This window comes from Ochlerotatus camptorhynchus, unplaced genomic scaffold, assembly GCF_037179485.1.
Source record: "Ochlerotatus camptorhynchus isolate MF236.1 unplaced genomic scaffold, CSIRO-AGI_Acam_v1.1 ptg000274l, whole genome shotgun sequence".
In the NCBI taxonomy this organism is placed as follows: Eukaryota; Metazoa; Arthropoda; class Insecta; order Diptera; family Culicidae; genus Ochlerotatus; species Ochlerotatus camptorhynchus.
The window spans coordinates 6,127,525-6,265,321 of record NW_027040763.1 but is presented as its reverse complement, the minus strand read 5'-3'; the positions used below and the strand labels follow the sequence as shown (position 1 = coordinate 6,265,321).

Below are 137,797 nucleotides of genomic sequence, written 5' to 3'. Positions count from 1 at the left end.
GTTACTTGAGACGACAAGGAAAAGGCAACTTTCTTCCAACTCGCGTAGACCTAAGAAGGCAAAGGAGAGCTGAATCGGTGCATGGAAAAATTGTGGCAAAACTTTTTCGCATTCCCCAGAAGAAGAACCTTTTATCTGCAAGATAAGATCACGGAGTGAATGTTTTTCTTTTTTTTTTCAGCTGGAACTGCTCAGTGCGTAGGTTCAAATTACCAAAGTTGGGACACTGCTAAGGATGCAAATTTATGCAACACCATCGTTCTTACCGATTCATAAGAAAAGGTAACGAAGGAGAAGTTAAGCTGTAATTTGTGAAACACTGTGCAGTCGTAAGGTTTGCTCGTGCAGCCATGATAAATAATGAGAGGACTATTTCCAGCGGAAATATTTATAGAACGCTCAACTGGTCCTAAGTTGGTGTACTTGGTTGGCTTGCATTAATGGCGATGAAGTTATTATGTTGTTTCAGTCGTATTGCAACTTCGTTGATTTTAAGTTGCCGTGGAAAGTGAAAATCGGAAAGACACTTATCAAGTGAGAGAGTAATATTTGGATCCATTTTGGCATAATTGTTTTTCAGGAACCTTGGGTAAATTTCAGCAAATTCAAGACATATCGAAATTCGATTGCAAAAAAGTTTCAGCCCACTCAAAATTGCTGAGGCATCATAAATAAAAATATATATAGAGGATTCAATTTACTTCATCATTTTATATTTCAGGGGCATAATTAAAAATTAACTGAATAGAGCTGTCCCTTCTATTGAGCTAAGTGGAATATAAATTTCTTCGAGGAAGCTACCGTTTTCGAACCTGAAAAGAACGAACGCGTCCGATTCACTGTAGCGTCAAATATGAAAAAAATACATGTGTATGTGTGTTACTTAGCAATGCAAGGCATCGAGAGGAAACCATGATAGGGATTCTCAAAACAGCGACATCCGCCCTGCCGTTGAAACTCCGTTCAATCTTCGTTATCCACGTCCAATGAAAGTAGATATATCTCTGTCAAGGCTCGTTAATACTCTCCTTTGGATGTCCTCAACGACACGAAACGCGTCACTCCATCAGGTCTGAAATGAAGAGCGATGATGTGCGCAAGCTGCCAATGTAACGGTGGAGCAATTTGATGCACGACGATCCATGACGAGTACAAGGGCGCCCAACGGAATGCTCTTATATTTCAACCATTTCGATCAATTCTATTCAGGTAAACATTCTAATGTCCATCGCTTCGAGAAGTGCTGCAACACGGTTTGGACAAGCTTCCAGAGGGAAAGTGTTGATTTACGGAGATTCAGATACGACGGCTCAGCGACGGAAATGGGCCGGCATTTTTGCGGTGAAGAGTCGCTCGGATCATCTGAGCATAGTGCAAGTTGCCGCGAATTCAGGACAGCTTCAACCTGCGTCAGAGTGGTATAATGCTACTCGAAGAAAATTTTTCGATCTCCAACAATTCTTGTCAGGTGAAACTTTACTTCTTTCACCCCGCCTCCTAAATCTCACCGAAGTGGGGGCTACGTGGAGGTATAAATGACCATTCAAATTCCAGTCTGGTGCAGAATTTAGTGACCTTCCGAACCTCCTGCTGGTTCTTGAACATCTCTGCAAGTCTCTGTGTTGCAGCCGTGTCTTCTAGACCGGAGTCAGTCCAGTCAGAACGCAAGTCTGGTAACTCTCCGTTCGGAAGTTCTGGCTTCTCTGCAGCTTTAACGAATATTGTTCTCAGCATCGGTGGTGTTGTCCAACAAATATCGTTGTTGTTCGTTTCCCGGGGACGCTGCCCGCAAGATATGAAATCGGAATGATTTTCGTTTGTTGGAATGTAATGCCACTGGAAGTGGCCGGTAAGCTTCTGTATCTCCGAAACCCTATTAAAGACGTAGATCTGTAAACTCAGCGGTGGTTTATTAATCCAGCAATACACAATCTTCGTATCGTCCAGAGGTTCACATAAATTTTATTCTATGTTCCTTAGTTCCTATCCGCAACAATTAAAAAAAAAAACTGGAACTGTACCCGACTTTAGCTGCTAATAGTTTTCTGCTATTCGATGCCACGTATAAATCCAATTCGTAATTGAAATGTAAACAAACGACAATTCAATTATCAATATGATTTCGTACGCTACAAATTTGAGAATTTTCCGTCACGCTTTATACGGTTAATTTTAATAGAAGAATACCATGCCTTTCCAATGGCATTTTTTGACGTAAGACTTCGTTTGTGATTTCTATATGGGAGTACACTTTGTGAAAACTGAAAATGGAACATGTAACAAAGTTATGAAAGATTTTGAACGTTAATAACTCAGCTTCCCCTGAACCAATTTCAATAATTTTAACACCAATCGATCAGAAATATTTCTACGCCTCTTTGAAATTTAAAAATTTACCATTTTTCAAAATGTCATGTGCAACTGTTGCTATGATAATTAGAATTATCACCGATTTCCTGCGAAAATCAATTTCCCTAACACAGATTTCAAAGTTGAATTCCATCCAGTCTCACCAAACGGTGTTTATTCGTGCTCTTCGTGAATCGCTGTGAACCGTCTATGTCAAGCGCTTCATACTCAAGAGTATAAACAGAAAGAACACCGCTCAAATTCAAATTCCCACACAAAACACAAGCTCCTACTGCAGTTAACAAATAAGATTTATTATATAAGACCACGTGGTGCTGCGTCACCACTGCTTACAACCCCATAGGGCTGTCCCTTGTAGTTTTTTTCCTATGTTCGGGACATAACACCACTGCGACCAGTAATTTGATCTATTGTAGTATATCCCGTGTCCTTAGTTTAGTGCATGTCGTATTACTCCATCACTATTGAGAAATGATGAAGTATTCGGTGTTGATACAGTTGTCGTTCTTGCCTTCATCGCAAGGAATCGATTCTAACTGAAAGGTTCCGCTAATTATACCCTTCGGAGTTGGTACACCCTCCAAAGGCGCGCCCCTTTGTCAGTCAAAATTGGATTCCTTAACAGCAAAAACAAGCTATGACATCGACAATGACCATGCATCAGAACCCTTGTCTTAACCACTTCAAACTAGGGAACAATAACGGCGCCGGTGGTGTAGTGGTAAGCGTGATTACCTCTCACCCCAGCAGGCCGGAGTTCAATCCCAGTCGGCGCCGCCGGGATGTTCTGAGGCATAACATCTCTGATCACGCCTTTCTTCGGATGGGAAGTAAAGCCGTTGGTCCCCGGTTCATGAGTTGATGGGTCGATAGGTAGGGTCCAGGTGTGAGAGCTGCCTTCCTGGCACGTCGGTAGCATTGGTGCTCAGCACGGAAAACAAGATCGACGGAAAAAACAAACCAAAGGAAAAACTAGGGAACAACGATTAGAAGATTAGGAATCACATAGGTGAAGACTAACTAACTCATTTTTTTCGTTGTTTCAAGATCATCCTCGGTTCAGGCAACCCGAAGACTTATCACTACCAACAAGGCATAAAAAGTAACAAGGACTAAGATGTGTTCCTTTGATTAGTGAAAAATCCTGTTCCCCTAGTTTGAAGAAGTCAGGAGTAGGAATCGGTGGTAGATCTTACATCCCGTAACGTACCACGAAAAGGTGATCTACCCTCGTTACGGGGCTTCCAATGGCATTACTACCGATACGATCAAAAAAGTATTCGTTTCACCGTCACTGTCACGCTGAAGCAAACCCAAGCAACCAACAAGCCCGCTAATTTGCCTTTTTGCAATATAAGGCTGATACACGGCTAACAAAGGGCATGCTAAGCTATATATTAACCGCATATTGGCCTGCTATTGCAAAAAGGTGAATTAGCGGGCTTGTTGGTTACTTGGGAACGACAGTCGCTCAAATTAAAAGTCATTCGAAGTAAACATGGCTGGAAAACGGGTGGACAATGCGTACCATTGGTACTTCGCGTATCTGCAGGTATAAGAAATAGACCCCGCTAGCGGTCCTTAGCCTCTTGTCCAGTAGCTCCTATCCCTACCTCCCCGCGGTGCCGGCAGGGGTACGAGTAACCATAGGGAAGATCGGGTAACCAACCCCGGTGGGACCTTGGTCGTATGCTGACAGGAAAAGGGGGGGGGGACTCCTGTCTCCGGAGAGTGCAGTCTTCGAGCGTCTGTTCACCATGGAGGTGCGGCCCAAAACGGCGTCTGTTCTCCATGTTAGGAGCGGCTGATCAACGTCCTGGTGCCAGCGTGGGACTCTAAACAGTGCTGTGCACGATGGTCCCCCGGCGAGACAATGGGGGTTGGTGCAAGCCCTACAAGCCAGCCGTAAAAAAACAAAAATACAGGAAGCAAGCAATGTCAATACGGACCGGAACAATCGGCATAGACCCAAGCAAAGGAAACGGACTAACGATTGGAAACTCGGAACATGGAACTGCAAGTCTCTCAATTTCATGGGAAGTACCCGCATTCTTTCCGATTTATTGAGGGTCCGCAAGCTCAACATCGTAGCGCTGCAGGAGGTTTGCTGGAAAGGATCGTCGGTACATACGTATAGGGATGGTTATTAGACTGATGCAAAATTTGACTTTTTCGCTCCACAGTGCTTAAATGGTTTCAAATCGGGTCCTGATTAGCCTCTCAAAGTTACAACTCATTTGGTAAGACACAGACTTCACACAAGCCATTTGAAGTTTACATGTAAATTACTATGGGAAATCTTAACTTTTTGTTCATTGCCTTCTAGTCTTTTTCCATATTGAGCTGCGGAACAGTTCGATAGCCATTCTTATAGAAAAATTTCTCAGCTACAATTTTGCTGAAGATTATTTCTATGTAAAATGAGACAGGAAAAAGTTATTATTTATTTAAGAGATTGGTAAACTTATGACATGATCAAGCAGCTGATCTGTAGGCAACACTCTATTTTCCAGTGTGACATAGTAGCCATGATTTGTGTGTCCTATTTAACGCCCCAGAAACACCAATGTTGCCTGCTGAGCAGTTGATTGAGCATGATCATAAGACATCAGCGCATTGAACCATTGATAACTTACGATCCTTGCATTTAATTAAAAAGTGGTCTTGAGCAAAGTTGTAGCTGGGAAAATTTCCTACAAGTACAGTTGAAAACTTTTCAAGCAGACCAATATGGTGAATTATTAGATAGACATGAACAAAAATCTTGGTTTTACCATAGTAATTCCCATACAAACTTCAATTGGTTTGTGCCATCTCAGTTTCTCACCAAATGGGTTCAAATTTTGAGAGGTTAGTCAGGATCCGATTTGGAATCGTTTAAGTATTGTGGAGCGAAAATTTCAAATTTTGCATCACTCTAATGGTTATACCATCTACAGAGCTGCGGCAATACACATAAGCTGGGTACAGGTTTCATCGTGATGGGCGAAATGCAGAAGCGCGTGATTGGGTGGTGGCCAATCGATGGCAGAATGTGCAAGTTGAGGATCAAAGGCCGTTTCTTCAATGTCAGCATAATCAACGTGCACAGCCCTCACTTAGAAAGTGACGATGACGATAAAGACGCTTTTACGCGCAGCTGGAACGGGAATGCGACAGCTGCCCAAGCCATGACATCAAAATCGTCATCGGTGATCTTAACGCTCAGGTCGGCCAGGAGGAGGAATGACCGGTGGTGTGTCAGACGTGACACTCGCTACTGCACAGTGAGCAGAGGAAGCTCTTGTTGTTCGCTGTTAATTGTTCGCCTGTGTTCTAGAGCAGACGTGATAGCCAGCCAACTGTCCAGGGCAGCACAGGACAGATGTGACCGCTTACCAGCAGCGTGTGCTAAGCACTCTAAGAACCCGGTGTCACTCCTGCCTTTGCACAACGAGGGTTTGTGCAGGGCTTATCGACCTCCTGGGACGAGCTGGATGGGGCTCCAGCGTCCTTACTCTGCTGTAGTTCGTTTGGCCGCAATATCTCTCCCTTGGGTTCGATAATTAAAGTTTCCAGGGCACACCACGAGGAGGCAAACTACTTCATGCCCCGGGGACGCCAACGTCCTTAGACTCATCGATGTCGCTGCCTCTAAGAACATGGCCATACGTAGTACCTACTTCCAGCATAGCCTCCCATATCGGTACACCTGGAGATCACCACAGCAGACAGAATCGCAAATCGACCACGTTTTGATCGCCGGAAGGCACTTCTCGGACATTATCGACGTCAGGACCTATCGCGGCGCAAATATCGCCACGGTACAATCTGGAGCGACTGAATCTGCCCGAAGTCCCAACTGAGTGCGTGCAATGACTCGACGCAGCGTTGCCGGATGGGGGAGAGCGCTGACCGAAAAAGTAAAGAACGACGGAGACCAGTTTCCAGATTTCCGAATAGCGAATGATATTTTGTTCAAGAATTGTCGCTGCAAAGATGAAGTAGGAGCGGTGTTTCATAAGTGGAAGCAAGTTGTTCCGAAGGAAGAAAGGATGCAGTTAATCCGAAGATTCCACGATGAACCGGCCGCTGCTCATTTAGGATTCTACAAGACTTGGCACAAGCTGCAAGCTCACTACTACTGGCCGCGGATGCAACAGGAAATCAGCAATTACGTGAAGAACTGTGCTACTTGCAAGGCATGTAAGGCCCCTGGTACGAGGATGATGCCGCAGATGGGTAACCCGAAACCGGCGAAAATTCCGTGGGAGATGATATCGGTAGACTTTGTAGGGCCACTCACACGTTCCAAGCGAGGAAACACAGTGCTGTTCGTGGTGGTAGATTGGGTCAGCAAGTACGTGATCGTCCAGCCGATGCGCGCAGCGGATTCGCAGAAGATGGTGGAATTCCTGGAGAAGGAGGTTTGTCTGAAGTTCTCGCGTCCAAGGATAATACTGTCCGACAACGGAAAGCAGTTCGAGTCTCTGCTGTTCAAATCCTGGCTGGCACGGCACAAAATCGGCCATATGAAGACCGCGTTCTACTGCCCGCAAGTTAACAATGCGGAGCGCGTGAACCGCGTCGTAGTTACTGGTATCCGGTCGTTGTTGGACGGAGATCATCGGGAATGGGATGAGAATTTGCCGGCCATCACCGCGGCGATCAACTCGGCCAAGCACGAAGCGACAGGAGTGAGTCCGCACGAAGCAAACTTCGGGAGGAACCTACTGCTACACACGGATCTCTACACACAGCAAGAACTGAACACGCCGGAGGATCCGAAGGTGGCACAGGATTTGCGCCTATCAGCGATTCGCCGAATACAGCAACTCATCATCCAGCGTATCAAAAACAACCACGAGCGGTCGAAGCAACGATACACTCTTCGCACGAGAGCAGTCACATTCAAGGTGGGAGACCTAGTCTGGCGGCGTTCGTTCGTGCTATCTTCAAAGGTCGATCAGATCAACAGCAAGCTGGAGCCGAAGTTCGTTCCTGCAATCGTTAAGGAGATCCTGGGAACAAACTTGTACGTTTTGGAGGACGTGTTGAGCGGAAAGAAAGGAAGGTACCATGCGAAGGATATCAAGGCTGACTAAATGGGATTATAAAAGCTATGTCCACAGGCAAGGCCTGTCAACGAAGAGCGAAAGCCTCGAAAAAACAACAAGGGCAACTTCCGTCAGGTGTGATGAGCAACAACTTCCAATTAACTACCTCTCCACCTTGACAAGCACTATTTGATGAGCCTTTGATGATCTGCAGTTCATTGAATTTTTGCGCAACCGCGCGAGCCGTTCACGACACGGGAGAAATCGTATCCCGACAGACTGGAAACGGGCTGCAGGGAGTTGGTGCGTATCAACAGTCTGGCATGTATCCGATGGGGGTCTCGGTGACGCGGACTGAAGAGGAGCCCAACCGGGCGTACCGTTAGTCAGGGCGAGAGAAACTGATCATGTGTATGCTTAGCGCTGACATGCCGTTGCCAGACGTGACAAACTGTGCAAATCAGCAAGCTATGTCCGCAGACAACTGCCAACCAAGAAGGAAATCCTCACACCAAAACACACCAAATGATCATGCCGTTAGCCGATCGAGACAAATCGAGCACAACACCAACTACGACCACTTCAACCGCTGACAACAAAGCTACGAGCCACGTCAGCTACGAAACAAGAAAACACGAAACTCGGCAAAACCCAACCAAGACTGGATTGGTGTTAACAAATTTCCTCATGTGTGTCCAGTAAGATCGAATGCGTTCCCAAAGGTTAAAAAACTCTGGGGATCGTCATGAAAATTCCATCCTAAAGTAACGCGATTCGGGGCGCGGTAAAACCCCTCACTCTGGGCTCATGACGATTTAGTCGCGGAAATGCAACTTTTCTCAGATGCACCGCACAACCAATACAAACCATATTGTCCTTGTAAATATTAATATGTAAGCCAAATATTGATATGTAAGCTTCTTATCGTTTTGTGTGAGATTGAGTCTATTATAGTTGTATAAATAGGCTAGAATCCGATTTGAATGTTGGCCGTAGTGGGCACGGATTTGTGGAAGCTTGAACAAGGACATGGTCAGAGACGTTTTGAAAGGTCAAAGTAGTTCTGCCAGAAGCAACTGGCGATTATAGGCATTATGATTAGGCAGTGTAGGCAGTTAAGGGGGATTAAGATCTGGCAAGCAGCCGAGGCTTGCGTACGTATTATGTTTTCGATTTAGTCGAATGTAAACTTGAGGTCTGCTCAAGAGTTTTGTTGACCGATAAGTCTCTGATCAAAATCCTGAGGGATGAGTTTTTGAATTTTTTATGAATCGTTTGATCACCGATTCATAAAAAATTCTTCCGCTACGGTAGAGTTGTGTTACGTATTAATTTTGAGTACTATTTTGCCGATAGAAAGAGCAAACTTTGTCACACGTTGAGTAAATGCATTGAAGCGTGCAGCTATGAAATTGATGCTGTATGGGCCACGTCACTTGAAAACAGACAAGCAAAGCAAATTATATTGCTAACATCATACAGTATGGAGACTGCTGACAACTCTTCCGCCGAACACGCACACACACACGGCTTCGCAGGAGATCGGACCAGCCACAGCAAGCGAGAAGAAGAAAGACACCCGTGCAAGTAGTGCGCACATTTTGCGTGGAAAAAAATCCGGTTCAGTTAGTTGTGTGGTTCCCTGCAGTTGCGGACGGCATAAACGCGCATCGTCATCGTTAGGGCGATAGTTTCGGAAGTGATCAAATTGTGCGGGCTGTAGTTTCGGTCGTAAACGGTAGTGAGTTTGATACTCGTTGGGCGAACTATAGCTTCCAGTTGTACTGAGCTAACATAACCGTCGGAAAAGCCATCCTACGGAAAATCAACGCGAGCTGGCAAGCGTCGCCATCGTGCAAACTGTACCAGAACGTGGACATTTTCAGAAAGCCTTCGGAGCTTCACAACGAGTAAAAGGTGGGTATAGTCCAGCACACTAGAACAAACGCCAAACTAACCAAGCTTTTCGGAACAGTATTGCACCACACAGACTGCACGCATACACGCACTGGGAACGAGCGGTTCACACATCGAGGATTGCGACTACTAGGAGCCAAGCACGGAGGAATCCGACATTCGGCAATCACTGGTATACCATTGGAATAACCGGTAAGGTGGTTACAGCAATATTGATGTAACGTTGAAACTAATGACGTGTTTGACGCTCACACAGATTGGCCTCCACGTCGAGATTTGACCTTGACATTGACAATCAGCACCGCAGCGAGTCGCTGCGTGAAAAGACAAAGCCTTCGAAAAGAAGTAAGTTACGAAATGGGATGGCCGCCAACCTGGGGCTAATATGGCAATGCGCCTCAGGGCTTTTGTTTTCAGACTTGATTCGTCACCGTTCGCTGCGTGGAAGAGGATCGTAGGAGGGCCGAGCCACACAACGAGTTCATCCAGTGAGAGCAGATCATTACGCTGCGTGGTTCGGTACATGCCGAGAGAATCCGCTGGTGAGAGCTGACGTCTACGGTAGCAACACTCGGCATCAGGAAACGGACGTTCGTCCGGCATTCCACGCGATCGACGTTGCTGGTAGGACCGACAGAAACTCGGAGAGCGTAGTTCCGGTACTCACACCGGCCAGATCCGGTTTCATCGAAGTCGCAGCCTCAGGCACACACTGGCTTCCCTCGCTTTCACCCGCACCGTTCGTATCGAGGAGAGCTCGTCCTGGTTGAATGCCGAGAACGGCTGTTCACGAAGGAAGTGAGACGTTTGACGACCACGAAGCGTACCCTAGTCAACTAAAGGATATCGGTGTGAAGTTTGGTGGTGTGTTGTGTCGGCGCATCGATGACAGAAGTGGAACCGCGATTCGGGTGCACCCGGTCGATATTGTGTGAGTACTCACCTGAAGAAAATTATTTATAGTGGAAAAGAACAGTAGGTCAAGAGGGGTTGCGCAACAGTGCGATGAAAGAGGGCCAGGACAGGGAATAAGAGACAGGTAGGAGATAATGATGTGGCAGAACATGCAGAAATAAAAGTTTGCCTATGTTGATTATGTACTTTGTTGTGGTGTTCATTTTGCTAGCCGATTCGACCCAAGCTTTCCATACAAGCACAAGTCGTATGTAACACAGTTTCAGTAACTAACATTCGCCATTCAGCCGTTTTAAATTCATTTGTCATACATAAATATTCATTCCCATCTACCTTCCACACAGTTGAAGCAATTTGTTAATCAATTTAACAAGTAACCCCGAACAAACAAATTTATATCACACTGAGTTTCTGAGGCTGCGAAACCGAACAATGAAGTTAACATCAATCCATGCCACATTTCACACAAAAAAATAAACCAAACAGATGCTTACTCACTCGAATTTAGTCATAGGGGAAACCCTCGGTTTCTTGAACGATGAATACACTTTTCCCTTAGCATCTTAGCGCGAAATTCGTTTTTCCTTTTCGATCGACCAATTAGCTAAATGGGAAAACCTCAGGGGAGTGCTTTTTCTGTGCGACTACGATGAGAGAAAATATATCGTTCCGATCGAGATAGCGCACTTGTACATAAATGCCACGTCAGGGGAACACGTTTCACTGGCTCAGCGATGAATCGAGAGACCTGATGGGGAATTATGTGGGTACATCCTTTTTCGATGGCAGTGAACTTTTCGGATTTGTCGCTCCCAGGCGAATTAAATGGTTCGATTTTCTTTGTTTGGACTAGCATGCGTTTATTTTACAGCGATATAATCGAATGGTAGTTGGAGGTTGGTGCGATGAATGAAGTTGCGGGGGGGCTACCACGAATTGCCGTGATTCGCTGGTAGCTTAAGATTACTGTTTTCAAATTTATTAAACCACGTGTTTAACATCTCGGTTTTGCGATCCACAGTGATTCAACCTTGAGCCGTAACCAATCGAGAGCGTTGAATTGGCAGGCACCATACGATTGAACACTTGGTGGGTAGAAGAATTTGGACGAAGGTCCCTCCGGATATTGTTGCACCGTTCGTGCTGCAGCTTTGATTTCCGCAGATTGATCTCCATTGTAGTAATAGTAAGTGTAAAGCGTACTGGAGTTGCTTTGAACGGTAGTCACGTTTTGCGGAGCCAACCGTTGAGCTTGATAGTTGTAGGAACGGTCCTGAGCCGGCGGTGGATGACTTCGGACGTAGCGATAGGGACAGCTTTCCTGATAGACATCCAGCACGAAACCCTGGACGTTTGGGAAGCGATTGCGTGTGGTTCGTACGCGGAGCATCTTGGGATAGTTATTCCATTGAGTGGTGTAGACCATTCCTGAACGGCAACCGCAGATGCGACGGCCATCGATTTCCAGGAAAGCGTCAGCGCAGTTCAAACGATCGTCGCCCACCAGGAAGTACTTGAAGGTGATGATCAACCGGCAGGTGTTGGGTGAAAATCGATAGATCTGGTAGGCGCAATCTCTGTTGATGGTTTCGTAGCTGGGAAAGTTTGGACTCACTAGGTAGAAGCGTTTCTGGTTGAAGACGTTGCGGCAGCATTGTTGTAGACCTGGTTGGACGGGGGGTAGGAACGGTGGAACTGGGATGTCCTGATGTTCAGGTCTGCTAGAGGAAGCGTTCTCGGCTAGTTCAAATTCCGGATCTTGCATGTTTGGTTGGTAGCCAGGCGGTGCACCTCCTATTGAGTTAGTACCGCCACCACTGTTGGTGGGTGGATAGGCTGGATAACTGGGGTAATTTGGATAGCTTGGATTGATCGGTGGATTACTGGGGTAATTTGGATACGATGGATTAATCGGTGGATTACTGGGGTAATTTGGATACGATGGATTAATCGGTGGATTACTGGGGTAATTTGGATAAGTTGGATTGTTCGGTGAACAAGGACCATACTGGCAGTTTGGATTTGGATAAATTGGAGTTATGGTTCCTGGATAGTTTGGATTGATAGGATAGTTATTGCCTGGATTGGTAGGGGGATAAATTGGTGACACGGGCACCGGTCCTCCAGGATACGTTGGGTACGTGGGATAAATAGGTGTTACAGATCCAGGAATCTTTGGTGGATAGCTAGGATACGTTGGATAATTGGTTCCAGGATTGTATGGATAGCAGTTAGGGTACGGGTTGCAAGGCTGAGGGCATACATTTGTTGGATTATATGGTGGAATAGTGCTTCCTGAGGGAGGAAGATATCCATTTCCACCAGGATTAAACTCCGGGGGAATATCTTGACGACTACTCACTGAAAACGTTCTATTGGGTGGTAAGAAATCACCTTCAGGAGTTATGATTGGCTCTGTAGTTTCCTCCGCGACTTCAATAGTCGTATAAACAGTGTAACTTGTCGATGACTCCACCGGCTCATTATCGTCACACGGCTGTCTGGTAACCACTATCCGGAATCCTCTGTCACTACCCCATCCATCCGTCACAAACTTCATCTTCAAGATGCCATCCGTCGAGTTGTACGTTTTTGAACCAAGTACGGTCCCACAAAGAATTTCTTCGTTTCCAACGATCAATCGATCTTTGTAGCAATTTCTCGATGGCTCCAATGAAAAATCCAAAAACTGCACATGATACCGACTGCTGCAGACAAACGGTGACTTGAACGTGTACTCACAACGCAGTTCTTCTCCATACTGTTCTGGATATCCTGGAGACATAATCTCATTTTGAAGTCTTTTGAATACTCCTCCACACTCAACCGAACTTCGCTCACTAGCAACGTACCAACTAACTCTCGAATAGTTTTCGTTCTTCTCCAACTCTTCGTACTGATTAATCATTCGAAATTCTTGTTCCTCACATCTCACCAACACGATTACCAATTTCAGCAAACCGAAGATTAACAACATTCTGATTGAATTTCCGCTCAACATCTCGCAAAACACGAAAATCGATTGTTACCAAGTACGGAAGAGATTAAACTTTTTCCATTATGTTGTTCGACGGCCGATCGGTGGAAGATGAATGCAAAACTTTTCGACTTGTTCATCAATATTTAAGACCGTTTAAGAGCCGTTTATGTCGGAAGATTAAACAAAACACACTCACCCAATAATGACGAAAGCATTGTCGGCTGCGACGGATGATGGCCCACACTGCGACATCTACGACAACGGTGAGGGTCTTCGTTTGCATTGGGTCGCGCAAAAGATGCAAACCGAAATGTAATATCGTGTGAGGAAACTGTTGGCAGAGGTGTGTGAAGGGCAAATATTTGCTAGGTTGAATGTTGAGAAGATTACAACGGAATGCTTCAACGTGTGGCTGCAAAATCTAACAGTCTTAAATTTTGAGCCACATGAAATTGTATGAAAGAGTTTAATTGATAAACGTTTGCAAAAATTATAAATTATCTAGGTAGGAGAAATTACAACGTCTTCAGTTGCTATACCTACCATTGTCAGGGAGTAAATCAATTTCTTGAGTGCTTGATTTTACCATTAAAATCTGAAATCGTTGTTTGAATAATTAGCACTAAGTGGAAACCAATCTTGTACCCTGCACACGCTCATGAGCGAGAAGCAACACGAGTTAAGCCTTTATTTGAACTGTATGACGCGCCAGTAAAGTTTAACTTTTTTTAACAAAGTTGTGTCATTTCCGCTGACAAATTTCATTCTCCACATTCACTCCTCTCCTACGCGAAAAACTTCCACTCCACCAACGGATCAGTCTGGTGACTAGAATCATACATGTTTGCATCTGTTTTGAATTCCAGCTTTTCAATCAAAGTTATTGAAGGGACATTTGAGTGCCCCACACCCACAACGGCATTCCATCCCCGGTTGGCCAATTTCCACAAACCACGACGACGATTTGATACACACATTCAGCATTATTCAGCAAACCCCTTGTGAGCAATTTGCTCTGCTCGTTGAGCAATCCCACGTTGGAGTTCCAAACTTTGCATCGCGTGATAGCATATCCGGATGCTCCACTTCCAAATGCCCAGGAAGCGTTGATGATTTGAGTGTCAGAGCTTCCAGTTTTGATAATGTATATTAGGGTGCCAAAGAAAATGGTTATCGCAAATTTCAGAAAGATTCCCCCTACAAAATGTGTATTGTCTCTCGAAAAACGACCCAATGCCAAATTTGGGCTCAAAAGAACTTGATTTAGGGGTGGTGCAAAGCAGTCAAAATTTGACTTTTTTCACTCTCGAAAATCTCCCTTGAAATTGCGGAAAAATGTTTTGTCAAAAATCGACTATCTGGGACTTTTTTTTCATGAGTTGTGCTAGATTTCGAATCTTGATTAATTGACTTCTAAAACTATTCACAATTACCTCCAAACTATTTGTATATCAATTTGAACCACCAATTGGCATCTGATACGCGATGCTTCACTAGGGTGGTTCATTTATTATTCATTAGGGTGGTCCGAAAAATCAAAATACATGAAAGGTCATAACATTTTAACAAATATATCTGAAATTAAATTACTAACAAAATTACTATTTTTCAATAATAGCATAAAATGTATATTCTAATATCTATAGCTGGTGTTAATGACTTTGTTTCAAATGCTAAGGGTTTGAATTTTAGCCATATGGAAAACATTTAATGATAGAGATATTTTTCGAGAAAGTTCTTGAAAAATTGGTCCAACAGGTCAAACAGGTCTAACTTTTAAAGAAAGAGCACGACAATGAATGATTCCAGAAGAATGAACAGTTTTGTCTGAGGAGAGTGCATTTATGTCAAGTGAAATACGCATACAAATCAGGCGTAACATTTGATAACGGCACAAAAACTCTCTAACTGAAGTACGCCCACGCTAACCAATACAATTATCAGAAAGAGGAAAAAAATTCCCACTCGATGATGTTGTTGGTTTACGTGAGCGTTCTTCGGTTTGCGTGTAAGAGGCCTGAAATATAACATTTCTTTGGTACATTGACATATATTTTTATATTACGTACACTAAATCAGATTTCTTGGGACTGTAACATTTTTTTACGATGTTCTTCAATGTATAGGAGATGAAAGTATAGAATTGATAGTTCCGTTTAGAGTACGGCCAACAATCAATACGAAACTAACGATTTTAAATTGGCTCACTACTTGACTAGCCTATTGGTCCCAAGCAAATCGATTACGTACCCCATTCTAGTCAACATTCTAGTACTACACTAGGTTTGTTTTGATTCGCTATGAAAGTTTAACAGTCAAAATGAGGGGTTAGTGGATTTTCCTATGTTTCGAGGGGTGAATCGATTAGCTTGGGACCGAAGAGAGTACCAGAGCTGAGCCAAAAAGTTGAGCACGTTTCTTCGGGACCTTCTTGTCTCAGAGTTACCTCTTCGGTATGGCAGTGTGAAAATTGCATATAGAGAGTAGAAAGCGAGCAAGGGCAACTTTAGGAAGGTACAAATCGCTTTGATCATCTCTCTTTACCAAAATTCCCCGTTGGAGAGGGATGAGGGGTATTCCCTCCGCCACCACTGACAAAAAGAGATGATCGCCGACTCGCTCATGTACCAACGATGTGTTTGAAACAGTTCTATCGATTTTTACTGCACTCAAGTTGTTATCTGAAGGAAGGCATCCAGTCGTAGGTTTCCCATCACTTCACCATCCCTCTCCTACGGGAGAGTTTGGTAAAAAGAGATGATCAAACCGATTTGTACCTTCCTAAAGTTGTCCTTGCTCGGTTTCTACTCTATATATGCAATTTTCACACTGCCCTACTCTAACGGAACCATCAATTGTATACTTTCATCTCCTCATCTATCGTATAAAAATTACCACAATTACCAGACAAATTATTTGAAATTAGCATCTATGGCCTCCTGTCAAATTTTCATCAGAACCTAAGAAAAGAGGTGACAATACGGGGGCGAAAATGAACCACTTTTCTGTCAAACGTGAACCAGCTCCTGATTGACCGATTTAATGTGCGTAAAATAGAGATAGAGATAGATAAAGATAGAGATAGAGATAGAAATAAAAGAGGAAGAAGCCAATTGTCATCTCTTCCTCTTAGATCAGAACATGCACTGAAATCCGTCAGTTCAGGCGTCTATTTGGCCCTCCTCATTGTTCTTCATCAGCAGTTCTTTTGGTCGATGCGTCGTTGACTTTGAAAAGTTACCGTTTCGTGATGAGTGTGTGATATACCACGTTTTGCGTCCATGGCACAGTGGTCCAGAATGCAGATTTAGCTGGAAGGATAGGTTTTGAGCCTGAAATTGAAATTATAGACTAAAAGTCTCTTCTACAAAGTTTTCCTTATAGCTAGGTCCTCATTTTTATGGCAATGAATTCTAGGGTGGTTCTTATTGTCATTGAAATCAAAAATCTAACTTTTTAGTTTGAAAAAATTAATGTATACATTCTTTGGCAAAATTATAGCTGGCTTAATTTCAAGCCAGTTTGTTAAAAAAACTTTTTTGTATCTCTTATATTGACCAATTTAGAGCTATTTTCTTGAATTGAGCTAGGGTGCCTCTAAAAAAAACAGTTGTTTTGCTTTAGTTTTCTTATTTCACATTTCTCATCAAAGGTGTCTTCAACAACTTTTAGATGTACAAAAGGCACAAATTTTTTTCCGCACAGAGCTTTTCGATATCTTTCGCCAATCAAGAGTTATTGAAGTTTTTCTACTAAAAATATGCCCTTTTCAAATGTTAATATCTCTGGTTGGGACCAACAAACAAAATTTTACTGCACGTATGTGTTTCTCAATAATATGAAAAAAATAGAGGTATATTATTTTTTAAACTCGTATAAAATCAATTTGAATTCATTCATATTTTTTGTATAAATTGGTTTTTCTTTTTTTGCTATAAACATTCTTCTTAAAGAGTTTTAAAAGTTTTTAGAAGATGACTTTCATGAAAAATTTAAAATAAAAAGTTAGTGCTAAAAAACTTTTTTTTTTCTTGAACACCAGAACCAGATATAAACATTTGAAAAGGGCATATTTTAAGTAGAAAAACTTCAATAACTCTTGATTGGCGAAAGATATCGAAAAGCTCTGTGCAGAAAAAAATTGTGTATTTTGAAGATCTAGAGGTTATTTGAAGACACCAGAGAAATTTGAAATAAGAAAACTTGATAAAAAAACTTCTTTTTAGAGACACCCTTACTCAATTCAAGAAAATCGCTCTAAATCTGTCAATTCATGAGATACAAAAAAAAATTTATGCAAAGTTGCTTGAAATTTGCACAGCTATAACTTTGCAGAAAAATGTATACATTAATTCCATCACATAAAAAAGTATTTTTTTTTTATTTCAATGATAATGAGAACCACCCTTTAATTCATTGTCATAAAAATAAAGGCCTACCTATAAGGAACAACTTTGTAGAACACACTTTTTGTCTAAAATTTTAATTCCAGGCTCAAAACTTATCCTTCCTGCTAAATCTGCATGCTGGACCACTGTGCATTGGTGCAATAGAAGCACTCGGCCCCCCGTTGGCGATACTGCTATACAATGAAATCACTTCAAGTGGATCCCATTCTCGTGAAAGAGGCTTATTGGATAGCGGAAGATAACGTGTTTATTGTGTAGTACCTTTTGACTATAGTTTTACGAAGTTTTGTATAGTGAACAAGAATCCTCGGCTCTGTAAAATAAATTCGGTTGAGCCTTATGAAATAAAACTCGAATGAACTGCTCCACATCAATATCCAGCAAGGACTCTGGAATTTTGAGAGCTTTGAACAAATTTTTAATACCACTTTTTCCTTGTACAAACGAGTGTAATTTAATCGTTGAAATATCATTTGATTCCACATTGAATTTTCCTGGAACGTATTTCTGGATTTCTGTAAAAATATATATATATATATATTATCAGATAGCTGAATTCAAATTCATTCATTAAACAAGGTTGAAACTAAGGCTTCAATAGTTATGTGTACGAGATCCTGAACCATGAAGTATTCCCACGTATAGAACATTTGTCAAGCGAATCTTGTTTATACTTCAAAGCATGGACATCTGACCAGCTCATCAATTCTTCATCGTAGTTCCCATCAGCGACAAACGACCAGCTCATCGATTCTTCACAGTAGTTCCCATCACCGGCAAATAACATTGCAGCGACAATCGTAGCCCGGCACCTGGAACATGACAATAAGACCGGACACATTGCGGCGCTAACGACGGTTCCCAGCTGACCTCAGCATTCTAGATTCCCAAGAAACAATTCAAGCTGATCAGTAAGAACAGAAGCTGATTATTGGTTGATTTAAGGTGTACAAAGCTGATTAACATTAGGCTGAATACAAAATTGATTAGTAGTGCATGAAGCGAATTGTATCCCAATAATCCAACCTCAATAAGTTAGCTGATCTAAAGATTGAACAAGCCTTCTTTAAGCTTAACACAACTCCACAAATCAGCAATACGTTACACAAATTTTGATAGCTTGATTTGGTAAATGTCGTCAGTATCTGTGTCACTCGTTGCATTTTCGGCATTTTAGCTCTTCTAAATTCACTGCCTACCTTTCTAATTACAAGCAGTGGCAGCAGTAGAGACTAGGAAGAGGAGATTTTAAGGAATAGCTCCAGGTAGATGTGGGCTGCGACGACGTCGGAAGAATTAACATTTGTATTTCTGTGTTTTTACTGCTATATTGCACTGAAGTTTCAGACCACATCCAATATTAATACTCAATTATGGCACTAAAATAGCATCCAAATGACCATCGAAATAAATCACGCGCTTGTGTCCACATTGTATTAGCCGCACTTGAAAATAAGAGGAATGTTTTACTGTCACCAGTTGTTGTTTACAATTCTGCATTGCTGTATAATACTCTTACGGTTGCTATTATTCAACTTAAATTTTACGTGCTTGAAGTCAATGATCATACCTTTTGCCACACATATGCTTAAGTGGTCCAGTAGGTGTGATTGATGCCTGTGAATCAGCGACTGCCGGTTCGAATCCCAAAATGCAAAGGTAATTTTTAGACTTATACTAACAATATAAATATGTAAATCCTATTAGTCAGCAACAAAATAAAAGCATTTCCACATAAATGCATAAGATATGAAGCGGTCTTCCCTCATTATTTTTGAAATAAAATTAGAAGGCTGAACAAGGGTTGGAAAAGACTGTTATTTAATGCCTTAAAAAACTTATAATGAATATAACTGTTAAGCTTTTGGCTGATTAAAATCACCAGATTTAGATGTTTAAAAGCTGAACAAAGGTTAGCGTGGTCTATGTAGAACAATTTTTCAATCTAAGGCTGAATTAAAATCGATTAACCAACACTTGTTAAGCATCAAATTGTTACCTGAGTTAGGAAGCAAGGATTCGAGACGGTCTTAGCTACCCAAGTAACTAATCAAACTGAACAGTAAGGACAGAAGCTGATTATTGGTTGATTTAAGGTGTACAAAGCTGATTAACATCAGGCTGAATATTTAGTTTATTAGTAGTGCATGAAGCGAATTGTATCCCCATTATCCAACCTTAATAAGTTAGCTGATCTAAAGATTAAACAAGCCTTATTTAAGTTTAACACAACTCCACAAATCAGCACTGCGTTACACATATTTTGATAGCTTGATTTGTTAAATGTCGTCAATATCTGTGTCACTCGGTGATTTCCGGCATTAAGGATCTTCTAAATTCAACGCCTACCTTTCTAATTACAAGCAGTGGCAGCAGTAGAGACAAGGAAGACGAGATTTAGATGTGGGCTACGACGACGTTGGAAGTATTAATATTTGTATTCCTGTGTTTGGTCTGTTATATATATATATGTTATATTATATATATATGATTTCTAGCATCACTGCTCTGTGTGCGTAATATTGACAATTATCGGTCGTGATTTTTTCTGTTATTTTCCGTGTTTTTCAACTCCGTAAATATTATTTCCGTTGTTACGTCGTCCAGTTAAGCTCGGTTAACGAAATTCGTGTGTGTACGTGCTAGTTTATTTGTGCTACGGTGATATTTTATCCCATTCCGCGAGTGTTTTGTTTTCGTCAGTGTGATTAAACAACAAAGGCCTATTACCTCCCCACGCCGATTTTCTCTCCTGAAGCGACATCTGCTGGCGAATAGCGCGAACCAACATTGCTTTGTGGGCACATCATCATTTTCCAAGCATACTGGTAGGCGATTTTGGTTTACATCAACGCGGTACACACGATGGAGAAGGCTTGCTCAGAATGTTGCCAAGCTATCGTTGGTATCGATCAAGTGGCTTGTCGTGGTTACTGCGGTGGAATTTTTCACATGACGTGCGCTGGTGTGTCACGAGCGCTTCTAAGCTACTTTACGTCGCACAAGAAGAATTTATTTTGGATGTGCGTGAAGTGTGCCGAAATGTTCGAAAATAGCCATTTTCGTTCAATTTCGTGTTGTTCACATGAGCCGTCTCCGCTTGCATCGTTATCGGAAGCAATCAACGAACTACGTACCGAAATTAAACAGCTTTCAACCAAACCCGCCACTCTTCCTGCTCCTCCTGCATTACCAAGGCCTGAACCCCGGCCCCCTCAAGCTCCAAAGGCACGTTACATGGCAAACACAGCAGCTCAATACGGGTCGAAAGAATCAAGTCAGAATATTGTCACAGTTCAAAACTCTACTGTCGGCAATGACAAATTCTGGCTTTACCTGTCACGCATCCGTCCCGACGCAACGAACGAATTGATTTCGGCGATAGTGAAAGAATGCTTGGAAACCACCGTTGATCCTGAAGTGGTGAAACTGGTACCAAAGGGCAAGGACACCGCTGGCTTGTCATTCATCTCTTTCAAAATCGGCCTCGACCAGGATTTGAAGACAACGGCATTGGATCCCTCAACATGGCCAGAAGGAATCATGTTCAGAGAATTCGAAGATTATGGTTCGAAAAACTTTCGGAAGCCATCAGAAGACTAATCATTGCAATCATTACTTGAAGACTCCCAACCTGCAGCAACCGACTCCACCAAAACTCACCTCATCACTGGGATGCACGCCTGAAAGCCTCATGGAAGCCCCTAATCCTATCGTCACAGTCGAGCCATTCCTGCCAGCGTCCTACAGCCATCCCGGTCCTGTGCACGATATCGGTGAAGGGGTCTTCCAACCAGCTATTTCAGGCAAGTACAAAATCGATTTGAACATTTCACTTCCGGTAATGCCCATCGCTTCCAGCCGTTCAACGCCAGGAGATCAAAGTTCGAAACCTCACCGATGCTTCTCGGAGGATCTCGGCGAATTCAGTCGATCATCGTTTCCTACCTTCTCATCATCAGCACTCAAGCCACCGGGATGCACGCCTGCAAGCCTCACGGAAGCCCCAAATCCTATCGTCACAGTCGAGCCATTCCTGCCAGCGACCAGCAGTCATCCCGGTCCTGTGTACGAATCAGGTGAAGGGGTCTTCCAACCCGTTATCGCAGGCAAGTACACAATCAATTTGAATACCTCACTCCCGGTAATGCACATCGCTTCCAGCCGCTCAATGTCAGGAGACCACTGTGTAACCGATGGTTCCATAATGTGGGCTTGTGACTCTATCACAAGTGCACTCATAATCGACTGTATAACAGTGTTGTAGAATGTCCTAAATCCAACTCTGCTGTTGGTCGCTCACTTTCCCATACCTTTCCATTCGCCTGCGGTACCACTCACTCTCATCAAACTGGTTGACAGCAGGCGCTCTGCCGAAAAGGTTGTCCATATATGGGGTAAGGGGAGAGACAACGACGGGTGAAATAAATATGTAAATACAGCAACATTTCGGGTCTGCTCGTATTTCGTGGTTTTTTGCGGATTATTGCTTGGCATGCTAGCAGGAGTCAGGTTAATTCTGTTTCAACCGCACTCGGGAACAGACTCAGTGCGCGACGTGCTAATTTTCCCAAAGGTCTAGGGCTAGTAAAAAGAAAAGTTAGTAGTGTCAGTCGTGTTTAAAAATTTCGTTAGTAAAAGTGGGTAGTTCGACCAATTGTCACCCCAAACTGACGGTTGACTGTTACCGTGCAGATAATTCTAAAAGAAAAGGTCCACAAAGGGCCTTTTTCTTTTCTTTGGCAGCATTTGTCCTGGAGCGAGCGCCATTGTGTTCGAGGTCAAAGGACAAGCCCGGCATTATTAGCGAAGCCATTTTGCAAAGGCCACGTTGCAGCGGTAAGTCCATTGTGACACGCGTTCGGGATTGGTCCTCCAGCTGGGTTCAGGAGAACCAGCTTGGAGCAGTGCAGCAGTCGCTACCGCGGGTTCTAACGAGCCAATATCGTCCCGCTTCTTTCTCTTCCGCCACCCTCTATGCTGTTTTGGTTGCCACCGCTCCGCGAACTGCATGCACCGGGCGAGTTATCACGCAATCGCCACGCAGTCACCAGAATTAGACCAATTAGTGATTCGCCAGAATAACCACCACCCGCTTCATCACCGCCACCATCGCCCCATCGCCACCACCACCGCCACTGCCGAGAAACCCCGAAAACGAAGCCAAACCGCAAGTAAAATGTGACGTCACAATGTTAAAAACTATGTATCGTAAAATCTAGAATATAATGCTATTGTACATGTAATTTTCTTAGTCCAGAACTTTTCATACTAGTTGAAAATCTCACTACCATTTCTTTTGTGTATCGTTCTCCGGACTCGAAAGGAGTCTTCATGCCTCCCTCCCTTTGTGGTTTATTCAGTAGGAAATTGACTCTGTGGCTTTTGAGCATAGAAAACCATAAGTGAATCATTCATGTTGTCTTTCCCCTTTGCCCTGTTTATGGACAATACCCTATCGTCGTGAGTTACTACTGACAGCATAGATTGAAGAGTGAGAGTGGTATACCGTATTCCTTCCTTCCGACCCTGTTGATAACTTTTCCACTGAGTAGCAGAGGGGTTTACAACTGTGCACTCTCATCATCAACACTCAAGCCACCGGGATGCATGCCTGAAAGCCTCACGGAAGCCCCTAATCCTCTCGTCACAGTCGAGCCTACACCGCCAGCGACCTGCAGTCATCCCGGTCCTGTGTACGAAGCTGGAGAAGGGGTCTTCCACTCCGTCGCAGCAGGCAAGTACGCGCACAGTAAGAACATTCCTTGTCGGGTAACGTCTATCGCTTCCAGCTGCCCAGGGCCGTCAGCGCAGTTCCACTCAGCCGCTCTTCAATGCATCACTGAAGTTATCACAACGAGTCCAGTCAACATTACAACGTCCCTAAAATGCTCCGTTGTTTCTGGATCAGAAACTAAAACAAGTTCATCTCAACGCCTCATCTCGGTGTACTATCAGAATGTCAGAGGCATGCGTACCAAAATTGTGCAGTTACGTTTGCTTCTCTCCAGCTGCGACTACGATGTGCTCGTCTTCACGGAAACTTGGCTTCGAGCAGATATCGATAGTACTGAAATTTCGTCCGACTATACATTTTACCGTTGCGACCGTAGTGCATTGACTAGTCAGCATTCTCGTGGAGGAGGAGTGCTAATCGCGGTCAAAACTCATCTCGTTTGCAAAGCTATGCCACTGTTGGATTGCAATCATCTTGAGCAAGTCGCAGTTTGTGTACGACTGGAATCTCGATCACTTTACCTTGTTGCGATTTACCTTCCACCAAACTCAAGCGCCGACCTTTATTCTGCACATGCTAACGCAGTGCAACATGTTGCAAACTGTGCCACCGCAGCAGACATCATTATGTCTCTGGGTGACTTCAACCTTCCTAATTTACGCTGGCAGTTGGACGAAGATGTAAACGGTTTCATACCCTTGAATGTTCATTCCGAACACGAACAGGCACTCATAGAAACTATGTTTGCTACTGGTTTGCAGCAAGTTAACCGCTACGTGAATGGGAATGGCAGACTACTCGATCTCGTATTCGCCAGTCTTCCAGAGCAACTGGACCTCGTTGAACCCTCCACGCCTCTGCTGCCCGCTGACATTCACCACGTGCCTTTTGTTTTGCTGTTCAATGAGAGCAATGACAATTTAGTGGTAGAGAATGAGTCGGACGAAAATCTTAACTACGATTTCCACTCGTACGATTTTGGACAGTTGAAATCGGCTCTGACTGCAATCGACTGGGAAGCTTTACTGCTATCTGAGCCTTTGGATGAATTAAAGGGTGTCCACGATGAAATTGCCACACTATGAAATTGCTCTAACTTTTTAACCGTTGGGCAGAATTTAATGAAAATTTGGGTGGATATAGTTCATAGTGCATTATTTACATCCTGCAAGTTTTAAAGTCCTGTGATCAAAACTCGCGAAAATGGAGTCGAAAGAACAGCTCGTGCGTGATAAAATTTTGCGCATTCATCACGAGAACAAGGATCTCTCGCATCGTTCCATCGCTAAAACGTTGGGAATCGCGAATTCCACGGTGTCGCGAGTGATTAAGCGGTTCGAGGAACGGTTGACCACCGATCGGAAGCCCAGAAGTGAAGGAAAAAGTATTCCGTACAACACCAAAAATCACAACCGCGTAGTTGGGGCCTTCAACCGAAATCCGAACGCCTCCGTTAGGGATGTGGCTAAGAAGCTGCACCTAAGCCGAAGTTTTGTCCAGAAGGCCAAAACTAAGGCTGGGCTTCGAACGTTCAAGGTACAAAAGGCCCCTAATCGCGACGAGAAGCAGAACAAGTCCGCCAAAACCCGTGCCAGGAAGTTGTACCTCAACATGCTGACGAAAGTTGAATGCTGCATCATGGACGACGAAACATATGTGAAGGCCGACTTCAAACAGATCCCCGGCAACCTGTTTTTCACGGCCAAGGATAAGTTCAGCGTTCCGGAGCATGTCCGCACTCAGAAGATGTCCAAATTTGCGAAGAAATTCCTGGTTTGGCAAGCCATCTGCACGTGCGGGAAGCGGAGTGCACCTCTCGTGACCCAGGACACGATGAACGGACAGGTGTACATAAAAGAGTGCCTCCAGAAGCGGCTGCTTCCTCTCCTGAAGGCCCACAACGTCCCAACAATCTTCTGGCCGGATTTGGCCTCATGCCACTACTCCAAGGACGTGCTGAAGTGGTATGCGGACAATAAGGTCAATTTCGTGCCGAAAATGTTCAACCCTCCCAACACTCCGGAGCTCCGCCCCATCGAGAAGTACTGGGCGATTATGAAGCAGCACCTTCTTAAACGACCTAAGGTAGTGAAGACAGTCGAGGAACTGAAGAAAATATGGGTTTACATGCAAAAAACGGTTGATTCACAGGTTGTGCAGAATCTTATGGCCGGGGTTAAGACCAAGGTGCGGGCATTTGCGTATGGACTGTAAATAAAATACGAGTAAAATGGTAAAATGAAGTTTAATAGTTATTTCTCAATCCCTGAAAATTTGATGGCAATCGGATGAAAACTCGAATTTTGCGAATCAATTTTGTGTGTGGCAATTTCATCGTGGACACCCTTTATTATCAGCATTCTATGAAAAACTTTACGCAGTGCTCAACGACTATGTACCTCGGAAAAGGCGAACGTTCAGTCCAGTTTCCAGTAAACCATGGTGGACCCCTGAACTACGACATCTTCGCAACATCATCAGAAAAGCACGTCACCGTTTCTTTCTTTCGAAATCTGAGAACGACCGCGAGTACCTTCGTGAAGTGGAGCTGCAGTACAAAACAGTTCTTCTATCCACCTATGAACGCTACCTATCCAGGATCCAGGACAGTGTAAAACAAAACCCGTCGTGTTTCTGGGACTTCGTGAGGAATCGGAAAGCATCTACTCGCATCCCATGTAACGTTAGCTACAATGATCTCCAGGCTAATACAAATGTGGATGCTGCTAACCTTTTTGCCATATTCTTCGAGAGCGTGTTTAGCAAAGTGTCACCTGTACCAAGGCGCGACTGCTTTGCACATATTCCGTCGCACATCATCAACCTTCCTGTCATTCAGTTCTCCACCGAAGAAGTTCTACGAGCCATCGATGACCTTGACATCAAAAAAGGATCCGGAACAGACGGTTTACCACCTCTGCTGCTGAAAAACTGTTCCGAAGAACTGGCGAATCCAATTGCTCACTTATTCAATCAATCGCTTCGTGAAAGGACCTTTCCAGCGGCTTGGAAATCTGCTTACGTTGTTCCTATACACAAGTCAGGCAACTGTAACCAGGTGACAAACTATCGCGGAGTATCTATTCTTTGTTGTCTCAGTAAAATATTTGAAAAACTGGTGCACAATGTTTTATACAACGTAGCGTCTCCGATTATCTTCGAAGGTCAGCATGGCTTCATGAAGCATCGCTCTACAACAACGAACCTCATGTGTTACGTCACCACAGTGTCCCGCGAAGTAGAAGAGAGGCGGCAAGTTGACGCGGTGTATGTTGACTTCGCGAAAGCCTTTGATACCGTACCGCACATTCAGCTCATTGAGAAACTGAGGCACATAGGTTTTCCAGATTGGATTACGGAGTGGATTTCTTCGTACTTATGTGATCGTACCGCATATGTTGTGATCAACTCGGCTCGTTCCCGCTCTTTCAACATCACGTCTGGTGTACCCCAAGGAAGCGTTTTGGGACCACTATTATTCAACATTTTCATCAATGATCTGTGTTTGCGGCTTTCCTCGTTCAAGCTCTCATTCGCTGATGACCTTAAATTCTATCGTGTCATAGCTTCTCTCTTGGACTGCTTTGCTCTGCAAGAGGATATCAACACTATGATGATATGGTGTAGCGATAACGGCATGCGAGTTAACAACAAGAAATGCAAAATTATTTCCTTCAGTCGCTGCAATAGCCCCATTCTGCATCAATACAGGATGGAAACGGCGGAATTAGAACGAGTTTCGTCCATCTGCGACCTCGGTGTTACCATCGATACGAAACTAAGGTTCAACGAACACGTGGGAATTATGACTGCCAAAGCTTTTTCTGTGCTGGGATTCATCCGTCGCCATGCGTCCGAGTTCACCGACATTTACGCGTTAAAAACTCTCTACTGTTCGTTGGTTCGTAGCATTCTGGAGTACGCTGCTCCAGTTTGGGCCCCTTACTATGTAGTTCATGTTCTTACCATTGAACGGGTACAGAAAAGGTTCGTACGTTTTGCATTGAGACAGCTTCCCTGGAACGATCCGTCTAATCTTCCTCCCTATTCTGACCGATGTAAGCTCATAGGATTGGAGCCACTATCTACCAGACGAGTTACGATGCAGCGATTATTTATTTTTGATGTCATCGGAGGATTTATTGATTGTCCTGAACTTCTCGCACAGATCCCACTAAACATTCCTCCCCGACGGTTTCGGAACTCACCTTTATTAGCAGTTCCATACCACAGAACAAACTACGGATACAACAACCCGTTCGATTCGTGCCTTCGCTCGTTAAATGTTGTTTGTGACGAATTTGATTTTAATTTGACCAAAAATGTTTTTAGAAATAGGATTAGAAGCAATCTTTAGTTTATAAGAAAATAGTTCAGTCTGTACGACTAGTCGAAGACGGTGATATATAAAATAAAATAAAATAAAATATTGCACTGAAGTTTCAGACCGCACTGCACTTGAAAATGAGAGGAATGTTTTCCTGTCACCAGTTGTTGTTTACAATTCTGCATAGCTGTATAATACTCTTTCGGTTTCTGTTATTCAACTTAAATTTGACGTGCTTCTAGATAATGATCAAATCTTTTACCACACATATGCTTAAATGGTCCAGTAGATTTGGTTGACGCCTGTGAATCAGCGACTACCGGCTCGAATCCCGAAATGCAAAGATAATTTTTAGACTTATATTAACAATATAAATATGTAAATCCAATTAGTCAGCAACAAGTTCTAGCAGTTCCATAAATGCATAGGATAAGATACGGCCTCCATTATTATTTTTGAAATAAAACTGGAATGCTGAACTATAACATTATGAAGGTAGCATGCAACTTACCTTTTTCCCTCAGGGGCTGCCTACTCTGTCGATCGGGAGGTTACGTTGGGCCCGCGCCGTCGCTCGCTGCTCTCTGCGTCGTCGCAGGCGTCGGGGTAATTGCGGCAGGGATTCTCCTAGGAATCCTGCGAGCACACGTGGTTAGGCGTATTTCTTTTGGTTGCGGCGCACTTTTCGGACAGAGGTACGAAATTTGATTTCACCACTCGCGCACTAATGTGGACCGTTCTAACGGCCTGTTCTTTTCCGGCTTCTCGGACCAACACTAGGAGCTCGAAGGAGGCAATTATTCACTCCTTCGGCTACCACACAACCGACGGACACTCGCGAACTTAGGACTGTGCACCAGCTCGGTGGCAAATAATACGCACGCCACGTGTAGGTTTCGGCACACTTCGTCCGAACACCAGAGTTATGCACTACCGAGACTGGTTTTTGGATCTTCTGGCCAGGTTACAGCCCGTTTCACTCGCCACACTCGGCGTCACACACGCGAAAGGCAAAAATCCGTATTATACTTTCTAACACTCGACTGAATAATTTTGCGCGTCCGTACGGTCACAAGGTTTTCCACAACAGAGCCTCATCAAGCGGTCGAGAGCCTATTTATCTCCTCCCTCGCTCGCAATGGGAGGACTGAACTTCCTTCCACACACGTTTGCCAACCGTTGAGAAGGGGTGATAGTCGTTTACTCGAGCAGTTTTGGTAGCGGACGGCGCTCAAATAGGCGAGTTTATTTTAAATATTCTAACAATTTCTAGATCTAGCTCCTATCTTACAAAAAATTACAATAACAAGTATATTTTAATTTGATGGGACATGCTCTAATGTTACAGAACAAGGGCTGGAAAAAACTGTTATTTTATGCCTAAAAAAGCTTATAATGTATATTACTGTTAAGCTTTTGGCTGATTAAAATCACCAGATTTAAATGTTTAAAAGTCTAACAAAGGTTAACGTGGTCTATGTACAGCAATTATTCAATCTAAGGCTGAATTAAAATTGATTTAACAGCACTTGTTAAGCATCAAATTTTTACCTGGATAGGAGCTTCAGTCAGTTAGCTAGTGAGTCTCGAAGCGTAATGTAGTAAAAGCAAATTTAAGTGAAAGTTGTGAAAAACAAATAGTGCTAAGTGAGAGTAGAAAACTTTTTTTTAAATACTCGGATAACATCCGTTTCATAAGTCAATAACCTTTTTCTTAACCGAGAGGCCTACATTTTCGTTGAATACACACAGCCTTATCTGGGCCACATTATGGAACAAAGTCGAAACGACTGTTTTCATATATGCGTTCATCCGAAAAATGCTTCTTTTCGACTTCTCCAATGAGACCCAGGCTAGGCATTAACATTTACTTGACTTTTAACTCCTAGAGTTATTTCGTCAAGGTTGTCTCCGTGAGGGCCCTGGTAATTGGTAATTGTAACGGCAGCTGGTAGAGCTGGAAAGGCACACACAGGATGGCCATGGAAGGTCCTGCTGGTCGTGGCCTAGTTAGTCAGTTTGATGACCACGTCCCTGTCTTTGTGGTTTCAGTTTATGTTTCTGTTTGGTGCGCGTGAGTGTTTGTGGTATAAGTAAGGCCCAAGAGATATTGTTTTATTGTGTCCCTGTATGTGTTTTGATTTGCTACCGCTTTTGTTGCATATGTTGTTGTTATTTGTGATTTACATTCTGTGGAAGGTTGCTGTTTCTCTTAGGAAGTTTATTAGGTTGTTCTCGTTCTCATGTGAGTTATTGTATATTGATATATCTGAGGTTTGGTGTTTTTCTCTTTCAGCATCATACGCTTTGCATTCTCTTATGACATGGTCTGCTGTTAGCCGGGTGTATTTGCATATGTGTGATCCAATGAGACCCATGATCTCCAAGTTTTAAAGGAGGTGACTTAGTCGTTGCATATCGAGTTTTTTAAAAAAAAATTTTGGAGATTTTTAGCCATACTATCTCGAGACAGACCAATTCGTAATCCACCACATGAATATTAAGGTGGGCCAAGTTTGTTAGGTGGATCTGAACCCCGTGATCCCACTGTTTATTTGATGTGAATTAAGGTCACCAATAACTATGCCAATTTTAAACGAAATAGGTTACTTTTTTGTTTATTATAGACCCTTTAAATTTTTATTCGGGTCTTAGGTCATTAGCATGCAAAAATTTAAAAATTGATCAATTTTTACCACACTTGCGACTTTGATTGAGAAAACAATGCAGAACAACTTTGCCGTAGACTGCAAATCGATTCATCTTCAGTACATAAACTCATTATTGTGTTACTTTAGGCCTAGTACACCTACGCATACTTTCAAGCTCATATATTAGTCTGTATACAAGCAGGAGAGAAAAAAACTTATGAATACCCTATTCAGGTATGCTAACAGTATAACTGGAAACCTTAAACTGAAAAAATGGTATTGATTAGCCTGACATAAGAGTAAAATACCAAAAATATTACCCTAAAAATGTTCTTCAAATAACGAACTAATAAATAATTTAGTTATTTAAATAACTGACGGTTTGTTATCCATTGTTACATTCTCAGTAAAACAATAATATCAAGACCTATAAAAGCTTCACACAATAATTTTACGGAATTCTTATGCTGAAAAAATTTAGAGGCAAATTAATATACCATTCTCCAACTTAATAATACCTATATGCAAGTGTATTAGGGCCCCTGTTATTTATTATCTATATGAATGACTTGAGACGAGGCCTCCCTTAGCTCAGTCGGTAAAGGCGCAGCTACAAAGCAAGACCAGGCTGGAGGTGGCTGGTTTCAATTTCCGGTCCGGTTTAGGAATTAATCGGGTTGGAAAATTTCTCGACTTCCCTGGGCATAGAAGTATGATTGGACTTGCCACACAATCATATCAATGCAAAAATGGTACAGGCATCGAAAGCTCTCAATTAATAACTGTGAAAGTGCATCTAGAACACTAAGTTGAGAGCACGCTATAAGCTAATATGCGATATGCAATAAGATGGAAATGCGAAGAAGAAGAAAGAAGAATGACTTGCGACGTGTTTTACGATCTTGCGACATTTGTCTGTTTGCAGATGACACTGTGTTATTCATTGCAACATTTAGATGATGCTGTTTTACACTTGAATGAAGATTTGCGTTATCTTAGTAGATGGTTGAAGTATAAGCAGTTGAAATTGAATACAAGTAAAACTAAATTTAAAGTAATTTCACGGAATCAAGTAAATGCGAACGTCTCTGTTGTAATTGATGATGAGACTTGGGATCTGTCAAGTTTCATAGTTGTCGAAACAAGAAATTGTTCGTGAAAAATTGTTGTGCACTTGCAATCAAAATCCAGAGGCATCCCACCGATGGATCGCTAAAAAGCTTGGGATTGCAAATACAACTGTGTCTCGTGTGATCAGATTGAAGGCTCTTATCACACGAGAGCGTCTGAGTGCCCGAAGAAAGGAAGAGAGTGGTCGTAAAAGTGGTCTCTTGCTATTCATAAGGAAGCACAAAGGATCAACTCTGTTTTGGCCTGATCTAGCATCCTGCCACTACGCTCGAAACTTGTTTGAGTGGTACCGAGCCAACGGAGTCAATTTTGTGCCAAAAGATATGAACCCACTAAATTCACCAGAACTTTGCCCAATTGATAAATTCTGGGCAATTATAAAGACGGAACTTGAACTGAAGTTGAAGAAAATTTGGGTAATAACAACAAAAACACTGGGAAAATCGGTTGTACAAAATTTGATATGTGTAGTGAAAAGGAAGATGCGAATGAATAAAACAAATTTTGTTAATCATAACTCATTAGTAGTTTTTCATTCCCTGAAAAATTCAAGAAAATCCGATAGTCGGTTTAATTTTGCTGAGTAAATATGTGTGTGACTTTTTTTTTATCGAATACACCCTTTAATAGTAACCGGCGCCGGTGGTGTAATGGTAAGCGTGACTGCTTTCTCACCCCAATGGATCATCACCAATCATCATCAAAGGTGTTGTTCATAAATCACGTAAATGGAAAACAAGTGTCTACAATTATTGTGAAAATTTATACTTTCTTTATTTCAGCCTTAACGCAAAAGCAAATCAAGGCTAGTCCTTGTTTGAACTGTGCACTGAAAAAGTAACAATTCTACGGACTTGAGTCATTCCCGCTGACAAATGTCCCTCCCAGCATCCACTCACTCCACTCCTGCTAGAAAAAGTTCCACTCCACCAATCGATCAACCCGATGACAAGTATCATGCAAAGTTGCGTCCCCCTCGAAGCCCAGTTTTTCAAACAAAGCTCTGGAAGGGGCATTTGAGAGCAACACACTCGCAACGGAATTCATTCCCTGATTGGCCAATTTCGTCACCATTGCCCTCAGCACCACTTCCGCCAATCCCCTCCGCCGGTACGCTTCGACCGTATACAGCACACAAATGATTCCCAAATTGTTCAGCAAACACCATGCGACCAACTCGTTCTGCTCGTCGAACAATCCCACGTTGGTGTTCCAAGCTATGCAGCGCGTGATGGCATATTCGGATGCTCCACTCCGAAATGCCCAGGTTGCGTTGATGATTTGGGCGTGATGAACTTTCAGTTCAGCCAATCGAAAACCAGCCGGCGGAGGCAGCACTTCCAAACCGAGACCAACTTCCTTCGGTAACAGATACAGATTGCAAGCGACGGACACGTTGGGGAATGGCACATTCAGCTTTTGGAGCACTCGTTTCATTACCAATTGATGCTTATCAAGAATGCCGTAGGTTCGATACGGGAAATCCCAATCGATTAGTTCCAGTGCTCGTTCGAGAGATTCGTTCGATGGTTCCAGCGAGAAGAAAAACATCTCGTGACGGTCCTGGGAATGGATGGTCCTGCTATATTTTCAAGGTTTCTAGCAAATTTTTTTTTTTTTTTTAATTCTTTATTTAAGAGATTTTTAGCCTTAGGCTAGTTCATCTCTAATTTCTAGCAAATGTGGATGCTTACCAGAACAATAAATGTTCCATTTTGGCGCCAGCTGTCGTTCAGACTGAGGATCTCCAGGTGACGAATCTTCGGATCGCGCTCGGTCCAATCGATGTAGTTTTGAATGGTGTTGCACGGGATTTCGGTCTCGAGATCACTGGTTTCGAATAAGACACGGAGGGCAGGCCAATCCGGCCGCGCAATGGGTACTAATATGTCCGACACCGGGGACATTGTACAGTTAGCGCTTGATTCAATTGAAATGAATGGTGTGCAAATCTCGCTACTGTTGATCGATGACATGAGCTATTCTCGTATCTTATCAGTCATTTGTTTATACAGTGCCTTCCCGTTTCTGGCAACACGATTTCATCAGCTGTGCTGTAGCGATGTGCGGTATAAGAGGTGAGAAGAAAGGAATCGGTGCTGTAGGACTCTCAGTACAGTGTTTCATGATACCTTTTTAGGATTTTTACGTCCCCAATGAGACTTTACGCCGGCTCTCAGCTTAGTGTTCTCTTTGGCACTGCCACAGTTGTTAATTGAGAGCTTTCTACGCCTGTACATTTTTTTTTATATTCCCAAAAGAAATCGGTCATGTTTTATAGCTGCACCTTTGAACGCTGTCCAGACTGGAGAGTTATAACATGTTATAACGATTGTCAAATAATTGCAACACAGAAACCACCATCAAGATAGCGCTATAACATGTTATAATAAGCTTCTCTAATTTCTAATGAATGATCGAGTAAAATCACACATGTAATTACACGTTTAATGAAGTTTCTACAAAGCATAGAAAACAAAAATCATGAGTTGCCAAATACGGAATTGCACTATATATGGAAGAGAAAGAAGTTCATTTAAAATTAACTAATTATGGAGAAATATAAGATTAGGAGAGAGAAAAGTGAACGCACTTCATATTCCAGATTTACTATTTTCAGGCACAGGTGTCAAATACATGTTCTGGAACATTTTTGGAACATGATACGTAAATAGTGCAATTTGAGCCCGGTCAGTCATGACTTTTTATTCACATTGGTTTTAGTTAGAAATACTCAGAGACAGAGAGAGATGAGCAGAGAGAATGTTTTGAGCCAAATGAACTGTCAAACTCTGAGCCAATCGAACATTCCCATTAGAATTTTTCAGAGGATTTCTTATTCTTAGTAAATTAAAGCCGGCGCCGGTGGTGTAGTGGTAAGCGTGACTGCTTTCTCACTCCAATGGGTCTGGGTTCAATCCCAGCCGAGGTCGGTGGGATTTTTCTGAGGCATAAAAATCTCTGGCCACGTCTTCCTTCGGAAGGGAAGTAAAGCCGTTGGTCCCGGTCCATGTGCGTTGAATGGGTGCGATATCCTACGCAGGTGTGGAAGCTGCCTTCCTGCACATTCGATTGCCGTCAATGGATGGCAATCGATGTCCATCGGTGATTGGCACTAGATTGCGGAACAGAGACCGACGTTAAATAAGGGATAGAAGAAGAAGATTAGTACATTAAATTTGAGAGTAGTGCAATAGAACAGAAATTTAATCACTTTTATGTTTCGTGTGCTTCTCACATTCAACTAGTTTTTGGAATCAAAAACAAAATTCCAACTCTATTGATTAATTGATCTTAGTTGTTTAATTAATGGCACCAATAAATGTGCAAATTATTGCGATGCACTCAATTATTATTTTGCACGTATATCGAATCAAAAGTAAGTCATGTGAAAGGCTAGCTTATAGCAAGGGTTGCAAGATAATTTAGGTACAAATCCCTGCTGCCAAATTATATTTTGTTTCCTCCGCCCATCTCTCCCTCTGAGTATTTCTAGTTTTAGTTACAGGAGTAGAGTGACGGGCAAGCGTTTAGAATAGGGATTGTCAGTTTTATTTTCTTTTAATTTTTCTCGTACAACATTTTTTTTTTCTAGATTATCATAGCAAAAAGTTGCACTCAAGAAACGGCATAAATCGACCTTGTAGTTTTGTTTAAAGTCCATTTTTTTTACATGAAGAGAGAGAATAAAAAAATACATATTATTTTTTTAGAAATCTATGGAAACCAGTTTTTTTTTTGTATTTTCTAGATTAGATTCCAAAAAATTACAAAGAATATAAAACAAAAACTGGTTTTTTAGTTTGTCTATGTCTTTTGCCAATATTTTTAGAAATATCAAAAAGTTTTTTTTTTCAATGTTGTTAGCTTGTCCTTAACATGAAAAAAATGCGTTTATGATAGTTTTTATAATGTTATGACAATTCCGAGAATTTCAAGAAACTTTAATTAACTCCAAGATAGCTCTGAGAACTTCAAAATCTTCCATCTTCCACGGTAAAGTCTTTATATCCTTAATGTAAGGTCCCAATGGTTTCAGAGCAGTTCCATAAATTCTAGGAAAATTGCAAGAACTTATCATAAGTTTATATGTCTTCAATTGAGTTTAAAAATGCTTATGGAAGTTACGTGAGCTTCTGAGTTGTAACTGTTCTGAGAACTTCAAAATAGGACCAAGAATACCAAAAAAATTGCGGGAACTGCAACAAAATGCGAGAAATTTCAAGAAGATCAAAACACATAAGATTTTAAGAAAACACCGAGGAAGCTCCAATAAATTCAAGGAACTACAAAAAACGTCGGGATGTGAAGAGATTTCCTGGACAGTTTCATTAATTTAAGGGCAGTTCAATAAACATACTCAGAAAAAAAAAACGAGATTTTCACGATAGATTAGAGGACGTCAGAGTGGTACCCGCATTTTTTAGGAACTTTAAAGAAGATCCGAGGAATGATACAAAATTTCATGAACAGATTGCTGTAAAATCTGAGAACTTCTATAACATTTTGGGTACTTCTGGTAAGCTTTGAGAACTTCAAGCTTCATGGAAACTGCAGAATATTTCAAGAAGTTCTATGATCTTTTGGGAAGTAAAGAAATCTCCAGAGAATTCCAGAGATCTTGATTCTATAAGAATTCCTAGAACCTCAGACTAGCTAATTCTTGAAAGCTTCAGATAAACTCTGGGATCTTAAGGTGATACTCTAAGGAAGCCTTAGCGTGAAACTTTAAAGGCACAAATATCAGCTTCCACAAAACATACAAATTTGAAATTTCTACTCCTTGTTTGCTGTGCTACTACAAACAGAGAGTAGCAATTTCAAATGTATATTTTGTGGAAGCTGATATTTGTGCCTTTGAAGTTTCACGCTAAGGCTTCCTTAGAGTATCACCTTAAGCAAGTCCAGAGAAGTTCAGGGAAGTACATAAGCTTTACGGGAAAGCTTTAGGAAAATTTAGGAACATCTGGATATATCAAAGAATTTCAGGAGAGGTGCGGGAACTTTTGAAATGTTTTGAGAAATTCAGGGAAATCTTGAGATTTTTTTTTTTTTTTTTGAGTTTAGAGATCTTTAGGGCAGTACCAATAACTTCAGAGATGCATCGAACATTATGTTTGGGTTTCGATTAGGACTAGTTTCAGTAGATCGAAAAACTTTTCGCCCTGATGGTGATACTTTATATCCCATGAAGAAGCTCAAGTCCGAGGGGGACGACTCTATCTACGATGCAAAAAAGATTGTGTTTTGCTGTGGCTAGCTGCGCGCACGCTGAGTAGATTGAAAGAAGATTGATGATGATTCTGAAGATTTCCTGCAAAAAGATGATGAGTGATGCAAGTAGATACGACAAATGAAAGAAGATTTTTCGAAGATTGATTCGCTAGTGTGAGATTTTTTGAGCATCTAAACATGAGATTTAGATGTGCCGCCCCCCACGCTCAAGTCCAAAGACTGAAACATCAAACATAAAACGTCATTTCGTTTGGATCCTCCGTTACACTGAAAATAAAATTCACAAAAAATTGTTGTTTTTTTAGTTTAACTGATATCACTGGTTACAGACAAATTGCATCCTTACTATAGTTTCATGTGTACTTCCGTTAATCACGATGATGGACGCTTTTTAACACTCCGAAAACGATGCCTCCGGTAAAATGTGTAGCGGAAAATTGGCAATCATTGTTCAGCATGTTATCGATACATTTTAAATCTATGGATACCGAGTGTAAAGGAGCGCATGAATTGGAGCTGAGCACATATGCAAAATCTGATGGTGAAACCAATGAAACTATTAGCGAATTTGTTTATTATCCAGGGTGGAACCTGTTCCAACCCTTGCCAACCCGAGCTTATTGTCAGTGCGAACTTCAACCCAAGCCAGGTTACAAAAACAATCCCAATATTGATACCCGATCCAGGTTGGAACTGAATCAAAAGCAAATTGGATATATACTTCATCCATATTTAAAAAAAAAAAAGTTCAAGTGATTTAGTCACACTATGACCACAGACAAACAGACATAACTCTTAGAAAAAAAATTGTTCAAAAAATATCGTCAAGCTTATTTTGCATGCACAATAGCAACCTCTATCATGGCCATTCCCAAGCATTGATTTGCAACCGGAGCATCCCTCGTTAATGCATTTTGTTTTTCACTAGTTGCTTTTCCATTGTTCTGTCAACACGTCAGCTGTGTTAAATAAAAACAAAACAGATGCAAGTAAGTGATGTCAGTTCTACGAAATTTTCCGTAGATCTATCTTATTGATTGTATTTTGCAGAAATACGGATCCGTACCAGATATTCACATAATTTCAGTATTTTTTTCAGGAAATTGTTGAGTACTTTTTCTACAACTACTAATGAGTACTTTTTCTACAACCACTAAGCACTTTTAAGTGTGCGCAGTAAACAAATATAATATGCATTAATCAATGTTATTCATGATGATGTACTGGTAATAGTGGATATAATATTACACTCATCAAAATTATTTGTTCTCAAATTCTACCCTGAACTACTAAATTGATCTGAAAAAGAACTGGCATCACTGATAAATTAAAAATGAGGTGCCTTGCTTAACGCTTCAGTAGTGCCACCATGGCAAATACGAGTACATTCCCAACTAAAACCTAATATGCGAAGAATGATATTATGAGAGTTATGTCAACAATCAATACGAAACTAACGATTTTAAATTGGCTCACCACTTTAGTAGCCTATTGGTCCCAAGTAAACGATTAACGTACCCTATTCTAGTTGAAATTCTATTACTACACTATGTTTGTTTTGATTCGCTATGAAAGTTTGACAGATAACATCAGGGGTGTGTGGATTCATGCAGAACATGCAGGGGTGAGTGAAATAGCTTGGGACTGCTTGGGACCGTTGTTCTGGTACTGAGTGAGCCAAAAATAATAATGATTTTCTTCGGGACCCAGTGGTCTTAGAGTTACCTCTATGGTTATGTCGGTTTGTCTGTTCTATTACTTTCAAGTATCTGTATATGTCTGGTAAATGTCTGCATCGTGAAAAATGTTTGCAACAAAAATGAAAAACCCCAGGGGTGTTCAACTCTGCACATCCCAATCTGCGCCGAAAGCTAGGTCAAGCGTTGTGCCAAACGTTCCAAACGTGCCAAAGTGTAGCAGTCAAGGTATCAATCTCAGTAACCCATGAGTTTGCAACCCTGCCAACCAATACTGTGGGTTTACATTTTCAAGTCAAGGACGGAAAAAAGTCGTGAAACTTAATCCTAAGATCCAGCTTGTTAGCGGTCATCCGCTTCAAGGAAGTGACACTCGACGTTTAGCCCCTCCACGAGAAGGAGAAGGGTCACTGATAGCAAAAGCTGTCCATACAGGAGAATCATCATCATCATAGAAGACAGCTCTGTACCGTGCGTCACCATGGCAGACGTTTGCCGAAACCAAGTCTTCAATCGGCAAGTGGAAGATGCATCTGGTCTACATTATCATCATATCAGGAGCTAAAATGCCCACCGGTGGTAGTCATAGCAACAATAGACCTGCAGTAGCTTCCCAGTGTCAGCAGTTGTGATTATGTACTAAATCTGTCTAAGTGGCCTTCCTTTTTTATGGGGGGGTCAAACTACTTCGTCCATGGTTTAGAACCTTTAAAAATCCTAATAAATAAACAGGCGACCCAGGAGACCACTGGTCATTTACGGTAACAAATTATCTCGTACTGGTCTTCTTCTTTCTCATTATTCTCATATTCTATCTTTTAATCGAGCACTTAAACCGTTTATCCACATCTTCCATGGAATAATTATTATCCAAATGTCGGTCCAGGATCTCGATACTGGTTGCAGTCGTTTGATGACTACCTCCTTCTTGATCTGCTTGTTGTTCCTTCATATTTGTTTATTCATGGTCATGCCGGAATCGCATATTAATCTCCCTGAAATTGCTGCCGGTTCCGAATGCGTTCAATAATACACGATTCAGATTGGCTCCGACCTCCGGTGTGGTTACCTTCACAATTCTGTTAGCAGCATCTTCCTTAAGGGGAAGTTCACCGCTTCGAAAAAAAATAATTACGTTTTGATTTTTCTAAAAATATTGAAAAAAAAGTATCAAAAATCTAAAAAAATCACATTTTTTCTAATTTTTTAAAGAAAATTCACGTGCAAAAACATGTTTTATAAGTCATTATGGCATAAAGTTGGACTCAAAAAACCACAAAACATCAACTTTTCGGTTTTTCTGAGAGTCCAATTTTTTTTCATGATGGGATAGAAAATTTTTTTTGCATGTAATTTTTGACAAAAATCTAAGGAAGAAATTGATTTTCTTGGATTTTTGATAATTTTTCCCAATATTTTTAGAAAAATAAAAACGTACCGAAAATATTTTTTTTATTTTTGGGCCGGTGAGCTTCCCCTTAATATTGCTATTACCCTCGGTGATACGAACAGTTTCGAAAAAGCGTAGAGAGACTGCAAACTGGTAATACCATAAAGGTAAGTCTAAGACCAGAAGGTCCCGAAGAAACGAGCTCAACTTTTGGCTCAGCTCTGGTACTATCTTCGGTCCCAAGCTAATCGATTCACCCCTCGAAACCTAGGAAAATCCACTAATCCCTCATTTTATCTGTCAAACTTTCATAGAGAATCAGAACAAACATAGTGTAGTACTAGAATTTTGACTAGAATGGGGTACGTAATCGATTTGCTTGGGACAAATAGGCTAGTCAAGTAGTGAGGCAATTTTAAATCGTTAGTTTCGTATTGATTGTTGGTAATACGGGATCCAATGACTCCACCAGCCTCCACATTCAATCGAATCCGAGTCCAGTTCATAGAATGAGCTGTACGGCTGACTGATTAGTGAACCATCAATCGTACCGAGCGGTTCTGCGGGAGAAACAGCTGCGATTGCAGATACATCTGAAGAATGGTAGGATCGTTCGGCACCGGGCTGTTGTTGACACCGTACATTAGCGCTGCAATGCTCCTTACAATAGAGCTAATGTACTATAGAGGAAGAATAGCGCTGATGTTCCCTTTGTTCCGATGTTGAATAATACCGGGTACAGAACTGTCGAACTGCATAGTTTTTTCTCGCTTTGAAAGTTGTGTTCAATGTAAGGAAAAGATGTTTCGACAATGACGGCAGTGCTATTCTTCCTCTATAGTTTATTAGCTCTATTCTCCTTACCCATACAATTGACTCTCGGTCCAGATCCTATGGCCATCGAGTTAATAGGTATTCTGGCTTATTTTTCGGGGCTCGGTGACTTTGACCAATTCGTGGACTTCCCTGAAACTATGGACAGGTTCATCTTCAAGAAAGCATAAGGGCGAAGAGAGTCTCGTCAATTATTGGGAACAATTTCGCTGGAAAATGGCACTGACAAAAAAAAAATCCCCTTTCCCCCTTATTTTGAAGTGAACAAAGAAGTAAACCTTAGCAACGATTGGCAAAATGTCAAGACAAAACAGTGAAGCAATTTTAAATTATATTTTGTGTCATGCTTGTCATCGTGTGCCATGAAGTGCCGATCAGTGTGCCACGATGTGTTTCGGCACATTGTGCAGAGTTGATTACCGCTTGGAAAAACCCGCACATTCACAGACATGTTAACAGTATTCAAGCTGTAACATAAAGAATTAATTCGATAGCATTAGTCATTTCCAACGACAACATTTCAAGCTGAAGAATGCATTAGGTCCTAAGTAATATTGATCTATTTTCTTCATCGACTTTCTCTTTCAATAATAACTTGGGTGCAGAACCGTTTCTTGTCGTGTTTGTCGTATTAGAAGCTATGTTATAGCATAGAGGTAACTCTAAGACCGCTGGGTCCCGAAGAAAATCATTATTATGTTTGGCTCACTCAGTACCAGAACAACGGTCCCAAGCAGTCCCAAGCTATTTCACTCACCCCTGCATGTTCTGCATGAATCCACACACCCCTGATGTTATCTGTCAAACTTTCATAGCGAATCAAAACAAACATAGTGTAGTAATATAATTTCAACTAGAATAGGCTACGTTAATCGTTTGCTTGGGACCAATAGGCTACTAAAGTGGTGAGCCAATTTAAAATCGTTAGTTTCGTATTGATTGTTGGTTATAGCTTCTTTCATCGATCTGTGTGCGTAAAATAGCTGGGGTTGTCTTAACGTGGCCGTGAGAATGCAAAGAGAGAATCTACGAAGAGGATCTGTCAATGTTACTTAGGACTTAATTCGGCACGATTTTGCTTTGAGAAGTACCAGTACTTCACGGGAAAAAAAGAGTTCCCATATTCGTGAACCACAGCCGCGAACCATAGTTCACGGTGTATATTTGAGACAATTTTGTTCTGGATAGCTGGCCGTGATTTTTAGTTCACGGTCCGTTCCCGTTTTCGGGAACGGATTTTTTTCCGAGTTTAGATCAACAATAGAACGGGATCACAAAATGTCTAACGCTCTTTTCTCTCCTACCCGATAATGTTGTTTGATTACGATGGCATCCTCCAAAGTCGTAAAAAAATGCGGTATAAATTTCGTTTACAGATGCTTCTCACCGCTTGGCTACTTTACCCTATGGAAAAAGTTCGAATAGAGCGGAATGGAAAGTGGAGTTGAAACTAAACTCCTTGAGCCACCATTAACGAAAGTAGCAAATTTATGGATGCTTAATTAGTCCTTATCTGTTCTAATGATCATTTTCCACACAAGACATCATATCCATAGTGATTCAATATTTGGGCGTTATTGCTTTTGGTTTAGACAGATATGTTAATCGTAAATTTATCGTGAATAACAGCTCCATCTCGCGAACAAACTATAACATATTATAGAAAAATCATTCATCTACCTGTTTGTGTTGGTAGCTTTTGAGTTTGAGTCTTTATTCGGTAAAAATCGGCGATTGACGTGTTTTTTTTTTACAAAAGCAATTACGCCCAAATATTGTATCTCTTAGGATATGTTATCAATAGATTTTGAAAAATAGGCACCCTAACCCCATCTTAGAGTGGAAGGGTACTTAGAGAGAAACAAGTCGGTAGTTCATTTTCTATTGTTGATCGTGACCATTTAGACTGCACCAGTTTTGACAAGTTATTTATTGATACTAGTAAATAAACTTTAATACATTATAAATTCGAGAATTATTAAATTCTTTCATTTGCTTAACTACCCTAAGTCTCTCCCTACAGCTTACTCTTTGTCACCGACTTGCGGTCCAATTGCGCATAGATGATACCGGCAGGTTTATCGACCGGCAAGTAGACGGTCTCCTCCTTCAGTTCCTGCCCCTCCATCAGCTTGGGAAACTTGCTAAAGTCAAAGTTGAAGTAGTGCTTGTTGGGCATGGTCATATCGATGGACGAGATCTCCGGAATGCTTTCCAGCGCCAACTTCTCCGCCAGATAGAGCGTATTCTGAACACTCGGCGAAAAGATGCCCTTCTCCGTCTCGCCGGCGAACGTATTTAGGATGCATTGTTTCACCTTGTTCCAGCAGAAATCGAAATCCACACCGGCTACGGTCGAGTACTGCCACGACGAGCGGATCACGGTGCTGAAGATGCGATCGTGCTGATCCGGCAGGGAACGGTACTCGTCGTTGACAAAGTTGACGAATGCCGATTGGGTTGTTTTCAGGACGCGAAGCTCGCCTAGACCACTGATGACCGTGGGCATTTGATCTGTTGGGGGGGAAGGAAAGTGAATGTTAAGACTCAATGCTCTAGGATGGTAGAAGGTGTAATCTTGTACAGCCTACAGCGGTGATCACCTAAATGAAATAAGCTCTATTCTGTTTTTACGCGATTTTTTTTCGCCTGTATTTTTGATCGTATGATCTCAAATAGCAACCAAATCAAGTGCAAGTCCAAAGAACTTTAAAGAAATTTAGGGATGTATATGCAGTTTCACTCAGTTTATTTTTCAGGGTTCCTAAGAGTACTTCGACGCATGCTTGGCATGCACAGTTGTACACAGCAACTGCTCATTTGTTAATAACTTTTCACTCAGTTGTTGAAATTTGTGTTTCTTTAAAGTAATTGATAGATTAGGATCATAGTTTACTATAGACATGCAAAGAGTAGGTAAATCTTAACATTTGAATCAACACCAATGAATTTTAACACTATAAGTCCGATATGTGCAGCGAACATCTCTAACGGCATTTTTACAACGCAATAACCAATATAGTATATAACTAGAATTAAAATCTACTTTTTTTTACGTATCTATAACAAGCTTTAACTCTATTATATCGAATGCTTCAAAAATAACTAGGGTTAACTACCCAATTTCCAGCCTATTAAGCACAACCCGCATTTAGTCTTTCTTCTAGCGCAGTTTAGCACCAAACGGAATGTTATTATTACTGATGGCTTCCAAATTTATTTACCTTTCCGTACGTACCGTAAGATTTGATATAGAGAAACAAATTGTTGACATATTGTCAAAAGTCTAACACTGCTTCTTGACGCCAAACTCGGCCTATGGATTCTAAACTCGGCCTAACGCTATTGGAACGACAATGAATTCACTTCGGCCTATCGGATAAAGATAAAAATTGATTCGGTCGGAGCGCTTTTTTTGTTTTTGGGAGTTATGGGTGCAAACGTTCATATGACGCGTTCTCATTGACTTCGTTCGGTAGCTTATTAACTAAAGTATCGTACCAAACGCATAATTGACTTGTAAACTCTGAAATCATGGATTTATTTGAAGTTTTCTGCTCGATAGGCCCAAAATGGGCGATTAGGCCGAAGTAGTTCTCTACCCTATGTTTCGTCAACTGTGTGCAAAGTTATTAGTAAATGAGCAGTCCGTGACCAAAACTGTGTATGCCAAGCATGCTTCGAAGAAGATCAAAGAACTCCACAACAGTTCCGTTAAATAATTGCAGGAACTATCAAGAAACTCCGAGGAATTGGGTTATTTAAGGGTATTGAGGTAAATGCATATTCGTAATCTGTATTGAAAATGGAACCCAAACCCAAAATTTCATCAATTTTGGTACACTGGAACTATTTTAAATAAGAACGATTACATTTGCAAAAATCACCTTATTAGCGCCCCTCGGTGTCACTTTGTATGGGAGCGAGCTGTCAGTTTGTTAGTTTAGTGTCAAACAGTGAAGTTATTATTTTACTTAAAATCTTGATTTAAAAATCGAGATGAAAGTGTGTAGGTTCGAAAAAAATATCGTTGTGCTCGGAAAACGAAGCTCTTTCGGATGATATGTAAAAACCGATATATTTTTCAAAATTAAAGAACCCAATTATGGAACATTTCAGGAATTTCCAGAATGTTCCAACAATCTCAGGAAAATGTCCAGCTCCTCAGAACTTCTTGAGCATTTAGGAAACTTCATAAAAGATCGCAAACTTCAAGCACGTCCATAGAAGGTCAAAAAAGTTTAGAGATTTTAAAGGAAGCTCCATGAGCTTCAAGGAAATTTCGTAAACTTCACGGAAATAACGGGAACTAACATGGTAGATCAAATTTGATGTTCCTTCAGATCAGTTAACTTTAGGAAAATTCAGGGACCTTTTAAGAAGTTCTGAGAAGTTCAGGAAAGTGTAGAAAAGTTTAATGAAGTTCAGAGATCTTTAGGGCAGTTCAAACAACTTCAAAGAAGCTCCGTACACTTCTGAAAAGTCTAGGCTTTCGGGGAAGTTTAAAGATCTTGGTGAGTTAGTAAGGTTGTTTCGTCTCAAGAAAAGGGGTTGATTACATTTTAATCACAGACAATCAGACATTTCGCATTGTGTACTTTTCACTGTAAAACATCGTCACTAAAACACACTGTTCACTACGCTCAACAGATGATTCACGCCACAGGCGGTGGTACTACCAACTAACAAGCATTTAAATTGATTGTTAAATGCAAGAGTTGTGTCTGTTTGTCTGTGGTTTTATTATCGCCAACGTTTTGATCTAGGGATCTTCATAAGGGCTATTTTTTAGTTTCATATCGCAAGCATTTTGTACTGAACCAAAGACGGTACAACCACAGACATAACACTAGCAAGTTGATCATCGATTTATCGGACAATTTGAATATTTCTTAGTTGGTAGCAGTGTTCGAAAGATCATTCTCAAATCTCGTTCATTGAGTGTCCTTGCGAGAATAAACTCGCGTGCGAATGTGGCAAACAAAATTCACGCTTGAGATTCTCATGCATATTCACGCATTCACACTCACAACGTCGAAAAATCATTCCAACTTTAAGCTCATAAAAACCACTCAAACGTCAATTGATACCATTGGTTATGCATGTTTTGTTAATTTTCCAACTCTTGATGTACAATCAATAGAAATAACAATAAATAACGCCAAAATAAAAATAAATGAATTTTTTAAGCTGAAAACTCATCGGTGATTTTTGCGACGTTGAATTTTGCAAGGCAAAAGTCATGCATGAGTATTGAGTTATTGAGTTTTTCCGAACACTGGTTGGTAGTACCACCACCTGTGGCGCACATAGTCAATTCCCTTGCGTTTGACGTTTACACACTACCGCCATCTGTTGAACGTACGGCCCATCACTGTGTACTCAACAGATGGCGATACTGTTCTAGCGACGATGTTTTGCAGTGAGAAATAATCAATGTGATATGTCTGTTTGTCTGTGGTACAACTTTACCTTGAAGAAGGCCAACTCCAAAGACCGAAACTTAATTAATTAATTAATTTATCTTTATTAGGGAGGCTTTCAGCCTGGGGCTGGTTCGCCTCCAACCGAAACATAGTCATTGTAAACTATGGGCGCTCCTTAAAGGTTAGAGATGAACTAGCCTAAGGCTAAAAATCTCTTTAACCCTCCGTTACTCGCGTTGTTGTACTTTGTACAACACACATGAGTTTTCCATTGCCATTTTGTTGCTGAGTTACCAATCGATCTGAATCCAACGAGTATTCATCAAAAAACTTGTTTTGATCTAAACAAGCTAAACTTTGATTACAGTAAACACCTAAAAAAATGCGGATAATAGGGAAAATGTAAATGGAAACCGCGTAAACTGTGGCCATACTACGTGGGATTTGACTTAATTGATTACAACATGGAATATATCAAGATTTTGACAAGATAGAAAGTGACTGTCTCTGACAAAACTGTTCAGGAGATCATAGCCTTGTCGCTGGCGGACAGTAGTTCAGAATTTTCTCACTACGTAGCGCTAGTATACATGTGAAATTCTCGCATGTGATATATCTCGAGATCCTGACCAGATAAAAAGTTACTGTCTTTCACAAAGTTTTTCAGGAGATCAAAGCCTATTACTTGGTGCTCAATAGTTCAGAATTTTCTCACTACACGACGCTAGTATACATGTGAAATTCTCATATAAAATATCTCAAGTTCCCAACCAGATAGAAAGGTACTGTCTTCGGCATAGTTGTTCAGGATGTCAAGGCTTTTTAATCATCAAAAAAGCTATGATCTCCTGAACAGCTTTGCCTAAGACAGTAACTTTCTATCTGGTCAGGATCTCGAGATATTTTATATGAGAATTTCACGTTTATACTAGCGCCGTGTAGTGAGAAAATTCTTAACTATTGTCCACCAGCCAAAACTACTTGACACCCTGAACAAGTTTGCCGAAGACAGTAACTTCTATCTGCTCTGGATCTCGAGCTATTGTATATGCGAAAATTGCATGTATATACTAGCGCCACGTAGTGAGAATTTTCTGAACTACTCCACCAACGAAAAGATCTGTACTTCCTGAAAAACTTTGCCGAAGACAGTAACTTTTTGTATGGTAAGGATCTAGAAATATTTTATAGGGGGAGAGGTGCTCATCGATTCTTCCGGATCGCCTCCTAGCATCGTGCTATAAGGTACCAGGCGATAACCAGGGTAGTTGATCGATAGCTCGATGACGTCATTTCGTTGCCGTCTGCCATGGAAAATTCTCATAGCAGGCGTTGACGATGGGACGTTGTCGAGTTGTTGAATAGCAACTATCATGGTAACTCACCGAATACCTATCGATCTGCCAAATTTGGAAAGACGTCTGCATTGAATTGTCTCATATAATAATATTCTGCCCACTATATCACAAGAAATTGCGAGTAGCTGAGTGGAATGGAGATAAGTTAAGCATTGGGTACAGGACCAAGCCTTCCCTGGGTGGTGCCAGAAGATGAGCGCAATAGAATCATCAAGTTGCCATAAGGCACGGAATGAGACTATTGCATGGCTGGGTAGTCAAAGTCTTCCATTCGTTAGTCATTTCAGGTGGATTAGAGCAGGTTTAGGTTTATGGTGGGCGTTGGCCAGATTTGGATTTTTCAGATGTAATCCTGGATAGGACCCTGTCATTGAACGTCGCGTGAAAGTGGAACTTAATGAAGGCCTAAGTACTTTTTCGTAGTTTTTAGTTTTCGGATTTGAAAGATCGTCGGTTACAGTGGCCTGCTTACTGAGCAGAAAAATGCGGTCCCAGGTCCTTACATATCAAAGAGATTTATGGTAAAATCACTTGTGTATCGTGTATTTTGCGAAACTCGTTGTTGTCGTTGGTTCCGGGTTTGAATGGATACAAAAATTTGAGCAACGGTATTATGTGATATGAGGGGCTCGGTGGCCTTAGAGCAACCGTTTTTGCTTACTGAGCAGAACATCATGAGTCTAATCTCAGGCCCTTCCACATTCAAGATTCGTCAATCGTTTTATTTGTTAATATGGCAATAACAGCAACTCGGTGATTAAAAAGGTGCTCGTCTGCCTAGTAGCAAACGTTTTTGCTTACTGAGCAGAAGACCGTGAGTTTAGTCCCAAGCTCCTTCGCGTTATATGATCGTTAGGACATGAATTCAGCTTATCGTTTACCAAAACGAAACCCTGCTGCAAACCCAACCCTCTTATCCAACATCCCAGTGATTCCTCGTGGAAGTGCAGAGGTGTCAAAGCGAGTGTCATGTCAACACAATCCTTCCCATTCCTTTCTTGACCTGTGTTCGGGCGCTTCCGGCGCTGGTATGGCCTAATTTAAGATCATAAGTTTTTACACATTGAGGATGATTGCTAGTCCCAAGTATCGTCTATTGGTTCTCTGTGTAATTACAGCTGATCTGGCAATAACAGAGTAGCAACCGTGGGCGGTCAATCAAGCTCAAGCTCAAGGTAAGGATCTAGAAATATTTTATATATGCGAGAATTTAACAGGTATACTAATGCCGTGACGTGAGAAAACGCTGAACTACTGTCCACCAACGAAAAGGCCTTGACCTTCTGAACAACTTTGTCGACGACAATAATTTTCTATCTGGTCATGATCTCGAGATATATCACATGCGATAATTTCACATGTATTCTGGCGCTACGTAGTGAGAAAATTCTGAACTACTCTCCACCAGTAAAAAGATTATGATCTCTAGAACATCTTTGCCCAAGACAGTAATTTTCTATCTGGTCAGGATCTCGAGATTTTCCATGTTGGAACCAATTAAGTCAAATCCCACGTAGTACGGACACCGTTTACGCGGTTTCCATTCACATTTTCTCTATTATCCGCATTTTTGTGGGTTAACTGTGATAAAATTTTAGCTTGTTTAGTTAAAAATAAGTTTTTTAAATGAATACCCGTTGGTTTCATATCGATTGGTAGCTCGGCTGCAAAATGGCAATGGAAAACTCACAACGCGCGAGTACTCGTGTTATAAAAGTTGGCACGAGTAACGGAGGGTGAATAAAGCTTTAAAAAAAAAAAAAAAAAACTTCTTAAAGAGGCGCATGGATTTGAGGTGGGTGGGGCCAGGCATGGAAAATCATTTACATTTATTGCATGCATTCATTTACATTCATTTGCCTCTAACTTTTTTCATCAACAGTATTCTGCATAATGATGTATAGAGCTTTTGTAGGTTTTATTGTAAGCTACCACTTTTGCCCATGACTCAAATCAGTATCTCTTATGCATCACGAATTAGAGAGTAGTGGCTTCTGTTCGCTCTGGTTCGTGATGCATAAGAGATACGGATTTAAGTTGTTTTCAAAAATTGCAGCTAATAACAAAACCTACAAAAGCTCCATACATAATTTTGCGGAATTATGTTGATGAAAAAAGTTAGAGGCAAATGAATGAAAATTAATGCACGAAATGAATGCAAATGATTTCCCACTGGGGGCACACATAAAGGGTGATACGGTCAAAATTTGGTCAATATCAACTTGACGTATTTCTTTCAATTTTGCATTTAAAAAACCTGAACACCCCTCATTTTGAAGGTGTGTGTGTGTAGAATGTTGCTCCTATTTTGATTTTGGAATTCACTCTTCAGTTGTCAAAATGCCGTCCAAGCAAGAAGAGCAGCGTATCAAAATTTTGCTCGCGCATCGCGAAAATCCGAGCTACTCGCACGCAAAGTTGGCAAAATCGCTAAAAGTTGCCAAATCAACCGTTACAAATGTAATTAAAGTGTTTGGGGAACGTTTGTCGACAGCCAGGAAGTCTGGATCGGGGGGAAATCGAAAACCGGAAGCCGCTGAGACGACAAAGAGAGTTGCCGGTAGTTTCAAGCGAAACCCTAACCTCTCTCTCCGAGATGCCGCAAATAAGCTGGGTGTATCGTCTACAACCGTGCATCGAGCCAAAAAACGAGCCGGACTATCGACTTACAAGAAGGTAGTGACTCCAAATCGCGATGATAAACAAAATACGACGGCCAAAGCGCGATCCCGGAGGCTGTACACGACGATGCTGACGAAGTTTGACTGCGTGGTAATGGACGACGAAACCTACGTCAAAGCCGACTACAAGCAGCTTTCGGGACAGGAGTTTTATACGGCAAAAGGAAGGGGAAAGGTAGCAGATGTTTTCAAGCACATGAAACTGTCAAAGTTCGCAAAGAAATATCTGGTTTGGCAAGCCATCTGTACCTGTGGCTTGAAAAGCAGCATTTTCATAGCTTCCGGGACTGTCAACCAAGAAATTTACGTGAAAGAGTGTTTGAATAAACGTCTGCTGCCTTTCCTGAAGAAACACGGTTGTTCCGTACTGTTTTGGCCGGATTTGGCATCTTGCCATTACGGTAAAAAGGCCATGGAGTGGTACGCCGCCAACAACGTGCAGGTGGTTCCCAAGGACAAGAACCCTCCCAACACGCCAGAGCTCCGCCCAATTGAGAAATACTGGGCTATTGTCAAGCGGAACCTAAAGAAGACCAAAAAAACTGCTAAGGGCGAGCAGCAGTTCAAGGCAAACTGGCTTTCTGCGGCGAAGAAGGTGGACAAGGTGGCTGTCCAAAATCTGATGGCAGGGGTCAAGCGTAAGGCCCGGCAATTCGGATTTGGAAAATCGGAAGCCTAACTGAATATTTTTCCTGAATTTTATACTAATTGAACTTGAAAAAGAAATTTAATTTGATTTTTTAAATAAACGATTTCACCGATTTACACGCGTTTTCCCTTGACCAAATTTTGACCGTATCACCCTCTATGAAAAATGTGTAAGTAACCAACTCAATTTACCCTGACAGTGCTGTCTTAGAGCAAAGGTATGCCTTTTGAAGACTGAACGTATACGATTGCATATATTTTTTAATCTTAGTGAAAAATTCTACTGTTAGAGCCACTAATCTGCATTGAAAATACGAACACATTTTCAGACCGCATAATTCGTTTAAAATAGCCAACACTCACCACCTCGCTTCTGCGTGACGTCACAATACCGGACGGCAGTCGGAGTGAACACAAAGGCATGGTTGTGAAGATCCTGATATGGACCTTTGCCGAAACCCATCCGGGACCATGGATACTCATCGATGTGAATCGAAACTTCGTTGACGTGCGAATATTTGGACAGGAAGTGACTGCACAGCAGGATACCGAACTCTTCCGGTGTCTTGAGTCCATACTTGCGTGCCAGCAGGTAGACCGTGTTCTTCTGCGAATCGGTGGCCACGATGTCACTGTTGTCACCTGTGTGCAAAATAAAATACAATTAAAACTCGGAAAATTACTCCCTAGAGTCACACAAACCCTGCAGGTAATCCTTCTGGCTTGACAGCTTTAGTTTGGTTCCCACCTCGAACTCCTTAATACTATGTACCAAACCGTTTCGAACCACGTGCAAAACTTTCACGCTGTCTTTCCCGTAGCCGTAGTTGCTGATCTTGAAGTGATCTGGCACGTCACGGAAACCGGCTTCACGTGTTTCCTCGACCAACTTTCTGGACATCATCTTGACGAGTATGTGTGTGTGTGTTTTTGTGCGTCAGCTGTTTTGTTACTACGTGCAAACTCTCCGTCTGTTCACAGGGGATCTTCCTACGGAAAACAAATTGAAAAATAACGCTCTAATCAATACGAAAATATTTTTCCAATACAGATTTTCGCTCGCGGTCAACAACGCAAATTCATAGGAAAGTGAATGGTTGGTATTTTCTGTCGATTCAGTGTTACGTAGATAACCGTTTCAAAACAACATGGTAGTAGAGCTGCGATAATGGAAAGGTTTTTTAGAGTTTGGTACGATGTTAAATATAGACCGTACCGAAATGGAACGAGCCCCATAACGGCCGCATGTGTCCAAAACGTCCGAAAGCTTATCGAGCGTCGTGATCCTCGTTCAAATATGTATTCGTCTGGCGACCTTCGTCGCTTGAAATGCCCGTAATCATTTTATGAGTTTATTCCTACGATCCACGCTCCGTTACGGAAGAGTAACGATTATAGAGAATAAACATACGCATCCGTAGCAATAGAACAGAAAGGGAATCGTTCACGTTTTCGTGCAATATTACAGCATCCGTAGGAGAATGTTTACGGTACGCTCAACTGACTTCCGAACGATCATGTGAACGTAGAGTACAATCTCATGATCACGACGATGAGGGGAAACCTTATCAGCTGGAATTTACAAGTGATAAGTCTACCGGCACGGTGTTCTAAATCGGCCAGGTTCCCTCTAGTAAGCGCTAGAGGTCAAAGAGCCGTCTTAGTTTAGTTTAAGCGGACACGTTTGCGTAAAACTGGTTTGTGCCCGGTTACTGGATCATTCCAGTTTTCGAAGCTTACTATAACAACTCATTACATCGTGTCGCTTGCAACTATGAACCGATGGAACTACATCTGTAGGATTTCCTTTGTCTCTGAAAAAGGGAGATGTGATTCAATCACATGGAGGTGAACGGAGTGGATGCGGCTCATAATGTAGTTTCGTCATCGATGATCTATAAGGCACACTGGGGGACGTGGGACCGGAAAAATCAACAGTTATGATCAAGTCTCGCTACACCAAAATAGTGTATGTCAAATTTAGATCTTGTGGTATGATTGAATTCGTTTGTCAGTCCCAAAATCAATGGCAGTTCAAATTAACTGAGAATATTTTGAAATATTAGACATGGACTAACAGTGATTTTTCAACTAACCCCCGATTATCGGATAACTGGAACCACATGGTACGATTACTGACCATGAGTTGGATTTACAATTTTATGATTTTGAAATCAAGTAACCCATTAAGGAAGGTGTACAAACCCTGTTTTGTACAAACCCTGTGACTGTTAAAAACTAATCCACCAATCAGGGACAAAACAAATGTATTGTTGCATTGAATTTCCACAACGAAAAATCTTTCTAAAAAATGGCTTCTTTTCAATCACATTTCATCCCAGTAAATCTAGATTTGACCGTATGAAGCAATCATGTTTCGATAATTAAAAATATTAATTGGGGTAGACAACTACTTCGTCCTAATCGCCTATTTTGGGCCAATCAAGGAGAATACATCAAATAAATCCATGATTTCGGCGTTAACGTGTCAATTGTGCGTTTGGTACGATACTTCAGTTCAAAAGCTGCCGAACGAAGTCAGTAAGAACGTGTGAAATGAATGTTTGCGCCAATCAATCACAAAAACAAAAGAAGCGGCCCGACCGGATTAATTTTTATCCTTATATGAAGTGAATTCAATGGCGTTTCAATAAGTTAGTTCGAATTTAGGGTCAAATTGAAGTGTTCCTTTTTTCTTTTTTCAATTTTTTTAACTCCTTATTTTGATCTAAATTCAATTTAAATTAAATTTCATTTCAATCTAGATATCTACAGAAATTTACCAGCCTTAATTGTTATGATATATAAGTGTGTTTACGTTGGTTCTGCTTCGGCAATTCAATATTTTAAACAGGTTTTTTGAACCTGCATGTCAATATGACAGTTGACATCTTAAAACTAAAAACTAAAACTTAATCTTATCTAAGAATAAAGCGAACTAATCGTTGCAATTGAGCATTGTAACGATTTTTGCTTGAAATTAATAATTACTTTTTTGGACATTTGTTCTAAAGTCTCTGTTATGATAATTCCCATACCTTTTTTTTTCTTAACTCTTTATTTGTTTTAAATTAAAAATAAATTACATTTAATTTTAACCTAGGTGCTCCAGTTACTACAGTAACTTACCAGCCTTAATTGTTATGATATATATCTAAGTATTTTTACATAGTTCCTGTCTTGGCAATTCAGTATTTTAAACAGGTTTTTTAAACCTGCATGTCATTATAACAATTCATACCTTAAAACTAGCCAACGGCTGAAAGTCTCCTTAATAAAGATATAAAAAAAAAACCTTAAAACTAAAAACTAAAACTAAATCTTATCTAAGTATAAAGAGGATTGCAACGATTTTTGCCTGAAATTATTAATTATTTTGTTGGACATTTCTTCTAAAGTCTCAACATTCGAAATTCTATGAACCTCGGCAGTACTATACCAGAGAGGCAACTTCAAAATCATCTTCAGAACTTTGTTCTGAATCCTTTGGAGTGCTTTTTTCCTGGTAGTGCAACAACTAGACCATATTGGCACAGCATAAAGCATGGCCGGTCTAAAAACTTGTTTAAATATTAGAAGTTTATTCGTTTATTATTATTAAGTATTAATCCAAGATATTTCACTTGGTTTGACCAGGAAATTGGAACTCCGTTCATAGTGACTATGTGACTACTACTAGGTTTCAAAAAGGAAGCTCTAGGCTTATGGGGAAATATTATAAGTTGAAATATGGGAAGCGTTGGGAGAAATCTTCCATTTTTGTAAATAAGAAGAGAAAATATTCAAACTTTTCTGCAGTCTGCTGCAAATAACACGAAGATTTCTTCCTTTAGCGGAAATGTCTGTGTCATCAGTGAACAAAGATTTGTGGCAACCCTAAGGCAAATCAGGGAGGTCCGAATTGAAAATGTTATACAATACAGGCCCAAGAATGCTACCCTTAGGAATTCTTGCTACAACCGGTAGTCGTTCAGATTTTGAATTTTGATAATTTACCTGCAGAGTTCTGTCAATAAAATAATTTTGAACTAATTTCATTATAGAGAGTGGAAAATTAAACTTTTTCAATTTAGCAATCAAACCTTCATGCCAAACACTGTCGAATGCTTTTTCTATGTCTAGAAGAGCAAATCCAGTTGAGCAGCCTTCAAATTTGTTTGAACGAATTAAATTGGTAACTCTTAAGAGTTGATGAGTAGTTTAATGCCCATGGCGAAATCCAAACTGCTCATCTGCAAAAATTGAGCATCATTCTATTTAAAATTATCTTTTCAAAAAGTTTACTTATTGAAGAAAGCAAACTTATTGGACGGTAGCTAGAAGCTTCAGCTGGATTTTTATCCGGTTTCAAAATTGGAAAAACTTTTGCATTTTTCCATTTATCAGGAAAGTATGCCTAATGGAAACATCTGTTTAATAATTTTACCAAGTAAGACAAGGCACTCTCTGGGAGGTTTATGATGAGGATACAGAAAATTCCATCATCACCTGGAGTTTTCATATTGAGTAACTTTTTATCAGTCTCCCAGGAATCATCAAACATATTTTCCCGAGAGAAAATATTCAGAAAATCCCTAGCAACCTGATTCTCACTAGGACTAGTAAGACCCAAACTGAAATTATTGGAACTCTCGAATTGGTTAGCAAGTTTCTGAGTTTTTCCGAATTTGTGATCAAAATTTTACCACCTTCTTTAAGCGCTGGAATAGGCTTTTGAGGTTTTTTCAAATTTTTTGTGAGTTTCCAAAAGGGTTTGGAACTCGGGTCTGCAAATCCCTCCAGATAACTTTCATGGCAGGATCGCGTGTTCTTTGATATTGTCTCCTACGGACATTTTTAAGACGGATCAAGAGCTGAATATTGACCATTCACAATGCTGGATTTCTCTATGGCTCTTCTTTCATCGAACAACTCCTCACCGGGAAGCGATATGATTAAATTCAATCTTCTGAAAAATCTCCCAGATATCGCTAAAAGACGCTTGCTAGACTTATTCAATTCCTTACTAGAAAACAACATTGTACCGCCTGATTACAGGTCAAAGTAATAGCCATTAAAAAACCTGGCAAATCAGCGTCTGGCCATAACTCATACCGTCCGATTGCTATGCTTTCGTGCATTAGGAAATTGTTGGAGAAAATGATCCTTCGGAGACTCGATCACTGGGTCGAATCAAATAAATTGCTATCAAATACACAGTTTGAGTTCCGCAAGAGCAAAGGAACAAACGATTGCCTAGCGCTGCTTTCCACAGATATTCAACTGGCCTTTGCGCACAAGGAGCAATTGGCTTCAGTATTCTTGGACATTAATGGGGCTTTTGATTCAGTTTCCATTGAAATTCTGTCAGACAATCTGCACAGATGTGGACTTTCTGGAATTTTAAATAATTTCTTGTACAATTTGTTGTCAGAAAAGCAAATGAACTTTTCTCATGGAGAACTGACAACTTCCAGAATTAGTTACATGGGCCTGCCCCAAGGCTCATGTCTCAGCCCTCTTCTTTATAACTTTTATGTCAAAGATATCGACAACTGTTTGGCAGAACAATGCACGCTAAGACAACTTGCAGATGACGGTGTGGTTTCCGTAAGAGGTCCACATGCCGTGGACTTGCAAGGACCATTGCAAAGCTCCTTAGATAACTTGTCTTCTTGGGCTATGAATCTAGGGATCGAATTCTCGCCGCAGAAAACTGAACTGGTAGTGTTTACTCGAAAGCGGTACCCAGCCCAAATGAAGCTTAATCTTTTGGGCAGAAACATTACCCAATCATTGTCTTTCAAGTACCTTGGGGTCTGGTTTGATTCAAAGTGCACTTGGAATACCCATATTACGTATTTGAAGCAAAAATGTCAGCAGAGGATCAACTTTCTCCGTTCAATTTGCGGCACATGGTGGCGTTCTCATCCGGGAGACCTCATAACGCTTTATAAAACAACTATTCTCTCTGTTCTAGAGTACGGCTCTTTCTGCTTTCTCTCGGCAAGAAAATTTCACCTAATAAAATTGGAACGAATTCAATATCGTTGTCTGCGTATTGCTCTCGGCTGTATGCACTCAACGCATAACATGAGTCTTGAGGTTCTGGCAGGAGTAACAACCCTCCAGAACCGTTTCTGGGAGCTCTCTCTTAGAATACTAATCAAATGCGGAGTGACGAACACACTTATAATTGATAATTTTGAAGAAATTCTTGGGCTGAACACACAATCTCGATTTATGAGAATCTACCACCACTACATATCGTCAGATATGTGTCTTCCTTGTTACACTCCAGACCGTGCTCACTTCACCAATCGCAGTTCCTCAATTGAATATGATCTGACCATGAAACAAGCAACTCATGGGATTCCCGATCAACTTCTATTATTATTATCCCACGTATTTTTACTGAAAAGTACCAACAAGTCAAGTGCATGAAAAGATATTTTACAGACGGGTCCCGTCTCAATGGATCCACTGGCTTCGATGTCTTCAATGAAAACTCTAGTGCCTTCCGCAAACTTCAGGAACATTGTTCCGTTTTTGTTGCTGAGCTGGCAGCAATCAACTTCGCATTGGGGATGATTTCCAACATGCCCGCAGACCATTACTTCATCTTCACGGATAGTCTCAGTTTGATTGAGGCTATTCGGTCGATGAAATAAGGTAGGCACTCATCTTATTTCCTTTCAAAGGTAAAGGAGCAGATGAGTGTACTGGTCGAAAGATCATATATGATTACCTTTGTATGGGTCCCCTCACATTGCTCAATCCCAGGCAATGAGAAGGTGGACTCTCTCGCAAAGGTGGGCGCGCAGGAAGGCGAATTATATGACAGGCAAATTTCACACGATGAATTTTACCATTTAGTGCGTCAGAGTACCCTTTCGAGTTGGCAAACCGATTGGGACAATGGAAATCTTGGACGGTGGTTACATTCAATTATTCCTAATGTTTCTTCGAGAGCGTGAGTTAAAGGCTTGGGCTTAATTCGTGACTTCATTCGGGTGATGAGTAGACTTATGTCCAACCACTACTCGCTAGATGCTCATCTTAATAGAATAAACCTCGTGGACAGCAACATCTGTCGCTGTGGAAACGGTTACGATGACATCGATCACGCAGTTTGGCAATGTACGGATAATAGCGCCGCCAGAGAGCGACTTTTGAATACCCTCGAGGCCCAAGGAAGACAACCCTATATTCCTATCAGAGACGTGTTGGGTACCCGCGATCTCTGCTATATGCAGTCGATTTATGTGTTTCTGCAAACGTCTAGTATAAGAATTTAATTCGTTTGTTTTTTGTATCTCTTTATTAGTTTTTGTTTGTCTTGTCCCCCGTCACGATGAATATCATCGTCGCCCACTGGTCACCATAGCCGGTCGAACTCCAGACGAATCTAAAACCACACTACCGTTCATACTGGCGACATCGCTCTGATGAGACAACGAAACCCTACCCCAACCTCCTCCCCTGATCCTATCCTTCAACAATGTACCCCTCTAACCTCGAGTAAGCCGCGAGTAATCGGCCCAACTCCTACTAGACATAGAATTAAGTGAATTTTGTTACAAACAGTGAACAATGAATTATCGGCTCCGTAAAGCTAACGCGATTGAGCCTTCCAAATAAACGAAATGGATAAAAGAGCTGAAGATCGTCGTCTATTATAAATGAATTGAATTTAACCTCGCATTTTGGTACTGAGGCAGCTCTTGCTTCAACTATAGAAGTAGTCAGAGATTCAAGAGCATAAATAACATCATCTATGGTTTGCAAAAATGTGTTTGGATCAAAATTATATTCCATAAATGTTCGATATTGCTCCCAATCTACTCTAGGGTAATTGAAAGTAGAACGGTTGGGATTAGACATTGTTTATTGGGATATTTCAAAAGTTACTGGAAGATGATCAGAACCGAAGTCAGCCATGAATCAGTTAAGACCAAATCAATAGTGGAGGGATTTCTTGCTGAAGAAAAGCATGTTGGACTGTTTGGATATTGAATAGTGTAATAACCTGCCGAACAATCATCAAACAGAATATTACCATTGGAATTGCTTTGAGCATTATTCCATGAGCAGTGTTTTGCATTAAAATCACCAATAATGAAGAATTAAGACCTAAGACGGGTAAGTTTCTCAAGATCACCCTTGAGAAAATTCTTTTGCTGGCCTACGCATTGGAATGGCAAATAGGCAGCAATAAACGTAAGTTGTCATAAGTTTGTTTCAACAGAAACTCCCAAAGGTTCAAATGGGGAATATTTTCCTTCTTGGCAATAAGCTGGGAAAGATTACTAGAATTTTTCCTGGATGATGGATCATTCTCATCATCCATTAGCAAATCAAATTGATTACTCAAATTAATTTAATCAGAAAGGGGATCAAGAGATTGTCATTTTCGCTTAGGCGCCATAGCGGCAGTAAAACGTTTATCCAAATCGACTTCCAAGCAGATTACTATAAGAATCTGAAGGATCGAAGAGGAATTTTCCAAATCGATATCCACGAAGGATTACCTCGGGTAGGGTCCAAACAAGGATCGAAGAGGAATAAGAGTTGAACAAGGTAGAAATTTTAAAGGTTGAGCACTGAAAAGTGCTGCATAAATTTGTTGTAGCTTTAGGTAGTAGTAACACTTCCTCCAGCAAAAAGCAAACAGATCCGCACGGCAAGAGAGCACGATGCGGGCTAACTATTCTACATTGTGTATATTGTGTATCGGAGAGGTATATGTCTTAATCTGAGGTATAGTAATCAGTCTCTGTTTATTAGGTGTTCAGCAATAGATATCCGTTTTCCCTTAAAACCAGTTGGGAATTCTTACTATATTAAAGGGCGAACACGAAATTATTGCGACACATTCAACAGGGCATAACTTTTTTACCATTGGGTAAAAATCAACCAAATTTTGCACACTTTCTCATTGATGTGTATTGTGTACATGCTGTGAAACTCGAAGTCGTGTTTTTCGATTAAACTAAAATGGAGGTGAACCAACGCGAGTTGAGAGAACAAATTCTTTCCAAACACCTGGAATTTCCTGACCTGTCGCACCGGCAGTTTGGAAAAATGTTGAACATTCACCATTCAACCGTCTCCAGAGTGTTGAAGCGGTTCCAGAAGCGGTTGACGTTGGACCACGGCAAAGGAGCTGGAAGAAAACCGGGACCGGAGAACAAAAAGACGGAGGGAAAGGTGAAGCGGATGATTAAAGCAAATCCCAACGTCTCAAGCCGTGATTTGGCTAAAAAGATCGGCATGTCGCAGAGCTACGTCCAGAATGCAAAGAAGAGAGCTGGACTACATACATACAAGGTACAGAACTTCCCAAACCGCGATGAGCAGCTTCAATCGACGGCTAAAACTCGGGCACGGAAGCTCTACGAGAAGATGCTGACAAAATATGGCTGCTGTGTGATGGACGACGAAACGTATATAAAAGCCGATTTTAAGCAAATTCCGGGGTTGGAGTTTTTCACCGTCAAGAGCAAGTTCGATGTGGACGACAAATTTAAGAAGAAGAAAATGTCGAAGTTCGCCTCCAAATATCTCATTTGGCAGGCCATCTGCTCTTGCGGACTGAGGAGTGAGCCTTTCGTGACAAAGGGCACAGTAATTGGCGAGATCTACAAATCTGAGTGCCTCGAGAAGCGTCTTTTGCCGTTCTTGCAGCAGCACGACGAAGCTACGCTATTTTGGCCAGATTTGGCATCATGCCACTATTCTAAAAGTGTCCTGGAGTGGTATGAGCATAGAGGTAACTCTAAGACCACGGGGTCCCGAAGAAAATCATTATTATTTTTGGCTCACTCAGTACCAGAACAACGGTCCCAAGCAGTCCCAAGCTATTTCACTCACCCCTGCATGTGCTGCATGAATCCACACACCCCTGATGTTATCTGTCAAACTTTCATAGCGAATCAAAACAAACATAGTGTAGTAATAGAATTTCGACTAGAATAGGGTACGTTAATCGTTTGCTTGGGACCAATAGGCTACTAAAGTGGTGAGCCAATTTAAAATCGTTAGTTTCGTATTGATTGTTGGTATGAGGCCAATTCTGTCCATTTTGTTCCAAAGGACATGAATCCGCCAAACTGTCCGGAGCTGCGCCCGGTGGAGCAGTACTGGGCAATAATGAAGCGGGAACTTCGGAAGAGCAAGAAGACAGTCAAAGACGAGAAGGACACGTTAAGAAAATGGAAAAAAAAACTGAGAAACTGGTATCGGATGACACTGTAAAGACTTTGATGGAGGGCATCAAGCGAAAATGCGTTCAATTTTACACTCAAGGCTCCATCGATTAACTTTTATTTTGATTTTTGAAGTAAATATATGTATAAAACTACCCTAAAATTTTGGTTTGATTCTAAACATTATAAGAAAATTGGCATGACATTTTCGGTGTCGCAATAATTTCGTGTTCGCCCTTTATTTAACTTGGTCAATGCGAATGCTAATATTAATTCTCATTATATAACATATGCTAGGATGATAGGAGTAACTGAGACTTGAATTGATTCATAAATTTTGCTCAATCCATACCAGAGTAAACTCCTGCGCTTTGAAATATGTTCATACATTTTTTATTAGCCCAGGCAAGATAAAATTAATATCAATCATTTTCAAAGTTCTATCACCACTCAATCATGTAGTATGTACGTATAAAGTAAAGCCCTGCCATTTTAGAATCGGTACGCTTCTTTTTGTCCTGTACTGTAACAGCGCTCTTAGTTGCCGGTTCTGGAATCTTTTAACAGGAATTTGTTAACAATGTATTTCTCTTGAAGTCCTGCGCAAAACATAAAAAAAACAGTTTTGTTTTCTTGAACGCGATGGAAGAAAAAAGAAGAGAATTAATTCTGCACACAAGATATGAAAACCCAACATGATACGAGGATCGTAAAGGAGTTTAAAATGGCCAAAACCACCGTCTTTACAGTGCTGAAACATTTAAAGAAACGTTTTTATGTTTCCCGGAAGGTACAATCCAAGTCTCGAAGCGGTAGGCTTTCAAAGAGAAACCAGAACTGACGTGGGTGTGGCCAACAAACTGGGATTCTAGTATCGGGCTATTAATCAACCGAACAAGACCGTAAAGCAAAACATTACGGTCAAAACGCTATCAAATTGGACCAAAAACAACTTCCAAGACAGAAGTTTTATGTTGCCATAGGTCGCGGAGATATTCCCAAGAAATATAAATTTGTTTTTGCGGACAAGTTTGCCGGTTAAATGATGATTAGGCAGGAAAGCTGCAGCTGCCCGAGCAGGATCGAATATCTCGATACCTTAAATTGGTATGAGGTAAGATACGGAAAAATAATACCAAAAAGATGTTCCCAAAATACCATTCCAATACCAAATTTTGATAATACAATACCAAAACAATACCACCCAGGTATTTTTTTGGTATCCAAATATCAATTTTTGGTATTCACAAAGTATTTTGCATGTAATTTTTTGGTATTATTCTTTGGTATTTTACCTCTTATGTCATGCTGGTCAATACCAAATTTTGGTAGCAGATCAGAATTAGGTATTCATTAGTTATTGTCTCCTGCTCGGGTGTGGCCAGAAGACTCCGATTTTCATCACAACCAACAATATGAACGGACAGTTACAGTTACATCAACGAATGCCTGAAAAAATGTGTATTGCCGTTCATTAGACCCCACCGGGGCCTGCCAAGTTTTGGACAGTGGTATCGCGATAATGGCGTAGACGTTATTGAGAAAGAGATGAACACCCCAAACTGCCCGGATTTCCACCCAATCAAAATGTATAGACGAGGGCACGGATGGATTTGAGCTCACTCACTGGACAAAAAGTGACACAACAGCGGGGCCCTGTTTACTAAAAATGTACACATGAATAATACTCACGTAACATTTGAAACGGGTCTATCAACTTTTATACACAAAGCTTGTTAAGCCTTTTTCGCGCGAACCGAATACTCCCACGCAAACTACCAACACTGTCGGGTAGGGGAAATTCTCCCCTTCCCGATAGTGCTCTTGATTTGCGTGAGCGTACTTCGGTCCTCGTGAAAGGACCTAGCAAATTATTTACAAAAGTTGATAGGCCCTTTTCAAATGTTACACGAGCATTATTCATGTGTTCATTTTTAGTGAACAGGGCCCCGCTGTTGTGTCAATTTTTTTCAGTAGAAGTAGAAGTTCACCCGTGCACTTGTCTATTGACCAATGCACGGAATGAACTGCATGAACAAATTTGACGTTTGAGCGGTGCCGTGTTTCCTTAAAATGAACACGTGAATAATACTCGCGTAACATTTAAAAATGGCCTATCAACTTATGTACACAAAACTTGTTAGACATTTTTCGCGCGAACCGAAGTACGCCCATGCAAACCAACAACACCATCGGGTAGGGTGAATTCTCCCCTTTCCGATAGTGGTTTGGTTTTCGTGGGTGTTCTTCGGCTCGTGAAAAAAGGGCCTAACAAGTTGTTTATAAAAGTTGATTGGACAATTTCTAAAGTTGCGTGAGCATTAATTACATCATGTGTTCATTTTTAGTAAACACGGCACCGCTCGAAAGTCAATTTTTGTTTCGTGAGTTCATTCGGTGCATTGGTCAATAGGGGTATCATCATAGCTAAACTGAAGAAGAGTGGAAAAATGGCTAAGGATACTATTTCAATGGCCAGATACTGGAATAACCAGCCGGTAAGGTTGATGAGCAGCTTGTGCAGAAGTTGATGGCACATATCAAGCCCAAAGTTCGAATTTTCATTCGAGAGCAATAAAAATCGCCAAACCCATATTGTATCTTAAGACTACAATAAATACATGATATTTTCTTCTGATAACGTTTTATTCTTAACCAAACAGATTCTGAGATACATCCGATTGAAAACTTACCGATTCTAAATTGGCATGACTATATCTATACAGAGCTGGAAAAAGGGCCTATCTGCTTTGATCGATTCTCTTCATCAACTTTCTCTTTTGATAACCACGGCTATGCAAACAGTTTTCGTGCTATTTTTGCCCCATAGCATGATAAAGGAGGTTTTCATCAATCGTCCAAATCGTCAAATACAACAGAGAATGTTGTGACAGCTGAGTTATTAACGAAAGAAAAAGTCGATGAAGAGGATCGATCAAAGCAGATAGGCCCTTTTTCCAGCTCTGTATAGATATGTAGTATGCTGCTACACGCAACACTTTTTTTTTCATTTATATCCATTGCATGGTTGCCTATAATCCCATATCAGTTCCATGTGGTAAAAGCAGGCATTGAAAAAATGACTGTTGATGTTACGAAGTGCGATTCCCACGATCGCCAAATATTAAAAAAATCATAGTAAATCAATTCAAGACCAACAATTGAAAAGGCCTCAACTTAATCTTGTAAAAAAAAAAAACTTTGTAAGGCCATTTTCTCGCGATCCGAAACCTACATTGGTAAACCTAAAACACAATCGGGAAGAAGAGAATTTCCCCTACCTGCTTATTTTGTTGGTTTGCGTTGGCAAGCTTCGGTTCGCGACAAAATTGCCTTACAAGGTTTGTTTACAAAATGGAGTTGAGGCCTTTTCAATTGTTGGTCTTAAATTGATATCTATTTCAAGTTGAAATCAGGCATATGAAGATTGAATGTTTTGTTATGTCAGCGAAAAATATGGTGATATAAAAGCAGAATTGTCACAACCATAACCGAAGTGACAGACGACTAACTGGCGAAGAAATCAATTAAAATAATGTGGTTCGCTGTAATAGAATTTTCAATGTTGATTTTGTGCAATGGTCTTTGACAGTAGTATCATTTTTTCATTTTTTTTTATGCATTTCAGTTTTCAGTAGAGTGAAAGAGATAGAACCAAAACATTTCAATACATTTGATGAAAATGCTAGTACAATCTAGAGTCAGTGTATAATGAGTCACGCCAAGAGTGAAGCCAAGTCTACCTATCGAACTGTCAAACCAGCTACCTATCGTGCAAAGTAAACAAACATTACGATGCTATGAAAGGTCCACAAAAGGTATTGCAATCAAATATAAAGTATAATCGAAGAAATGATAATTAACACGCAGTGAGCATTCAATTGTCATGGGACACGTCTGGTAATGATCAGTAATGAGAATTTCAACTATTTTTTGTTAAGATAATTTGACAAAATCACTGATATAATGATTTACTACAGCCGCTATTATTTTTTTCTCGCTAGAAGTCATTTGAAGTTGATGTAGAAGTCCTCTGTTGCCAAGTTAAAAGAAAGGGAATCTTTCGAAAAGCGTGATGCGAGTTCAACTGTTTTTCTCTTGGCGTGACTCATTATACACCGACTCTAGTACAATCCAGTAGTAGCGTAGTAGCAACAATCAATACGAAACTATCGATTTTAAATTGGTTCACTACTTGACTAGCCTATTGGTCCCAAGCAAATCGATTAACGTACCCTATTCCAGTCAAAATTCTAGTACTACACTATGTTTTCTCCCTTTTTATGGCACAGACCTGTTACACTATGTTTGTTTTGCTGCACTATGAAAGTTTGACAGATAAAATGAGGGGTTAGTGGATTTTCCTATGTTTCGAGGGGTAAATCGAATAGCTTGGGACCGAAGAGAGTACCAGAGCTGAGCCAAAAAGTTGAGCACGTTTCTTCGGGACCTTCTGGTCTTAGAGTTACCTCTATGGTATTAGCAACAATCAATACGAAACTAACGATTTTAAATTGGCTCACTACTTGACTAGCCTATTGGTCCCAAGCAAACGATTAACGCACCCCATTCTAGTCGAAATTCTAGTACTACGCAATGTTTGAATTTCAGGATGGGACTGATGGACTAGCTTATGAGACAAACTGACTTGATTACGTTTTCACATGATTCATGATCAAAGCCCGTAGTTTTATCACGTAATATGAAAGTAGGTACCAATTGATAGTGGATAACGTTGTTATCTTAAACTTAGTGAAAATCCATATGGGTCCGATATGCGAGTATAGGCAGTGCATATGTTTCATACAACAAATGTAGTGATAGGTCTTGCAATGAACTGCAGCGTACAAACAAGTTTTTCCAGAATGTACATAAAACCTTCACGAGATGATATTCTTGACACCAACATAAATTTTGAGGAAACAAAAAATTGTTCTAAAAATAAGCTAACCAAAAATTTCAAATTTACGTTAAAAACCTTCCGGTGGCCACATTACATAATCTGTTTATGTCACAAAGCATTGCAAATTCTGCACACTTTTAATGCACATCTGTAAAAGAATCTTACATTTTCCGGTTGGGTGTAGATAAATTTAAGTTCCTGCACTGAATAAGTTTGAAACAAATACCAGTTCAGTTTCCGATGTTTGTATCAGTTTTCGTATTTTTCACTTATTCGCAGCATTTTTTGTATATTTTACAAACCTGGTATATTTTTGTTTTACTGGAATTTTCCACACAAGATGAGAAAAATCATTCCACTTACTTATTCACAGGGGAATTTTGAGTTTTCTTTCACACCTTCCTTGATTCTATGCTTCACTCTGCGCTTAGACCACTTTATTCTTGGCCTTCACCTTTAACTCTGTTCTGTTGCGTCTATCTTGCTCTTCAATAATCACTTCCACTTTCCACTCTTCTTCGTTACACCCCGTTTCTTCCTTCCTCGTCCTTTTTTACTTCCTGTATTTTCCTTCAATGAGATACGTTCTCCTCAACTGCTGGAACTGGACTGCAGCATCCCGTTCGGCATCTTAAATTCTTAACGTGCGCTCGCTTAACGTCCGACCAGCCGACGACGGCCAAAAACAAAAACAACAACAGCATCATATCGCTGGTGGTTCTTCACTTCGAGGTACTGATTACGGCGAGCTACGATGATGAGTCCACATCAGCCACCGCAGCAGCTATAGTCCATCAACGGCAATCACAACAAACTACCTCGTCCCTCGCTAACCCCAGTGCTTTGCTCGATCCCTATAGGTACCGATGACCAACGATCATGACGCGTTGATAGTGGCGGAGGATAGGAGTGGAGTTGCTACGTCTACATCACCTATCAGCCGGCCGGTCGTTGTGAAAACGTGAACTGGTTAATCCTGGATTTGACGCTATCACGGTCTTTCTTCTAAAAAAGGGTACATTTTACAAAAAAAGGCTTATCTCACTGCAGACAGAAGCTAGCATAAATCTGTACCCTGAAAAGAATTATAACATTATGCAAGAGCACGTGAAAGGAGAAAACAAGTAAAAAGACAACTTCAGTACTATTCCCATGATTGAGAGAAACATACACAGGTATATACGATGCACAAATGCATCAAAAGAAGGAAACAACAAAACAATGCCAGCTCAAAGTGAGGTAACTGATTGACATGTGTACCTATATATGTACCTAATTGTAACAGGCAAAGAATACTTAAGCATAAAGGAATGAGCGAGCATGATGATTCTTATTTTCTACATAGGTACGTAGAAACATTGAAAGGAAGGACAAACCTTGATTATCAAGTAAAACTGCTACTACATTAAGTTTCGATTTGAGGACTTTGAAATATTTTTTTGGCTGTATTCAACATCATAAAAGAGTTTGTTGGTTCGCTCTCAACACGTCATTAAAATTTCCTATTTACCAGGCGGATTGTTGCCGTATTATCATAGATCAAATAGTTAAACAGTCACCCACCAAGCTAATCTTCTATGAAAGTTGCCACATGAACTGACCGGTTGTCAAGCTGGTGGTTAGATTGTGAAGCGAAAAACACTTCTCCGAACGAACTGGTCATCCACAGGTGCCCCACTGGGGAAACATAAAACTTAAGTCTGCAGAATTACAGGATGACGAATAAACGAAACCATCCTGTCTTGTTTTAGTTTGAATTAACGCGAGCCTTCACTCCGGTTCAGACTTGCGATTCTCGGTAATGTGTTTCACATGGGGGAAATCAGGCCACATGGTCTGGAACGTCATTCTTGTTTCATTGTAAGCTATTTACGTTGTTGAGCTTTCAATTGCGTATTATAGTTTAATGGTTTTGAAAAATCCTGTCGAGGAGTATCGTGAATGGTTTTGAACTGTCAAACTGCAGTCTTTCATATTGGGGAAAGTGAGGATACTTGTTCTGGGAGGAGACATGGTTCGCCCAGATGAAACTATCTGAATTTTATTTGACAGATTCAGTTCATTCAGAAGCATTTCACGTGAGATCCAATAACGAATGTTTTCGGATTTTACTCCTGTAAGAATCGCAAGTCTTCGGAATCTTGGATGTATCTCGATTTATAGATCTCGTTCCGGAAAATCTTCGTAAAATCAATAGAGCTTAAATTAATAAAAAAAAAGATCCAAATTACGCTTTGCCTCACACAAGCGCGTATGAAGAGTTGGTATGGTCAGTGAAGATCTTTGTAGCACGCATAACATACAGTGGGTCCAAAAAGTATTCGTCTAGCTGCATGCTTTTTACAAAATGGCTTTTAAAATCATGTTAGGGGCAAAACAAATAAAACTAGTGATCAAATCTGATAGAAAATTATTTCAAAAATCTGTTTTATTTAAAATCAACAGAAACACATCGCTTTTCGATAACACAAGAAATATATAATTATATTTAACTGGCAGTCTAGCGCATAAAGTATTCGTCTACATACGTTTTTATTCAATGCAGTCTTGAGAACAAAAGCAAAAAGTGAATATTAATACTTGGTTGGGTTTCCCTTTGAATATATAACTGCTTGCAACCTTCGCGGCATGGATCTGACCAAATTGGTTGTGACGGAGGATGGAATTTTATCCCATTCTTCTTTCAAAGCTTGTTTCAATTCATTTTTATTTGAAATATGCCTTTTCCTGATTTCATCATCCAGTATTTTCCAAAGATTTTCAATTGGGTGGGCTCTGTGGGGGCGTTTTAAGTTTTTTTGGAGTATTATATAGCAGCCACAGCTTAGTATTATGAGCTGTGTGCTTTGGATCATTGTCCTGTTGAAAGATGTAGGTTCCTTGTAAGCCAAATTGTTCAGCACTGGCATTCAAATGTTCTTTCAAAATGCTGATATACATCTTATGATCCATCATACCTTCAATAAAATGTAATTTTCCCACACCTGCAGCACTCATACACCCCCCACACCATAACAGAACCTCCAACATGTTTCACAGTTGAAACAAGGTTCTGCGGCTGCATCTCAGCATTTTTTTCCGCCATACCGTGAGTCGGCCATCTGAACCAAATATGTTATTTTTGCTTTCATCCGAAAATATGACACGATTCCAAAAAACTTCATCCTTCAAACGTGAGGTATCTGCCTTGAGCGTGCGGGCGAAAAGCGTTATAAGCGTTAAGCGAGGGAGAGCGAAAAATGACTCAGTTGATCTGTGAGCCTTTTGACAGTTGTAAAGCGAAAGGAATAAAGTTTGGTTACGGCACTTGCTTGTGATACCTCCAACTGTGAACACGGACTTTTATTTCGTTTAAGTTTATTCCCACCACGATCACTACTTTTAATTAGTTTCCCGGACATAAAAAAACGGTGTTCCTTGGCAAAATCAAGTCGTTTCTTACGGTTTGCTTCATTCACCCAAAATTTCTTGCGAGCTACTCGGCCATGGTACCCATATTTTTTGCAGGTATTTCTAACTGTACTGGTACATACCTTGATTCTTCTTCGTTCTAACTCACTAGCAAGCTTGGGTGCACTGGTTTTAGGATTTTTCTTGATTTCCCTTACAATAAATCGCTCGTCCTTGTCGGTCAACGCCCGAGGACGACCGCTCCGTGGTTTATTTTGGAAGGTTTTTGTTGTGCAGAAGCGATCAATAATCGATTGAACGGTCGAACAGGGTCTACTTATAAGCCTGGATATCACGTACGCTGACTTGCACTCGTTATGAAGACGCAGAATAAGTCTCCGTTCGCTCTGGGTCGTCTCCTTTCCTTTCCGACCCATGTTGCTAGCTTTTCTACTACAGTGACTATACCTTCCTCAGATAGCTTTCAAAATAACAATACACAGTATCCTGTCATACGCCGAAGTACTACAAAACGCGTTAAAAGAGGTATTGACAGTTTTACATTTCAATGCAACGAATACTTTTAATGTGGACGAGTTCTTTTTGAGCATACAAAACAGTAAGAATTATTTAGTAATCGTATTCTTGTCACCAAGAATAGACTTCCGTTATTAATTTTTAATAATTAAGATTTATTGGTTCATTTTCTACTATATGTCAACACTAATGTTTTTCCTTGTCCCCTAAACGCTGAAAACGAACCCATTTCTAAGAAATATGTAGGCAAGACGAATACTTTTTGCACCCACTGTATGTGGAACTCGATCATCAAAAATCGACCCCATTTCAGAGATATACTGGCAGTGGTATACTGCCCATAAAAGCATAACTGTCCCATATGAATAGGAAATCAAGCAAAGATGGGACAATTATGCAAGTATCGGCAGCAGGCTTGCAATTGCTCATTACAGCTAAAATACTTTTTTTTCGGTATTATGAAACAATGGGATACTATAATGATATTTTTTATTTGTAAGATGCAAGAAGAGGAGATAAAGTTTGTATACGACATATAAAATTTGTCAATTTTGCTTTCAGAAGGTCACAACTAGCGATTAGCAACGCGATGAGCGAGCAATCAGCGATCATAAAATCGCTAGTTGTGACCTTCTGAAAGCAAAATTGACAAATTTTATATGTCATATACAAACTTTATCTCCTCTTCTTGCATCTTACAAATAAAAAATATCATTATAGTATCCCATTGTTTCATAATACCGAAAAATAGCATTTTAGCTGTAATGATCAGTTGCAAGCCTGATCGGCAGTATAGAAGGACATCAATCTGTCAAATTGGTTATACCAGCATAAAATGAGAAAGGGGATCAAGGGGCTTATCAATTCTTTTAAATAATTCTACCTTGGCTTATAATTCTATGTGTTGCTAGCACTCCAGAACTGGTGTCTTACTATTTCCTTAACCATTTATGTGCTTTATTTATAATTATATAGCTAACTTTAACAAATTCATCGCCTTGATTCACACAGCAAAACTGTGTTAAACTTAGGAAAATCATGTATGTAACATCACCTTCTTTGAACCTTTCTAATTTTTTAGAACCAATTGTATCAAACTTTGAATCCTGATGATTGTGGGCGTCTTAGTGGAATACCTGTATAAAGAGAGAGAGAGAGAGAGAGAGAGAGAGAGAGAGAGAGAGAGAGAGAGAGAGAGAGAGAGAGAGAGAGAGAGAGAGAGAGAGAGAGATTTGTAATTTCCATTTAATTCCACTACCTTGTTTGCTTATCTAGTCTAGTATTAGTACAAGACACTGTAGAGTATTAGTACAAGACACTGAAGAAGTCTGCATATTGTAGATGAAATACGCGTATCTGTCAAGGATAAGCAAATAAGGTAGTGGAATTAAATTGAAATCTATAATCTTTCTCTCTCTCTCTCTCTTTATCAAACTTTGATTTCATTAGGTTTCGTGGGACTAAAAACACGACCGCGTAAATTTGGAATTAAGTGCATACATTTTGAAATACAGAGAGAAGCAGCAAAATTTGGAACAAGAGTCAGAAGTATCATTTAAAAAATATGCAATGTTTTGAGCTGACTTTGCATCGTTCTATTCGCATGAATTTTGTAAGCAGGACGATAACTGAAATCGACCGCTTATCAATACCTGCAATACTCAAGATTTCAACACGTTTCTCTTCTTCTTCTTCTTCTTCTTCTTTTGTCCTTTATTTCAAGAGCCACATGTGAAAAGGGCATACAAGCTTTTTGTAAACAAACCTTTGTACGCCCTTTTCTCGCCAACCAAGGGTCGCCCAAGCAAACCAGAAACAGCATCGGGAAGGGGAAAGTTTCCCCTACCCGGTGATGTTGATGGTCTGCGTAGGTGTCATATGGATTGCGAGAAAAGGGCATAAGAAGGTTTGTTTACAAAAGATGTTGTGATTCACAACACTTTTGTTCTCGATTCCATGGAAGTGTCATATGAAGGGCAAATCCTATGAAGCATCAAAATAGCCATGACGAAATGTAGCAGTGAAATATTTCACCACTTTGTTCCACTGAAAAGAATTGAATCTGTATTTTGTTTCCACTTTGTTTCAATATTCAAATCTAGTAGAGACCGACGCCGATGGCACACGATCGATCATACCGGCGCCCCAAAACGAATGTTTTGAGTTTATGTATAAAAATGAAATTATACCCCCATGGTGTTTTTTATTTGTCGCTGCTATTGTTCAATGCAACGATCTGGCAACGCTATGGTCCGATGACACTTCGGTCCGACGGGAGGACGCTTAGGTCCGACGGAAGGACGCTTCGGTCTGACGGGATGACGCTTCGGTCGAAGGGGAGGACGCAGCGGTCCGGCAGTGGACGCAGGGGTCCGGCAGTGGACGCAGCGGTCCGGCAGTGGATGCAGCGGTCCCGCAGTGGACGCAGGGGTCTGGCAGTGGACGCAGGGGTCCGGCAGTGGACGCAGGGGTCCGGCAGTGGACGCAGGGGTCCGGCAGTGGACGCAGGGGTCCGGCAAAATGACGCAGCGGTCCGATAAAATGACGCAGGTTATACCGCGGGGATGCGGGTGATCCAACACGGACGTAGACGCTATAGTTCAACAGACAACTCTAGGCATCTGGTCAAGGCACCGAAAAAAAAAAAAAAAAAAAAAAACATATGATTCATCCAATGTTGAGGCCCTACGTTGTGTTATTTTCGGTTAACGAGGATGACTCCAATTGCTCGGCGGTGGTACAGTGAACTCGAATTGCGAATCCAATCAAAACTAATGATTTTTCTTGCCTCCGAGAGGCAGCGTGCCTACTCGGAGTATTTTGATTTACTGAATATTTTATTTAAAATCTTTGGCCTTTTATACAGTTTCATATACTAGATAATAATTAAACCATCGTCATTTGTGATTTGAAACAAAGTGGAAACAAAATACAGATTCAATTCTTTTCAGTGGAACAAAGTGATGAAATATTTCACTGCTACATTTCGTCATGGCTATTTTGATGCTTCATAGGATTTGCCCTTCATATGACATTTCCATGGAATCGAGAACAAAAGTGTTGTGAATCACAACAAGCTTGTATGCCCTTTTCACATGTTGCTCTTGATTTAACGTCGGTCTCTGTTCCGCAATCTAGTGCCAATCCGATGTCAATTATACAAGGTCTGGCCCAACCGGCTTATTGGTATTAGTGAAATGTGAAAATGTCTAGTGGTGGTCGTATTTCAACGCAATGTTTATTATTTTACACGAAACAGCTGTTTTCTGTGACGACACGTCTGCTATTTAATCGCAGTATGGAATGTTGTGCTGCCGTGACATCGGCATTCGCTTGCTCAGCAATGTTTATAACATTTTTGCTTCTAACACTAGCAAGCTGCCTGTTGTTCCAGACCTTGTATGATTGACATCGGTGCCAATCACCGACGGACATCGATTGCCATCCATTGACGGCAATCGAATGTGCAGGAAGGCACCTTCACACCTGCGTAGGATTTCGCACCCATTCAACACACTTGGGCCGGGACCAACAGCTTTTCTTCCCGTCCGAAGGAAGACGTGACCAGAGATTTTTATGCCTCAGAAAAATCCCACCGACCTCGGCTGGGATTGAACACAGACCCAGTGGGGTGTTAGAAAGCAGTCACGCTAACCACTACATCACCGGCGCCGTCACTATGTTTCTCAATTGCGGTCAATTTAAAATTTCTTCAAAAAAAAAACGCAGCAAGGTTGATCCTTGTTCATCGAAAAAGCAAAGGAGGAGCTACACACAATCATAACAAACTTTTTTTCGACCACTATGGCTAAGGTCCCAAGGTGGGACTCATAGGTAGCGGTATCAAAGTTAAGCACTATTTACTAACGAAAATAATTGTTAATATGCATCAACTGGATATTTCGCGATGTACTGTTATGTTGACTCACTAAAAGCACAGTTAACAATATTTCAACATACCACAGACAAAATCAGACAAAACATTTGATAACGGCACAAAAGCATTTGTAAACAAACTTTCTAAGGCCCTTTACACGCAAACCAAAGTACGCCTATAGAGTTACCTCTATGGTTTTACCACAGAGGTAATTTTAAGACAAGAAGGTCCCGAAATAACGTGCTCAACCTTTTGGCTAAGCTCTGGTACTCTCTTCGGTCCCAAGCTAATCGATTCACCCCTCGAAACATAGGAGAATCCACGAACCCCTCATTTTATCTGTCAAACTTTCATAGCGAATCAAAACAAACATTATGTAGTACTAGAATTTCGACTAGAATGGGATACGTTAATCGTTTGCTTGGGACCAATAGGCAGTCAAGTAGTAAGTCAATTTAAAATCGTTAGTTTCGTATTGATTGTTGCTACTACTGGATTGTACTAGCATTTTCACCAAATGTATTATAATGTTTTGTTTCTATCTCTTTCACTCTACTCAAAACTGAAATGCATAAAAAAAAAATGACAAAATGATACACTGTTTGCACACTGTCAAAGAATCATTATACACAAAAACAACTTTGTTCAAATCAGTTAGTCGTCTGTCACTTCGTTTGTGGTTCTAGTTTCAAATTGAAACAGTCCTTATAACATACAACAGCATTGCGAAAGGCCTTAGGGTCTAGTTTCAATTAACCACTTCATTCGAGCACTTGAAATGACGTTTACTACCACTCGAACTTTGAACTAAAACATTATTTTGAGATTTTTTCTTATAGAACCACGAGAAAAGTAGCCATCATTTGTGCATTTCATAAAAAAAATAGAAATTAGTTGGTCCAGTTTTGTAGAATCGCTGGTAGAAAGTCATGCCAAAACTGCTTGACAAAGCGGTTAATTTAACTCCTTAATGAAGCTTCTAAATTAAGCTGAAAACGTCTGCCCGTCTCTGCGCTCCTCATTGTGTAGACGAGTGCACGGATGGATTAGAGTTCACTCAATCGACAAAAAGTGACACAGCAGCGGGGCCCTGTTTACTAAAAATGAACACATGAATCATACTCACGTAACATTTGAAACGGGTCTATCAACTTATGTACACAAAACTTTTTAAACCTTTCTCGCGCGAACCGAATACGAACACGCAAATTAACAACACCACCGAGCAGAGGAAATTCTCCCCTTCCCGATAGTGCTCTTGGTTTGCGTGGGCGTACTTCGGTTCTCGTGAAAAGGACCTAGAAAATTATTTACAAAAGTTGATAGGCCCTTTTCAAATGTTACGCGAGCATTCTTCATGTGTTCATTTTTAGTAAACACTATAACAGGAAGAGGTGACAATTGGCTTCTTACTCTTTAATTTCTATCTCTATCTCTATCTTTATCTATGTCTATCTCTATCTTACGCACATCAAATCAGCCAATCACGAGCTGGTTCACGTTTGACAGAAAAGTGGTTCATTTTTGCCCCCGTATAGAGATTGCTGACGTTTATCGTACGCACACTACGTCACGTATACGTATACGCAAAATGTTTTCATCGGGAAAAAAAACTTCATAGCTTAAAATTTTCCCGATGAAAACAAATCACTGACACAATCATACTTTAGCAATCTCTATTGTCACCTCTTCTCTTAGAGTAAACAGGGCCCCGCTGTTGTGTCACTTTTTGTCGAGTGAGTGAACTCAAATCCATCCGTGCACTCGTCTATACCTGAAACGGCCAATTCAAAACAGAAAATTAGAACATATACCGTACGCAGCCAGTTTGTCGATTTTCTCTTGCTTTTCCCCCGCCGATGGACGTTTGTCTGTTTTCACACACCGTCCGCTTTGTTTACGTCCCAGCCAGCGCTGCCATTTATACAGATTTATCTGTATTATACAGATTTTTTAATCTTAATACAGACCCGATACAGAATACAGATTTATCACAGATTTTTAAATTACAATACAGATTTATACAGATTTTTATAAAATGCTTGAGAAAAAAAAAATTCAAAATTTATAAAAACAAAATAACTTGCTCGATTTTATCAGCGTACTCCCTTCTCTCCAAAATTAATTGTTGTGCTAAAAACCATATTTGGTTGAGTGGTAGTTTTATCAAATATCCGAGAGTTTTTTCCCCTCCAGTGGTTGGAAAACTGTTTTTGCAGTATGGAGAATATCACAAAATTTGCGACTCTCTACTAAATATAACTTCACAGAAGGAAAAAGGCGAATATGAAAGAAAACGAAATCCAATTTGGCTCAAAAGACTAGAAGAAGCTTACTTGTCGCTATGCTCCTCTAACATAAAAAAAATTAAATAGTTTATGGAACATTTAATCGATTCCACTGTGCGTTTTTATAGCCTTTTAATAACTCATGATGACATCAAAATTTGATGTATTTTTATTTTGTTTTTTCAGCATGCATGCAATAACATGTTGATAACTAAATTTGTAATCTAAATAAAATATCTATATCAAAATAAGTTATCAAGCAGTTCTCATTAATATCAATATATGTTATAATTTTGATATTCTTCGCATATCTTTTAGCTCTCATTTTTGTTCTGTTAGTCATCAACTCCATCAAAATGAAATCAATTTGAGTTATCAGGAATAATGAAAACAACATAATTCTTGTTTTCATTTTGTTCTCACCCTCTGCTCGGGAACCTATCAAATTTCCATCGACAATTAATCATGTTATGGTGTTTTTGACAGCATTCACAACCAGAGGACCAACCGCTTTCGGATGCATATGGAGCTGGTAGTAAACGATTTGAGATTGTATGGGGATTTACAGTATTAATTGAATATTTCCAATATAAGCATGTATGTTAAATACAAGAGAAGTGCCCGACCACATTGAAATGGTACAAATACAAGTACTCGTAAACATTTTACTTGCATTGAAAATGTATTTCGTAAGAATTTGCGGATTTTCTGTTATTCTCCATACTGCAAAAATGATCTTACCAGCACTGGCGGGGCGACATCTCTTGACTTTTCGGTGTAACTACCACACAAATGATGTAATTGATGATGATGATGATATGATGTAATTAATTGTATTCATCTATATTAAAAATATCAAATAGTAATGAACTCGTGCACTTTTTTGCATTTAAAACTGCTTATCAGGAAGATAATGAATAGAAACTAAAATCTCCATACATTTTCAAACGGCTTCATATCACTCTTATAAATAAGTACGGACGATATCACAAATGGCGCAATTATATCCCGTATGGTTAGTACGATAGCCCGAATAGGTGGTTAAGCACTTTTCATGGTTATTTTGTATGCACTGTATTTGTAAAACAACAAAACATGATTAATTAAGAAAAAAATCGTCAATACAGAAAATACAGATTTTTTAATAGAGTGGATACAGATTTTTTATAAAACCACCTGGCAGCTCTGGTCCCAGCTGTCAAATTTCACGAAACCACCGCGCATCATTTTGAGTTTCGGTTCCTTGCATTTGGTGATATTTTGCGTAGTTTTCCCTAAAACAGTGCTCATTTCCTTGCCGGAAGCCACTACAATGGGTTCCAAAAAGCACAAGAAGCACAAATCCGAGCGAAAGGAACGCGAAGGTAAGTAGCTTTCGGCCACCGGCTGTTGGCTTTGTTTTGAATCCCTGTTTATGATGCTTCATTTGGCAGAGAAAGCGAATATGCTGCTGGATCGTCCGCCGAGTTTGAAGCTGATCCTGAAGGTTAGTGGCAACAATTCCACTCCCGAGCACGGAAATGATTCGCCGGCCTATGGGATCCAGCAGGATGCGAGCAACCCGGCGTTCTCCGGTGAATATTCCGGGGAGCGTCACAAGAAATCCAAGAAAAAGAAAAAGAAGAAGGACCGAGAGAAGAAGCACAAGCACCACAAAGAGAAACGTCGTCATCGGGATGATTCGAGTCAGGAGGATTTCAATAGCGTTGGTGATGAAAGTTCTCAGGCTCCTCCGGAAGGAAGTGCGTTTCTCACGGCACCGGTGGCGACTGTTCCGGTGAGTATTGGCAGTCCAGCGTCGCAGCCGGTGACAAAGCCATTCATTCCGATCAGGAGTCCCGAACCGGAACCGATACCGATTGTGCAACCGGTAACGCCGGCCACTCCTGCTACTCCTGCGATGTTTATGAGGGAGGATATCAATGCTCCTAGTTCAGTGACTACGGAAGACCCTGTTCAGAGCCCTGTCTCGGTACAGTCTACTTCGCGTCCGGGAAGCAAACTAGAATTCCACGATACCAGTTCGAATCAAGCCCCGAAAACGCCCGGCTCGGATTGTAGCGGCCGGGAACCACGGAGTTGCGTACTGAAATTGAAGCAAAGTCGCTCTCCGTTGGCTCGGTTGTTGGATCACTTGATGAAGGCGCTGGAGAAACGGGATCCGCATCAGTTCTTTGCCTGGCCAGTGACGGATGATATTGCGCCGGGTTACTCGTCAATCATCACTCGGCCGATGGATTTCAGCACCATAAGGCAGAAGATTGACGACAATGAGTATACATCGGTGTCGGAGTTCAGCGATGATTTCAAGCTGATGTGTGAGAATGCTATCAGGTAAGGGATTCTTTTGTGTTGTTGTTGGTTGTTATCATTTGTGATTTCTTGCAGGTACAATCATTCCGAGACGGTTTACCATAAAGCTGCTAAGAAACTTCTTCACGTTGGAGCGCGGCTTTTGCAACCGGAGAATTTGATGAGATCGCTGCGACCCTTGATGACTTTTATGCGGGAGCTCAACTCAAAGGAGCTTGGATTTGAGCTTCCTGCCTCGTCGGATAGTCAGGACAATGACCAACACACAATGGATTCAGCAGACGAAGCCGTTGCTGCAGCCGTTGACGAAGGCATCAATGCCCAGATCAACGCTCAACTCGAAGAGGAAGAAAAACGTAAGCAGATTCGTCTGGACAATAACCCACAATCAAAGTTTGAACCATTTGTTGATGATCTAATGGCAGAGGAAGTACTCCAACAGGTGCAAACTGCTGCACTGAACGCCAGGACAAAATTGATGAAGAAAAAGTCCGCCAACAAGATGGGATTCCTGCGGCAATCGAAAGACGGAACCACTTCGATGAACATCCTCTTGGACAATGAGAACAACACTCCGGAGAAGGTGGTTTCGTTGGAAGCATTCACCGGTAAGCTCCAGTACGGCACTGCGTTGCTGCAAGGATTCCGAGAAGATCGAAGGAATTACGCCAAAACTGTTAAGCCCCTGAGTTACGGTGCGTTCAGTTCTTTCGCTCCCATCTTCGACTCTCGATTCTCAAATCTCTCCAAAGAAGAATCTGAAATGGTGTTGAACACTTATGGTGATGAAACCGGCGCTGACTATGCCGAAAGCATTATGCGCTACACCAAGGATAGTCCATACGCCGGGGGAATCGCGCACAGTTTGCTAGACATTCTCACCAACGGTGAACATCGGAAATCCTTCGCCACCCTGTACGAGTCGGACATGCAACGTCAAGAGAAGGATGCAGTAAAGCATACATTCCCGGAATCCGTCGAGCGGGAGGAGGAACGTCAGAAACATTCCGACGTCAAAATCGATTTCAACAGCCTCCGGTCACTGTCCAGCCTCGGTGTGGACGTAGATTTTCTGGACGACCTCGAGGAGCAGCTTGAGTGTGTCAGTATGACCAAAACGCTCCAGCAGTCGTTGAATAACAATTCCAGCTTGATACAGAAGTTGCATCAGATTCAGACGGATCGCCTGTCCGCTCCCCTTCCGGCGCATCTTTCCTTTGTGCAACGAGCCGGCGAGAGTGAGATCGATCTGGCTGCCCAGATCACCAACAACCTGACGCATATTGCCAAGCAGCTACCGCCGGTGGCGATTGCGACACCGCACGGCCTGCGGAAGGCGATGGGGCTGAATAGTGGTGAGTACTGCTAGGTATTAAAAAAAAAAATGATTTTCAAAATTTTGCAAATTCAATCGTACTAGGTACTAGGTCTGATATCTAAATGTACCGAATTCCGCGCACATGAAGCATGCCACTTGAATTTTTTATAAAACTAGTTTGTTTATTTACTAGGCTCATTCGTGTGTGACACTTTGCGAAGCCAAAAATCAGTAATGCTTGAATTAAAATTTTAAACAGCAGTAGTTCTAGGTTAGTATTGGGTACCAACTACTCGTGGCAGGCTCGAGGTTAATGGGTAATAATTTCGATTGGAAGGAGCTAGGTAGGAAACTGGTTTCTGAAGCCTCCTTCATAACTCTCGGACGGTTGACCAAATCCTGGCTGGGCAGGGGCAAGTAGCACAGAAACAGAAGGATAATAAGACTGGGACACAATGGCTGGAAATTGTTTGGAAAGGAGGGGATGGTCACATCAAACAAACAAAGAAATTCGTAGATCGCCTGCATGTAGGGAAGATCACGGGTTCCCAATACATCTTTTACTACACGGAAGGGTTGTCTACCTCGAGTCACAAGGGTATACAACAGTCGTTCTCTGGAGGCGTCATTACACGGGCAATACCAAACTGCGTGATCGATGTCATCATAACCGGTTCTGCACCAACATATATTGCTGTCAACGAGGTTTATTCTGTAGAGATGTGCTTCTAGCGAGTAGTGGTCACGCGAATGAATCCCCGACTTACCTCCAGACCATTGAACCACGCTCTCGAAGAAACATTTGAAATAATGGCATGTCACCACCGCCCAAGAGAGTTACTTGTCTAATCGTTTTGCCAACTTAAAAGAGAACTCTGACGTACTAATGGGAAAAATTCATCATGTGAAATTCTTCTATCATAAATCTCGCCTTGTTGTGCGCCCACCTTTGCGAGAGAGTCTGCCTTCTGGGATTGAGCAATGTGAGGGGACCCATGCAAAGTTAATCATATATGATCTTTCGACCAGCAAACTCATCTGCTCCCTTACCTTTGAAAGGAAATAAGATGAGTGCCTTGTTTCATCGACCGAATAGCCTCAATCGAACTGAGACTATCCGAGAAGATGAAGTAATGGTCTCCCAATGGTCTCCCAATGCGAAGTTGATTGCTGCTAGCTCAGCAACATAAACGGAAGGTTCCTGAAGTTTCCGAAAGGCGGTTGAGTATTCATTGAAGACGCCGAAGCCAGTGGATCCATCAGTGAAAAATCTTCTATTGGAATTGACTTGTTGGTACTTTTCAATTGACCACTTTGTCAAGCAGTTTTGGCGTTCTACCAGCAATTTCACAACTGGCGTAACTGGACCAACTAATTTATATTTTTTATGAAACGCACACATTTTGGCTACTTTTCTCGTGGTTCTCAAAATAATGTTTTATTTCAAAGTTCGAGTGGTAGTAAACGTCATTTTAACTGCTTGAATGAAGTGGTTAATTATATAGTCGCTATATTCATAGTCTGGCGAATAGAATCTTGGGAACCAATTGAGCTGTCAAATAGCGGAACCAATCGAGCAAATCAAGACCAACAACAGAAAAGAGCACATCAGTTATTAAGAACAAAACTTCGGAACCCCTTTTCTCGTGACTCAGACTCGCCTACGCAAATTAATACCATCTTTGGGTTGGGGAAAGTTTCCCCTATCCGATAATGCTGGTAATTTGCGTTCGATTGGCGAGGAAAGAATAATCAACATTTGTTTATAAAAGTTGATATTACCTTTTCAATTGTTGGTCTGCAATATATTGAATTGGTTCCGCTTTTTGATAGATCGAAATTCTATCCGTCAGACTATGAATATAGCGACTATAGTTAATTATCCCTAAATGAAACAAACGGGATGGATCACGAACAGCATATATGATTATAACGTTGTCCAGAGCCTTGTTCAATTGATCCAGAGTGAAAAGCAAATATTATAAATATATGCTCCTGAAAAGACGCAACAGGTTGAACACGAAACTCTTGTTGAGGTTCAAAAAGGCGTTTCATTTTTCATAGTTCAATACCTATAACAGCTATACATTAGTAGGTATTATGCTTATTGTATGACCATTGTCCAGTCTTCCTTCTTACCATAGGCCATTGCTCGAACTTTTCTTTGTACCGGACCATCATCTTTTGCCCGAGCCCTGTTCCTCTTGTTTGGCTGCCAAATTCCATTTCCGCTTGAAATCCTTCAGGTCAATTGCAGTTCCAACCTTTTTCTTCAGTATGTGCTTCACAATTGACCAGTATTCCTCAATTGGCCTTAGTTCCGTTTGTATTGGCCGGATTCATCTCCTTGGGAAGCACTGTGACGCCATTTTCGCTGTACCACTGCTTGGCAAGGTTGCAAAGACTCATTTCAGCTAAACCAATGTTTTTCTAAATTATGAAATAATTAGATGCCATGATCAAATTTTGAATTGGTAGGATACAAGAAGAGGTTGCAAAGAATGTGTTTGACATATTGAACCTGTTTATTTCACTTCATGAGAGTCACAATCAGCGATTTTTCACTAACTCACTCACTCACTCACTCACTCACTCAGCGATCAGCAAATCGCTGATTGTGACTCATAGAAAGCAAAATTTACAGGTTTTATGTTTCCAACGCATACTTTTTAACCTCTTCTTGTAAGTTACAAGTAAAACATGCCATCATACCATCTTTTGGTTTTATTATTCCGAAAAACATTATTTTAGCTGAAATGAGTCTTTGCAACCTTGCTGCTTGGTGGTATTTGAGTAGTGGCAGCTTGCCAAGTCTGGCCAGACTAGGCAATCAAACCTCACGCCACTATAGAAAAGGCAGCAGTCTCTTCCGTAGGCACTTCTCCTGGTAAATTTTCTGGTTCATGGTCCCAGAAGTAACGAAAGTTTCGCAGATTGTTTGCCAGACAAGGAACTTTTTGGGAAATTTCGACTTATTTTTGATTTTAAATTCTTCTGCCCTCCCCATGGACATGGAGGTTGACGGCAGGCATGGAAAATCATTTGCATTCATTTCGTACATTCATTTACATTCATTTGCCTCTAACTTTTTTCTTCAACGGCATTCCGCAAAATGATGTAAAGAACTTTTGTAGGTTTTGTTATTAGCTACAACTTTTGTAAACAAGTCAAATCTGTATCTCTGATGCATGACGAAGCAGAGCGAACAGAGTCCACTACTGTTTTTCAGTGAATGTATTTTACATTCACTGAAAAACTGTAACAAGTTCTGCCCGCTCTAGTTCGTGATGCATAAGAGATACAGATTTGATTTATGAACAAAACTTGTAGTTTATTACAAAACCTATAAAAGCTCTATACATCATTTTGCAGAATGCTGTTGAAGAAAAAAGTTAGAAGCAAATGAATGTAAATGAATGTATGAAATGAATGCAAATGATTTTCCATGCCTGGTTGACGGCAGGGATGGAAAATCATTTACATTCATTTCGTGCATTCATTTACATTCATTTGCCTCTAACTTTTTTCATAAACCGAATACCGTAAAATGATGTATGAAGCTTTTGTAGCTTTTGATATCAACTACAACTTTTGTAAACTACTCAAATCTGAATCTCTTATGCATGACGAAATAGAGCTGGCAGAACATGTTATTGTTTTTCAGTGAATGCAATTTACATTCACTGAAAAACAACGGTGGGTTCTTATCGCTCTGATTCATCATGCATAAGAGATACAGATTTGAGTTGTTTACAAAAGATGTAGCCTACAAAAACTTCAAACACTATTTTACGAAATTCTGTTGGTAAAAAAAGTTAGAGGCAAATGAATGTAAATGAATGCACGATATGAATGTAAATGATTTTCCATCCCTGGTTGACGGTACTGAATCAAAGGGTTATGTCTAATTTCATTATATTTGCAACGATGATGATTTCCTATAGTGACACATATCACCTTCTTAATGCTTCAGTATGCCACAAACGATTAATTCTTGGTTGTTAATAGAACTTCCTTGATGAAATCGGCTGCTTCATGCAGACTGAGCAATTCTGATTATAGTATCAGATTTGTTCTGTATACAGAGGAACTGGGAGGGCTTATTAGAAACTTCTCACCAATAAAATTATGATCTTCTAGTAAATTTTGCATATAATTTTATTAATTTTTTTTTTATTTTATTTAAGCATATTATTTTTGTTACAGTCAATTAGCATTAGCATACAATACAAGAGTGCTCGTTTTTGCGTAAAATAATCACTATTTATTTTGTAATTACCTTTAATTCTTTTTTTGTTATCTGAATTTTTTTCTAGTTTGGTTAGAAGTTTCGAAGCTAACGCATGTCCACAGGCCTAATAGAAAGATAGGCAGAAAAAGTGTATCATGAAGAATGGTTGCATGCAGGGTTGCTTCCACTCACTTGCTGTAGATGAGTGATTTTCGGAGTTTTATTCGTTAGATGTTGTAATGGAAATTTGTGTTGCTGGACGGATCCCGGAGGAGGAGATTAGAGGGTGGGTGTTTGACGCATAGAGCCTGTCAATTTTGCTTTCAGAGTGTCGCAGTCAGCGGTTTTATAATTCATGAGCGCTCGCGATTCGTAGAACCGTTTTTTTTTAACTCTTTATTTGTTCCAAATTCAAAATAAATTACATTTCATTTTAACCTAGGTGCTCCAGTTACTGCAGTAACGTACCAGCCTTAATTGTTATGATATATATCTAAGTGTTTTTACATTGTTCATGTCTTGGCAATTCAGTATTTTAAACAGGTTTTTTAACCTGCATGTCAGTATAACAATTGATATCTTAAAACTAAAAACTAAAACTAAATCTTATCTAAGTATAAAGGGAATTAATCGTTGCAATTGAGGATTGCAACGATTTTTGCCTGAAATTATTAATTATTTTGTTGGACATTTGTTCTAAAGTCTCAACATTCGAAATTCTATGTACCTCGGTAGTACTGTACCAGGGAGGCAACTTCAAAATCATTTTCAGAACTTTGTTCTGAATCCTTTGAAGTGCTTTTTTCCTGGTAGTGCAACAACAAGACCATATTGGCACAGCGTAAAGCATGGCCGGTCTAAAAACTTGTTTAAATATTAGAAGTTTATTCGTTAGGCAAAGTTTGGATTTCCTGTTTATAAGAGGATACAAACATTGCCCTCAATGTGATCTTTAAAAGTTAATTTTTGGTCAAGTATTGATCCAAGATATTTCACTTGGTTTGACCAGGAAATAGGAACTCCGTTCATAGTGACTATGTGACTACTACTAGGTTTCAAAAACGAAGCTCTAGGCTTATGTGGAAATATTATAAGTTGAGTTTTGGAAGCGTTGGGAGGAATCTTCCATTTTTGTAAATAAAAAGAGAAAATACCTAAACTTTTCTGCAGTCTGCTGCAAATAACACGAAGACTTCTTCCTTTAGCGGAAATGCCTGTGTCATCAGCGAACAAAGATTTGTGGCACCCCTGAGGCAAATCAGGGAGGTCCGAAGTGAAAATGTCATACAATATAGGCCCAAGAATGCTACCCTGAGGAACTCCTGCACTAACAGGTAGTCGATTGGATTTGAAATTTTGGTAATTTACCTGCAGAGTTCTGTCAGTTAAATAATTCTGAACTAATTTAATAATATAAAGTGGAAAATTAAACTTTTTCAATTTAGCAATCCAACCTTCATGCCAAACACTGTCGAATGCTTTTTCTATGTCTAGAAGAGCAACTCCAGTTGAGAGGCCTTCAGATTTGTTTGAACGAATTAAATTGGTAACTCTTAAGAGTTGATGAGTAGTTGAATGCCCATGGCGAAATCTAAACTGCTCATCTGCAAAAATTGAGTTCGTATTGATGTGAAGCATCATTCTATTTAAAATTATCTTTTCAAAAAGTTTACTTATTGAAGAAAGCAAACTTATTGTACGGTAGCTAGAAGCTTCAGCTGGATTTTTATCCGGCTTCAAAATTGGAACAACTTTTGCATTTTTCCATTTATCAGGAAAGTATGCCAAATGGAAACATCTGTTAAATAATTTTACCAAGAAAGACAAGGAACTCTCTGGGAGTTTTTTGATGAGGATATAGAAAATACCATCATCACCTGGAGCTTTCATATTTTGAAACTTTTTAGTTATATACCTTACTTCGTCCAAATCAGTCCCCCAGGAATCATCAAAAATATTTTCCCGAGAGAAAATATTCAGAAAATCCCGAGCAACCTGATTCTCAATAGGACTAGTAAGACCCAAACTGAAATTATGGGAACTCTCGAATTGCTTAGCAAGTTTCTGAGCTTTTTCCAAATTTGTGATCAAAATTTTACCACCTTCTTTAAGCGCTGGAATAGGCTTGTGAGGTTTTTTCAAAATTTTTGTGAGTTTCCAAAAGGGTTTGGAACTCGGGTCTTATTTAGAAATATTATTTTCAAAAGTTATGTTCCTCAGGGCAGAGAGTCGCTTTTTAATTTGTTTTTGCAAATCCCCCCAGATAACCTTCATGGCAGGATCGCGTGTTCTTTGATATTGTCTCCTACGGACATTTTTAAGACGGATCAAGAGCTGAAGATCGTCGTCTATTATAATTGAATCGAATTTAACCTCGCATTTTGGTACTGAGGCAGCTCTTGCTTCAACTATAGAAGTTGTCAGAGATTCAAGAGCATCATTAATTTCATCTATGGTTTGCAAATGAATGTTTTTATCGGAAGTTATATTCCATAAATGTTCGATATTGCTCCCAATCAGCCCTATGGTAATAGAAAGTAGAGCTGTTGGGATTAGAAATTATTTCTTGGGATATTTCAAAAGTTACTGGAAGGTGATCAGAACCGAAGTCAGCATGGGTAACCAATTGGCTACAAAGATGACATGAATCAGTTAAGACCAAATCAATAGTGGAGGGATTTCTTGCAGAAGAAAAGCATGTTGGGCTGTTTGGATATTGAATAGTGTAATAACCTGCAGAAAAATCATCAAACAGAATATTACCATTGGAATTGCTTTGAGCATTATTCCATGAGCGGTGTTTTGCATTAAAATCACCAATAATAAAGAATTTAGACCTATGACGGGTAAGTTTCTGAAGGTCAACCTTGAGAAAATTCTTTTGCTGACCTACGCATTGGAATGGTAAAAAGGCAGCTATAAACGTAAGTTGTCCAAATTTTGTTTCAACAGAAACTCCCAAAGTTTCAAAAAATTTGGTTTCAAATGAAGAAAGAATTTTATGTTTGATTCGTCTATGAACAATGATGGCAACGCCACCACAGGGTCCATCAAGACGATCATTTCTATAAATCAAGTAATTTGCGTCCTTCTTAACCTTATGGTCAGGTTTAAGGAACGTTTCAGTTATAACGGCAATATGCACGTTATGAACTCTCAAAAAGTTAAATAGCTCGTCTTCATTATCTTTAAGAGATCGAGCATTCCAATTTACAATATTTAATGCTTTAAAATCCATTACTGAATTTTAAAGTCATGACAATATTATTTGCAAATTTTACTCCAGTTTGAATAGCATCAAACATGGAGTTAGATTTAAGCATATCAGAAATCATGTCAATTAATGATTTCTGTAAAAATTCCATTTTAGGGGCAGTAATGCTTCCTAAGTCAAAATTATCAAAATTTCCGTTAGAATTACTTTGGTTAGTATTTTGATTTCTACCCGCTGCAATAGCAGCATAGGTAGCTCCATTAACTCGCTGAACATTGTTAGCAGCGAGGGGAGTAGGTACAGATGAAACATTTGAAGCAGGGGAGATATTTGTACCTACGGGTACGAATGTAGAATTTGTTTCTCGCTGACCGTTGTTAACAGCAGAGGAATTTGTACCTGGTCGGAAACGTTGAGCGTTTCCTACCTGTCGCTTAGAACGAGATTGTAGGATCGCTTTGCGAGTCTTACATTCCCAAAAATTGGATTTGTGGTTTTCACCACAATTTGAACATTTAAATTTCTTAGGATCTTCCTTCACAGGACAGTCGTCTTTTGCGTGAGAGGAATCACCACAATTCATGCATTTAGCTGGCATGTAGCAATTTTTAGTTCCGTGGCCCCAACCCTGGCACTTACGGCACTGAGTGAGGTTTTGGAAATTTCCTCCAGTCTTCCTGAAGTGTTCCCACTTCACTCGGACATGGAGCATAAGGCTAGCTTTTTCTAAGGCCTTAAGGTTGTTTAGTTCACTAGACTTGAAGTGAACTAAATAAAAATCATTAGAAATCCCGTTGCGCGCATCGCCAGGACGGGATTTCATTTTCATTTTGATTACTTGGAGTGGCACAACTCCAAGTAATTTCATGACAACCTTGAACACACGTTCAGTTTTGGTGTCGTAAGTAAAAAATTTATGCTGCTTCTCAGTAAGATACTTGAGAAGACATTTAAATCCGTCCAAGGTTTCAGCCAATACACGGCATTCACCCCGACGTCCAATTTGTAGTGAAAACTTAACTTTCACGAAATTCAAAAGTTCCATGCGAAGAGCATGGAAATCGGTAGTGGTTATCACAATAGGGGGAATCTTTTCCTTCTTGGCATTAAGCCGGGAAAGTTTACTAGAATTTTTCTTGGATGATGGATCATTCTCATCATCCGTGAGCAAATCAAATTGATTACTCAAATTAATTTCATCAGAAGGGGGGTCAAGAGTTTGCCCCTTTCTTTTGCGTTTAGGCGCCATGGCGGCAGTAAATTTTTATCTAAATCGACTTCCAAGCAGATTACTATAAGAATCTGAAGGATCGAAGAGGAATTTTCCAAATCGATATCCAAGAAGGATTACCTCGGGTAGGGTCCAAACAAGGATCGAAGAGGAATAAGAGTTGAACAAGGTAGAAATTTTTTTTACAGGTTGAGCACTGAAAAGTGCTGTTTAAATTTGTTGCAGCTTTAGGTAGTAGTAACACGGCAAGAGAGCACGATGCGGACTGCTGATTCGTAGAACCGTTGATTGTGACTGCAAGTGGATTTGGCGGGTTTTGTGAGTCGGACGTTGTTTTTTGGCCTCTTCTTGTGTCTAACATGTGCAGAGTGTCATTATAGGGTCTAATGGTTTTGAGATTCCTGGTTGCGTGAAATATATGTGTGAGAATATCTTTTTGAGATTTTAGTAGTCACGTTCTGTTTGTAGTTTATATTTTATTTCTTTCATGTAATTATCATAAATAATAGTTATTCAATAATAGATAATTCATCCATATATTCAATAATAAATTTACGGATGACTATAATTTGGATACCTAATAATTGGACAGAATCAGTAGCAAGAATAGGTTGCGGAGTGTTCGCCTTCGAAAATTTCGATACGTTTTTCAGCGTTGTAGTTTTGGTTTTCATCAGTGATCCGGCACTGGTTGTGCTATTTAGCTTTTAGCCCAACTTTGCTTCTACGAATCCACAAAAGACATTGAATTAAAGGTGGATTCTGGTACGGAATTACAGGCTGCTATTTTGAGCAACTTATCGTCATAAAATTAAAAATTACACGCTCAAAGCGCTTCATAAAGGAATTCCGTTAAGAGCAGGGTGTCTACTACCTGGAAAAACCTGGAAAATCGGGAATTTTACTTTTTCTGGAAAAACCTGGAATATTCAGGGAATTTTGGTTCCACTCAGGGAATTTTCCAATTATCACTTCATTCGCAATTCAAAAGAAGTTTTTCGTTCAGTTTCTCGAAACGTTTCTTAAGGGCACTGAACTTGACAAGCATCTGACAGCTAAGACAACGTGTGCGAACGAGACAAGTTCATTCAGAGAGTCTTGTCACGCTCGCTCTTCGCTGATTTGTATGTGGAGGATCAAAATCGTCGTAAAAAGGAAACAGTCGAAGAAGAGAGACTGGCAACCGTCATGTATTGTATAAGAATAAGCATGCCAGACAGCAGGTCTGAGAGCCTACATAGATTTTTTTTTTTGAGCTTCAGAGAGGGTCGGAGAGCTACTGAGAAATGCGTTGAGTTTCAGGGTAGTTCGTAGATCTTGAGAACAGAACTACAAACAAATTAAAAGTAATTAATAGAAATTCATAAAAACAAAATCACAACAGATGTCGTAGATCTTCAGATCAATGTTCAAGAAATTTTCAAAACTTCAAGCAAGCAAAAATAATTTCAAATCAATTTGTTAAACTATAAGCGAAATTTTGCAAATCTTCAGGGAAATTCGCATAACTTTAGACAAGTCCAAGAATCTACAGTGAAATATAAAGTATTTCACAGAAGTTTGGAGATCCTCGAAACATTATTCAACATCAGAAAAGTTCGTAGATCTTCAGAACAAAGCTACAGAACTTTGAAAAAAAAAATTACAGGACTTCTGAAAAAATCACAAGAATCTCAGAAATGTTATTGGATCTTCAGTAAAAATTGCAGAACTTCAGGGAAGTTCGGCAATTTAAAAAAAATATTTACACGATTTCAGAAAAATTTGTAGATTCTGAGAGAGACATTTAAAACTTCAAGGAAGCTCAAATATTTTCAGATAAATTTTGACAACTTTAGGTAATCTTCAAGGAAATTTTCAAATCTTCAGGGTAACCCGATAGGAATTAACAAAACATCAGAGAAGTTTGAAGATCTACTGAGAAATTTATTGAGCCTCAAGTTTTTTTTTATGTAGATTTTGGGAAGCTACGGAGCTTAAGACAACTTTACAGAACTTTAAAGATATTTGCAGGAATTTGACAGAAAGTTTCACATAAATTGTGAGATCTTCAGAAAAATTCGTTAAATGTCAGAAAAGCACCTCAATTCCAAAAACAAATCGCAGCGAAGTACAAAAGTACAATATTTTGCAGAACTCCATGGAAGTCGGAAATAGATAGATCTAAAGAACTTCAGATAAGTCCGTAGACCTTAAAAGAAGTCTGTAGAACGTCAGAACGTTCGTACGTTTTTAGAAAAAAATTCAAAACTTCAGCAAAACTAACAGATCTTCGGGAAAGTTCGCCGATCTTTAGATCAAGAATCCACAAAGAAATTTAAAGAACTTTAAAAAAGTTCGGAGATCTACTGTAAAATTTATTGAACTTCAGGGCAGTTCGTAGATCTTTAGAGCAGAAATACAGTACCTTAGAAAACATTACAGAATTTGAAATAAATTTTAGGAACTTCAGAAAAGTTCAGAGGGTAGATCGTAAATCTACTCAAAAATTAGCAGATGTTTAAATAAATTTTCAGAATTTTACTGCGGTTCTTGGATTTTGAGAGACATTCACAGAACTTCAGGTATGTTCGCTGATCTTAAGAGATATTTGCACAGCTTGAGAAAAATTAGAAAAACTTCAGAATACTTCCTAAAACTTCCGGAAAGCTCAAAAATTTCTAGATAATCTTTTAATTCTTTAGAAAATTGTATAGATGTTCAGAGATATTTGCAGATATTCATTGAATCATGAAAATCTGCCGGAAAAATTCCAGATTTTTCGAGAAGTTTGTAGATTATTAGAAATTTTGTGAACATCAGAGATAATTGTCGATCTTCAAGGATCTTAAATCTTCAGGGATTCAGAAACTTTGTAGATTCTTAGGAAAGTTTGCAGAACTTCTGAACAACACACACTACCGAGAAATTTGCAGATCATCAGGAAAGATTGTTGATCTTTAAAGGTAATTTACCGGAGAACAGAAACAAAACTTCAGGGACGTCAAAAGGTTTGAAGACCTTGCAGAATTGCGTTGTTAACAGAAATTTTCAGAACTCAAGGAATCATGTAGATCTAGTGAGAACTTTTCCCACCAGCTTGTCTAAAGTTGGTATCGACATCCTGGCGAAGTTTTGAAATCCATTTTCATCTTCATATCGCAGCTCTTGAAGGACAAGATGAACCAGATCCCTGCCGGTGTTCCTCCTGAGCAACCATTTCTTACTCCACAAAGTTCACCTTCTCCTTCTCATTTTATTTAAAATAATAAAATCAAATAGGGTAAATGTTGGCTTCGGCACCCATTGACTGTTTTCGGCAACCTAAATTTAAACGTTAATTTCACTATGTTTTCCTATCAACGCACTTCCCTGAATATGTCCAAACGATTGTTTAGCCTTTCAGCTTCAATCTGATTATATTTGAACGATCGAGCAATCCAGTAATGCTACATTTTTCTTCAAATAAAGCATACGCACTACAAAATGGGGTTGATTTCGAGTTGCCGATAATAGAACAGCTGGTTAACACGCAGTTCTAATGGGAAGGTTGCCGAAGAAAAAGAGGCTGCCGACAATAGTCACACTCACCTGAGAAGTTTGGAGCGTTGTAAAAACGCTTTCAAAACGTTTTGAAAAATTCTGTCGATTGGAATGGATAGAGAAGCAAGCAGCAGATGAATGTAAACAAACAGACACATCATATATGTGCGTGACGCTGAGAAAATGCTAGTAGAAGTGCAGACGCTGTTTAGATTGACGAGAATACGTAAATTCCCCTACGTCTACCGAAACTAGAGCAATTTTCCGGTAATTCATGATGGAAGAATTTACTTTTGATTCCTGATACAGTTTTGTTTTGAAATCTAAATTGACAGTTCTTTTGACATATGCAGGCAGTGTGAACACCAGCAAACACCCCCCGTTCGACAAAGTGTGTCGAAAGTAAATTTGAGCAGATTTTTCATTATGGCGGCGGTCAAAATCAGACCAAGAAATCAGATAGTCTAAACGGACCTTAAGAGATTGTAGACATGTGAAACCATGATTTATTCTGTCTTGATCTTCCAAACAGAGTTGGACTCAAACATATTATTAAAATAATATTTTGTTTTTGAAAGCATATTGTTATCAAATTTTGATATATCGTTTTATCGAATAGTATAGACAGGTTTCTTGCTTGTATTTATATTCTTGAATTAAAAAATACTACACAAATACCAAAAAAGAATGTAATATTGATTGACGTAATGCATGCTACTGTATGAATAACTAATGTGATTGCAAAAACCAAATACAATATTACACCCATGGATATAATTTCTTTTCGCAAATTATGTGTAGGATAAATGCACCAATAGTGGAGGTACTAGAGTGCAATGTGTTCCTATGGTGGCTTATAGAGTCTCCCTAAGCCGCTGTAGAAGTACATTGTCCTAACGTACCTCCACTATTGGTGCATTTACTAAACATAAATTGTAAAAATTAATATTAAACAACCTATGTGCATCTGTTCTGCTGTAATATTCAATAACTTTTTTGCTGTGCCGAGTTAAAAGTACCAACGCCCAAGTTTGAAGAATCGAAAATAACATAAATCAATAAGTACATAAAAGGAATTCCAGATGGATAAATAGATAAAATAATAATATGTATAATTTGTATGCACCTGGAATTTTTTTCATTCGACCTGGAAAAACCTGGAAAACTCAGCGAATTTGATTCCTTGGATTGAGTAGACACCCTGCTTATGGATTTTTCCGAACTTCAGAGAAGTCTTCAATACTCTTGAGAAGTCCTCTGAACTTAACATAGTTCTCCAAGCTCAAAAAAGTTCCTAGAACTTCCGAGAAGTCGATTGAACTACAGGTATTCCTACGAAATTTATGGGAACTCTCCAAACTTAGGGGAATTCCCAAGAAATTAAGGATAGACCCACAAACTTTTGGAAAACCCTTCGATATTTAAAGCCTCATGATCTTCAGGGAAGCTCTTCTAAATTTAGGGTTCTCATATATTCAGTTAAGTCCTTCAAACTTCAGGGAAGTCCTCAGATCTTCGAGAAAGTTCTTCAAACTTTAAGGAAGTCTTACGAACTTCTGAGAATTTCTACGAACTTCGTGGTACTTCTACGATATTTAAGAAATTCCTATGAATTTCAAAAAACTCCGAACCTCAGGGAAGTCCTAAGATCTTAAAAAAAGTCCTTCAAACTTCGGGGAAGTTCCATGAAATGAACCCTTCAGGAAAGACCTTAACGGTTCAGGGAAGTTCTACGAACTTTACAGAGTTTCTATGAACTTCAGCAGTCAGTCTTTTTAATAATAAGAGTTATCAAACAAGCGTTGTTTATGAAATCTTTTAATCATATGATTTTGAAATCATGTTGTAATCAAAATTCCGCTAAATAAAATCCTTGACAATTTGCGGCAAATTTAAACAAACTGGAAATCCGTAAAAATGTTAGAAGCAAAGGTTTGTTTAAAGAGTCCTCATTCATATCACGCTTCGCAATTTCACCTTGAGATAAACTACCCCGTTGGCTAAAAATCTCAATAATAAAGTTAAAAAATCGCAGTTTCAAAAACAGAAATCTAAAGATTTAGGGGCTTATAGATATAAATAGCTCATTCTACGGGCTATCGCAAATTTTGCAGTGTCAATCGTAATTAATCCTGTAAGCAAAGATGTTTTCGCAAAAACATGAGTGAAAACGCTATGCTATTATAGTTTTAGCACATAGAACGAAAATAGGCGCCATGATACGACGAAGTAGTGCGGCTCCCTACTAGCTTCTTTACACAGCAAACAATCAGATAAAGATTTCACGGGCATTCACAAGAACCTTAATACCTATTTTCGTTAGTGAAATTCCGCATTGCGCGAAGAATGATGGTACAAGGATTCACTTGATTTTTTTTCTATTAAACATTGTTTTTAAAATACATGGTTTTTAAAACCAGGAAATTTTTAAATCATTGACCAGGAAAACCAGGAAAAAACCAGGAATTTCAAAATGGAAGTTCACTTGCCACCCTGATTTCAGTGGTAGTAAACGTCATTTTAACTGTTCGAATGAAGTGGTTAATTATCCCTATATGAAACAAAACGATGGATCACGAACAGCATATATGCTTCTAACGTTGTCCAGAGCCTTGTTCAATTGATCCAGAGTGAAAAGCAAATATTATAAATTAGCAATATATGCTCCTGAAAAGACGCAACAGGTTGAACACGAAACTCTTGTTGAGGTTCAAAATAGCGTTTCATTTTTCATAGTTCAATACCTATAACAGCTATACATTAGTAGGTATTATGCTTATTGTATGACCATTGTTTCAGTCTTCCTTTTTACCATAGGCCATTGCTCGAACTTTTCTTCGTGCCGGACCATCATCTTTTGCCCGAGCCCTGTTCCTCATGTTTGGCTGCCTAGTTTCATTTTCCGCTTGAAATCCTTCAGGTCAATTGTAGTTCCAACCTTTTTCTTCAGTATGTGCTTCACAATTGACCAGTATTCCTCAATTGGCCTTAGTTCCGTTTGTATTGGCCGGATTCATCTCCTTGGGAACCACTGTGACGCCATTTTCGCTGTACCACTGCTTGGTGGAATTTGAGTAGTGGCAGCTTGCCAAGTCTGGCCAGACTAGGCAATCAAACCAAACTCCAGAATAGGCAGCAGTCTCTTCCGTAGGCACTCCTCCTGGTAAATTTGCTGGTTCATGGTCCCAGAAGTAACGAAAGTTTCGCTTTTCAGCCCACAACTGCAGATTGCTTGCCAGACAAGGAACTTTTTGGGGAATTTCGACTTCTTTTTGATTTTAAATTCTTCTGTTAACCGAGTTATAAAATTCCTGCTCAGCAATGTGATCGAAAATTGCCAGGAGCGGATAGAATGGGATTTTCGTTTCAAACGCGCATGATCGAATCGCGACGTGCTTGCTCCGTCGCCATGATGGAAACAAATGAACTTATCCTGACAACTTGGGAATGCGGACTCACTCAATATGCTTGTCACTTGGGAGCCAATCTGCCGTCTGGATGACGTCGCGGATGTCTTCCACCGTGGATCTGCCCTTACGGAACCCGTACTGGCTGCTTGACCTTCAGTGTAAGCCGACAACCTGTTGAGGATGACCCTCTCAAGCAGTTTACCAGTGGTATTCAGCAAACAAATGGGCCTGTATGCTGACGGGTCCCCAGGGGGTTTTCCTGGCTTCGGGAGCAGCACCAGCCTCTGCCGCTTCCACGCATCTGGGAAGATGCCTACGTCCAGACAGGTCTGAAAAACAGAACGGAACATGTCTGGATTTTCCGCAATGGCCGCCCTCAGAGCCACAACAGGGATCCCATCTGGGCCCGGGGCCTTGCCCACCACCAGCGACTTGGCAATATCGCTCAGTTCCCAACAATCGACGCCAGCATCGCTGGCGATCTCTCCGGGGGTGCCGCCACGCCGCGGGTCTTGGCCATGCCCACTTTGTAGACATCCCCCCATGGGTTCGTGTTGGCGCTTTGGCATAAGCGTCAAAGCACGCACGCTTGCGTCTGGCGATCTCTTTACTGAGGGCCGCCTTAAACGCTCGAAGAGCGACGCGGCATTCCTCTCGAGATTCAGTCGTACGAGCTCGTTGCATCCTCCTTCTCGCATGGTGGCAAGACGCCCTGAGGATAGCAATCGACTAACTCCACCAGTACACCGGTCTATGGCCATGCCTGGGATAGGCTCTCCTAGGCATAGTTGTATCGCACGCCCTTGTCAGCGATGCTACCAGTTGTTCCCCCGTCAGATCCGGGGTTATTCGCTCCCGCCTCAGAACGACGCAGGAAGAATTCCCTCCTGCCACTCGCCTCTCACCTAGCCCCACACTGCAGCGGATCGCCTGATGGTCACTATGGGTGTAACCCTCATCGACCCTCCAGTGTAGGTTGCCCTCCAAACACGGGCTGCAGTACGTCACATTAATGACGGATTCTGCACCATTCCTTCTGTAGGTACTGACCGAGCTGGTGTTGGCTAGTACAACATCCAGTTTGGTCATTGCCTCCAGTAGGATGCATCCTCTCTGGTTGGTGTGGTGGCTACCACACTCCACCGCCCATGCGTTTAAGTCGCCCGCAATGACCACCGGTCTTAGGCCGACAAGTACCGCAGTGAGTCTGTCCCCCATCTGCGAGAACTGCTCGATAGACCACCTGGGCGGAGCATAACAGCTACTTAGATATACTCCATTAACCCTGGCGATCACGAATTCCTCGCTCGAGTTGGACACGACTACCTCCTGAACGGGGAAGCTCCCCATCGTGCATATCACCGCCATCCCAACTGCGTCCGTGACCCAATTCCCGTTGCCGCATGGGACACGGTACGGGTCGGAGATGATTGCGACATCCACTCCCCATTCCGCTGCCGATTGCCACAACAGTTGCTGGGCAGCCGAGCAATGGTTCAGGTTCAACTGCGCTACCTCGAACATGGCTGAGCATTGCTCTTCCTGCCATGTGGTTGGTAGGGGATTTCCCCTTCTCCTTATGGCCCTCCGAGCCGCACCATCTGCACAGCTTGCTCCTGTCGGTGTTCTTACAGTCCCGAGCCACATGGCTCTGACCGAAGCACCTGAAGCAAGCCATAACTGGTCGGGGGATGCTCACTGGGCAAACCGACTAGCCCATTCGTACCCTCCCTGTGGCTGCCGCCTTCCTGGCATCAGCTGCCGGGAGCTTGACGGTAGCCACCTGGGTGGAGAACAGTCCCTTCCTCAAGGTAACCGCTGTTGGCGGTACCTCGATTTGGCACTGCTCCCTGAGCGCCTTGGCTAGTTCGGTTGCCTCTGTCACTTCATCCAAGTCCTTAACTTGGATGGTGATCGTCGTTTGCCAGTTTCTGGTACGTCGGTCCCTGGTCTCTAGCGCCACGCTTAAGCACCAGGAGCATCTCGCCAGTACGATTGCGCCTGATGTTCCTCACGTTATTGCCCATCTCCACAAGACGCTCGTTAGCTCTCACCTTCCTCAAGACTTCCGCGTATTTCGACGCTTCCGTCTTGATGATGAGAGCCTCGCCCATCGTGCTGTGTTTGTTCCGGCCAGTACTGCTCTTAGGGGCAGTCTTATCCGGCGGATTCGGGGGTTTCGGCGGCTTCGCTGGAGCGCCCTTGTTGCCACCCTGCTTAGAACTACTTTTCTCAATCGCTTTATTGCCTATTGTAGGCCACTTCTGCGGCTCGTCCACTGCTGCCATGGACTGCTCAACCACGGCCACACACTCTACCTGCGCTGAGACTTTCCGTCTCTTAGGGTGTGCCGCACCCTTTACTGGCGAGGGCCGGTCGCGCTTCTGCCCTTGTGTCACGGCAAAGTGGAGGGCCTCGCTGCTCATCGTACTGTTGCCTGCGAAGTTGAAGGCGTCCGTCTGGGTAGACTTCGGTTCCTTCTTCTCCGCCTTCTCGCCGACTTCCAGTCGCTTTTTTAGCCGCTTGTGGTCTTCTTGGGCCTTGTCCACCGTTGCGCGGAGCTGTCGCAAGGTCTGCTTGAGGTCCTTTGCGATATTGTTCCGCGTGCTGGTGAACTCGATGATCGTATCGAGCTGACCCGCGATAGCCAGTATCCTAGGGAGGGCTCCAAAGCCATTCATGGCTTTTATTAGCCTGGGCCCATCCATGGGTTGTTCCTCTGGCTGTCCGCCGGTCTCATCGGTTGGTTCTGCGTCCGGCAGAGGTTTCGGCCGCTTGGTGTCCTTGTTCAAGTCCTTGTTCGAGTCACTGGGTGGGGGAGATCTCGTAAGACCACCCTTCTAAAATTTCATACTTTACCCATTGAGTATTGATTAATCGCAAAACAAATTGTGACCGAGCGCGGACTTGAGGTTACGAGACTATTAAATAATCTCGGTTCTTTTTAGGATTATATATGAAAAATTCAAATTTGGCCAATGTCCACCGAAAAAAAATAAAACTACTTTATGACTTAAAGTGCAATGAATGAGCGTTAGTTTCGGGATCATTCAAGAGTTAAGACCCAAGCGCAATGACAGCGGAAGCGGAACGGCAGAGGCAGCGGAAAAGCCCGATCTGAGTAAGCCTACTTGTCAGATTGAAAACTAGTTAGAATCAAATCGACTTCGGTTAGTCATATTGACGTCATTTGTGACAACTGTCAAACTTGCCGTTTCCGTTCCGCTTCCGCCCACATTGCGTTTGAGCCTTTAGAGTTATGTTAGTTTTGATCCGTAATCAGCCCTGCCGGTCTTAGTTGCAGTTACAGAGAGTTGTTGTTATATGCAAATGCAAAATAAAACTTGACAAATCATCGTCAATCTCTTTATTCTTGGGCGGGACCTGACGATGTGAATCTGTTTTTTTGCCTTTGATTTGTTTTCCGTCGATCTTGTTTTCCGTGCTGAGCACCAATGCTACCGACGCCAGGGAGGCAGCTCCCACACCAGGACCCTACCTATCGACCCATCAACTCATGAACCTGGGAACAACAGCTTTACTTCCCTTCGGTAGGATGGCGTCATCAGAGATGTTATGGCTCAGAACATCCCGGCGGCGCCGACTGGGATTGAACCCAGGCCTGCTGCTGGGGTGAGAGGTAATCACACTTACCATTACACCACCGGCGCCGCTAATGTGAATCTGATTCAAGCCTATCTGAACTAATAAATGGAAACCATAACATGGGTTACGCTCCCCCCCTAAGCGGGCCCTCCGCATCCTATCTCTGTCTTATCTCAAATACCAAATGCCAATGGTTTGAATGTATCAATATATAAATTGGAAATGACGTTCAATCAAATAAACCCATACCCCACTCACTTGGCCAGGCTTCAGAATCGTCCAGTGGGCAGTGCGCTCTACACTCTAAGTTCCATTTCTTTCAAATTCACCCCAAATTTGATATTTTACCCCTTTGAGTGTTGATTAATCTCAATGAAACATTGTGACTGAGCACGGACTTGAGGTTACTAGAGTATTAAATAATCTAGGTCCTGTTTAGGATTATAACTGAAAAATCAAATTCTGGTCAACGCCCACCAATTATACATTAGCGTACTGTGTTGTCAAATAATATTTAATATTGGATAAAAAAGGGACCCTCAAACCACCCCGTATGCTCATTATTCCCCTTCGCCTCATGATTGTATATTGCCCGCCATCTGTTTTGTCCTTTTTTTTATATATAATCAATTTTGTTCCATTCCTTGCAGTTGGCTTAGAAATGTTCCATTCCCCTCCGATTGGCATAATCAATCCCCAGCCGAATGCAGGAGCTGCTCAGCTCAACGCCGGTACCAACAATCCTTCAAATGGTAAATATCTTCCAACGTACCTCGTTCAAATTCTAACGATGCTAACAACCCAACTTTTACCTTCTTCATCAGCCGACATCATTGACACCACCCCGATGGATATGGACCTAGAACCGGAAACGATAACCCACCACCACCATCCGAATGCCAACCCATCGCAGGTGGACATCGATAGTGAGCTTCGCGAGCTTCTCAACACCAGCAGCTCGAACGGGGACACCGGGGTCGTCGTCGTCGGAGCGGAACCGGACGCCAGCATCGAACAGATGCTGATGGATTGAATTCTAATGCTGCATGTAGTACCTAAGTTTTTCATTTGCATTTGTGTTTTACACCTAACAAAGACGAATCCGGTCTTATCTGCTTGAATAATAAGAAGGTATTAATTCCAAAAGCAAAAACTTCTACGTCAACGTTCGCCTCGATGACCCGAAGCATCCTGAATTTCCATCATCATAATATAACAAACATAACAATGTCTTTCTGCGGTAATCTGATTGTGGGAAGCAAATCACTGCGTAAAGTTTGCAGAGATTACACAAGTTGTGCGATAATCTCCTCGCTCAGGGCTTCAGCAGTGGAGTGGTGGTGTACTTTTCTGTTTGCCATCACCCCAACAATTGGCGCCTGTTTTCTCATTACCCTTGAACTTGATTTCATCTCCGGCTTCGTGACTGTGTGTGCGCGCGCGCTTGGGACTTCAAGGTGGAACAAGCAACAAACCCCAACTCGCACCCGCCATCATCGTCATCTTCTTCAATTGCAGTTAAAGAAAGTCGTAATCGCTCCCATAATTCCCAGTGTGGCATAAAAGAGCCATAAAACTGCTCGCTCGCTGGGTGGCATGGTCCCGGTAGTCTAACACGCAGTGCGAAGCGGAAAGTATAGATGAGTATCAAAAGCTAACGAGAGGGAAAAGTCAATTAATCGGTTGGGATCACACGGCGGCGGCCCGGTCGTTCGCTGTAACGATCCGTAAAAGGCAAAACGGGAAGAAAGGATTACGTGAAATAATGTGTCACACAGTTGGGAATTAGTATGGCTCAACAGCAATAACTGAACAACTAGTAGCAATCGTATTCCCCTTGCTAGGGGGGTGAAATGCCGCTACACCCGTAATTACGGAACTAATGAAGTGAAGATTATGTCGCCGAATTGCACTTTCGTATTGTATCAAACCCCGGCGCTCAACCGGCAGAACAGAGATGGAAGCAAGCGATAAAATCGAAATAAAATAAATAATATTCGTGAGCTTGGAGGATAATATCCATCGGCCACTGTGCTCGGGTTTTATGGTTTTGATCGCTTTTCGAGTGGTGGGACGATAGTCAAGAGGTGAACTGTAAGAAGTCGACTCAGAACGGTGATTTAGTACCGTTGCGGACGATTATATTTCCCTTTCTGCCTCATTTGATTTATATTAGCGCGATATTTCACGCAACGAATGGTATGCTCAAACGTAATTAGCGCATTTTTGTTTCGGTTGTTGCATACATTACGCGGATATTGATCTGTCTTTGTGAATGATTAGTGCTTGTTTTTTTTGTATATTAATTTATTTGATAAGGCTCAAACGAATTAACTTTACAGAGCCGAGGATTCTTGGTCACTATACAATACATCTTAAAACTATAGTCAAAAGGTACAACACAATAAACACTTTATCTTCCGCTAGCCAAAAAGCCTCCTCCATCAGAACTGGAGCCGCTTCCAGTGGTTACATTGTATGGCAGTTACGCCAGCGGGGGGCAGAGCGCTTCCATAGCAATGGACGCAAAACGTGGTGAGCACTCACACACTCATCACGAAACGGTTGCTTTCCATAGTCGACGACGCATCGACCGAAAGAACTGCTGATGAAGATTGAGGAGGACCACACAATTGTTGCTGCCAAGAAAACAGACGATCGCGTGGCACGCATCGAGAGTGGCCTGCTTTTGTCGACAGCCGAATGAACACTCGATTAGTGCTTGGTTTGGGTTAAATTCTAAGTTATAAATTTCAGTTCCTAATTATGGACAGTTCGATGCTTTTCCGATAAAATTGTTTATTTTAGTGAGTACCAATATCGGTATCTGCTAGCAAAGGCTAAGGATACATAGATATAACCACACATATTCAGATAATCATCTGGTAATCCTATAATCTAATATATAACCTATAAGAATATCCAATGAAAGGCTATGATTGAACATGTGTCAGGTAAACGCTGTATGAATAACTGATACATTTACACCGTTCATAAGTTGATCACTTCTATCTGATCGTCATATGACTCCCGTAGACCATTCTTAAGCACCTTGCCGAAGGTGGGAGAGCTTAATCTCATGCTGTAGGCCTGCATGGGAGACCAACACAGTGACCCGAAGTGATGGTATCACATATTCTTTTCATTAATTTCTTAACCACGTCGTAGTACGTTTATATAAAAGCGCTAACATCAGGTGTGATACCGGCGGGTTTTGCCGTAATTTACTTTTAAACTGGACGATACTAGTTAGATTAAATAATATACCACAGACAAACAGACGTAACACTTCATTGTTTATCTTCGTTCATGCATTTAACGGTTGATTTGAATATTAAAAGTTCCGCGAACTACTCCCCGCAGCGCTGGCATCGGATCACTTTGACGTTTCTATACATTCTATAGAACTTTTATGCATTATTGTTTGCGAGCTAGCGAGCAAGCTTGTTTTCCGCGAGAAGCCCGAGAGATGTCGTTACTGAGGTCATATGTTTTGAGATACTATGTTTTCAAGAAAAACTTTTTCAAAGAGTTATGTCTGTTTGTCTGTGAATATACGTTATATCTGTATTCCAAATACTTTAGGGAAAACGACAAAAAAGTGCACTTTTCAATTACGTGACTTACTTTCATTATTTTCCATTCATTAATATTGGAGTTGGGATGAAGTCAGGTGGCCGTGAAAGTGTACTCACCCTAAACAAAATGTACTTTTGATAGTAAACTAATCGTGAAAGCGTTTAAGCGGAATCCCAATGCTTCGGTCAGGGATTTGGCGAAAAAGTTGAATTTGTCCAAATCTTTCGTTCAGAGAGCCAAGGGCCGGGAGGGACTGCATACGTACAACGTACAGCAGGCTCCAAATCGTGACGAACGGCAAAATACGGTGGGAAAGTCACGTGCCCGGAAACTGTACACCCAGATGCTGACGAAGCTTCATTGTCTCATCATGGATGATAAGACTTACGTCAAGGCGGACTTCCGGCAGATGAATGAAATAAATATGCCAAAAGCTTACTAATGGGTTATATTTTATCGTCTGAAAGTTTGAAAAGGATCGGTCAAGTAGGTAGTTGTCTACAGCGTTTTTTTTTTCGTGATGCGATTTGATGTGGGACACCTTTTAAACAAAATTTACTTTTGATTGGAAACTTATCTCGGAATGAAGCATTTTATCACAGAAAAGCATTACTTAAGACGGACGAAGTCAAGTTCAGTGCTGAGATTTGTCATTGTCATTGACAGACTATCGCGCGATATTGACAAAATTGTTTGTCACATAGTCGGACTTGATCTTCAAAAAAACCTTCTTCAAAATCACATTCATTGTTTCGTCAATGACAAAGATTCACCTGGTAACAAAAAGTGTAATATCGTGCATTCTGTGTCACATTATTGTTATCCAAGCAGGGCAGGACGTAGATGCAAATTCAAATTAACGGATCCATGTCATTATTTTGTTTAAGTCATTTAATTTCGTTACAAATTTAGTAATTAAAAAAAAAAATCTACACATGTTTGTCACTGACAGCATTGTCATTGACAATTGACATGGCTCGCCTTGACTGTGACTGTTAGCACAAATGAGTGACCAAAGCAGAATTGTCAATATCACCGTGTATTGTCGAGATTTTGCAGCACTGGATAGAACGATGAGATCGAAAAATTCACTTTTCCCATAGTAATTATCACATAAACTATAAAGTGCCAGTGCAGTTGAGCATCCAGCATCCAAATGAGTTAAATTTTGGAAAAATTACCAGGACCTTATTTGAAATCGATTGAGCTATTTTGAACCACTCTAGTTTATGTGTTTAATATGAGCTTGATATATGTAGATAAACGTGCTCAACTTTTTGACTCAGCTCTGGTACTCTCTTCGGTCCCAAGCTAATCGATGCACGAATCCACGAACCCCTTTCTTTTAAATGTCAAACTTTCATAGCGAATCAAAACAAACATTGTGTAGTACCAGAGTTTCGTCTAGAGTGGGGTACGTTACTCGATTTGCTTGGAACCAATAGGCTAGTGAAGTAGTTAGTTTCCACCGGTTGGTTTCAGTAATAGAGCTAATAAACTATAGAGGAAGAATAGCGCTGCCGTCGCTGTCGAAACATCTAATAGGGACACAACTGTCAAAGTGAGAAAAAACTATGCAGTTTGACAGTTCTGTACCCGGTATGATCAACAATCAATACGAAACTAATAATTTTAAATTGGCTCACTACTTGACCAACCCAACGATTAACGTACCCTATTCTAGTCGAAATTCTACTACTACACAATGTTTGTTTTGATTCGCTATGAAAGTTTGACAGATAAAATGAGGGGTTAGTGGATTTTCGAGGGGTGAATCGATGAGCTTGGGACTGAAGAGAGTACCAGAGCTGAGCCAAAAAGTTGAGCACGTTATTTCGGGACCTTCTAGTCTTGGAGTTACCTCTATGGTATTATTCAACATCGGAACAAAGAGAACACCAGCGCTATCCTTCCTTTATAGTTTATTAGCTCCATTGTTTCAGTTAGTATTTGGCCGCTTCTTTTTAATTACTGTAGCGTCTCTAGTTGTCGTAGCAAGAAACTATTGGCAAATCAAAGTTGGCACTCGTAGAGAATAGAAGAACTATGAAAGTGATGATGGTTTCAAAATTTTCCACGGGGAAGTATACGAGTGCAATCTTAAAATGCTTTTATTTTGAAAATGGAGCATTTTATTTAAATCTGGTTACTGCTTCAGTGGTAGAAAAGCGGAAGTCTATGTTTACACCTAAAAATCTGAAAAGAAATTATGTTTTCTGTATTATATGTCTATTGAGTAGTCCTGAAGTTTGCTACTAACGTAGCACTAACCAGATTTAAATAAAATGCTCCATTCACAAAATAAAAGCATTTTTAGGTTGCACTTGTATACTTCCCCGTGGAAAATTTTGAAACCATCATCATTTTCATAGTTCTTATATTTTCCACGCGTGCCAACTTTGATTTGCCAATTGACAGCGTTTTGATCCGGAAGGAGTGTTAAATTTCATCAGGGTTCATATTCTTGTTCAAAAGCTATCGAAGATGGAGCGTGACAGCCGTGAAAAAATTCTGCACACTCACATGCAAAATCCAACGTGCTCAGAAGGAATGATTGCAAAGACTCTCAAATTTCCAAAATCGACTGTAAATCCCGTGCTTAAACATTACCAGGAAACACTAACGTTGGATCGTGCAAAACAAAACAAACGTAGAAGTGGAACATATGACCGAAAACTACAAACGAAGGTCATAAGGACAGTCCAAAAGAATCCTGGGATCTTCGGTCGTGATTTGGCGAAAAGGTTCTGTGCGGCACACAGTACAGTTCGGCGAATCTGTGTGCGAGAAGGTTTCCGGTCGTACCATGCCAGCAAACATCCCAACAGGACGCTGAAACAAAACCTGGTTGCCAAAAACCGTGCAAGGAGGCTGTACGAGCAAATTCTGACCAAGTATAACGGATGTATTTTGATGGACGATGAAACTTACGTAAAAATGGACTTTAGACAAATCCCGGGCCAACAATTTTACTTTGCTAAACGTAAGGGGGATGCTCCGGATAAATTCAAATTTGTCTTTGCAGATAAATTCGCTCGCAAGTTGCTGATTTGGCAAGGTATCTGCAGTTGCGGAAAGAAAAAAAAGGTTTTCATCACTGAAGGGACTATGAATGGACAACTTTACAAGGAGGAGTGTCTCCAGGACATAATTTTCCGTTCATTCAATCACACGAAGGTCCCGTAAAGTTCTGGCCTGACTTAGCCAGCTGCCATTACAGCCGAGATGTCATAGATTGCTATAAGCAGAATAATGTCGATTTTATTGAGAAAAGTATCAATCCACTAAATTGTCCAGATTTTCGTCCCGTTGAAAATTTTTGGGCAATTATCAAGCGCAAATTGAAGATATGTGGCAAAACAATCAAAACACCATCTGATTTGGAGAAGTGGGGAAAAATGATGAGGTTGACAGTACTGCCAACCGGTGGAAACTAACAATTTTAAATTGGCTCACTACTTATTAGCCCATTGGTCCCAAGCAAATCGATTAACGTACCCCATTCTAGTCGAAATTCTAGTACTACACAATGTTTGTTTTAATTTGCTATGAAAGTTTGACAGATAAAATGAGGGGTTCGTGGATTTTCCTATGTTTCGAGGGGTGCATCGATTAGCTTGGGAACGAAGACCAAGTACCACAGCTGAGCCAAAAAGCAATGCACTTTTCTTCGGGACCTTCTAGTCTTAGAGTTACCTCTATGGTACACCCCTGATGTTATCTGTCAAACTTTCATAGCGAATCAAAACAAACATAGTGTAGTAATAGAATTTCAACTAGAATAGGGTACGTTAATCGTTTGCTTGGGACCAATAGGCTTCTAAAGTGGTGAGCCAATTTAAAATCGTTAGTTTCGTATTGATTGTTGGTACTACTGTGCAAGACATGATGAGAGGTATTCGGTGAAAAGTTCGAAAATTCATCCGAAAAGCTGACGAATAATTTTGTTGTTTTCTATTAAAGCTAAATAAAAATCCTAACAAATTATTCCTTTAGTGTTTTTGTACTTTATTTCCCCTTGGAGAAATGACCGCAAAATGGCCGCACAAAATGGCCAAATTCTTAATGGAACATACTTTACTTGTACTATTTTTAATAATAACTTCTGCTCAGACTTAGTTCACACAAATCTGGAGAATTTATTCAATCACAACAATGAATTACTTTGGTAAGAAGCTTTTATTCGAACGGTAACAGCGCTTATTCAGTAAAATTTTTGATTATTCAGCGTTTATTAGACATCATTCAAAATTAACAGCGATACTGTATACATTGCTTGATTTACATGTGAAGTAACGTTTAATTAGGCTCTATTATATATTTATTAAACGATTAATAAAACTGCCGGAAAATTAACGTGAAAATAATAATGGGAGACAGGATAGCATTTGTGGTGGGTGGTGGGCAGCGAATCCAAACACATAAAGCAACCAACGATACAGACAAAACGGTTGCTACGACTACCATGACAAACTCGCTCAGTAAAAGCGAATTCGTTTATTATTCAGTTCCAACCTGGATCGGGTATCAAGATTGGGTCTGCTTGTTTTCTGACAAACGTCAGTTTGCTCGTTTGTTTTTAAAACCTAGCTCTGGTTGAGGTTCACACTGACAAAAAGTTCGGTTTTGCACTGGGTTGGAACTGGTGTTAACCCCGATAATAAACGAATTCGCTATAACATAGCTCGATCAAAGTGGTAGAAGGATAATGATATATTGCTTGCCTGCCTTTTTGCAATATACACGGATGAGGACATAGCTTGATCTGAATCAAGAAAAGACATAACAAAAACGTGTATCATCTTCGGCTTTACTTATAGTGAAGCAGCTTGCCAACCATTTGCTCGTTTCCTTCTACCGCCCCGAGTTAGCTGTGTCTAACAGGCTGCTTGTCATGAAAAAAAGGAAGAAGATTATATTATTATTGCTTTCCACTTCTGACATAGCGTTATCATTTGGTTCGTTGATCGCTTGTCATTTTGTCTTTTGAAGACATTTTTGATTTCTTGGCGAAGGTGGGGCTTCCTCAGCCCAGTGGCAGGTGCGTAGGCACATGCTGCCTACCAAGGGCGTAGCCAGTTTTCGAGCTAGGAGGGTCGAAAAAAAAATTACTATGGAAAATTTGGCCGAATGCCATTTTACCGAAAGCCTTTGTGTTGCTGAGTTTAGGGGGAGGCTAGTTGACCCCCCCTGCCCCTCTCTGGCTACGCCAATTCTGCCTACTGTCAAACGCTGCTGTTGGTATAGGCCTTGTCACTGGCCTTTAATGATGATTGTTTACATTACGAAGCACGGATATACATTCTAGAATACATCTTATGGGCAGCTCGATAATCAATAAAAGCTTGTTTGAAACTGAATATCTATCAGCACTCCCGATCGTAACTCTAGCTCTAGCTAAGGTCCTGTGGAAGCGATTGAACGTTGTTTTACATGAGTTCAATGTTACCATTTACTTTTCATTTTCCAAGGAAATGATGCTATGTTATGTATTAAACTAGATCAATTAATTCGTTGTCGTGAGTGATGTGATCGATGATTAAGATTTAAATTAATTTGACGTATAACACGAAATAAAAAAAAGTTTTGAGCTTGGCATTGAACTTGGGACCTTCTACTTGGAAATCAGAAACGGTAACCACTACTCTACTGATTTCATCATGTTGCTTGATTGAACCAGTGTTGTGGAATAATGATTCTAATAGGGCTTACATCTAATTTTGGGCCTACTAAGCACATCCCGCCCTTTGCCTCTATTTTTCGAGTGTTTTTTTTTTTTCAAAAAATGGAATGTTTTTACTTCTTAGCCCCAAACTCAGCCTACGGATTCTAAATAAGGCCTAATGCATTGAAACGCCATTTAAACGCCTTTGAATTTACTTCGGCCTATCGGACGAAGATAAAAAATTCTTCGGTCGAAGCGCTTCTTTTGTTTTTGAGAAAAAAATGGGTGTAAATATTTATATTACGCGTTTTCAATGACTTCGTTTAGTAGCTTTTGAACGAAAGTGTCGTATACCAAACGCATAATTGATTTGTTAACTCTGAAACAATAGATTTATTTGATGTTTTTTGCTCGATAGGCCCAAAAATAGGCGATTAGGCTGAAGTAGTGCTCTACCATACACGGTTAAACAGTTATCACATCTAATCCAAATGCTCTTGCACTTGAATCGAAGTGATTTATCATTGATTTTCAAGGTATTTGCGTTTTGAAACAAAGTGGTTTGTTGTGATAAATATGTACTGTATAATACCTTTAAATCAAAATGATTATCATTTGAGTCAGCAATACTGTTTTCATCCATTGCATTTGATTAGTTTTGCTTTTGGAAGCAAATGTCAAAACGCACATGACAAACATTACTCGCGTAGATGGCAAGTCAACAACAAATGAAGTCAATCGAGAGAAGCGATAATTCTCCATCTCCATCCGAAATAATTTGCGTTCTAGAGCGTGAGTAATACGAAATTGTTGCTTTAGTCAATAATAGTGTATTATTCAGATAATTTCGATTACAAAACAGTGTCAAACTTATCAAATTTATTGCTCAATGTCTCGCCTTGCTTCTACTAAAAGCTTTGCGATGTTGTTCAATGTCACTTGGAAACATGTGATCTGGGTAGTAATATGATATGGTCATATTCTGAATAACATATAACAAGGTTTGCAGTATGAACAAGGCTATATGTTTATTTAAAACCATTTTCAGCAAAAAATTAATCCAAGGATAAATTATTTAAACTTAAAGTGATAGATTGTTAATATCAGTATGGTTGACATTTCGAGTTCAAAGCACAGCACATAAACAACAATGTGCAATACAATCTAAAATGAAGTGATTTGCTGTTGATTTCATCGTGCTTCGATATGCTCTCTTCCAAGGGATTTGCACATCGAATTGCAATGTTTGGCAAGTAGTGCAAATTCAACAGCAAATCACTTTACATGAACATGATGATTTTTACCGTGTACGTCTTGTATAAAGCATTAACAAATCATGCAAAGAGCTATTATGCTGACTGTATTCACCTTCATTCAGCAATATTGTAAAGCAATGCAATGGAATCTAATAATGGAGCTAGAAAAAACTGGTCACCCGGTCCAACATCACTGTTTAGCTTTGTTTCGTCGCAGTTTTAAATCGCTATTTTTTATTGTTTTTACTTGTCGTTAATCATCGGACTTGGTCGCGTGTGAAATATTGAGCCAACGCTCTCACAATCTGGTGCTTGTTTTCTATGCTGCAGTGTTTTGTGCTAGTTAAAGAGCCTGAATTTATAAAGAGACGACATCTTATCCATTTGACAGGTCTTCTGCTCTATTGGAATGAGTTTTCGTATGACTTTGACAGATAGTTGATTGTTCCAATTTTGACATGTCGTCTCTTTAGTGCTAGTGTATCTGCTAGTGATAGTGATCTGCAAAATTTAGCATATTGTCACTGCTTATTCACACCCGTTCGCTGTCTCTCCCCCGAAGCGCCATCTGCAAGCAAACGTTGGAAGCTTCAACAAATCGTGCATCCAAGCGCTGCAGAAATCTAGGCGCATTCCTCGCAACCTGACATTACCGTCGTGCAGCGCGGCATTACACCAATACGTGATTATATATTGCTTATTCTATCGACAACATGGATAATTGCCAAGCATGCTCGCGGTCCTTCAGTTATGGAAGAGTAATTAAGTGCAGTGGTTCATGCAGTCTGGTTTTACATCAAACATGCGTGGGATTAACCAAGATCCAATATGCAGCATGGTCAGCAAATGTTGGGCTTTACTGGTTCTGTGATTCATGTCGTTTGAATTTCAATCCTGCTGTTCACGATCGAGAGAAAATAATCATGAAGGCGCTACGGGAACTGTTGATAAGAACGGACTCAATGGACACACGTCTAGGAAACTACGGTGATAATCTGCGTGCTATCAACAAAACTCTTTTTGGACCACAACAACAAGTCAAACAAACAAACCAATCGATCGGTCAGTCGTCATTTCAACAGACCATCGATCAGCTGAACCTCGACGACACTATTGATTCCATCAATCGCTCGAGATCCTGTGATGAGGCATCCTTTTTCGAAGTCTTGGATGAGATCAACAGCACAATAGCTCAACAACATGACAAGCTTCTGGTGGGAAACAGGCGCGTCCAGATAATTCCCAGTCAGCAATCCAGCAGTTCTACTACTCAATCGAATGGTCCAACTAACAGCGAACCCCAATCTCTCACCCAGCCGAATACTGACAATGCTAGCCAGCGTAGTACCAGCAAAGCCACCACCCTGACTGATAGTCGGAACACGAACCATCCTGGTGGTAACAGGAATAGTACCGGGCCTTTGAGCGTAGCAAAATAAGGCCAGACGTCTGACGACACGGTAGCTTTTTATGTGACCCCATTTGCCCCAAATCAAAAAGAGGACGACGTAAAACAGCATATCCTTGATATTGCAAATGTTGATTCTTCGTCGGTGAAAGTTGTCAAGCTAGTTCCTCGTGGGAAACGTTTGGACGATCTATCATTTGTTTCCTTCAAGGTGATCGTTTGTAAAACTGTATCCAACGTGGTAGGTGATCCTTGGTACTGGCCGGAAGGAGTCACTGTCCGTGTGTTTGAACATGTTCAAAAAAACGGTTCTGCTGCATCACGTCCGAACCTGCCGTGAAAAAATCAATCATCAATCAGCCAGCCTCTCATAATGGATTTAAAATTAACAGTTCCATCCCGGGATGCAACAACCCAAGCCATTTGGAAGCCCCTTATCCCCCCATCACAGTCGTGTCTCTTCGGCCAGCGCTCAGCAGTCATCCCGGACCTGTGTATGGGTACGGAGACGGGGTCTTCCAGGCCATCACTTCAGGCAAGTTCACTTCCTCTGTTTGCCATTATGTACCTGATACTCGCTACGTTTCCAGGCGAATTCCTTCATCACATTATTCTGCATCATCATTCATCAGATCACTGGGATGCATGCCTACAAGCCTCATGGAAGCCCCTAATCCTCTCATTGCAGTGGAGCCCCCCCGGCCAGCGCCCTGCAGTCATCCCGGTCCTGTGTATGAGTATGGAGAGGGGGTCTTCCAACCAGTTACCACAGGCAAGTATGCTCACGTTACGAACTATGCACTTCCTGAATCGACTATTGCTTCCAGTTGCTTCATACCACCACGTTTTCATGTGGAAAACAATATTGCCAGCGTTATTCAACCATCCAATCCAGCCGATAAGCCATCTGCTATTCCTATCGAATTTATGACAACGGGGAGCATGCAGCAAAGCATTTTGGAGGCCTCTAGTCCTTTAGGCACAGTCGAGCACGTCGCCGTTTCTAGAGTCTACTCAGCATCAAAGCCGCCCCGTTCCTGTGCCTGAAGTAAGATTAGAGGTCTTCCAGCCTGCACTTTCAGGCTTTTTTTTTTTTAATTCTTTATTTAAGAGATTTTTAGCCTTAGGCTAGTTCATCTCTAAGCACTTTCAGGCGAGTAAATAGACTGCAGAACAATTTCTATCCCTGAACTTCCACTCGTTTCCAGCTCGCATAGTGGTTCTACATTAGCGGATGGCGTTGGAACGTCGGAGTCAACCCGATCAACAAATTGCATCGCTTGGAATCAAATCAAAACCAAATCCGTCTGAACAGTTCATCTCTATTTATTATCAGAACGTCAGAGGCTTACGGACCAAAATTGTTCAGCTACATTCACTACTGTCTGGCTGTGATTATGACGTGCTAGTTTTCACAGAGACTTGGCTACGAGAAGACATCGGCAGCGCTGAAATCTCTTCGGATTACACCTTAGGGGCTGTCCATAAACTACGTAGACAGTTTTAGGGGGGAGGGGGGTTGACAATTATCCACGGCCCATACAAATTTTATTTTTTTGTATGGACAATTGTCTACGCAGGGGGAGGGGGGGGGGGGTGAAGAATCCCAAAAAACTGTCTACGTAGTTTATGAACAGGCCCTTATTCAGATGTGACCGCAGTGAATTGACCAGTCAGTACTCGCGTGTAGGAGGAGTGCTCGTCGCGGTCTAAAACAACATCGTTTGTGAACCTGTCACTTTGCCGAACTGCGACCAACTGGAACAAGTGGCAGTTTGCGTAAGGTTGGGGCATCGTTCGCTTTACATCGTCACCATTTACCTTCCGCCGAATTCATGCTCCGAGTTATATTCAGCTCATGCAAAAGCAGTTCAGCATATGACAATCCGTTCTTAAGAAGGTGACATTATTCTATCACTGGGTGACTTTAACCTGTCGAATTTGCGCTGGCATTTGGATGGTGATATAAATGGTTACATTTCCCCAAACGATTCTTCGAAACACGAACAATTCCTCATCGAAAATATCCCAGACAACCAGAAGTCGTATAAAAATGTACAGACAGTATCATAAATTGCTACAGTTTAAGTTAAAATCGCATATAAGAAAGACATACCTCGCATTATGTTTAAGTTAAATCGTATAGAATGCAAATTTCCGACATATATGCGATGACTCATTTTTCCGTCGTACTGTATTACAAATTCAATCGGATTACATCGTAAGAATTTTCAAAATGAATTTGTTATTGCAGATTAAATCGCATATGATGTTAAATCAACCCGTTTATAATTTAAATAAAATATGAACGTATGTGGCCTCCAGTTTTGTACGTTTAAGCCATTTCTTTGCATTCTATACGAATTGTTTGTTTGTATATCACGAAAACAGCTTTGAATATACGTGCATTCTGGTTGTCTAGGATGTTTGTTAACGGCTTCCAGTAGATGAACAGTTTCGTCAACATGAATGGTAGACTTCTCGATCTCGTGTTCGTCAACCTACCTGAGTATCTAGACGTCATTCATTAAATACATATGCTTATTTGTGACTCTGAATTGTTTGTTGGGGAATATTGTTGAAATAATAATTTAAAGGTTACTAGAGGGTCCATCCTATATGTTATCTCTCAAACTCCATAATTCAAATCACAACAATCGTGGCAAAAATAAGTTTCTACATCATCCGTTTTCCAGAATTTAACTTTAGTTAACGTCAGGCGTAAGATTTGTTTTCGGTTTTTTTTTTCTTTATTTACTCTCAAACTCCCACCGTCTGATACTGAAAAATGCTAAAACTATCAAAGCTCCATCATTTCTGCACAGATTTTTTATCTTTCCATCTGAAAAAAAAACCTCAAACTCCTAAAAGTTTTGATGAGCTTTTAAGGATTTTGCAAATATCTTTTTAATCTTAAAACATTTTAGGGTAGTTTAGAAAGTTTAAAAGTTAACGAGACTTTCAGCCTGGGGCTGGTCCGTCTCCGGTGGGTGTAAGATTGATTTCTTGATTTAAAATCTAATCCATTCCCACCATTCTTGCGATAACCGACCACAGGTCCTGTCATCACCAGCGGCAGAAACTTTTCATCAAGCAATTTTTGTTTTTCGCCGGCGCGCCAGAATTTTCCCCGGAGAAGTGAAAGTTTTCCTTCTTTCATCCAACACTCAACACTGTCAGTCGGTTCATTGATCAATTGACCCTTTCTTGGTTTCGCGCTTTTTGCACGTTTGAGCCCAATTGATTTTCGTTCATGAATAGCGCGAAATAGGCCAACCGGTGGTGGCGTTCTTCAACTTGCCCAGCCCATCGGGACCGGGGTGGGAAAATAGGATTTCTAACACACGCAAACAATTTGGAAGCCTTTCACCAAGTCATGTAACTTCGGGACGTGTGGAACTTTTCTGTTCTTCTTCTTACACCTGTCGAAATAAACCTATGCGGCCGATGAGAGTACCTCAGTTTCTGAGTTGAATCTACTCAAAATTACAAAATTGGGATAACTCATTTTCCCGGGAAAAAACTGTTTGTATATGAGAAAAATCGGCTTAAATTTTTACCAGTCCCAGGAGCATATTGATAGATTGAGTGAAATATCTCTCGATTTTCCTCATATGTATTTTAGAAGATTATCCTGGGAAATCGAGGGAAATGTTTTCATTCACTGAATAACCCCACTTTTTAGAAATTTGAGTCAAATTCGATTTAATTTTGAGTTACTCTCATTGACCGTATATTAAAGTATATTTCAACAGCAACTGAGAAGTTTCCTTCCATCCCGTCGACGCTTTTTCAAAGCCAACAACACGCAAAACGACTTGAGGCCCATGCCAGCCAATATCCCATGGAAGCTACGTTCATTTATGTATACACATAAAAGTTGTTTGCAGTTCTCCGACAACTACGTGAACAACTTCGATAGTTAAATCCTGACACGTTGTTTCTGAGCAGTTTCGATTCGTTCGGGCCGTGTATCGTGCACACACATCACGGAATTTCTTCCAACAAGGCCACATGAGACGACAGTTGTGTTAAGCAGACAGCAGTTCTAGCCTTTTGCCAATTTGGGTGATTCGAGATGTATAAGTTGGAGTAGTCTTTCTCGGGACAGTCGAGACAGACAGACAGACCTAATTGTCTTTCCTAGAACAAACTGCAGAATATGAAACTAAACCTATTAGGCACAAGTTTTTCGGTTACGATGACTATGCTCACCAAAGTGTCACCCGCGCTACTGCATCAAGTTTCTCCGGCAGCTTTTACAGCACGTGTGCGATGCACATTTGTGTTTGTATGGGGGTAGAAATCTTGGTAACATGTTCATTTGAGCATCTCATTGAGAAGGGGAGCAGCAGGTCGTCTGGTTCGTAAATATTGGGAAACTTTTGTGTGTCTACGAAAATGTATGCTTCAAATCTGGAATGTGTGACTGACGAGCAGACTCAACCAGAAGCAGCTGCTGTTTAGTGTTTTTGTCGCATTGAATGCCATGCACATTGGAATTGATCATTGTTGTTACAAGGTGGGGTCACCGGATTTCGGAAAATAAATTCTAGGGTTTTCCCCGTTTTCCCAGGTGTTTTTCTTTTTTTGACTTTTAATGATCTTTATTTCTTGTGTTTGTGTGATTTACATGTATGAATGTTCAAGTGACACAGATGCGTCTTTTCAACTTTAGTTCCTTTGAAATTTCAATTATTATTCATTACAGTTCCTAGTCCTATCAGGCCTGTTTTAAGAATGACCACCTTGGTGGGATTGGTTTGTTTTAAATTTGAAAAAGGAGACTACTTATAACATCTATTTACAACTACAACTAGCCTACAACTACTATATACATCCAATCTACTACTTATAAATAGCTTATCAAAGCATGTTCTGATAAATTACTTTTTTGTGCAAATTTAGTTTTAATTTCGTTAATTCTTGAATCTATTTTGGCAATTCCTGCCTCTTCGTGTAAATTTGTTATTCTAGTGTCGAAAGGACGATCAAGAACCATCCTCAGCACTCTATTCTGAGCGACTTGGATTTTGTTCCTGTGAGTCTGTGCACATGATTCCCACACCGGAGCTGCGTAGAGGATCGCAGGTGCTATGATTTGTTTGTAGACGGCCAGTTTGTTCACCCTTGAGAGGCGAGATCTGCGGCAAATCAGCGGATACAGACACCTAACCAAGGCAGAACACTTGACTACTGTTTTCTCTACATGCGAACGGAAGAGGAGCTTTTCATCGAACAACATCCCGAGATAGGTTACTTCGGCGGACCACTCAACCCTTGTGCCATCCATGATTACATTACAAGAGGGAGCCTGTTTTAGTTTGGGTGATTGCCGATGGAGGAACATGATTGTTTGTGTTTTGGAAGCATTGATTTTGATTTTCCACGTGGTGGCATAATCAGCAAAGGCGTTAAGGCATCGTTGAAGTTTGTTCGTTATTTCGCGAGGCATCCTTCCTTTGACGGCTATTGCGGTATCATCTGCGAACAGAAAAAACACGCAACCGTCTCCGAGGGGAGGAATGTCGGAAGTGTAAATGCTGTAAAACAAGGGGCCCCAGCAGACTGCCTTGCGGGACTCCTGCTGGGATGGAAAACGTGTCGGAAAGACAACCATTCAACGATACCTTAAACGACCTTTGCTGAAGGTAGCTACGGGTGATTTTAACCAGATGTAGTGGGAAGATGAAGTTACAAAGCTTTTACACAAGTCCGTCATGCCAAACATAGTCGAACGCCTTTTCGACGTCTAGCAAGGCCATGGCTGTGGACTTGGATACAGCTTTGTTACTTCGGATGTTATTCATCACCCGTACTAGCTGGTGATTGGTGGAGTGCCCCTTTCTGAATCCAAACTGTTCCGAAAGGAGAATGTTGTTTAACTCGACAAATTTGAGCAAACGATTGAGAATGAGTTTCTCGAACAATTTGCTCAGCGCTGAAAGTATTTAGGCTGATTGGTCTGCAGCTTGAAGGCAATTTTTGATCCTTTCCGGGTTTGCGCATTGGTATGATTTTAGCTACCTTCCAGATGCTTGGCAATTTGAATACGACACAAGGTGACGCATCCAGGTTTTGAACGCATTGCGCAACCTGTTCATCGAGCGGACTTTGGATAGTCGAGCCAAGCAAATGCGATGAAGCGACATGCTCGCCGATCGCATTTGCTTTCTCATGTGGGTCGGTCGTCATTATTTTCGACTCAGAGAGGTGGAACGGGTTTGGGATGAGTTTTCAGGACCTTGGCTACCTTGCAGAATGGTCTGGACAACACGCCCGAAACTTTCATTTCGGAGTGAGTCCATTCTGGAAGCAATCTGCCTGTTCAGATCGGCCATTTCACGTTTTTTGCCCAGGTCTCCAGTCCTCTGAAACTGGCGTCTACGCACATTTCTCAATCGAATCAATAATTGGGTGTGGGAATCAATAGCAACAAACTTACCCCTCACAAGAACTCGTCGAACGCATGTCTCGTCAGCCTCGGATATGGCCTGTTGGAGCCCTTCCAACGTCCGGTCGATGTCATCTACGGTGTTGAGTAGTGGATTTTCATCAATGTTGCTGTGCACCATTCGTCCGTACTGCACCCAGTTGACATGGTGTTAGTCTTTAGGCAGGCAGCTTCTAGCAGGAACCACGTTGACACCGACTTCAGTCACCAGCGGTTGGTGGTCGGAGCTGAGATCGTTGTGCGCCTCCGGCTTAGATAGTCCGATGGTCGTCAGGAAAAAATCCAGGGTGGAGGGGTTGCCCGCCGGAGGGATAAAAGTTGGTTCGTCTGGAAACTGCACAGTGTACAGTCCATGTTGTGCGTGGTCGAACGATAGACATCCGTTCCGGTTCCGCTGGTAGTTCCGCCAAGCTTCATGGCGGGCATTCAGGTCACCCCCAACGATGAATCGGGAGCTAGTACGGGTGATGGCGGTCAGTTCGTTCTTGAATTGGGTTCCTAGTCCGTTGCCGCAGTACACTGGCGTGGGCAGTAAACAGCGATAAACCGGACGTTTCCAATTGGTGATTCCACCTCCACACTAATGGCTTCGATGATAGAAGTGCGGATGTGGGGCAGAGTGCAAAACTTGATTCCCTTTCTGACGATGACCGTTACACCACCCCCCATGGAGCTGGTGCGATCAAGCCGGATACTGTTGTTGTCAGGCAACCAGAAGCTGTCACCGGACTTTAGATGGGTCTCGGTTAGAAGACCCACGTCAATGCTGTGCTTGCGGAGGAAGTCGGCAAGCTCAATCTGCTTAGCTCTTACAGAGCAAGCGTTCCAGGTAGCGATGGGTAGCGGTTTAGACACCATACTATATGATGAACTTACCGAGCACTTGGATCTGTTAAAATATGCCTGATAGGACTAGAAACTGTAAATAATAATTAAAATCTCACTGTACTAAAGTTGAAAAGACGCATCTGTGTCACTTGAAAAATTCATACATGTAAACCACACAAACACAAGAAATAAAGATCATTTAACTGTTAAAAAAAAAAAAAAAAAAAAATTGGATCTGTTCGGGCTTTTTGCGGCTCTTACGTAGAGCACTGGTCATATTGATGAAAATCTCCATCAATTCATCCGCTGAGAACAGATCGGGATTATTTGTTTGAGCTGTTGGTTGTCTCCAGAATCTTGGGGGATGGAAAGCTTTGTCCAGCAGAAGATCCAGACGTTTCTTGAGGGGGGGGGGGGAGGTGGATCGCACCCGTGAATTCGCTTACCCATGAAGAGGCGGAAAGTCCTCCCCCTGAAAGTTGGGGCCTTATCCTTCATTCGTCCTGGTTGATTGTTGGTGGACGCCTGTTTTCGGATGTGCTTGAAATCCTCGCGTTAAGGGCACTGCTTGTCGGATCCTTGGTGAGCACCACCACAGTTGGCGCATTTGGACGCCACAGCTTCATCCGCAGCACATTCGGAGGTGGCGTGGTTTTGAGCGCAATTGCCACAGCCACAGGCTTAATGTTGCAGTTTCGGGTGCCGTGTTTAAAGTTCAGACACCGTTGGCACTGAGTCACATCGCGATGGCCGCCATGATATGGCTCCCAGCGGACGATGATGGAATTGATGGAGCTGATGGCTTTCAGTGCGTTGAGCGTCACCGTTCCCTTCTCGAAGTGTACCAGGAAAAGGCAATCCGGATACGCCTTCACATTTTCGTCATTTCTTGTCATCCGTTAGACAGCGCTTGGGGCCAGCTTGTACCGGTCCCTGATTTCATGTCCGATAAACTTCGGGTCGAAATTTGGTAGGCCCCTGATGACGACCTTGAACTGTTTTTCAACGGGGATTTTTTTTTTGTTAATTACTTTATTTGTACAGGCTCAATCGAATAAACTTTACAGAGCCAAGTTATCATTTTCATTATACATTATAAATGTCTTAAATCTAAAATTAAAGGATTTGACCGATTACTCGCGGTCTTTTCGAGGTTAAAGGATGACAATTGTTTGGATCGGGAGTGGGAAAAGGAGATTTGGAATATGATTTATGATTCAAAAATTTCACTATTTCTAAAACAACTCTGTAACTATTCAATTATTGCAGAAACAAATATGGTTAATATTCTTAAAGAAAACATAAATGAGTTGCATAAACTCCAGATCGCGTCTAGCCAAAATATCCCGAACTGGGACATTAGGTTGTCTACCTCGAGTCCGAAGGGAATCGTAAAACTCGGATCTGACTCCACGGTGCTCAGCACATGACCAAATAATCACCGGGGATGTCGTGGGTGAAGAATTCCACCTTGGAAGTCCTTAGGTGGGCGATGACCAAGTCATACTCCGCTTTTGTACGGAGCACCACTTTGGTGCCGACTCTGCCCAACTTGAATTCGGATTTGACGCCCAGCGACGCCAGATCCGCGATGAACTCGTTAAGATGGGCATTATTCTTCCTCTTCTTGCTGCGTTTTTCCGTCACAGCTGGCTGAAAATTCCCATCCATGGGGAGAACAGCAAACCTGTTGGATGTAGGTACACCCGAGCCTCCTTCACCGGGCTTCGCGAGAGATGCTTCCCCATTTCGGGGCACGCACACACGAAAAACCGCGAAAGAGAGAGCGCGAACACTATCCCCATGAACTTTTCGAACAACTCGAGAGAGCGAGCTAACACCGAACTGAACTGCTTGACGAACAAGCAGAGAGTGATTCCCACGTGTCTTTCATAGCTTTCTATAGATTTCAGCTAAAAATAATGTTTTTCGGAATAATAAAACCAAAAGATGGTATGATGACATGTTTTACTTGTAGCTTACAAGAAGAGGTTACAAAGTATGCGTTTGAAACATAAAACTTGTAAATTTTGCTTTCTATGAGTCACAATCAGCGATTTGCTGATCGCTGAGTGAGTGAGTGTGTGAAAAATCGCTGATTGTGACTCTCATGAAGTGAAATAAACAGGTTTAATATGTCAAACACATTCTTTGCAACCTGTTCTTGTATCTTACCAATTCAAAATATGATCATAGCATCTAATTATTTCATAATTAAAATAAAAACATTGTTTTAGTTGAAATGAGTATTTGCAACCTTGTATAAGGGTCATTTCATTTCAAATGATCGAGCAGCTGCATCGACCCTCTTCGATATGAACCAAAATTGGTGGGTCTACTTATCTTAAAGCGCTGTAGAAAATTACCTAGTTGACCGATCCTTTTCAAATTTTCAGACAATAAAATATATCCCATTAGTAAACTTTTGGAATATTTATTTAATTCAACTTCAATACCATAACCGTGCGCTCGCACCTTACGCTTAACTCCACTCATTAGGTTCTGAACACCACCTGGCTGCAGCTTCTTCTGTATGGAAACCCACTTTTTCTTCATATCATGCCTACACTTATCATTGAATTCGAAGAGGTAAAATAGTAGTTCATTTATTTTTTCCCTATTTCACAAGGATTGGCAGACATCGTTTTATTTAGATGAGCCATTTCGTGCTGATTTATGAAAAGTAAACATGTTTGTTAGCGAACGTCTACCACCGGTTCGAAACTAACGATTTAAAATTGCCTCACTACTTGGTTAGCCTATTGGTCCCAAGTAAATCTGTAAGCGTACCCAATTCTAGTCGAAATTCTAGTACTGCACTATGTTTGTTTTTATTTACTATGAAAGTTTGACAGATAAAATGAGGGGTTCGTGAATTTTCCTATGTTTCGAGGGGTGCATCGATTAGCTTGGGACCGGAGATAGTACCAGAGCCCAAAAAGTTAAGCACGTTTCTTCGGGACCTTCTGATCTTAAAGTTACCTCTATGCGTCTACTGTACAGGGAGGTCTAATTTGTTTGATAAGCTCTTGACCTTTATAATGCAAGTGGTGGTGGTGGCCACAAAAATAAACAAATGCAAAAGTAAAATTATCGTAATGTCAGTTGATGCACTGTATTAATGATAATTTTGTCATTTTTGGCAAGTAATATTACATCATATTTTCGACACGATTGAAGCATAGAGGTAACTCTATGACTACACGGGAAAAAATCCGATCTCCGAAATGAGAAAAATGACTCATGATTTCATGAACAAAGCGTATTTTCATGTTATGAAAATACACCATGAATAATATTCATGATATCATGAGCAACTTTTGCGTAACGCAGCAAACATTCCCAAAATCATGAATCATCCGAGTTGAAATCATGATCAAAATACCTCAAGATACCTATGTAGTGCAGTTTATGAACACGGTTTGCTAAGTACGTGTAACACTTGTAGCGGTCTTGATTCCATGGTTTCATAATGAACCATGAATTTCCATGACGAAATCATGAATCATTGTTACGATTTCATGGGATGGCAAGTTTTTTCATTTCATGATTTTTTATTCATGAAAATGGAATCGAATTTGTTTCCGTGTAGAAGGTCCCGAAGAAACGTGTTCAACCTGGCTCAGCTCTGGTACTATCTTCGGTCCCAAGCTAATCGATGCACCCCTCGAAACATATGAAAATCCACGAACCCTTAATTTTATCTGTAAAACTTTCATAGCGAATCAAAACAATCATAGTGTAGTACTAGAATGTTGACTAGAATTGGGTACGATTTGCTTGGGACCAATAGGCTAGTCAAGTAGTGAGCCAATTTTAAATCGTTAGTTTCCACCGGTTGATTGAAGTGCATCCACTTTGATGTGATATCAAATTTTTTTTTCTTTGATGTGCAGGTTTGATACGAAAATATTCCTTCTGGGAAAACGCTTGTACGCTATAGTCCATTGTATGTACCGTTAAACTGGGTATATTTGATAACCTTTGATAGTAGAATATAAAGATTAAATTTACTCTCTGCACTATATCCGAATTAGAAACAGCTTAGAGTACTATCTTTGATATATAATAGAGTTTTTATATAGTATGTCTTACATGTTTTCCAATTAAAGGGTGCTACGGTCAAAATTTGGTCAGTATCAACTTGACGTATTTCTTTCAATTTTGCATTTAAAAAAACCTGAACACCCCTCATTTTGAAGGTGTGTGTGTGTAGAATGTTGCTCCTATTTTGATTTTGGTATTCACTCTTCAGTTGTCAAAATGGCGTCCAAGCAAGAAGAGCAGCGTATCAAAATTTTGCTCGCGCATCGCGAAAATCCGAGCTACTCGCACGCAAAGTTGGCAAAATCGCTAAAAGTTGCCAAATCAACCGTTACAAATGTAATTAAAGTGTTTGGGGAACGTTTCTCGACAGCCAGGAAGTCTGGATCGGGGGCAAATCGAAAACCGGAAGCCGCTGAGACGACAAAGAGAGTTGCCGGTAGTTTCAAGCGAAACCCTAACCTCTCTCTCCGAGATGCCGCAAATAAGCTGAGTGTATCGTCTACAACCGTGCATCGAGCCAAAAAACGAGCCGGACTATCGACTTACAAGAAGGTAGTGACTCCAAATCGCGATGATAAACAAAATACGACGGCCAAAGCGCGATCCCGGAGGCTGTACACGACGATGCTGACGAAGTTTGACTGCGTGGTAATGGACGACGAAACCTACGTCAAAGCCGACTACAAGCAGCTTCCGGGACAGGAGTTTTATACGGCAAAAGGAAGGGGAAAGGTAGCAGATGTTTTCAAGCACATGAAACTGTCAAAGTTCGCAAAGAAATATCTGGTTTGGCAAGCCATCTGTACCTGTGGCTTGAAAAGCAGCATTTTCTTAGCTTCCGGGACTGTCAACCAAGAAATTTACGTGAAAGAGTGTTTGAATAAACGTCTGCTGCCTTTCCTGAAGAAACACGGTTGTTCCGTACTGTTTTGGCCGGATTTGGCATCTTGCCATTACGGTAAAAAGGCCATGGAGTGGTACGCCGCCAACAACGTGCAGGCGGTTCCCAAGGACAAGAACCCTCCCAACACGCCAGAGCTCCGCCCAATTGAGAAATACTGGGCTATTGTCAAGCGGAACCTAAAGAAGACCAAAAAACTGCTAAGGGCGAGCAGCAGTTCAAGGCAAACTGGCTTTCTGCGGCGAAGAAGGTGGACAAGGTGGCTGTACAAAATCTGATGGCAGGGGTCAAGCGTAAGGCCCGGCAATTCGGATTTGGAAAAGCGGAAGCCTAACTGAATATTTTTCCTGAATTTTATACTAATTGGACTTGAAAAAGAAATTTAATTTGATTTTTTAAATAAACGATTTCACCGATTTACACGCGTTTTCCCTTGACCAAATTTTGACCGTATCACCCTTTATATGAAGAAAAAAAAAAAAACAATTAGCTTTTTTTTCGCCTGATTGAAAAGGTACTCAAACAATCGCTTTAATTAAATGAATTTTCGAAATAGCGATCACAAGTTAAATGTTGTTTTCTTATTGCTTAAAGGGTGATACGGTCAAAATTTGGTCAATATCAACTTGACGTATTTCTTTCAATTTTGCATTTAAAAAACCTGAACACCCCTCATTTTGAAGGTGTGTGTGTGTAGAATGTTGTTCCTATTTTGATTTTGGAATTCACTCTTCAGTTGTCAAAATGCCGTCCAAGCAAGAAGAGCAGCGTATCAAAATTTTGCTCGCGCATCGCGAAAATCCGAGCTACTCGCACGCAAAGTTGGCAAAATCGCTAAAAGTTGCCAAATCAACCGTTACAAATGTAATTAAAGTGTTTGGGGAACGTTTGTCGACAGCCAGGAAGTCTGGATCGGGGGGAAATCGAAAACCGGAAGCCGACAAAGAGAGTTGTCAGTAGTTTCAAGCGAAACCCTAACCTCTCTCTCCGAGATGCCGCAAATAAGCTGGGTGTATCGTCTACAACCGTGCATCGAGCCAAGGAAGAGGCAAAAGGAAGAGGAAAGGTAGCAGATGTTTTCAAGCACATGAAACTGTCAAAGTTCGCAAAGAAATATCTGGTTTGGCAAGCCATCTGTACCTGTGGCTTGAAAAGCAGCATTTTCTTAGCTTCCGGGACTGTCAACCAAGAAATTTACGTGAAAGAGTGTTTGAATAAACGTCTGCTGCCTTTCCTGAAGAAACACGGTTGTTCCGTACTGTTTTGGCCGGATTTGGCATCTTGCCATTACGGTAAAAAGGCCATGGAGTGGTACGCCGCCAACAACGTGCAGGTGGTTCCCAAGGACAAGAACCCTCCCAACACGCCAGAGCTCCGCCCAATTGAGAAATACTGGGCTATTGTCAAGCGGAACCTAAAGAAGACCAAAAAAACTGCTAAGGCTGTGAACCATTTGCCGAGTTAAATTTAACTCGTGGTTAAAAGTGACATTTCGAAAGTTATTTTCTATGTTCGAAAATCCCCGTGCTGTCGATCGACCGGTTTTCGAGCCACGGTTGTCAAAATTTAACTTCTTGTCTGTCAGAAATAACCATGCTCGGATAGCAGGGTTAATCGATAACTTTTCATCTGTCAAATTTTAACCAAAAGTTAAAATAATCCACCAAATGGTTCAGAGCCTAAGAGCGAGCAGCAGTTCAAGGCAAACTGGCTTTCTGCGGCGAAGAAGGTGGACAAGGTGGCTGTACAAAATCTGATAAGGGGTAAAGCGTAAGGCCCGGCAATTCGGATTTGGAAAAGCGGAAGCCTAACTGAATATTTTTCCTGAATTTTATACTAATTGAACTTGAAAAAGAAATTTAATTTTATTTTTTAAATAAACGATTCCCCGATTTACCCGCGTTTTCCATTGACCAAATTTTGACCGTATCACCCTTTATGATCGTTCGGATTAAATTCTCATTCAAAGTTTCTAATTTTTTGAACTAAATTGTTTGAGATTCACGCATGTTTTTGTACATTCATCGAGTATTATCAAAGTTACCCAAAACAAAAACTAATGTTCGGTCACAAGAAAAAATATAGTTCAAATGCATCTCCGTTAAACATATTAGTAATGAATTTACTCTAGGATCTCCAATACTTATTTTAAAAAAAATTTGACATCCATTAATTGTTGCAAAAAAAAAAAAAAAAAACAAAAACAGAATATAATGAGAGAGAGAAGGATTAGTAATTTTCATTTAATTCCACTACCTTTTGCTTATCCTTGACAGATACGCGTATTTCGTCTACAATGTGCAGACTTCTTCAGTGTCTTGTACTAATACTCGGGGTCCCCTTGTATCGTATTTTGCTATACCTAATACATGACCGGTCACAGCTTCAGAACCCCCTAATTCCCCCTAAAACGCTAAGTCCTTTATGCATGTTCTCTTAATGACAAATTACTCCACTGTTGTTGGTATTGAACAGCTTCAACGAATCGCTGCAATCAGCAAAAATCTAAATTGAAGCTCTAGCCTACTTCGCTGTCACTAATTAGTACAGTTTGCTGTCTGCACTTGCATCTTTCCAGAAATATGTATACACAGCGGCATCGCAGTAGGCGTATGCAAAGCGCACTCCACCCAAGCTTATTATGTTGCACTCGTGGTGCTCTCTTTGTTCCGGTGAACCACTAATTGGACTTGTCAGCAATTTTCCCGTATGTTCGTTGCGTTCGTATTGTAGAAAACAATGATACAGAGAGGTACCGTTGTTTGCGGATGTAGTTTTAGCCGCTATTCCTTTTTCCCAATTCCTTAGTAGTAGGAATACTCCCAATCTTTAGTAGTAGGAATACTGACCGCAAATGGTATCTTTATTACTAAAAGCTAGGTATCCAGAAAAACAACGGTATATCTTGTAGTATAGTTCATTTAATTTTTATTTTGCTGGGCCATAATGAAATGGGATCATAATCAATGGAAGTCAATTTTTATAATGAGCTTGTCATCAGCGATTTCAAATATGCGATAGAGAAAAATCGACGGTATGAATGCTTGTAAATTACTTCACAATGATACGATCAATTTATGTTTGGCACCGTAGGTATCCTTGAATCCGTTCTCCCGTCAATTCTCTCCAATTACAGCAACTTCATTACAAACCTCCAATTTCATAATTTATCGCCCCATAATCTCCCCTAATTAGCTTCCCAGTGGAGTACAGCGAAGAAATAACCCCCATTTCCAGAATCCTACGTGGCACACATAATCAACGATTACAAATTTGTTCGCTTTCCACATCTATCGAATTGCCCAATAATTCACCGAAAAAAAAGTTCAATTTGTGCTTCTTGCTTCTGGCAACGTGCTGCTAACACTTTCATTTGTTCTGTACCAGCATCGTCGATGCATCGATGCTGGCAACTGCACAAATAACAATACATACCTACACACAATTCGACCAACCAACCCTGCATCATCCCCTCACCGCCTGACCGCCGCAAACGGTTTGATATTGGTGTCGAACTTGTGGCCATCAGTAACCACTTGTACCGCCCACGTTACGCCCGGCCACACCAGCAGCGGCTGTCTGGACCCCGGGTGTGCACCATTATCATGTTGGGACTCACAGGGAACGTTTGACTGAATGACAGAAAAACCATGGGAGTCGAAGCAATTTGTATTCCCAACACAGCTGCTGGTGCTGCTGCTGCTATCATCACAGTCATCATCATCATCATCATCATCATCATCATCATCATCAGTGGCAACAAGAGCATCAACAACGCACTATGGGCCAGAAATTGAAATTTCGCCATAAAATCAAAAACAGTTTTTTCGAACGAATTGGAATTTTTCTATTATTCAATAAATTATGGTAGCTTTCCGAAATCAATGCTGGAGCATTTTGAATTTAAGTGTGATTGTTTTTTAAACATTGGTACATAAATGCTTGCAAAAAAGGCTGACCAGGGCCCCTTCTCCAATATTCATTGAAGTTTTTTTTTGAAGAATAAACACTATGTTTTATAATAATTTTTGTTAGTAGCTATTTGACTGAAAAAATTCTCATTTTTTATTGAACAGCCGTTACCAGTTTTCTAAAGTATAAATCTAGACTAACATTTGAAAGGGGCGGAAGAGCCAAAATGTAAACAAACCATATGTTGCCACACATAGAGAGAATAGTTCACAAACTACTCGATAAACAAGAACCAAGGCGGAACAACAAACAAAAAATCCCAAGGGTGTACTTCCACGGCGTATCACCAGTGTTGGCAGTTCAAAGGGTGGAAGATCTGGGGGGTAACAACATGTATGAAATTATCAGGCGTATGATGTTTTCTTCTCAATTTCACGACAAAGAAAACTTTTTTGGAGTTTTTGGTGATGCATGATGATAGATTACACTATTAACTATATGTCAAGCTTATTAAATCAACCAGAAAATGGAAAGTCGTGAAATTGGATTAATTTTTATGTCAACAAAATTCAGAAGCGATTTTCTCGATATGGTCATTTTGGAATTACGCCCTTTTCAAATGTTAGTCTAGAAATATTCTATGTATTAACATATTTCACACAGAAGTAATACAAGCAAAATAGTTAAAGAACGTATTTATGTTATGAAAAATTGTTTATACTGCTACAGATTTCACTATTAATCATGTTAAAATTACTATTATTTTTCATGTTCCATTTGAAAGTCACGGTATTCCCAATTATTCGACCTGAAACCAATCCAAATTGGTAGCTTGAACTTCAAGCTTCAAATTGGTGCCAGATATCTGTGGATCATTCCACATCGAACGCTCGACTGTTTCGGTCAAGTATTGCTTGCACTCCGTAATCGGTACTAGTTTTTTTCCCCTATTGAGGTTTTTTTTCAATCCGCTTTCATACTGAGTGGTGTTGTAGTATACAACAGTGCAGTGAGCATCGCGGAATTGTAATTGCCGCTCAATCGTTCGAGAAAGGAAGCAGTCATTTCCGGCCGAGTCCGGCAGATGAGCTGTACATCTCTAACCAACAAGTTTCATCGCATCACGAAACGGCAAACTCAAGGTCATCGAGTTCACCAGCCGGCGAGCCAGCCGGTGCTTTGTTGCAAACACTCGAGGGCAACAATAGAACGATCATCACCATCATTCTCACATCAGGATAGATCATCGTCATCAGCCACACTCCGTGCGCTTGTGTGGAGAGTTAAGTAACAAACGGTTATCTTCCGTTCTCCGCAACCTGATTAATCTCCATACAGTGTTGATTAACTTTTCTGACACTGTTTTTTCCTGAAAAAATTTTCATTTTTTTTTTTTTTCTCTTTTTTTTTCATTTACTGTTTTTTTTTTTTGCAAGTTGATTAATCTCCCTATAGTGTTGATTAACTTTCCTGGCATTATTTTTTTCCATTTTAAAGTTTTTTTTTTTTTTTTTGCTTTGTTGGATTAAGTATTATTTTTACCGTTATATTTTTTGGATAAGTTTATTTTTTTCTTATTTTTTTTTTTTTATTTATTTTTTTTTCTCAACGCATATATATATATATATATATATATATATATATATATATATAAATATATATATATATTTCCTTTTTTATGTCGAAATCTGTTGCGGAGGTACTTAAGACCCCGCAATGGATGAAACCAATGATGGCGGGGGTATTTCGCTAGCAGATATCTCCGATGATGAGTCTGTTAAATCTCCATCATTCGAAAATCTGCTTCTCACTGAAGAGGAAATGGATACCTCAGGGGATTCTACTTCGGACCCCAAAACGAGCACTGGAGCTTACCCAAAGGTGATGTCTAAACAACAACCTCCTTCACCCCCTGCCCCCCCTTCTCCACCATCGCCCCCTCGTCCACCTGTTCCCCCTACTCCAACCGTTCCCTTAAAAATTTCTGCGACCCCCCGCCATAAAGCTTACCCAAGCGACTCAAAAGGTCCGTGGGTTGTTTTTTTCCGGCCCAAACAAAAACCTTTGAATATTTCTCGGATTTCGAAGGATCTGACAAAACATTTTTCGGCCGTAACCGATATCTTTAAGGTAACGTCAAACAAACTGCGCGTTACCGTTGATGACCTGAAACAGGCAAACCGGATTGTTGCCTGTGAGCTTTTTTCGATCGAATATCGAGTCTACGTCCCCAGTTGTGACGTAGAAATTGAAGGAGTGGTCACCGAATCGAGTCTGACTTGTGAGGATTTCCTGCAAGTCGAATCTTTCGGCATTTTCAAAAACCGTGCCCTCCCGAAAGTCAAGATACTGGACTGCATTCAACTGCAGTCAGTGTCGCACATAGGCACAAAAAAAAAGTATACCCTCTCAGATTCGTTTCGTGTGACCTTTTCAGGATCGGCATTACCTGACTACGTCACAATTGGGAAGGTTCGACTACCTGTACGCTTGTTTGTACCGAGGGTAATGAATTGCTTGAAATGCAAACAACTAGGTCACACCGCGGACTTTTGTTCCAACAAACCGCGGTGCGATCAATGTGGGGAGGAGCATACGGAGGGTCCTTGTCATGCTACCCCAAAATGCGTTTACTGTAAGGATGCTCCGCATGCTCTGAGTGATTGCCCGAAGTACAAACAGCAGGGAGAAAAACTAAAGCGGTCTTTGCAAGCTCGCTCTAAGCGCTCGTTAGCAGAAATTTTAAAAACGACCGCTTCATCTTCCCAAACCACCCCAAAAAGCAACAACACATTCCACCTCCTGCCAGATGATGATCAGGGCTCTGACTCAGAGGTGGGTGAGAGTAATCCTTTTGTCTTTAATGGCAACACGAGGAAGCGGTCCAAAATAAACGTCACCCAAAAACCTCGTAAGGCCTCTCGTATGGACTACCAACCTACCTTGACAAATTTAAGAGGTAGCGGAAATGTACCGAAACCCCCACCACCGGGATTTAAATCTTGTAATTTTAACAAGGACTTTCCGCCACTTCCGGGATCATCTAAAACCCCAGATATCCCAGTTTTTCAGCCAGAAAAACAGCTGAATAATCAGCAAGAACATGATGCCATGTTCACGTTTTCTGAAATTGTGGAGAGCATCTTCAATATATTCAACGTCTCTGACTCAACTCGGAACATTATTAATTTAGTGCTTCCATTCGTGAAAACTCTTTTGAAGCAACTAGCTTCTAGGTGGTCCTTCCTTGCATCGATCATATCCTTTGATGGATAATTTTCCGAATGAGGTCGGGGATATGATCTCTGTTCTTCAGTGGAACTGTAGAAGTCTTATACCGAAACTTGACACATTCAAATTTTTAGTTCACAACTCACTTTGTGATGCATTTGCTCTTTGTGAAACATGGCTTTCTTCAGACACCGATCTCCCTTTCCACGATTTTAACATTATTCGCCTTGATCGAGCAGATTCGTATGGAGGGGTGCTTCTCGGGATTCATAAGCTCGATCTGCCTTCCGTGACAGGCATTGAAGTTGTCGCATGTCAGGTAAATATTCGAGGTAAAAGCCTCAGTATTGCCTCAGTATATCTTCCTCCAAGAACTGCGATTTCTCGCCAAGGTCTCTCAGATATCTGCTCAGCTTTATCTGAGCCTCGGTTGATATTAGGAGATTTTAACTCCCACGGTACAGGCTGGGGGGAACTGTACGATGACAACCGCTCAACCCTGATATACGACCTTTGCGATAACTTCAATATGACAATTCTAAACACTGGGGAAGTAACACGAGTGGCCAAACCTCCAGCAAGAGAAAGTAGATTAGACCTCTCCCTCAGTTCGAGCTCACTATCGTTGGATTGCTCGTGGAAAGTAATTCAAGATCCCTACGGTAGTGACCACTTGCCAATCAAAATTTCTATTACCAATGGTTCATCTTCCACTCGCTCGGTTGACATCGCGTACGACCTCACGAAAAACATCGACTGGCAAAAATTTGCGTCCGCGGTTCTCGGTGGTACTGATTCGGTTGAGATACTCCCTCCGCTGGATGAGTACTCCTTTTTATCGCGACTTATCGTTGACTGCGCTCTTCAAGCACAGACGAAACGCGTTCCGGGTGTTTTCGTTCGCAAACGACCTCTCACTCCGTGGTGGGATAAGGATTGCACCGACGCGAACAGCGAGAAGTCCGCCGCGTTTAAACGCTTCCGCAAACACGGTAAGGTCGAGGATTTCGAGCGGTACACCGACCTCGAGAAAACTTTTAAGAGCTTGATTAAAGCCAAAAAACGCGGTTACTGGCGTCGGTTCGTCGATGGTTTGTCGAGAGAGACTTCGATGAGAACACTCTGGAATGTCGGCAGGAGAATGCGCAACGCGTCATCACCGGTCAACGAAGACAAGGAGTACTCAGACAGTTGGATATTCAGCTTCGCGCAGAAAGTTTGCCAGGATTCGGTGTCGGTTCAAACCAACGTTCGTGATAGTCCGTCGGGTAGTAACGAAATAGATTCTCCGTTTTCGATGGTGGAATTCTCACTTGCTCTCCTCTCATGTAACAACTCAGCTCCAGGAATGGATAGAATCAAGTTCAACTTGCTCAAAAATCTCCCAGACGTCGCGAAGAGACGCTTGTTGAACTTATTCAATCAATTTCTGGAGCACAACATTGTTCCGGATGATTGGAGGCAAGTAAGAGTTATCGCCATTCGAAAACCCGGTAAACCCGCGTCGGATTATAACTCGTACCGTCCCATCGCGATGCTGTCCTGTATACGGAAATTGTTGGAGAAAATGATTCTTTTTCGTCTAGACAAATGGGTCGAGTCGAATGGTTTACTTTCAGATACGCAATTTGGATTTCGGAGAGGCAAAGGAACGAGCGACTGTCTTGCGTTGCTTTCAACTGAAATTCAACTGGCCTATGCGCAAAAACAGCAAATGGGTTCAGTTTTCTTGGATATTAAGGGGGCTTTTGATTCTGTTTGTATCGATGTCCTTTCGGATAAACTCCACGATAGTGGGCTTTCACCAATTATGAACAACTATTTGAGCAACTTGTTGTCTGAGAAATATATGAGCTTTTCTCATGGAAACTCGACAACTTCACGAATTAGTTACATGGGTCTCCCCCAGGGCTCATGTTTAAGCCCCCTTCTTTATAATTTTTACGTTAAAGACATTGATGGTTGTCTTGATGAAAATTGCTCGCTAAGGCAGCTTGCAGATGACGGCGTTGTGTCCGTTATAGGGCCAAGTGCACCGGACCTGCAAGGACCATTGCAAGATACCTTAGACAATTTGTCTACTTGGGCTATGAAGCTGGGTATCGAATTCTCTCCGGAGAAAACTGAGTTGGTTGTTTTTTCTAGGAAGCATCATCCTGCACAGTTACAGCTTCAACTAAAGGGTAGAACAATCACTCAAAGTATATCTTTCAAGTATTTAGGTGTCTGGTTCGATTCCAAATGCACATGGGGAAAACATATTGCGTATCTAAAACAAAAATGCCAACAAAGAATCAATTTTCTTCGTACAATTACCGGAACTTGGTGGGGAGCACACCCGGAAGATCTTATCAGGTTGTATCGAACAACCATCTTGTCGGTTCTAGAGTACGGTAGCTTCTGCTTTCAATCCGCGGCGAAAACACATATCTTGAAGCTGCAACGAGTTCAATACCGTTGCCTCCGAATCGCGCTTGGCTGTATGCACTCGACGCATACGATGAGCCTCGAAGTACTCGCGGGTGTTCTCCCACTGACAGATCGTTTCGCTGAGCTGTCTTTCCGGTTCCTCATCCGTTGTGAAGTATTGAATCCTTTGGTAATAGAACAGTTTGAGAAGCTGCTCGACCAAAATCCTCAAACAAGATTCATGAGTTTGTACTATGAGTACATGACGCTGGAGGTTGGTCCTTCTTCATTAATCTCCAATCGTGATTGCTTCCAAGCCTTCTATAGTTCCTCTGTAAATTTTGATCTGACCATGATGCAAGAAATCCATGGAATACCAGATCACCATCGGTCGATGGTTGTTCCCTCAATTTTTGCAATCAAGTACCACCATGTAAGTAACGATAAAAGATTTTTCACAGATGGGTCAACCATAAATGCTTCCACTGGATTTGGTGTATTTAATCAATTTCATAGCGCCTCCTATAAACTGCAGAAACCATGCTCCGTATACGTTGCGGAACTCGCAGCTATATTTTACGCAGTAGAGCGAATTGCCTCACTACCTTCTGACCATTATTTCATTTTTACGGATAGTCTTAGCTCATTGGAGGTTATTCGTTCAATGAGGCCGATGAAGCACTCCTCGTATTTCCTGCCTGAAATACGATCTAAACTGAGTGCTTTATCTAACTGCTCCTATACTATCACCTTAGCTTGGGTCCCATCTCATTGCTCAATTCCGGGTAATGAGAAAGCGGACTCATTGGCTAAGGTGGGCGCTATGGAAGGCGATATTTTTGAGCGACAAATCGCCTTCAACGAATTTTTCTCCATTGCTCGCCAGCAAGTCCTCATCAGTTGGCAACAAAAATGGAATGATGGTGAATTGGGAAGATGGTTACATTCTATTCTCCCACAGGTGTCGAACAAACCATGGTTCAAAGGGTTGGACATGAGCCGCGACTTTATACGCGTTATTTCAAGGCTTATGTCCAATCACTGCTCGTTAGACTCGCACTTCTATCGAATTGGGCTCTCAGGCAGCAATTTATGTGCGTGTGGCAGTGGTTATCACGATATCGAGCATGTTGTTTGGTCGTGTACCTTACACCGTGTTGCCAGATCTGAGTTATCCACATCCCTCAGGGCCCGAGGAAAACAACCCGCGATACCCGTTAGAGATGTCTTGGCGAGCCGAGACCTTGACTATTTGAATTTAATTTATGTGTTTTTAAAACGGATAGATTTGAGGATTTAGAAGTTAGTGTCATCTTGTGTTCTCCCAAGTTGTTAGCTACCCATCGGTGTACCCCCATGTTTGTCTTTTTCATCAGAGTGTCGCCTAGTTCGAGATCAAGAGCACATTGCTCTCCAAACCTTGTGTTCACAATCCCTACCCTGCCATCCATTTGTTACAATTTGTTACCCCTAACCTCGAGATAGCCGCGAGTAATCGGCCCCCGCTTTACTAACGTTAGTTTTAAGTAATTTTGTTATCTAAACAATGAATATCGGCTCCGCAAAGCTACAGCAAATGAGCCTGGAAAAATAAACGAATTATTAAAAAAAAAAAAAAAAAAAAATCTGTGGATGATGTAATCAGAATATTTTTAATCAAGCTCATATTGAGAAGTTTTTTTTAACTTTTTGTCCTAAATTTATGCTTTTAACCATTGTATTCCATAGCAAAAATTCTGATTGTTATGCATCTAGATAATGGAAAAAAGGGATATGATATTTATAATGACGATTTAAAAAACTGGCAACGCTGCACTCTATGCACAGAAGTGTCAAACCACAAAACATCTAAACAATTTCTCTTCGATTTTTCACATCTTCTATTATAAAATTGTGGTAAAAACGAAGTGCAACAAATACCAAAATGTCCACAAGTTGCAATGCATGTATTTCTCAACCCAGGTGAGTGGGTTTTTTTCCCTTTAATAATACTTGTTTTGACATAGGACTACGTCTGGGATTTCTATATGGGGGTACACTTTGTGAAAACCGAAAATGGAACATGTAACAAAATTATGAAAGATTATGAACGTTAATAACTCAGCTGCTCCTGGGCCAACTTCAATAATTTTATCTCCATTCGATCAGAAATATTTCTACGCATCTGTTTAATTTAAGACTTCATAATTTTTCAAAATGTCACTATTGAAAATTGCACGAATGTGCTACTGTTGATATGCTAATTTAAATTATCACCGATTGCCTGCGAAAAGCGATTTTCCTAACACGGATTTCAAAGTTGAATTCCACTCGGTCTGGTGATTGGTGGTGATCTCCAGTACACAACGAAAGGTTGCCTGCAAGCAGCGAGCTGCAGCTCACATGAGCATCCATAGAAGGAGGAAGAAGCAGCACCGCTTTAGATCGGAATCAGTAGCTCTTCGTGAGTCGCTGTGGGCCATCTATGTCAAGCGCGTCATACTAAAGAGTATAAACAGAGAGAACCCCGCTCAAATTCCAAATCCTACACAAAACACAAGCTCCTGCTACAGTTAACAAATAACATTTATTATATAAGATCACGTAGTCCTACGTCACCATTGCGTACAACCCCATAGGACTGTCCCTTGTAGCTTTTTTCGATCCGGAAGACATCCAAATATAAAACATATGGCTAATTTTGTAATCATTGTATACACAGTAACTCCCATAACGCTGTCCCAATTCTTGTTGAACGCTGGAGCATAGAGGTAACTCTAAGACTAGTAGGTCCCGAAGAAACGTGCTCAACTTTTTGGCTCAGCTCTGGTACTCTTTTCGGTGCCAAGCTAATCGATTCACCCCTCGAAACATAGAAAAAACAAATAACCCCTCATTTAACCTGTCAAACTTTCATAGCGAATCAAAACAATCGTTTGCTTGGGACCAATAGGCTAGTCAAGTAGTGAGCCAATTCAAAATCGTTAGTTTCATATTGATTGTTGGCTGGAGGCAGTCTGTGATCTGACCTACCACCATCACCTGAAAACGATTCTACACCTTCTACACCGAGAAGGTTGAGTTTAATCGGTTTAATCGCGATAAACCGTACTGCAACGTCGGTATGATTGGTTCGATAGGGACAACATTCCCGTATTCAGCAGCTCGGCTTCGTTTGTTATAAATCTGGGGTGGTGAAAAAATTTCTGGAAAAGATAAGGGTTGATGCCAGCCAGAACCTGAGCAAACCGTTTCTGATGCCGGTCGAATCGGTGAACTTCCCGGTCTGGAACGTCAAACGATCAAGGACGATACGTAATGCACATTTTCGATTACATCAAGGTAACATCTTGGTTTATTATCTTCCAATAGGTCATCGAAACGACCATCACTTGCATTGAGATGTTCAAAATGGTAGTTACACTCAGAAGGATGCATACATTTCGACGCAATGGTGCCTCCTGAAAAAGTCTGATGAGAACAATGCATGAACAGTAGAGTGATGCAAAAATTAAAATTTGCGCTCCACAATACTTAAACGATTCCAAATCAGATCCTGACTAACCTCTCAAAATGTGAACCCATTTGGTGAGAAACTGAGATGGCACAAACCATTTGAAGTTTGTATAGGAATTACTATGGTAAAACCAAGATTTTTGTTCATGTCTATCTAATAATTCACCATATCTGTCTGCTTCAAAAGCTTTTTGGAGGCGAACCAGCCCCAGGCTGAAAGCCTCCCTAATAAAGATAAATTAATTAATTGCTTCAAAAGCTTTCAACTGTACTTGTAGGAAATTTTCCCAGCTACAACTTTGCTCAAGACAACTTTTTGATTAAAAGCAAGAATCGACAGTTATCAATGGTTCAATGCACTGATGTCTTATGATCGTGGTCAATCAACTGCTTAGCAGGCAACATTGGTGTTTCTGGGGCGTTGAATAGGACACAAAAATCATGGCTACTATGTCACACTGCAAAATACAGTATTGCCTACAAAGCAGCTGCTTGATCATGTCATAAGTTTACCAATCTCTTAAATAATTAATAACTTTTTACAGTCTCGTTTTACATAGAAACAATCTTCAGCAAAGTTGTAGCTGAGAAAGTTTTCTATTAGAATGGCTATCGAACTGTTTCGCAGCTCAATATGGAAAAAGACTAGAAGGCAATGAACAAAAAGTTGAGATTTCCCATATTAATTTACATGTAAACTTCAAATGGCTTGTGCGAAGTCTGTTTTTAACCAAATGAGTTGTAACTTTGGGAAGCTAATCAGGACCCGATTTGAAACCATTTAAGCACTGTGGAGCGAAAAAGACAAATTTTGCATCAGTCTAATGAACAAGAACAATTTAGTGTTGCAAAAGCAAGAACAATTTAATGTTTTATAACAAAATAAAATAACATTACAACGAGTGATCCCGATTTTGTTTCCCTCGAAGATAGGGAAAAAATGTCTTTTTGTTCTAGCTCAATCTTCCTGCGTGATCAAAGGATTTTGTTTCGACTCCATGTCCTGACGGATCTACCACCGATGTCTTTCAGCATACCGCTAAACTGAGATGTTTCGTCTCCTTCACCTCCTCCGCTTTCTACTCTTTGACATACTTTTCGTAGAATCGCTTGCTCAAGTCCCGGAAGCTTTTGGTGTCATAAGCGGCGAGAGTCTTTGGCAATTTGTAGCCAATAAAGATTTACGTTGCCACAATTAGCTGCCCGATCAGGAATAACACTTTGCATCGACGGAACCATCGCAGAGCTAATGTCTGGTCACACCAGAAGGAATATTCGGATGAACGATCGCTGTCGACATACTGTGCTATCAGGTTATTGAAGCTGAAGATGGGAATCCGTTTGGAGCGCTGGATTGTGTGTTTTTTTAATCGTTCAGATCCTGCAAAAAACTCCTCCATCCTTTTCAGTACCCGATGAGCTCTGAGTAACATCCAATCATAGCTTTAACCGCTTCTTGGTCACTGAAAAACTTGTCTTGGTTTCCTCGAGGTACCTGCACCGATGCCAAGTCCAAGCAGACCGGAACTGTAACATTAAGCTGCTACTCTGTGGAGTTTCTGCTTGTTCTCTTAGAATGGAGTTCAATAAATGGGAAAAAAAAATGAAAGTGGAGACCAATTGGAACAAATCTCTCATTGCTAGGCAGTCGAAACGGTTTATTAATCCGAGCATTTCAATGACTAGCAAAATTCTTTTACTATCAAAGAAAGATCTCAGTATTTACACTGGTTTAATAACAGGACACTGTCCATGTAAATATCACTTGAAGCTAAAAGGAAAACAGGACATGGGGACATGTGTCAATTATGTGGCAAAGAAAAATAAGATTCTGAACACCTGC

General features: G+C 40.9%; 4 protein-coding genes across 4 annotated transcripts; 1 reads left to right on the top strand and 3 right to left on the bottom strand.

Annotated features, from left to right (window-relative positions):
• Positions 1-11,115: 11,115 nt before the first annotated feature.
• Positions 11,116-13,324, bottom strand: LOC135705866 (uncharacterized). The gene has a single exon (XM_065227719.1). The coding sequence runs from the start codon at positions 13,237-13,239 to the stop codon at positions 11,233-11,235; it is 2,007 nt and encodes a 668-aa protein (XP_065083791.1). The 5' UTR covers positions 13,240-13,324; the 3' UTR covers positions 11,116-11,232.
• Positions 13,325-32,231: 18,907 nt separating this feature from the next.
• On the bottom strand, positions 32,232-33,506 carry LOC135705865 (uncharacterized). The gene is made up of 2 exons (XM_065227718.1): positions 33,168-33,506; positions 32,232-33,036 (listed from the first exon to the last, which is right to left on the bottom strand). Exons 1-2 carry the CDS (start codon positions 33,447-33,449, stop codon positions 32,383-32,385), a joined length of 936 nt encoding a protein of 311 aa, XP_065083790.1. The 5' UTR covers positions 33,450-33,506; the 3' UTR covers positions 32,232-32,382.
• A 9,076-nt stretch (positions 33,507-42,582) lies between these two features.
• Positions 42,583-66,394, bottom strand: Uro (Urate oxidase). Its single transcript, XM_065227571.1, has 4 exons — positions 66,196-66,394; positions 51,445-51,732; positions 51,106-51,384; positions 42,583-43,143 (listed from the first exon to the last, which is right to left on the bottom strand). The coding sequence occupies exons 2-4, from the start codon at positions 51,644-51,646 to the stop codon at positions 42,647-42,649; spliced, it is 978 nt and encodes a 325-aa protein (XP_065083643.1). The 5' UTR covers positions 51,647-51,732; positions 66,196-66,394; the 3' UTR covers positions 42,583-42,646.
• Positions 66,395-77,154: 10,760 nt separating this feature from the next.
• On the top strand, positions 77,155-99,880 carry Brd7-9 (Bromodomain containing 7/9). The gene is made up of 5 exons (XM_065227492.1): positions 77,155-77,288; positions 77,358-78,258; positions 78,313-79,592; positions 99,420-99,521; positions 99,594-99,880. The coding sequence occupies exons 1-5, from the start codon at positions 77,237-77,239 to the stop codon at positions 99,800-99,802; spliced, it is 2,544 nt and encodes an 847-aa protein (XP_065083564.1). The 5' UTR covers positions 77,155-77,236; the 3' UTR covers positions 99,803-99,880.
• The last annotated feature ends 37,917 nt before the right edge of the window (positions 99,881-137,797 follow it).

Coding starts and splice junctions, on each gene's coding strand:
- LOC135705866 (XM_065227719.1), bottom strand. CDS start 13,239: ATGTTGAGCGGAAATTCAATCAGAATGTTGTTAATCTTCGGTTTGCTG.
- LOC135705865 (XM_065227718.1), bottom strand. CDS start 33,449: ATGTCATCGATCAACAGTAGCGAGATTTGCACACCATTCATTTCAATT. Junction 33,037..33,167: donor ATGGAACATTTATTGTTCTG/GTAAGCATCCAC, acceptor ATCCATTCCCAG/GACCGTCACGAGATGTTTTT.
- Uro (XM_065227571.1), bottom strand. CDS start 51,646: ATGATGTCCAGAAAGTTGGTCGAGGAAACACGTGAAGCCGGTTTCCGT. Junction 51,385..51,444: donor CCAGAAGGATTACCTGCAGG/GTTTGTGTGACT, acceptor TTTTGCACACAG/GTGACAACAGTGACATCGTG. Junction 43,144..51,105: donor CGTCACGCAGAAGCGAGGTG/GTGAGTGTTGGC, acceptor CCCCCCCAACAG/ATCAAATGCCCACGGTCATC.
- Brd7-9 (XM_065227492.1), top strand. CDS start 77,237: ATGGGTTCCAAAAAGCACAAGAAGCACAAATCCGAGCGAAAGGAACGC. Junction 77,289..77,357: donor CGAGCGAAAGGAACGCGAAG/GTAAGTAGCTTT, acceptor TTCATTTGGCAG/AGAAAGCGAATATGCTGCTG. Junction 78,259..78,312: donor ATGTGTGAGAATGCTATCAG/GTAAGGGATTCT, acceptor GATTTCTTGCAG/GTACAATCATTCCGAGACGG.